This window comes from Cupressus sempervirens, chromosome 3, assembly GCF_028749045.1.
Source record: "Cupressus sempervirens isolate cs-2001-9-10 chromosome 3, ASM2874904v1, whole genome shotgun sequence".
In the NCBI taxonomy this organism is placed as follows: domain Eukaryota; kingdom Viridiplantae; phylum Streptophyta; class Pinopsida; order Cupressales; family Cupressaceae; genus Cupressus; species Cupressus sempervirens.
In genome coordinates, this window is record NC_143120.1 from 528,803,316 (window position 1) to 528,947,494 (window position 144,179).

The following is a 144,179-nucleotide window of genomic DNA, read 5'->3' on the forward strand; positions in this document are numbered from 1 at the left end:
GTCTCTCCCCCTTTTTGACAATAATGCCAAAGATTTATACACAATCTACTTATATAGAGACACCAAAATGTGAGAGAAATTTAGAATGTACCTTAAGAATAAGAGTTAGGGTCTTGTCCTAGCTATCTTACAAAACTTTGCAGGTTTGAAGAGCTACTTGTACTTTTGTAGAGAGCTTGATCATGTGATCTACAGTTGAGAAATTATTGTCATGGATCAATGTTTTGGAATAGGCAATGTGCTTCTCCATTATATCCATGATGGGAAGGATCATGTTCTGAATGTCTATGAGCATAGACCGGATCCTTACTTCCTCTCTCAATAATTCTACCTACATATCTGATAATAATATGATCTTCATTTGATGTGGAGAGCTTGAACTAGGGTCAAGCTACAACTTCTTTGCACCAACCATCAGATCTTCATCAATTTTATCCAATTTGCTCTTTATTTCCTTAGTATACTTGGTAGTATCACATAACTTTTCAAAAAGAGATGTTACATTTGTGTAAGAAGTTTCAAGATTTATCAAAATTGTAGAAAGCTCTACCTGCTAGATAGCTATTTGCTAAGCAATGTGCTCAATAACTTTGTTATCAAACTTCTTTTCTACTTTCTTAATTAACTTATCTTGGCCACTAGAATCTTCATTGAATTTGCTGACTATCTCTTCTAATTGCAAAAAAATGTGTTGAGAAGAATCAACTTCAACACTTATACCATTTATCAAAATATTCTTTGCATTCTCAATAATCCTGAATTCTCTGTCTCTCTCTTCTCTGTGTTTCTTTTCATTTTTAGATTCTTCCACATCTTCTCCTTTTCCTTCGATAATCATAAGAGGGGTGCTTGCTATTTTCAATTTTTCTATCCTCCTATTTCCTTTGTTCACCGCTTGTGGAAGCTTGATCTCAAGTTCAATTCTTGCTTTAGCCTCATCATAGGTTCCAAAGAGAGGTGCCTTTGGATCTATAGGTTCATTTACCAGGGCTTCAATGATTTCCTTCACCTCATCAATGTTAACTTCATATGGAAGAGGTTTTACCCACACAACTCTAGGCCTTACTGCTTAGATGTATAATTTGTCACTATCTACCATAAAGCAAACATTATCCTTATAATCTTCAACTAACTTCTTCGGTATCCTGAATCTGTTATTCATCTTTTCTTTGAAAGTTTCAAAATAATTTTTCATGATACTGTCAAAATTTTCACCCATTTCAGTGATAAACTCATTGATCTAATATAAGACTGGTGTGTCTTTTCTCCATACAACTATGCCTTTAGAAGGGAAAAACTTTTGAACATAGAAGAAAAAACATGTCAACAATGAACCAAATTTGCATGGGTTATTCTTTAATGTTCTAATGCTTTCCATATTTTTGTTCAGCTACTTCAACAACAAATCTGCTAGGTCATATGAAAAATTCTTCTTTATGACCTTATATGCTAAGTCAATTGCTTCACATGACACACTATTGAGTTGACTTGAGCTATAAATCTTATGTGCTGTCAGATGAATGCCAAATTTTAGTTCTATATTAGATACATTGCTAATTTTCATTCCTCTACCATCCCACTTGGCTAGGATTTTCTTTTGCAACTCATCTTGACCTAGGGTTTTAGTGACTTTAGCTTTGGTAAGCATAAGGAGACTAGTAATGCAATGTATCATTTTTTTGGTAATTAAAACTGGTTGCTCTAACCACAATTGACCATTATGAACTCAACTTAGGATATACCTAATCCATTTGATTTGAAAGTTTCAAGGTAGGTGAGTAATATGGATTAAACCTTTCTCTTCCGAATGTTTGTGCTCAAGTTTGAGAATTCCATTCACATAGAGTTCACTTAGGGCATTATCCATTTCAAGGGTTCCTATCTCCTAAATTTCACATTTAAAATGAGTATGAATGTCATTTATGAGAAGTACCTTAAGTGGTATTTGTGACTGAGCTCCATTCAAGTTGAGGGTTTTAACGATTGCTAGCACCGATTTGAAGTCAGGGGCTTTCCATTCAACACCTCGCACCAACATTTTGGATCCTTTCTTCACCTTGTTGTTGCTACTAGATTACATGGTAACTCAGTAAGTTGAGAAAAAACTTCAAATTTTTTTTGCTGTAAATTCTATTCAGGGTCACTGGGATGCTCTGCAAATCACTCTATTCTCAATATACTGAATTCATGATGAGAATGAAGTCAATTTCCTACCTTTTTGATAAAAAATTCCCATTAATGCTCAATACAATAAGAGCCATAATGACATTGTGCGTGATAACCTATCATCCACTATTTGTAAGGATTACTCGGTAAAAAGCTTGTAACTCGACAACCAAACATAACCATGATACTCCTGACTTCACTCAGTAGAGTCCATGACCCAACCTTGCTCAGTAGAGAAATCAATTTGGTGATAACTATTATCGATCTTGTTGATGATTCTTCTATATCTTGAATACCAATATGAATCTTTACTTCCTTTCAATTGGAATAGTTTAAGATGTGACTTTAAAAGCATAGTTCTAGTTCATCCTCAATAACTTAATTGGAAATGGTGGAGTCACCCACTTCTTGAGTGACATGACTATCATTGCTTGAACTAGCTTGCAAGGTAGATTTTGGAATCCATTGCTGTCTCTTTTGCTTCCTGATGTTATCTTATTTTGCTTTCTTTTGATCTTCATCTCTACTTGTATTCATGCAATTCTTAGCTATATGACCAAGTTCAGTACATGTGTAACATCTTATGGTGGTATCATTTCATCTCATGTGATGTCTAACACAATTCATACCAGTGTGTCCATATTCTCCACAGTAATGACATCTACACCAAGTGTTGTAGTCCCAACTGAATATTGCTTTTACAAATTATTCAGCTGGACTAAATAACTTAGATATGCATTCAGATGCCTTGTGACCTTGTTTCTTGCATTTGTGATACTTGCCCTCAAACTTTTGTTTCTCTTTGCATTCATCTGCTTTATGACCATGTTGACTACAATTGTAGCATTTTCCATTGAATTTTGCCTTTCCATTACTCCAACATTTATTTGATGTATGACTTATCTTACCATAGTTGTTACAAGTAGGTCTTTGACTCCTTTGAGCATCTTGTTTTGAGGATTCACCTTCTTCTTTGTATCCAAGTCTTGCCTTACCCTTTTACCTATAAAGATTTTGCTCATTTTGTTGATTCAATTGATTCATGTCTGCTTGGGATTTCATTATTCTTTCATTAAGTTTCTTTTTAGAATTTAGATCAACTTTCATCCTTCCATTAATTTTCCTTTCAAAGTTTAAGTCATTCCTTAACCTTTCATTTTTAGATCTCAAACTCATGATTTCTTCATTTGCATTGGAGAGCTAATTAATAAGATTTTCTTATTGAAGGGATTAATTTTGAATTTCATTATTCCTTACCTCCAAGTCTTCTTTTTCCTTAATTTTCTATTCTAAGATTTCACACAATATTATTGACTAAATTTCTTGTTCTCTTTTCAATTTTCTTACTTCTTTTAGGGAGCCATTCTTTTCTAGGAGTTCTTTGATTGCATCATTTGCTTCATCTAAACTGCTTGAGGGGAGAAAATACTCAATCTTCTTTTCAACATACTTGTGATCATTCATCTAATTTGCAAGTTCCTTCCTTCTTTTTAGAGATTGGGAAAGATGCTCTTTTTCTTTCTTTAGTTGAGGCATGGCCATCTCTAGATCTAACTTTTCATTGTCAATAGCTTTGTCAAGTTAAATATTTCCATTGTCCTTGATCTTTGCTCAAGCTATCAAACTTTATTCTGAGAACCACAAAGCTCTGATACCAATTGTTGGAAATATTCAAGACTAGCTAGGTTACTAAGAGGGGAGGGATGAATCAGTAACCTCAAAACTTTTAACAAATTCAAAACTTAATAGCATAATCCAACTACCATTAATAGATCTAATCTATTTCATGCATGAGAAATTGAAAGCATATAACAAATTGAACACAATATTTGGTGACCCAGAAACCTTCCAAATAGAAAGTAAAATTGGGGTGGGGATGATACCTACAAAACTTCAATACTACTTCATAAAGTTGGCCTATTAAGGCTTACAATAATCACTTCTAATGATCTACCCTATTAGGAGCAATTAGGATTGCTAGGTCCACCTTGTTAGAGGTTTCACAAACATACAATGAAGTATGCACTCAATAAAGAGATTTAAAGAAAAGACTATTAAGTCTACCTTGTTAAAAGATTTGAAATTGATTCACCTATTAGGATGAAACATTAGATCTGATTTACAACTGAATTGTTGATTAAAATCCTTGAAGTACTGATCACTTCTTTGTGATAGATGTAACTTTGCTACTCTTGATATGGCCTTGCAATATACTTTGTTGTGTTGTTGATTCACATTTGCATGTTTTCATTTCATTCACATTATCTCATATCAAAACACTACTCTCTTTGGATACGATACAATACATAACATACATTCTAATCCAATTCACATAATTAAAAGGTCAACCAATATACAAGTTAACACCAATATTACAAAGTCGAGCCAAATGTAGATACTTTGGTTCAAAAAATTGAGTTGGTGAATTTTTGATACATGACATCTACTGTCATTACTCGACATCGTCATGCACTCAAAAAAAGTAGAGGCTTGCTCCATACTAATCACTTCAATGTATTTTTGAACTTGGTATACACTAGGGACTCGGTAGATACAATGTCACTTGATAGAAATTGCATTCTGTGTTTACCACAACTATGCTCGATAGAAACCATTCTTCATTCAACTCGATTAACACTAGCTTCGTTTGACTTAAGCTATTAACTTGGTAGAAACTACAAAGCTTGATGAACATTGAACTACTCGGTCTGAACTGTAGTAATTGGAAAACACTGAACTGCTTGGTAAATATTGAACTGCTTGGTAAATACTAGAGACCGTTCAAAAATCTTGGTAACCATACAGAATCTGAATAAGTGTTGTCACTAATAACTAACTTGACTTAATGTTAACACCCATATCAAGTTTCTTCAAATTAGGAATACCTCTTACTCTTCTATGTTTTCTTATCTTAACCAGATTATCAAAGTTTACATGACATAGTCTTCTGTGTCATAACCAGCTTTCTTCTACTTGATCAATAAAACATGAACATTCACTAAGATCAAGATACAATAGATTACCTTTCGTTTGCTTGCCACATCCAACTAGATTTTTTTTTTCCATCCAGTAGTTTGGCCTGCCCATTCGTGAATTCTACCTTGAATCCAATGTTATTCAACTATGCCACACTTAGTATATTATGCCTTAGTCCTTCAACTCAATAAGCATTGTCACATACAAGTTCTTTAGTCAATGAAATACATCCTTTTCCTTTTATGTTTTAGGGTTCATTGTTTCCAAATCTCACACTACCTCCATTCTAATATTCCATGTGCTCAAATTTTGTTTTTTCTCCAGTCATATGATGTGGAAAACCACTGTCAATAATCCACATGTCATTTTTTCTAACATGAGAGATAAATGCCATCTTATCTCCTTCATCATTAGATTTATCTTTTATAGCAATATATATCATTTCACCTTCACTGTTACCAAGATCTTTAGCTATAAAACAAGATTTCTTACCTTGGTCCTTGAAGTTCTTGGAATCCTTCTTGCCTTTGTGATTATTGATTTTCTTTTCATGTTTGATATCTTTGTTTGGACACCTTGTAGCAATGTGACCAACTTCTTCACAAGAAAAGTAGACTAGAGGAACTTTACCTTTATATTTTCAAGGGTTCCTATCTCCTAAATTTCACATTTAAAATGAGTATGAATGTCATTTATGAGAAGTACCTTAGGTGGTATTTGTGACTGAGCTCCATTCAATTTGAGGGTTTTAACAATTGCTGGCACCGATTTGAAGTCAGGGGCTTTCCATTCAACACCTCGCACCAACATTTTGGATCCTTTCTTCACCTTGTTGTTGCTACTAGATTACATGGTAACTCAGTAAGTTGAGAAAAAACTTCAAATTTTTTTTGTTGTAAATTCTATTCAGGGTCACTGGGATGCTCTGCAAATCACTCTATTCTCAATATACTGAATTCATGATGAGAATGAAGTCAATTTCCTACCTTTTTGATAAAAAATTCCCATTAATGCTCAGTACAATAAGAGCCATAATGACATTGTGCGTGATAACCTATCATCCACTATTTGTAAGGATTACTCAGTAAAAAGCTTGTAACTCGACAACCAAACATAACCATGATACTCCTGACTTCACTTAGTAGAGTCCATGACCCAACCTTGCTCAGTAGAGAAATCAATTTGGTGATAACTATTATCGATCTTGTTGATGATTCTTCTATATCTTGAATACCAATATGAATCTTTACTTCCTTTCAATTGGAATAGTTTAAGATGTGACTTTAAACGCATAGTTCTAGTTCATCCTCAATAACTTAATTGGAAATGGTGGAGTCACCCACTTCTTGAGTGACATGACAATCATTTCTTGAACTAGCTTGCAAGGTAGATTTTGGAATCCATTGCTGTCTCTTTTGCTTCCTGATGTTATCTTATTTTGCTTTCTTTTGATCTTCATCTCTACTTGTATTCATGCAATTCTTAGCTATATGACCAAGTTCAGTACATGTGTAACATCTTATGGTGGTATCCTTTCTTCTCATGTGATGTCTAACACAATTCATACCAGTGTGTCCATATTCTCCACAGTAATGACATCTACACCAAGTGTTGTAGTCCCAACTGAATATTGCTTTTACAAATTATTCAGATGGACTAAATAACTTAGATATGCATTCAGATGCCTTGTGACCTTGTTTCTTGCATTTGTGATACTTGCCCTCAAACTTTTGTTTCTCTTTGCATTCATCTGCTTTATGACCATGTTGACTACAATTGTAGCATTTTCCATTGAATTTTGCCTTTCCATTACTCCAACATTTATTTGATGTATGACTTATCTTACCATAGTTGTTACAAGTAGGTCTTTGACTCCTTTGAGCATCTTGTTTTGAGGATTCACCTTCTTCTTTGTATCCAAGTCTTGCCTTACCCTTTTACCTATAAAGATTTTGCTCATTTTGTTGATTCAATTGATTCATGTCTGCTTGGGATTTCATTATTCTTTCATTAAGTTTCTTTTTAGAATTTAGATCAACTTTCATCCTTCCATTAATTTTCCTTTCAAAGTTTAAGTCATTCCTTAACCTTTCATTTTTAGATCTCAAACTCATGATTTCTTCATTTGCATTGGAGAGCTAATTAATAAGATTTTCTTATTGAAGGGATTAATTTTGAATTTCATTATTCCTTACCTCCAAGTCTTCTTTTTCCTTAATTTTCTATTCTAAGATTTCACACAATATTATTGACTAAATTTCTTGTTCTCTTTTCAATTTTCTTACTTCTTGTAGGGAGCCATTCTTTTCTAGGAGTTCTTTGATTGCATCATTTGCTTCATCTAAACTGCTTGAGGGGAGAAAATACTCAATCTTCTTTTCAACATACTTGTGATCATTCATCTAATTTGCAAGTTCCTTCCTTCTTTTTAGAGATTGGGAAAGATGCTCTTTTTCTTTCTTTAGTTGAGGCATGGCCATCTCTAGATCTAACTTTTCATTGTCAATAGCTTTGTCAAGTTAAATATTTCCATTGTCCTTGATCTTTGCTCAAGCTATCAAACTTTATTCTGAGAACCACAAAGCTCTGATACCAATTGTTGGAAATATTCAAGACTAGCTAGGTTACTAAGAGGGGAGGGATGAATCAGTAACCTCAAAACTTTTAACAAATTCAAAACTTAATAGCATAATCCAACTACCATTAATAGATCTAATCTATTTCATGCATGAGAAATTGAAAGCATATAACAAATTGAACACAATATTTGGTGATCCAGAAACCTTCCAAATAGAAAGTAAAATTGGGGTGGGGATGATACCTACAAAACTTCAATACTACTTCATAAAGTTGGCCTATTAAGGCTTACAATAATCACTTCTAATGATCTACCCTATTAAGAGCAATTAGGATTGCTAGGTCCACCTTGTTAGAGGTTTCACAAACATACAATGAAGTATGCACTCAATAAAGAGATTTAAAGAAAAGACTATTAAGTCTACCTTGTTAAAAGATTTGAAATTGATTCACCTATTAGGATGAAACATTAGATCTGATTTACAACTGAATTGTTGATTAAAATCCTTGAAGTACTGATCACCTCTTTGTGATAGATGTAACTTTGCTACTCTTGATATGGCCTTGCAATATACTTTGTTGTGTTGTTGATTCACATTTGCATGTTTTCATTTCATTCACATTATCTCATATCAAAACACTACTCTCTTTGGATACGATACAATACATAACATACATTCCATTCCAATTCACATAATTACAAGGTCAACCAATATACAAGTTAACACCAATATTACAAAGTCGAGCCAAATGTAGATACTTTGGTTCAAAAAATTGAGTTGGTGAATTTTTGATACATGACATCTACTGTCATTACTCGACATCGTCATGCACTCAGAAAAAGTAGAGGCTTGCTCCATACTAATCACTTCAATGAAGTTTTGAACTTGGTATACACTAGGGACTCGGTAGATACAATGTCACTTGATAGAAATTGCATTCCGTGTTTACCACAACTATGCTCGATAGAAACCATTCTTCATTCAACTCGATTAACACTAGCTTCGTTTGACTTAAGCTATTAACTTGGTAGAAACTACAAAGCTTGATGAACATTGAACTACTCGGTCTGAACTGTAGTAATTGGAAAACACTGAACTGCTTGGTAAATATTGAACTGCGTGGTAAACACTAGAGACCGTTCAAAAATCTTGGTAACCATACAGAATCTGAATAAGTGTTGTCACTAATAACTAACTTGACTTAATGTTAACACCCATATCAAGTTTCTTCAAATTAGGAATACCTCTTACTCTTCTATGTTTTCTTATCTTAACCAGATTATCAAAGTTTACATGACATAGTCTTTTGTGTCATAACCAGCTTTCTTCTACTTGATCAATAAAACATGAACATTCACTAAGATCAAGATACAATAGATTACCTTTCGTTTGCTTGCCACATCCAACCAGATTTTTTTTTTCCATCCAGTAGTTTGGCCTGCCCATTCATGAATTCTACCTTGAATCCAATGTTATTCAACTATGCCACACTTAGTAGATTATGCCTTAGTCCTTCAACTCAATAAGCATTGTCACATACAAGTTCTTTAGTCAATGAAATACATCCTTTTTCTTTTATGTTTTAGGGTTCATTGTTTCCAAATCTCACACTACCTCCATTCTAATATTCCATGTGCTCAAATTTTGTTTTTTCTCCAGTCATATGATGTGGAAAACCACTGTCAATAATCCACATGTCATTTTTTCTAACATGAGAGATAAATGCCATCTTATCTCCTTCATCATTAGATTTATCTTTTATAGCAATATATATCATTTCACCTTCACTGTTACCAAGATCTTTAGCTATAAAACAAGATTTCTTACCTTGGTCCTTGAAGTTCTTGGAATCCTTCTTGCCTTTGTGATTATTGATTTTCTTTTCATGTTTGATTTCTTTGTTTGGACACCTTGTAGCAATGTGACCAACTTCTTCACAAGAAAAGTAGACTAGAGGAACTTTACCTTTATATTTTCCTCTACCTTTGGAATACTTTCTTGCAAGTAGGGCTTTAACAACTTCAAGATCACTGTCTGAACTTTCTTCTATCACTTCTTCTTCACTTCCTATTTGATTGGACTTTGATTTCTTAGCCTTTTTTTTGAGTGAGAGTTTAGCTTTAAAAGAAGACTCAATAAGCTTTGAACTAGGAACATAGCTATCAAAGTTATCTAACTCAAAAGCTGTCAATCCTCCAACTAGAGTATCCAAGATATTTTATTATTTAGATCACATCTCATCTCTTGAATAGTAGATACTCTAATTGCATAAATGGGAAGAAGAGTTCTAAGTACCTTGCTTACAAATATTTTCTCTTCATTGTCTCCTCCTAATGCTTTGATTGCACTTACACTTGCTTTGATTCTTTCCACATATTTTGCAATATTCCTCATCTTGTCTCATTTTCATCTAATCAAAATGACCTCTAAGACTTTCAACCTTAGCTCTTCTTACATTGTCATCTCCTCCATATATTTTGATCCACATCTCATGAGCTATTTTTCATTCTTTAATTTCGTCAAATTTGACATAACTAAGAGTAGATGCAATATCAATCATCATGATTTTATGATTCTTCTTTTCAATAATATCTTGAACTGATAATGTTCTAGTGGGAGTCTCGTATTCAGTATGAAGATATTTGCACCCTGAATCACTGATAGTAGCCAAATATAACCTCATAAGTCTTTACCATGGTACAAAATTATCTTTATTTAGCTTGAGAATCTCTCTTCTGTAAGACATCATGATCTTTAGCTTAGATCCTTGAAACCTTCTCTACAAGCACCAAAAGCTCTGATACCAATTATTGGAAATATAAGAGGAGTAATTGAGATGGGAGGAGTGAATCAATTACTACTAAAATAAATCCCAAATCCATTAGATGTTAGTACAGAATAAAGTTTGAAAACTGAAAATTGTTGATGCTTGGTAAACATACATAAAATATTGTAACTTGGTAAGTGTTAACTATGCAAATCTTTAAATGTTATCTATGATTACCCTTACTTTGACTTAGTTTCAAACACATAAAAGAAAATAGCATGAACACATTTGACACCAAGATTTAACATGGAAACCCAATTTGGGAAAATCACCAATTGCAACTAGTTACTATTTTCACTCTTCTGAAGTGAGCCCTATTAGGAGCTAACATTGTTAAAGGTTACAAAACACACTATTAGGTGTAACCCTATTAAAGGATTTAATCACCCTATTAGGAGTGACCTTGTTAGAGGTCTTAAGATAATTCAACAGAACTACCACCTTGTTAGAGGGTTTACAAATAGTTGTTAAGCCAACTCTGTTAAGAGATTTAGATCATTGCTACAATGGTTAGAGAGTAACAATGAGATCACCTAATTTGAATACAACTAATTTGTTGATTATAGATATTTGTTTTGGCTTGTAATTGATCCTTCCCAATTGAATATAACTTTTCTACTCCATAAGGAATTTTGTTTATCCTTCAAATTCACTTCCTCTTCATCATTAAATCTTCAATACATTCATAACACCTTCACACTCTTCTTGAATCCACAAGTTGACCTCATCCTTATATCTTTCATATTGTCAAGTCAACTCATATACAACTTAGAATAACTAATATTCATCATCATAGCCAGGTAGAACCAATGGATAAATCAATTAAGCTTAATATGCAAAAATTAGAAAATCTTTTATTAGCTGATCCAGCTCGGTAGGTACTAACTCAGAAGTGATTTTTTATGTTAATCAACAGAAGCTTGATTAACACTGCAAACTTGCAAAGATCCTTTGGCAACCAAGTGAGCTTGGTTAACACTGGTTCCATCCAAATTTTCTTCATTACCTAAGTGAACTTGGTTAACACTCATCTTCTTCAGACTTTCCTTCGATGCCCAAGTAAACTCAATAGACACTACTTTTTGAACTAGGCAAACATAGGAACACTAGGTAGACACAAAAAATTGTCTTCACTGCCTAAGTGAGCTTGGCATACACTAAATGATAATGATATGAAATTTGTGTAACATCAAAGAAAATATACAATTAATCAATTATATCCAACACTAGGTGCTTTCTGTAGACCATATAATACTTTCTTCAATCTGCTCACCATGTCCTTTTCCTCTATCAAAGGAAATCCTTTAGGCTACTCAATGTAGACTTATTCTTCAAGTTCTCCATTTAGAAATGCTGACTTTATATCCATCTAATACACTTTAAACTTGTTGCTTGTTGCATAAGCCAAGAACATTCTTACTGCTTTCATTCTAGCAATAGGGGCAAATGTCTCTTCATAATCTATACCTTTTTACTGCGACTAACCTTTGCATACCAATATTGATTTATTCCTCACAACTTCACCTTATTCATTCATCTTACTTCTTAATACCCAATTAATTCCTATAAAAATCTTGTCTTTAGACGTAGGAACTAATTCCCATGTCTCATTCTTCACAATTTGATATAGTTCTTCTTTCATTACTTGAATCCAATGATCATCCTTAAATGCCTCATTTGTATTCTTAGGTTTGACTTGAGAAATCAAACATAATTCCTCATGTACTTAGTTTCTTGTCATCGCTCCTTTGTCTTTACTTCCAATAATCTAATTAGTAGGGCTATTCTTTTCCAAATTATTTTTCACTATAGGAATTGCTATTTGAACTCTGACTTCTCTTGGTTCAAATCTTTATTCTTCACTTTGTTTGAAATATCATACTGCAAGACATTGTTAGTCTCAAAGAAAGCTTCAATATTCTATTTGATAGGTTTAAGATTATATTCTTCTTCATTAGAAATATAATCCAACATTCTCTCTTTAACTCCAAACTTTTCTTCCACTTTCATATTCTAAGACTCAACAATTGTCTTAGTTCTATGATTAAAACATATATATAAGCTTTTATTTTCAATGAATAACTAAGGCACATACCTTCATTACTTCTTGCATCAAACATACCAATATCATCATCTCTTTTTATGTAACACTTACTTCAAAAGATTTTGAAATACTTTATTGATGGTGCATGTCTAAACCATAATTCATAAGGAGTCTTGTTTGTACCTTTTCTAATCCATACCCTATTCAGTGTATAATTTTGTATTGATTTCTTTCCTCCAAAATATCTAGGATACATCATTCTCAAACATCATTTCTCTTGTTACTTTAGTTATAGACCCGTTCCTTGTTTCTACAATTCTATTTTTCCTAGGAGTCATGGGTGTTGATAGTTGTCTTTTAATGCCATTTTATTAACAAAAGATATTAAACTCTCTAGAAGTAAACTCTCCACCTCTATTTGATCTTAAAATTTTTATTACACCAGATTCATTCTTAACTGTATTCTTGAAGAACTTGAACTTTTCAAATGCCTCTAAAATTTCTTTAAGAAACACTACCCACAGGTTTCATTTCATGGATCCATGGCTTACCCAAAAAAAGATAATAAGAAACTGGGATGTATAATACTTAAAAGAACACATCTTTCTCCACATGACCCACACAGATGGGAAGTACAATTAGACCCTTGGAGGACCATTCAACATCATCATATACTTTGATGGTTATCTTTCATCTAGGATTGATTACAAATTTGGATATTTCCAATTGCTGAATTACACTAAAGAAAATAATATTTAACCCAACACCAATATCTATCAATACTCTTCATAATTGAGTGTGGTAAATTTGAACTTTGACTTGGAGAGAAAGGTTGTTGGGGTGACTTAAGGCTTTGTCATCCTCTATTGGAAATATAAGAGGATTAACTAAGAGGGGAGCATTGAATCAATTACCACAAAAATAAATCCCAGATCCCTTAGATGTCAGTACAAAATAACCTCTAAAAAATAAACTTGGTTGATGCTCAACAAACATACAGAAAATGCTATAACTCAGTAAACATTGAAAATTCTTAGCAAATACTTAATATGAAAATATGAAAATATTATCTATGGTTACTATTATATTAGATTAAGTGCAAACATATAAGAGAAATAACATGCACACATTTGACACCAAGATTTAATGTGGAAACCCAATTTGGAAAAAGTCACCAATTATAACTAGTTATTGATTTTCACTCTTCTAAAGTGAGCCTTGTTAGGAACCAACCCTGTTAAAGGTTAAAAAATACATTGTTAGGTGTGACCCTATTAGATGATTTAATCACCCTATTAGGAGTGTTATTATTAGAGGTCTTTGGACAATTCAATAGAAATTCCACCTTGTTAGCGGATTTACAGATAGCTATTAAGCCAACTCTATTAAGAGATTTAGATCACTACTACAATGGTTAGAGAGTAATAATTAGATGACCTAATTTGGATGCAACTAAATTGTTGATTATAGATCTCAATTCTAGCTTGTATACTTGATCATTCTTGATCAAATGTGTCTTTTCAGCTTCACAAGGATATTCTACTTATCTTTCTAATTTACTTCCTCTTAGCATCATCAAGTATTCAATTATCTTCCATGCATTCACACACTTTTTACTTCTTAACCTAAACTTATATTTATATCTTTCATTTTGTCAAGTTAGCTAGAATATAAATTAGAATATTTAATATTCATCTCCTCAGTTAGCTAGAGCCAATAGATATGTAAGAATCTGCCTTAGGGCATAATTTACCCAAGACCAAGGAAATCAAAACACAAGCACAAATTAGACCAAAGTATGATCAAAATAACTATATAGTATTCAATACAATGTACAAGTACACTAGGAGTGCCTAAATATAAAGGCCTCTGAGATGCATCTAGAATGCCTCAAAATCGGCATCATGATTAGTCATACAACAAGGTACATGTTCAATAGATATGTGTTATCCTCCATTAAGCACATAAGTAAGTGCAATGATGAGAGGATAAGCCTGCAATGGTGTGACATGCTAATCAGTGTTGTAGACAACATGTGCTAAATTAGTAGTGCAAATAACTATGTTGTCTACATGACAATTTAGTGAATGATGCACACTCCTATGTTGTAGACACCATGTGCATAATTAGAGTTGTGTACTTCTGTATTGTTATCATGACAACTCAAGAAGGTGCACAAACTCCTAAGTGTCTCATAAAAAGAAATAATAAAATAATGCACTAACCTAAGTACACTTAAGTAAAGTGTAAATAGTAAATACCTATTTACACCAACACCCCCCCTTAAGTGCGACTTAGGGGAATGCAATTAAGCTCACTAATGCATAATGGGTCCTAGCTATGAGTCCATGTTAGGTACCCATGTAAAAAAGCAATGCTATAGAATGATGCAATGCAATCTCTCATAAAGTGGAGAAAGAGGGAAAACCTCATGTAAAAAAACCTCCTCCAAAAAGAGTGATGAGAACAATAAAGAAGATGAGAGAGAAGAAGACCTTAGATGAGTTAAAAATCCCTTCCAAAAGAAAGAGAAGAGAGAAGTCAAGGGAATCCTCTTTTTGCAACATCCCGCACCCCCAGGAGATCTTGCAAATGAGTATACTTGACCTTGATGAAGGGTTTGGTGAAGATATTAGCTTCCTACTCTACTGTAGGATAGTATTGTAATGCAATGATTTGCTCATGTATAAGCTGTCTGATATAGTACATATGAACCTCGATGTGCTTTGTCTGTTGATGCTTAACTAGATGCTTAAAGATTTCAATGGCACTCTGATTGTCACAATGAATAACTATAGGCTTAGGTAGATCAAATCCAAAATCCTCTAGGATATGGTTTAACCAAAGAGCCTATATAGCTGCATTGATAGCTAGTTGATACTTAGCCTTTGTGGAAGAAAAAGCAACATTGTTTTGCTTCTTACTTTGCCAAAAAATAGGGCCAGAACCAAGGTGAAATATATACTAAAGTAGACTTCCAAGGATCTAAGTCTCCTAAATAGTATGAATTTGTGTATCCAATCAGCTAAAGTCTTGTACCTACTGCATAATGTATCCCATGTGTATGTGTACCCTCGATGTAGTGCAAAATGTGCTTGGCAGCCTTCTAATGAAGCTAATGAGGTTCTTGCATAAAGCGTGAAACCATGCCAACTATAAAAGAAATATTAGGGCATATATGTGTCAAGTAGATAAGGCTCCCAACTAACTATCTATATAATGTAGCATCAAAAAGTAGAGTTGTGCACTTAGCCTTTAGCTTGACACCTGATAGGAAGAAGGTAGGAGTAGGCTTGCAGTCACTCATGTGAAACTAAGAAAGCAAGTCAAGAGCATACTTGGGTTGTGAAAGTGTCATCCCTGCTGAAGACTATGTGATCTCAATGCTAAGGAAGTAATGTAGCAAACCCAAGTCTATCATGGAAAATCTGTTCTATAGAGAGGTCTTGACACTAGCTATGATGGATGAAGTACTCCCTGTAATGATCAAGTCATCTACATAAAGCACTAATATCAATTGAGAGTCATCTTTCTAAAGAATGTAGACATTCAAATCAAAGTGACATCTAGTGAAACCTACTAAGAGGAGGAAGGAATCCATTTTGGCATACCAAGCTTGAGCAGCCTACTTAAGACCATAAATAGACTTCTTCAATCTGCAAACCATAGTAGAATCCTGTACGAACCCCTTTGGCTGCTCCATATAAATTTTCTCATAAAGATCACCATTCAAAAAAGTGCTCTTAACATCCATCTAGTGAACAACCCAACCTTGAGCTGCTATAATTGCTACTGTCAGGCGAATGGAGTTCATCTTGGCAACCGGTGCAAAAGTCTCTATATAGTCAATACCTGGAACTTGTGAGAAACCTTTGGCAACTAGTCTAGCCTTATGTTTATCTACACTTCCATTTGCTACAAATTTAGTTCGATAAATCCACTTACATCTAACTACTTTTCTTCCATTATGAAGGGGAACTAAGTCCCATGTGTTATTTTTTATCAAAGAATTATATTCTTCCTCCATAGCCTTATCCCATTCTGGAATCCCAGATGCTTCCTTAAAATACTGTGGATCTGAAGCAATGGCAATGTATGCATGTGGAAATGACTTGTGCTGTGACCTAGTCCTCTGAGTGTCTGAAGGATTTCCCACCAATGAACCTTATGCATCAAGGATTTTCTATGCCCATTGAGGTTTAGTGGAAGAAGAAGGAGGAATGTCCTCAACTATTTGTTGACCCTATGAAGGTGGTGTCCTATGAGTCAAAGTTGGAGGAATCTCATCTTCTGAGTCACTGTCATCACTGTGATCACTATCCATAAAGGAGGAAGAAGGAAGAGTTAAAGAAGCCAAGCTTGGACATGTTTCTTCAAAGTGAACACTCCTCTCATAAAATATTTCATGAGTCTATGGATCCATTAGTTTGTATGCCTTGAGATGATCAAGTTATCCAAAAAATATGCATGGTTTTCTTTGTGGTTCTAATGCCTTTTGCTTTTGTGGAGGTATCCTTGCCCATGCTGGACAACCAAAAACTTTGAAGTGCTCGACACTTGGGTTTTCTTCCACACCAAGCCTCAAAAGGTGTTATTCCATCTAAGGCCTTATGTAGACTTCTGTTTTGGATGTAGTTGGCATAGCATATGGCTTCAACCCAAAAAACTTGATTTAGAGACTCGTATTGAAGCATGCAAGTAGTCATTTCCTTAAGGGTTCTATTTTTTATTTCAGCTACACCATTTTGTTGTGGCATATATGCAATTGAATGTTGAAGATCTATACCCTCATGTGTGCAAAAGTCTATAAGCTTAGAGTTGACATATTCTCTTCCATTATCTGTCTTTAGGATCTTGATGACTTTTCCTAATTTTTTCTCAACTTGAGCTTTGAATGTGATCAAGTTGTCAAAGACTTCACTCTTATGAGTTAGGAAAAAGACCCAAGTGTACCTTAAAAAGTTATCAATAAATGTAAGAACATAGTGGGCCTTACCAAAGGATGGTACTAGAAATGGGCCAACTACATCACTATGAATCAATTCTAGAACAATAGTTGCCTTCCAAGACTTCCCCTTGTCATATTTCTCTTTGGGATGCTTACCTGCTTCACAAATGGGACATGCACCCTCTAAAAACTTGACTTGAGTAGACCAATGACCATTTCCTTGATGCTGAGTTGCTAAAGGTAGTGATAATTAAGGTGTCCAAATCTCTCGTGTCATAATTTACTTTGTGTGTTTGAATGAGTCAACAAGGCAAGAGAAGTGGACTTAGGCTCATGATTTTTCTTTCCAACCACCACCATTGAATCATCTTTGAGATTTTTCACCACTATTGTGTTGGGGAGGAACTATACTTTGTTGCCACATCCATAGTGAGTGATTTGATAGATGGAGAGAAGGTTGGTGCTAAGGTTAGGAACATGTAGTACATTCTTGACGACATCATTTTCCAACTCAACATTTTCTTTACCTTCTACTTCAAGTTGAGTATCATTACCCACATAGATGTAAGGTACATTAGATGGTTTTAAGGAGGAAAATTTCTCCCTTGAAGCATCCATATGATGTGTTGCTCTTGAATCAAGAACCCATTCCTCCACATTGTTTGTACTTGCAACTAAAGCTTGTCCCTTGCCCTTTGAAGTGGATGAAGAACCCTTGTCCTTATATGCATTTGGTACATCAATTTTTTGTTTCCTCATAATCTTGGCCAATTCATCAATCTGTTTATCCTTTCACTCATGTTCATCATGACCATTCCTCTTACTATAGGAGCAAGTTTTCTTGTCCTTTTTGTTGGAATTGTTCCCCTTTTGATTATTTTTGGAAGAATATTTTCTTTGTTGTGAAGAAGAATGTTGAGTGGAAGAAGATTGACTTGTGGACGATTGTTGTTTTGAGGAGGACTGTTGTGTGTCATCTTGTGGCTTAGCCTTCCATTGCTTCTGCTTCTTGTTTGAGTTTTTACCACTTGAATTACCTTCATTTGCTACCAAGGCTTCAGTTTTGGAAGACTTGAGAATTCCCATACCCACTAGATTATCATGTTCTAAGATCAAAATTTCTAAGAATTTCTTGAATGAAGGCTTAACATAGGCACTACCCATTGTTAATTTGTGTGTATTTAAGCTAGAAACAAAGGAGCATATTCAGGTGGAAGATGAGTCATGATGTGTTTGATCATCTTTCCATCCTTGATGGGTTCACCACAATCTTTAAGCTGTGTCCTATACATTTCTACTTAGGTAAGATAGTCCTTGATGGTGTCAAAATTGCTAGGATCCAACTTGAATAGTTTATCCTCTATGGTGTAAGCCATGTCTTCATCTACTGTCCTATACAAAGCTTCAAGTTTAGCCCAAATCTCTATTAGATTTGTAAGCTTCCTAATGTGAAATTTGACAGGATCAAAGATTTTTTTCAACAAGGTGCCTAAGGCCATCTCTTGTTTGGATTTCCAGTCTTCTTTCCAAGCTTCATTAGCATGAATAGGAGGTTTCTTTGCTACACCAGTGACATAATGCAATAAACCTTTTTCTACCAATGACTCTTTAATGTTTTCTTTCCAAGTAGCATAATTATGTGGAGTTAATTTTGAAAAAGAACCCATAATGCAAGAACACAAGATCAAGGAGACATAGTACATAGTACACAGCCCCCCTTTTCACTTAATCAAAAAATCCCGCCCCCCCCCCCCCAAAAAAAAAAAATGATTTTGGCACTTTATATATAGTGCATTTACAATGGGCCACTTGCCAAAATGGACAAAGTGGACTTTCTGATTTTGCTAACTACAACCTTTAGATAGAGTACAAATTTGGAGTATTACAATGTAGCTCAAAATTACATCAATGGTGAAGCAATACAATGCAAAATAGGAGCTATCTCTAAAAGTGATAGTTTTGTCCAAATAAGACTACAATCTGACTACAAATCTAAAAACTAGACAAAAAAAATACACTTTCAAAAAAAATAGAACCTGATTTGGAGTCCGGATGAGCTCGTACGATGCATTTGAAGTTGCAAAAAGTAGGATTAGATAGGTATAGTCACCAAAAAATTCTTATAGTGACAAATTCGTGCACCAAAACTAGAAAATAGTTGTACCACTAAAAAATTTAGGAAATTTTACCCAAAATAAAAAAAACTTGGACTTGTTTGGAGTTCAAATGTCCAAGTTATGGCCTTTCAAAGTTGAGCTCCAAAATCAAAACTACATATGAAGAGGGGTCTGGAGAGGAAAACATGAACTTAAATTTGACCATCAAATTACCATTAAAGCTATTCAAAAATGCCCTGGTATGATAGTTAAATGGCCATCAAATTTAACATAGCATATTGTTCATGTCAGCGTCTATGCTAGGCTCTGCTGACATGTTGATGACATCACCTGTATGGATGCTAATGTCACTGTATGGCCTGTACGGAATGGTATGGAAAAATTTGACATGTTAGGTCTACATGTAGTTCATGATTAGCTAAATTGGTAAGCTGATGTGGCATGTTGTTGTCACTATTTGCACAGTCAATGGCTGACATGTATCTGTGCTACCAGTCACCTCATGTTTTGTGGATGGGCTATATGGGTTACAAGCTAGCACTGACAAAGTAAGGATTTTGAGTTTGAGCTAGTGCTCATTTTGTTTGAATTTTTCATGTGGCTAAGGGTGCAGTGACCACCAAAGGATGAGACTTTTACCGTGAAGTTTTAAAAAAATGGCATTGAATTTAGAAAACATGGTAGGGAACCCTCAAATATTAGTCCCACATTGATTAAATGAGAGGGATTTGCACTGTTTAAAGAATAGAGTCCACAAGTGAAAAATGAATTGGCTGCAGGTAGGTGGAAATAAAGATTGCCATCAGTTAAGGTATTAGTGCCCGTCGGTTATGTATTGAGACTCGTCGGCCGGATTTGATGGCCGAAAATTATAGATGCCTACCTATGAATAAATAAATAATAAACTTACAAAATAAAATAATACCTGCAGAATGCAAAATATTCTGCATTGCATAGGACCAAGGTGTCACTACTTGGTGCTTGGAAATTTTGTTTTTCTCTACCTGGATGCCCAATAATTCAATTTTTTTTGAAATTGCAAGAAAAATGTAGAATTAAACTGATCCAAAATTTAATTTAACAGATTGAAAAAGATCATACCTGGCTTTGCAAATCGGGCCTTTGGGTTTTGATTTTCAAAAAAATTTTGCCTCTCGGTTGACTATGGCAAAAAATAGGTGTATTTATTGTCAATCTTCACCAAATCATCATTTTGGATGCAATGGCAAGGTCTACTTCACCTCTAGACACTCCCAATTGTAGCTAATGCTCTAGATCTAAATTGGGTCCCTTAGAGAGATGAAGCAATGAGGTCTCCAATGGCTATGTGACAAGTATATCCCTCAGCTCTAATACCATGCAAGAATTTACCTTAGGGAAGAATTTACCCAAGACCAAGGAACTCAAAATACAAGCACAAATTAGACCAAAGTATGATTAGAATAACTGTATAGTATTCAATACAATGTACAAGTACATTAGGAGTGCTTGAATATAAAGTCCTTTGAGATGCATCTAGAATGCTTCAGAATTAGCATCATGATTCATCAACAAGGCACATGTCCACCAGATATGGGTTATCCTCTATTAAGCATAGAAGTAAGTGTGATGATGAGAGGATAAGCCTACAATGGTGTGACATGCTAATCAGTGTTGTAGACAACATGTGCTAAATTAGGTGTGCGAATAACTGTGCTATCCACATGACAACTCAGTGAATGATGCAAACTCCTGTGTTGTAGACACCATGTGCATAATTAGAGTTGCGTACTTTTGTGTTGTTAACATGACAACTCAAGAAGGTGCACAAACTCCTAAGCGTCTCATAAAAAGAAATAATAAAATAATGCACTAACCTAAGTAAACTTAAGTAAAGTGTAAATAGTAAATACCTATTTACACCAACAAGATAAATATTAATATGCAAAAACAAGAAAGTCCTTTGTTAGTCGACCCTGCTCAGTAGACACTAACTTATCAACAATTTTCCTATGTTAACCAAGTAAAATTGGTTAACATTGCATATTCACAAAGTTCCTTTGGTAACCGAGTGAACTTGCTTAACACTGCAAATTTACAAAGTTCCTTTGGTAACCGAGTGAGCTCGCTTAACACTAGTTCAAACAAACATTTCCTTCATTAACTAAGTGAGCTTGGTTGACACTCAACTTCTCTTTGATGCCCAAGTGAACTCAGTAGATACTATCTTCTAAACTAGGCAAACTCTGGAATGCTTGGTAGACATAAAAAATTGTCTTCAATGCCTGAGTAAGCTTGACATACATTGACGAGTGATGATATGACATTTTATGTAACATCAAAGACAATACACAATTAATCAATTGTTCCAACAATCTTCCTCTTTGGCATTGATGGAAACACAACATGTTATAATGTAATAAAAATTTTAAAGCAGGAATAAAGTAAGGCATTTTTCTTAGTTTCATTCTAATTCTCATCCATGAGAACTACCTCTATCAGTGTGAATTCTTTCTATCTTCAATTTCTCCCTTTGTTAGAAAACTTTTGTCTACTACAACTTATTTTGATAGAAAACTCCAACTTTGATGTTAAACCAAGTTCATTCTGTCTTTGTACATTTCTTTACAAAATTTATATGAGATATGACATCAAACTTCTTCCTCTTTGACATCTCATGCCAAAGATAGTAATCAGTGAATATCAATGTACCTCAAGTACTAATTCATTTGCAACATGACCTTGTCAATACTACACCAACTAATTGATCTTCAACATGCTTTGGTTGATGCATCACTAAACTTCATTTAGTGAGATTTAGATAGGAGAATGACCCATAGCTTACCTCTTAGATACATAAATTCATCCTTAGGTAATGGCTTGGTGAATATGTCTACAATTTGTTCTTTTATATTTACATATTCCAATCTTATATCTTTATCTTGTACCAATTCTCTTAAGAAATGATATTTTATAGAAATATGTTTTGTTTTGGTATGCATCACTAGATTTTTGATATATTGATTTCATTGGTGTTATCACAGTATATAACTACTTGATCCTTGATCTCTATCTTCATTCCTACCAATAATTGTTTGAACCAAACAATATTAGAACAATTGACTACTGCTGCCATATATTCTATCTCTGCTTTGGACTGAGAGATACAATTTTGTTTGTTGCTTGTCCAAGACACTAGTCTTTTACCAAGAAAGAATGCTCCACCAATAGTGCTTTTTCTATCATCAATACTTCTTGTCCAATCAACATCTATAAATAATTTTAAATCTGAATTGCTCCCTATTTTGTACCATAAACCATACTCTTCAGTACCTTTCAGATATCTCATGATTCTTTTTATTGCCATCATGTGATTTTTTTTGGAATTTTCTAAGAATCTTGCCACCATACTGACTGCTAATGCAATATTAGGCCTTGTATGCATTACATACTACACTTTTATAATTATTGATTTGTATGTGATTTGATCTACCTCTTTTGAATTGTCATTTTTGGAAAGCTTATGTCCATTAGACATAGGGGTTCCAATTGGTCTTGAATCTTCCATTCCAAATTTCTTTAGTATTTCCTTGACATATTTAGATTGAGTAATGTAGATACCATCTTTCTTTTTCTAGATCTGCAATCCAAAAAATAATTTTATCTCTCCAAACATAAATATTTGAAATTATTTACTCATTTTTTTTGAAAATTCCTTACACAAGTCATCATTTCCTATGAATAGATTATCATCAACAAATATTTCTGCCAACACAATGTTTTTAACTGGTCCTTTGATATACAAACTATTGTTATCATTTGTTCTTTGAAAACCAATTTGTACCAAGTAGTTATGGAGTCTTTCATACCAAGCTTTGGGAGCTTTCTTGAGACCATATAATGCCTTGTGTAATTTGCAGACCATGTCTCTTTTGCTAGGATCTGCAAAACCTTCAGGTTGTTCAATGTAGACTTCCTCATTAAGAATTCCATTCAAGTATGCAGATTTTAAATCCATTTGATAAATTTTAAATCCTCTATGAGCTACATAAGCTAGTAAAGTTCTAACACCTTCTAATGTTGCAATAGGAGCAAAAGTTTCACCATAATCAATGCCTTCTTGAGAATAGCCTTTACATACCAACTTTGCTTTGTTTTTGGAAACTTTTCCATCTTCATCTAGCTTATTTTTGAATACCCACTTTGTGCCAATTACATTTTTATCCTTGGCTCTAAGAACAAGAGTTCAGGTCTTATTCTTTTTTATTTGTTCTATTTCTTCTTTCATTGCTTCAATCCAAATTTCATTATCCAAAGCATCTTTAACATTTCTAGGTTCAAATTCAGCAAGTAAACATGTACCTTTCAATTTTTTTCTTGTCATTGTTCCATATGATTTGTCTCCAATGATGTGGTTAGGTGCATGATGCCTTTTGACATATCTTGCTAGCACAAGCTATTTGGATTTGGAGTTTGTTTTACTGATTTCTTCATGAGCTTCATTATTAAGCTCGGGTCCCACTATCTATTACTTGGGTCCATTAGACTTGGTTTTCTCTAGTAATATCTTAGTAGCCTCTGATTGTGAATCGGGTCCTTTAGATTGTGACTTGGGTTGCAATGTTTGCAACTTGCTAGTTGTTGGAGATTTTGGGGACTCAGGAGGTGAAGCCTCCTATCTACTAGATAGATTTGGTAGGGTATCAAGTTCATAGTAAAAAAATCTTCTATAATCCTCAGGCTCCTTTTTGCTTTCTTCTTCACTCTTTTCTACAAACTCATCGATTCTCACATGTGCACTTGCTATGATTTTATGAGTAGACAAATTAAAACATTTGTAATCTTTACTTCTGTAGGAGTATCCTAGGAATATTCCTTTATCACCTTTGATATCAAATTTACCTTTTCTAGATTCTTTCAAGATATAACATTTAATGCCAAATACTTTCAAGTAACTTACATTAGGTTTGTAGCCATAGTTTATAAGGAGTTTGATTTGAGTCTTTCTTCAGTTGTACTATGTTCAAAGTATGTACTGAAGTGCTTATTGCTTCCTTCCAGTATTTGATTGTAAAATTCTTTTCTATCATTAGTGTTCTTGCACAATCCATGATGGATGTATTCCTTCTTTTAGCTATACCATTCTGCTGAGGTGTACCAGAGGCTGATACTTTTCTTTTAATTCCTTTTTCAATACAAAATTCATTGAATTTGGTTGAAATGAATTTAACATTTCAACTTCTTTCCAGATTCTTTTTCTACTCTTACTAGGTACTACTTGGATTTTTGAAAAGCTTCTGATTTTTCTTTTAGATACATTATAGTCATCATTTTAGAATAGTCATCAACAAAAAGAATGAAAAAATTATCTCCACTGTAACTCTCTATTCCAATAGGTCCACATAAATCTATATGCACAAGCTCTAAGACTTCTTGAAAATGATAGTTCTTTCTTTTGAAGCTAGTCTTTCCTATCTTACCAATTTGACACATTTTGTATAGACCCATATTAGGTTTCCCTAAGCCAGGAATACCTCTTATCTATTTTTTCTTATTTTAACTAGATTATTAGTTTTTACATGACATAATCTTTTGTTCCATAATTAGCTTTCTTCTACTTGAGAAATAAAACATGAACTTTTATTGAGATCTAGATAGAATATGTTACTTTTTGTTTGTTTGCCTGATCCAACCAAATTTCCTTTCTCATCCAACAATTTGGCCTTCCCATTCATAAATTTTACCTATGTTGTTTAACTATGCCACACTCAGTAGATTATGCTTTAGTCCTTCAACCCAATAAGCGTTATCACATATAATTTCATTGGTTAATGAGATACATGCTTTTCTTTTTATGCAACAAGGTTCATTGTTTCCAAATCTCATACTACCACCATCATAATATTCTTTGTGCTCAAAGTTTGTTTTGTCTCTAGTTATATGATGTGAAAAACCATGTCAGTAATCCATGTTTCATTTTTACTAACATGAGAGATAAGTGCCATCTTATCTCCTTTATCATCAGATTCATCTTTTACAACAATATATACCATTTCATCCTTACTATTATTAGATTCTTTAGCCATAAGACAAGATTTCTTACCTTTGTCCTTATATTCCTTGTAGTTTTTGAATTCCTTCTTTCCTTTGTACTTATTTTTTTTCTTTTCATCCTTATTTTCTCTATTTGGACATCTTGTACCAATGTGACCAATTTCTTCACAAGAAAAGCAGATTAGAAGAATCTTACCTTTGTACTTTCCTTTGCCTTTGGAATATTTTTTTATAAATAGGGCTTGAACAACTTCAAGATCACTACCTAAATTTTTTATTCTTCTTCTTCACTTCCTAATTGATTTGCCTTTGATTTCTTACCTATTTTCTTGAGTGAGGGTTTGGCTTCAAATATAGACTCAATACCTTTGGAACTAGGAACATAGTTATCATGGTTGTCCAACTCAAAAGCTATCAATCTTCCAACTAGAGCATCCAAAGTTATATTGTTATTTGGATCACAACTCATCTCTTGAATAGCATACACTCTAATTGCATAGATAAGAACAAGGGTTCTAAGTACCTTTCTCACAACTATTTTGTCCTTAATATCTCCTCTAGATGCTTTGATTACACTCTCACTTGCTTTGATTCTTTCCACATATTTTGCAATGTTTTCATCTTCTCTCTTTTTCATCTAATCAAATTTTCCTCTAAGACTTTCTACTTTAGCTCTTCTTACATTATCATCTCCTCCATAGATGTCTTGCAATTTAATCCACATATCTTAAGTTGTAGTATAGTCTTTGACTTCATCAAATTCAACATAATAAAGAGAAGATGCAATGTTAATCATCATGATGTTATGATTTTTCTTTTCAGCAATATCTTCCACTGATAATGTTCCAATAAGAGTCTTGTGTTCATTGTTAAGATACTTACGTCCTGAATCATTGATAGTTGCGAGATGTAACCTCATAAGTCCTTTCCATGCTACAAAATTGTCTTAGTTTTGTATTGCATAAAAATGTAATAACAAAATAAATACTAAGCAACTAATATCTATTCCTACATGATTATGCAAACCTCAAAATATGAAAGATAAAAATGCAAATAAGCATAACATGAAATCAAAATAGCACTATGCAAACCTCACAAATCACCAAGTGGTTGATGATTTCCTTGCTCATGGGACGTGGTTGCTTACAATTCCTGTAGCATAAAAAATGGGGTAAATAGTGCTTGTGAAAATGAGGAGAGGGCTCTCCTTTTATAGGAAACGGATGCAATGGATGGCTAGTATTGAATGCAAGATGAAGGGCTAGGATCTCTTAGGATCGATGAGGTGTCAATGAGGTGGAGGCCAAGTAGTCTCCACATGTATTAGGGTTTTGACCATTCAAAAAGGGCAATATGCTCACACATGTGTGAGAAACTTTTGATGGTGACATGATCAAGAGGTTTGAGAAGCATGGCTTCTCACACGTGTGAGACAACTTGACTCTCATGCAAGAGGACAAGTGTGCAAGAGGTGTCTAATACAACCATATGTCTTATGAAACCATAATATGGAAGACCATGATTCTTGGGGACAATAGGATGCAATGACCATGATAAATGCAAAAAATACTAATGCATACAAGTAACAAGAAATCATGCACGAAAAACCAAAAGCAAACTAACATTTTGCCCCTAGTCAAGCTGAAAACCCATGAATGGATTAAGTGATGATGATTGACTAAGGATGGAAAAGCTAATGATAAGCATAATGCACATCCAAGGATTAGGAAGGATTTATCCCATGATAATGTTCAAATATGGTTAATGGATTTTCAGCTGATTGGGTCAAATTGATGAATTGATTAAGGATTGATGTACAAGATTGCAAGATTAGATTGATTGAATTAGTATTGATTACATAGTGAGATTTTTTTGATTTTTTGAATTTTTGATTTTATGGTAGATATAAGAATGAACAGGGATGAGATTGGAAGAATAGATATTGATAGGATGAAGAATGATGAAAGTAGAATTGATTTGATGTGAAATAATTAGAAGAAGGGAAAATTGATTGAAGTGAGTTGGAAGAATTAGATTGAATGTGATATGAATGAATGCATATAATGGATAGAAATGAATTGAGACCAATGATAAGGGAGACCCAAGGCATGGTACATGGAGGAAAAACAACGTGAGTTGGTGGATGAAAGGAATGGTGAAAGGATATGAGGGGCCAAATGATATGGTTTCAGAAAATGTAGAGCCAAGGACCATGTTTTGAAGGAGTCCAAATGCCCCATACCAAGGATAGGAAAATGGAAGAAAATATGGTGGGAAAAGATGTGTGGAAATGGAAAGATGGAACGAAGGCAAGCATATGGAGGAAAGGAGGCATGTGCTCTACCAAAGCATGTATGAACATTTTGGTATTGTGCCTCTAATAGTGATCACAAGCATGGGTATGAAAGGGGAATGAATAAGGGATATGGGAGGGAGGGTATGGAAAAGGGGTAATGATATGAAGGGTATGGATGAAGTGTGTGATATGAAGGGGATGGGATGGAAGGGATGACCAAGATCAAGGACATATGAAAAAAGGATGGAAGTATGTAGGAGTATGGATGGAAAATGGATGAAATGAACGTGACAAGGAGTATGGAATGCAAGAGATGGATAGTATGTCAAGATCAAAGGTATGGAAGGATTATGGAAGTATGTAGGATAATGGATGGACAAAAAGAAATGGACATGCAAAGTGTATATGGATGGATGCAAGGAAAGTGAAAGTCAAGATCAAAGATGGAAAAGGATAATGAACAGTGGATGGAAGCATGGAAGATATGTAAGGCAATGTGGTATAGATGGAGCTTACCCCAAGTGTAGAGTGCAAGTGGAAGAGGAAAAGTGAATGGATGGATAAGTGGAAGAGGGAGGCAATGGATACATGATAGGAGAATGAAGGGAGGACTCAAGAATCTAGATATGTGGATGGTATCCCTTGATATGTATTTCTCTTTCTTTATTATTTTCAAGAAATTTTTACTATTTTCTCATAGATTTTGATAGGATAGCGAAAAGAAGGATGAGGTGGATTAGGGAATGGAGAATAATGACTTATGAAAGGGTTTGGAGTAACGGGGTGGAGGGTGTGGGAGAAAGACATGGTTGATGGATGCAAGGTTGGAAGACTTGTGGATGGGTGGATGAAGCAAATGGAAAGATCGTCATTGGCACACACCTTGAAGGGTGATGGAAATGAGGAAATTGTGGAGGATATGTGGGGGAAATTGTGGATTTTGGGATTTAGGGACCCAAAATAGATGAAGGAGATGATGGATTTAGGATGGTGGATTTTGGGGCATAAGGACCCAAAATGGATTTAGAAATTGGAAGCTGGGACAATTTATGCATGAGGGAAGCCTTTGGAGTAGCCAAATTGGATGTCATTTGGAATCTTTCTTTGAAATTCATTGCTATAGTAAGTAGCTTTGGTATCCACAAAATTTTTTCTTTTTTGATTTTCAGCCTTTGTGGCCTTTCGATTTTGCTTTGGATCAGATTTTTCTTTTCTTGGACATGTCTTTTAGAGGGGACATGTTGATCCTTTGATTTTTGTGGATTTTTTGCTTTATTTTCTTTTTCTTTAGTATCCAATTTGCTTCCATTGGCCATGGTATGGGTGCATGAAGGTAAATGAGATGGAGAGCATATGGATGGTGAATTTTGGAAGGAAGTCAAGGATGTGTGCCTTTGTTGATCTTGAGTAGAAGCATGAGGGGATGAAGTGGGAAACATGGATATGGCAGATAGATGTATGTAAGGACCCAAAATAGAAGGAAGGGATGAAGGATTTGGTTGTGGAACATAAGGACCTAGAATGGATGGAAGTGAGGAAGGAATGAGAATATGGATATAAGGTCCTAAAATGGATTTGGAAGAGGAATGATGGGAATCTTTAGGTTTGGAAGGAGGAAATTTAGGTTTGGAAGGAGTGGAAGGCATACCAACATCTTGAGATATATTTTCTTCAATGGGATACTTATTAGTTTCAATACAAGATGTGAGTCCAAGTAGATGGGATACATGAATGGATTGGATAGGTGGGATAGGATCATGTGGAGGATTAGGATTGCAAGGGGGATTATGAGGGATAATAGGATTTTGATATGGAGTGGTGTCATGAAAGGCAAATGAAGGGGTGCATTGATCTTGGCTTACAAGAGGATTGTGTAGTGGAACAAGTGGATCATGAGATGGAATAGGATCATGAGATGGAGTGATTTGATCTTGACATGGAGGAATATTAGCGAATGGGGTGGAAGGAACTTTGTCATGAGATGGAGTGGAATTGGTAAGGTGTGCAGTACATGGAATGTCTTAATCTTGATTAGGAAGGGAATCATGAGCTGGACTAGGAAGGATAAATGGATATTGAGGGATAGGGGAACTAGGGGATGGAGAAATGCTCGGATCTAGATGAGAAGATGAATCTATAGTGACATTCTTTGGAGAAGGAACTTTGGGTGATTGGCTCACTTTATCTTGTTCTTTACACTTAGCCAAGAGTGATGTGAAAAACCCCTTACGAGGTGGGGATGATGTTTTTGGAGGATTATGATTGTGAAGGGAATTGCATGGAGGATTGGGGTTGGATTGGACATGAGGAATAGGATCTTCAAAACATGGGGGAAGAGGACACATGGCATGGAAGGTGGCCTCTTGTTGTTGACTTGCTAAGAGACAATTCTTTAGTTGCTCTATTTCCTTGGCAAGGTCATTTGTGTTTGAGGAAGTGTGTGGGCTATGAATAGAAGCGTATGTAGTGTAATGATAATGAGGTAGATTTCCCTTTTCAAAGGTAGAATAATAATGCACATGAGATGGATGAGAGTTGGATATGAAGTTTTGAGGATGTATTTGATATGCAGGTTGAACAGGAGATATAACTCCATATTGTCGGTGAAGATTGTCAACCATTTGATTAAGCAAATTCAGATCCATAGATGTTAGATGAAGAGATGAAAGATTTGAGGATGGATGGAATATGAACTTAGAACTAGGAGAAATTTTGGACTTTGTGTTGATTTGATTTGAATTAGATTTTACTTGATATGATTTGATTTGATGTTGATATGATGAGGGTTTGATTTGATTTGATTTGATTGGATTAGGGTTTGATTTGGTTTGATGAAAATCCCTATGACATTGTGAACAAGTGAATGTGAGATTTGAATTAAAGTCCAATGTTGATGAAAATGCTCCTATGTCCAAAGTAGAATATGTGATGCAATGTTGAATTAGAAGAAGACGTGAATGGATGAAATTAGAAAGATTGATTATGGATGAAGAGGTAAATGGATTGAATTAGGAATTGATTAGAAAGGAATGAATTTGACAAGGGCTTGGATTAGAAGAATGATGATGTGAAGAATTGAATTAGGAATGAATTATGAGATTGGCCAAGGAAATTGGATCCAGATGATGATGAAGCATGACTAGGATGAAGATTATGGATTAGATTGAATGATGAGGAAGAAAAGGAAATGATGTGGATGAATAGAGATGATGAAGACATCAAGGAAATGGTTTGAATGATGAAGACAAGATATATGAGGGTGATAACTTTGATGGAAAGAAGATGTGATGTGGAAAACTTGACTAGGGGAATCTAAACCAAGACTTATTTTTGTTGTTTTTGAAATTATTTGATTTTTTTGGATTTTTGAAGTTTTACAATTTTTTTTGGATTTTTAGGTTTAAGATGCAAAATCAAAAAAGGAAATATGTACAAGGCAAGTGTGTTTCAAACACTCAAGAACATCAAACACATCAACAAACTTATAAAGTTGCAACTAGGATGTACAAGGATCAATTAGAGGATGTCCTCGATATACGCAAGGTACGTGAGGCCCAAATTTGTAGATGAAAGAAAATACTGCCACACAGCTAGGGGGAGATGGTAACCCAAATCTCCTCCTTCACTTCCCAAAGGTATAAAGTTCATTGGGGCTTAGCCAAGACTAAGAGCGACAATATTATTCTTCCAAGAGAGGTGTCTTTCGATTCACCTCCATATATTTATACTCCGTCAGAACACTGGAGTTGAAGTAGTCCCAAGGGGTGATGAAATCCCCAAGTAGGCCTCCTAAAAAAGAAAAAAAAGACCACTTATTTCTTGTGCACCCAAGATCACCCAAAGGCGCGAGGGGAGAGAATACGTAAGTGGCCTCGGGGCTCAAAAGACATGCGTTCTTTCCCAATGAAACTTTAGGTTTTCTAATCTACTTGAAGACACACGTGATTAAAGCATACAATGTTCTTTTCAACTTGAAATCATCATCAACATAAATTAAAGTGTAGGTTCATCAACAAGAAAGTAAATTAAGCGTATGCATAAGCAAATTTGACAAGGAAAGAATCAAATTCCTTTTAGGCATTCAAGATTGAGTGAGTGTTTGTTTTAAGCACCAATTTGAAATGTTTTCTACCTTAAGCATATATGTCCATTCCCTTAAGGCATTCAAGATTGTGCGAGTTCATTTTAAGCACCAATTCTAAATATTTGCTAGCCTAAGCATACATGTCCATTCCCTTAAGACATTCAAGATTGTGTGAGTTCATTTTAAGCACTAATTCTAAATGTTTGCTAGCCTAAGCATTCATGTCCATTCCCTTAAGGCATTCACGATTGAATTTGATTGTTTTAGCCTTAACCATGCATTCAAAGACAAGTATTTAGGCATACAAGTTCATTCCCAAGATAAAATTAAGGCAAAACCTGCAAGCAATATTGTTAGTGAGAAAAATATCCCTATAAACACAAGTTAGGGCAACAAAAATGTAGGAAAAATGTGAAACAACCTTGCAATGAAAAGGTTAGCACAAAGTTTTGTCTTTTACAGGAAAAAAGAAGATATAAATAGCATCAAAATTTTATAAAACTAGTACCATTACGACAGGCTCAAAATTAGCTTTCCGGCGATATTTTGTTTTGCAAAAACGGAGCTCATATGCTCAAGTTATGAGCAAAAGACCAAAGGTTGCTCCTTATGATCTAAAAGGGCATGTAGACTGCTGATGCAATGATCATTTCAACGACCTGAAAGTAAAAATTTGATGGTTAGGGTGCTGTCAAGCAATTTTTAAAATATTTTTTTGACATTTTTGCTATAAAAAAAAAGTCATGAGATCAAAATTTTTGATAACAAAAAAGATAAATGTTATGTTTGTTTGAAAAAAAAGTAAAGTGGGAAAAATAAAAATAAAAATTGTTTTTTTGTGTGTGTTTGTTTTGGCGTTTTGAAAAGGAAAAAGAATATAATTTTATTTTTTATTTTTTTACAAAACAAAGCAATGGGTGGAGGGTTTGCAAGGTGGAGGCGGTGATTTAAGCAGGGTGGTGGTGATGCAGGGTTTGAAGCAGCATGGCCGTAGTGGAAGTGAAGCACTCGGAAGAGGTGGGTTGCAAAGGAAATGGTGATGATGGTAGAGGGGGATTGAACAGGGAGCGGATCGGCTGGGATGTGATGTAGCTGGTGGCACTCGGGCTGCGAGAGACATAGGGATTGAAGCAGCATGGCCAGGAGATTAGTGGATGGAGGAGGCGGTGGAAGTAGTGGTGGAGGTGCCAGGGTTTCGTGGGAGGAGTAGCCATGAAGTTGAGGCATGAGCGGCTTTGAGCAGGGTTTGGGTTTGAAGCAGAGGGATGGCGCAGGGGGTGTGATGGAGATGGAAGGGCTGAGGCTGAGGTGAGAGTTGGGAAGTGTAGGGGTAGAGACACTGAGGAGCAGCCGCAAGAGCCACCGAGAGTTGCAGAGGGTCGCAGTGGGGTCCATGATGGCGTGGGAGGGAGTCATAGGGCACCAGAGGAAGGAAGTGGAAATGCGGCTCATGGCTGAGTGGCGAGCAGACGTTGTGGAGGGGGTTGTGGGAAGGAGAGAGAGGAGGTAGGAGTTCAGGGCAAATGATCACAGAGAAATGGCAGTGGAGGAGGAGATGGTGGGAGCAGCCAGTTGGGGAATTGCAGGGGTGGGGGCAACGTTCACGGGCGCTGCCAGTGGTGATGCCTGTAGCACTAAACTTGCACAAAAATGATTTTAATTAAAAAATAATTTATTTTTTATTTTTTAAATTTTGATTTAAAAAAAAAAAAAATTTAGATTTTAGATTTTAGATTTTTTGTTTTGTTTTTAGATTTTAGATTTAATTTACAATACACAAATGATTAAAAAAAAAAAACTTTAATAAATTTATTCCCCCAACCCACTTTTTTTTTTTGAAACAATTTTTATATATATTTAAAATGTATAGAAGAAGATATAAATGAAACTAAATAAGCACCCCCACCCCACTATTGCATAAAAATTTAATAACAAAATAAATACTAAGCAACTAATATCTATTCCTACATGATTATGCAAACCTCAAAATATGGAAGATAAACATGCAAATAAGCATAACATGAAACCAAAATAGCACTATGCAAACCTTACAAATCACCAAGTGGTTGATGATTTCCTTGCTCATGGGATGTGGTTGCTCACAATTCCTCCAGCATAACAATGGGGTAGATAGTGCTTGTGAAAATGAGGAGAGGGCTCTTCTTTTATATGAAATGGATGCAATGGATGACTAAGATTGAATGCAAGATGAAGGGCTAGGATCTCTCAGGATCAATGAGGTGTCAATGAGGTGCAGGCCAAGTAGACTACACATGGATTAGGGTTTTGACCATTCAAAGGGGCTAAAATTCTCACACATGTGTGAGCAACCTTTGATGGTGACATGATCAAGAGGTGTGAGAAGCATGGCTTCTCACATGTGTGAGACAACTTGACTCTCATGCAAGAGGACAAGTGTGCAAGAGGTGTGAGAAGAATGGCTTCTCACACATGTGTGAGACACCTTGACTCTCATGCAAGAGGACAAGTGTGCAAGAGATATGGAAGACATGAGGGATGAGGAAAGTGTGAACATCCCTCACACATGTGTGAGCACACACTTAGGATTAAAAGGTGATTAGCTAAGTGATTAGGGAAAGAAAGCATGATTAAGGAAGTGGGTAGGTTTAGAAAGGTGGGTTAGGTTGGGCAAGTGAGGTTAGGTGAGGGTTAAAGGTAGGAGCCATGTGCTCAAATAGGATTAAATGTAGCATTTAATTCCAAGTGGGATTAGGCAAAGATTAATTAAGTAAACGAAGTAATTAATTAAAGTGAATGGGTTAGGATTTAAAGAAACCTTATTTTATTTAAATCAAGGAAAGGCTAGGATTTAGATAAACCTTAGTTTATTTAAATCAAGGAAAGGCTAGGATTTAGATAAACCTTAGTTTATTTAAATCAAGGAAAAGTGAACATAATTAAATAAATGTAAATTTATTTAATTAAAAGTAGGAGAATTTAATAAATAATAAATATTTATTTAATTGGTCAGGAAATAGGTTTTGGACAAATTTAGGTGTCTACATGTTTAACTTGGGAATCTCTCTTCTGTAAGACATCTTGATCTTTAGCTCAGGTCATTGAAACCTTCTTTGCAAGCACCAAAAGTTCTGATACCAATTGTTAGAAATATAAAATGAGTAACTAAGAGGGGAGAGGTGAATTAGTTACCACAAAAATAAATTCTAGATCCCTTATATGTTAGTAAAAAATAACCTTTGAAAATTGAATGCTATTGATGCTTGACAAACACAAAAAAAATGTTGTGACTTGGTAAACAATGAAAATGCTCGATAAATACTTAATATGAAAATCTTAAGATATTCTCTATGTTCACTATTATATTAGCTTAAGTGAAAACATATAAGAAAAATAACATGAAAAAATTTGACACCAAGATTTAATGTGGAAACCCAATTTGGAAAAAACCACCAATTGCAACTAGTTACTGATTTTCACTCTTCTAAAGTGAGCCCTACTAGGAGCCAACCCTATTAAAGATTAAAAAACACACTATTAGGTGTAAACCTATTAGAGGATTTAATCACCTTATTAGGAATATCCTTTTTAGAGGTCTTTGGAAAATTCAATAGAAATTCCACCTTGTTAGAGGATTTACAAATAGCTGTTAAGTGAACTTTGTTAAGAGATTTAAATCACTACTACAATGATTACAGAGTAACAATGGGACGACCTAATTTGGATGCAACTAAATTGCTGATTACAGATCTCAATTCTAGCTTGTATACTTGATCCTTCTTGATCAAATATGTCTTTTCATCTTCACAAGGATATTTATGATACAATAGTTTCTAAATTAGATTATGTAAAGATTTTTGCCATCAACATTTTGAATCACACTACATGATCCATCATTAAGATGAGAGAGCAAGAGAGCTAAATCTGCAACTTACATTATTTTACATCTCTTGCTATCTCATCCTGATGATGGATCACATAGTGTGATTTGAAACATTGATGGAAAAAATATTTACACAATCTAATCCAAAAACTAGTGTATCATAACTATTATGGATTGTGAAAATCTGATCGCATTCACAAGGATATTCTGCTTATCCTTTTGATTCACTTCCTGTTAGCATTATTAAGTCTTCAATTATCTTCCATGCATTCACACACTTTATAATTCTCAACTTGACCTTGTATTTATATCTTTTATATTGTCAAGTTAGCTAGAATATAAATTAAAATAATTAATATTCATCTCCTTAGTTAGCTAGAACCAACAAATAAATCTTACTATGCCAAAACAATAAATTTTTTTGTTAGTTGATCCTGCTCGGTAGACACTAACTTAGAAACAATTTTCCTATGCTAACCAAGTGAAGTCAATTAACACTACATATTCAAAAAGTTCCTTTGGTAACCAAGTGAGCTCGGTTAATACTACATATTCGTAGAGTTCCTTTGGTAACTAAGTGAGCTTGGTTAACACTCAACTTTCATAAGCCTTTTCTTTGACACTAAAGTAAACTTGATAGATACTATCTTCTAAACTAGGAAAACTTTGGAATGCTCAATAGACACAGAAAACTATCTTCAATTCTTGAGTAAGCTTGACATACACTGACTGGTGATGATATGACATTTTGTGTAACATCAAAGACGATACACAATTAATCAATTGTTCCAACATCCTCTTCAGAAAATGTAAGATAGTGAGGTGAGGAAATGTGGTTTACCATAGCTTGGAATTTCTTAGCATCAATATGTGTAGGAATATTAGAAGTGTGTAGATATTTCTCTAAGATCTATTTATGCAAAGGAGACAACTCTAGCAACTTGAAAATCTAAATTTTTGCAGGAATCTGTTGCAATTGACCTATAGGGTCATAACTAGATATAGTAGGCAGAGCCACCTATTTGAAAGATGAGGCATGTTTGGGATCATTATCCACTTTAAGAACAACCTTAGATTCTCCCCTAGTGAGAATGTTCAAGGTCCCACTATGAGAAGAGGAGGAATCTGCTACCCTAAAGGACACCCTAGATCTAGTTTCTTTGAAGTTTTGATGAGGGTTGCACATTCTCAAGACCACCTTATGTTTCTCATCATGAGTGTCATTATTGGGTTCCTCATCAAATTTGGAACCCATCATATAGATGATCTTAATAGGTTCCAACATGTTTATTTCCCTTTTCGTTGGCTTTGGATGTCTCTCCTTTTTCATATTTAGGAAATAGTTGTTTGAAATCCTTATGGTTAGAATTTTTAACTAAGCCATCTATGACTACTTTTCCCTCATCAGTGAGATATTGAATGACATCCTTGATCTTCTAGCATTATTATTATTATGACCCTTATTTGTATGGTAATTTCAATATTGGTCATCTCTCCACCAATTAGGTTTGATGGGTCGAGAATTGTTAGGTAGTATGATGAGCTTGTTGGTAGGAAATTTTTCAAGACCACTTCATATGAGTCAACCATGGGTGTGTAAGTGCACCTTGGTCTAGAGAGTCTCTTAGCCTTATCAAAATATTGTGGCTTGGAGGTCTCTTTTTGCTTGGTAGCATATATAGCATCAAATAAGTGAAAGGCTAGTTCCTTAGTCTTAGGAGCATCTACAACTCCATCATTGACTACACACTTGTTTTGGTTCCAAGGCTTGTCCTTATCCTTTTCATTTCCATTTTTATTTAAATCCTAACAATGTCACCCTTTTTGATAGCAACATCTTCAAAGTGATAACACTTTCAACCATGTCGTTGAATGAGGTTAATAGTTTCTTCCTAAGATTATAATATAATTCAAACACAAGGATGTTGATGAAGATTTCAATCTTCTCAATCTTAGGAATTAGTCTAGGATACCTAGAATGTAGTGATCTCCAATGTTGTAGGTATGTAGAAAATAGCTTCCCTTGTTTTTGTTTTATGTTGCATAGATCCAACATGGTAATAGGGTTTTTAATGTTGTATGAATATTGTTGAATGAAGCATTGTGCAAGTTCCTCAAATGTTTTAAGGGGAGGTGACATGGTAATAGGGTGTTTAATGTTGTATGAATATTGTTGAATGAAGCATTGTGCAAGTTCCTCAAATGTTTTAAGGGAAGGTGACAACTTGGTAAACCATTCCATGGCTTGTCCCCTTAAAATTTTAGGAAATAGTCTCATGAGTTATGTGTCCTCATTCATGAAGTCTATTCTAAGAGTGTAGAAGTGTTGTACATGATCATGTGAGTTACCATTTCTATTATATTTGTCATACTTGGGAACCTCTATATCGTGAGAAAATGGAACCATGTAGAGACTCCTATCAAATGGGAGAGCACATATAGTTTCTAAAAAGGATTTTTTAGGTTTCTCTTTTTCCATTTGTAGTTGGGAAAGCTGACTTCATAGCTCTTTCCTTTCTTTTCTTAGGATGTCAGTGATGTAGAGGCTAGGATAGACTAGCTAGTCTTGCCTCTGATCCTCAACTAGAATCTTAGTGTTCTCCTGACACCTATGATGGTCTATAGGATTCCTTATCTACTCATGGATTTTGTGATCTACCTTAACCTTCCCACTAAGTTAAGCTAACTCAACTTCCAACATTACAAGCTTTGATCTCTAGTAACTACCCCTTATATAGGCTCATGAGGGTATTCTAGTCTTCCAACTCCTTCCCAACCTCTAATAGAGGATTTAGTAAGTTCCAAGATGGTTTTGGATCATTTGACATCAATGTATTGGCAAGATTGAGCTTTCACCCGATTGTAAGGTTTCTTCACAAACATGGCTACTAGGAGAGCCCTAATTAGGCCTCCTTCTAGATTTATAGAGCTTTTTCCTCCTTACCTTCAAAGATTCAACACACCTGGTCAAAAGAATATTTTCTACACATGACCCAATCTCAAGGATTTTTGGGGTTTTGGGCCTCCATATGTCCATACAATGCCTATGCCAAAATATGAGGTTTTTAAAGATTTCTTGGTTCCCTTGCTATCCTAGACCTCAACAACACTCCTCCAAATATTTTCAATTCCTCTCCTTCACAAAACTACACTCTTTGACTCCCTTCTTGACTCCCTCATAAGGGAAAGCTATAGAATTCCTTCCTCTACTCTTGAGAGCTATTTTACTCCTAGTTGAGCACTGCCTAGCTCGCCTAGGGCTTTGTCAAACTATTTCTTGCACTAATTTTCAAGAGCCTTGCAAACATAATTTTGTAGAACAGGGTATGTACCTTTAGAATCCAAGGTTCCATGGATTTTCCATGGTGGAAATAAAAGTTACAACCCTTCATCTACATGGCTCACCAAAACTGGTAGAGTGTTGTCTACTTCAAAAAAAAAGAATAATATATGTACAAAACTTGGAAGAACCTAATCTAATGCATACACAAGAAACAAGAATCGATATGAACAATATTATATTCTACAAATCCACTAGTTCTCATTTATTAACTCCAAAACAAAGCAAATAATAGTGACTGTCACTGTATTATTGTGGTTCAATCTGACGTTTCTTTATAGTAGCCATACATTAACATTTCCAACCCGTACATTAGGGGTTTTCAAGTCTAATATAAGATTCTCCTAAAGATTAGAGCCTAGTTAGTGTTAGGAGCCTCCTTGGTAAGGTTTAGGCTTTACAAAAGAAAAGTTGCTGAGCAACTTTTGGAGCAATTTTTCTTGCTCAAAAAACTTTTGCACATCCCATTCCTAAGACCTTTCTAAGGTCTTTTTCATGCTCAAATATTGAAAACAACTCCCCTAACCTCTATGTTAAGACTTATACAACTCAAGAAAATACATGACCACATGAGAATAATTTGTCAAAAACTAAGACCTCTATTTAAGCCTTCACACACAAATGAGTCAAAACTCTTATTGTACTTACAACCTTCACTCAAGAAGTACTTTGCACAAAAAAATTTGAATGGTAGGAGTCCTTAGAAGGGTGCTCTTACACCATACTCCCCCCTAGCACAACTAAGGCACTTTGGGGTCAAGAAGAACCAAATCAATACCAAACTTCTTGAACTATCCTTCCTCATTCTAGGTGGCTTCAGATTTAGGTTGATCCTTCCATTTGATTAGGTGCTCCATGTAAACTTGATGCCTTGTGGTATTCTTCACTCTGGATTCCAGGATCTTCTCTGCTTTGGCTAGCTTCTTCTTGGGCATTTCATTGGTGTCAATGTCTTGTAGCACTTTTAGTGGAACTATACCTTGCAAATTGATATCTCCTTTGAATCTGATCAGGTCTGCAACATTAAACACCATTGAGATGGCTAAGTTTAATGGAAAATCCACTTTGTAGGCATTCTCTCCATATTTGGTTAGAACCTTGCATGGGCCTACTCTCCTCATCTGTAGTTTGGTGGGTATGCCTTGCTGCATCCTAGCTTTGTTAAGGTGGACTATGACCTAGTCCCCAATCTAAAACTGTACTTCTATCCTCTTTTCATCCATTTTAGCCTTGAGTCTTTGAGTAGACTCCATCATGGTTTTCCTCACTTGCTCTTGAACCTCCTTGATAGTTTGAGTGAAATCTTTAGCTTGTCCACTTTTCAACTCCATAGAACCTAAGTCTCTCAACTCACACACTCCTTTGGGTGTCTTCTATATACTATCTCAAAAGGACTTCTTCTTGTGGTCCTATTTACACTGTCATTGTAAACATATTCAGCCTGAGATATAACAAGATCCCAAGTCTATCCACACTCCTTTGTCAAATGCCTTAGCAAGTTGCCAAGAACCCTATTGATGACCTCAGTTTGGCCATGAATTTGAAGATGCATGCTAAACTAAAAGAGAGATTAGTTCCCAAACTTTCCCATAAGGTTTTCCAAAAATGACCCATGAACTTGCTATCTCTATTAGGCACAACACTTAGAGGGAGTCCATGAATCCTAACTATCTCCTTGAAGAAGAGATGTGCTATATAACTTGCATTGTGAGTAGTTTTACATGGAATGAAATGACTCATTTTAGAGAACCTGTCTACTACAACATATATGCTATCCATTCCTAATTTAGTTTTAGGGAGTCCAACCAAAAAGTCCATACTTATGCACTCCCAAGGCCTATTTGGAATCAAAAAAGGTTGATAGAGTCCTACATTGCTTGAACCTCCTTTAGCTCTTTGGTGTATTCCAAATTGCTCAACATATCTCCTCACATTCCTTGCTAGCTTAAGCCAAAAGTAGTGTCTTTTTACTAACTTTAAAGTTTTTTTTATGCCAAAATGTCCACTTAAGCTGTCATTATGCTTCTCTTTAATTAGATTTTCCCTCATGGATCCTCTAGGTACACACAACTGATTACGTTTAAACAACGATCCATTTTGAAGGGTATAATCTACAAACTCACCATGGAAATGGTTCTCAAACTCTAGCCACATCTTTTAGGCTTGTGAGAAGTCTTCATCCTCCTCATATATGTCTTTGAAACCTACTATTCCAATGCTTTGCAGCTGTACTTCTTGGATAGTCAAAAGCTTTCCACTCAAGGCATCTGCTATCTTATTGAGCTATCCCTTCTTGTGCTTGATTATGAAAGTAAAGGATTGGAGATAATCCATCCACTTCAAATTCCTATTACTAAGCTTCTCCTAAGTGTTTATGTAACTTAAAGCCTGATTATCAGTAAAGACAAAAATATTCTATGGGTAGGAGGTAATGCTTCCAATTCTTGAGAGACTATACCAATACATACAACTCCAAGTGATAAGCTGAATACTTCTTCTTTGCCTCATTGAGTTTCTCATTGAAGCATGTCACAAGCCTTCCTTCTTAACTCAATACATCTCCTACTACTACACCACTTGCATCACATTCAATGGTGAACAATTTATCAAAAAGTAGGTAAGAGTAAGATAGGTTTTGTGTCTACCTCTTGTTTCAATGCTTGAAATGCCTTCTCAATTGCCTCAGATCACTTGAACTTGGTTTTCAATCCTCCTTTGATGGTGTCTAGTACTAGTGCACAAATCCCACTAAAGTTCCTCACAAACTTTCTATAAAATTGTGTCAAGCCATGCAAACATCTAGCTTCAGTTCCTGTTTAGGGGAAGGCCAATTCAATATTTTCTCCACCATGCTTGGGTCTATTTTTAGATTACCCTTGGATACTAAAAAGCCCAAATAAACGAACTCTTGCTGCATGAACACACACTTTTCTAGGTTAATAGCTAATTTCTCTTCATGGAGTCTCTTCATGATCAATGTCAAATGCTCCAGATGCTCTGCTTTTGTCTTTCTATAGATGAGTTTATCATTTAGATATACCACTATACATATACCTGTGAAGTCCTTCAAGACCTCATTCATCAATCTCATGAAGGTGCTTAGGGCATTAGCAAGCCCAAATGGCATTACAAGCCATTCCTACAATCCCTCTATGGTTTTAAAAGTAATCTTCCACTCATCAACCTCCTTAATTCTGATTTGGTGATAACCACTCTTTAAATCTAACTTGGTGAAGTACATAGAACCTCCTAAATAATCCATCAAATCTTCTATTCTTGGAATTGAAAACCTATACTTGATAATGATCCTATTAATAGCCCTTGAATCTATACAAAGCCTCCATTTTTGTCCTCTCTTGGATGCCAAGACCACTAGGACAGCACATGGACTAATACTCTTCTTAATAATCCCTTGGTCCAATAATTCTTGCACTTGTCTTGCCACTTCCTAATTCTGATTAGGAGTAAGCTTATAAGCTGCTTTGTTAGGTAGAGATGCACTAGGAACAAATTCAATTTGATGATTTATTGCTCTTCTTGGAGGTAGAGTGGCACGAGTTCCATCACTTACTATATCTCTAAATTCTTCTAACATTTGTTGTAGTTCTAATGGTAGTTCTGCCTACAACTTCTTGTGTTCCTCCTTTGGCTTCACCACGATAGCACATCCTATGGTCTCCTCATCCTACAATGCTTGTAAGAACTCTTTTACTAAGAAACACACTAGGTGTCTTAGAAGTTCCCTCTTCATTCTCTATTAAGGACTAAATTTTGTAAGTCCTCCCATCCTTCTTAAAAGAAATGGAATTCTCCTCTCCATCATAGATCACCTTTCTATCAAATTTCCATGGTCTTCCCAATACAAAATTGCATTCATCCATGGGCAAGATATCACAAAGCACTTTGTCTTTATAGCCCCCAATTGAAAACTCCACCTATGTCTACTCATTAACTAGCACATTTTGCTCTTGATTCAACCAAGTCATCTTGTAGGGGTTTGCATGGGGAACCTTTGTAAGTTTTAGCTTCTTTACTACTTCCTCTACTATGATGTTATCAGTAGACCCTAAGTCCACTATAACCTTGGAAACTTTGCCTTGTATCTTGCACTTGACTCTAAAAAGTGCCCTCCTCTTCTTTGGTTCACCTTGATTAGGCTACCTTATAAGTACCCTCCTGAACATTAGGTTCTCACCCATTTCTGATTCCAACTTGTTGAATTCATTAGTGCATGAGCTGCTACTATCTTCTTGGGTATAGGCTACCCTCTTCTCATTATTTGAGGCTGATGGTTTGTCAGGACACCTATAGGTAGGATGTCCAAGCTGCACACATTCATATCACTTCATGGTGGCAAAGTAGGAGTTGCTTCTTCTTGCCCCTCTTGCTCTATTCCCTTGAGAACCTCTTGCTCTACTAGGAGATGCTCTTGTACTAATTTATGAACTTTGTTCCAAGATTCTACTCTTCCCTTGGCTTCTTGATTCACCACCTTTATTAGAACCTCCTCTTTGACCTCCTCTAGAGTCTCTACCTCTTCCCTTGTTCTTTGAGGTACGATCCTGCTTTCTTTTTCCTTTCTCTTCCACCTTGAAGGCCACTTGATAACACTAATGAAATATTTTAGGAGTGACATGGCTCATGTCTTCTTGAATATATCACTTGAGCCCATTCAAATATCTTGCCAATCTAATGCTTTCATCTTCCACCCCCTTAGACCGTAAGCATAGCTTTTGGAAATCTTCAGTATAAGAGTTCAAATCCATACCTTTTCGCCTCAAATTTTGTCTCCTCCTATGTAGCTTTATTTCATAATCTTTAGGAATGTAGGCTTGTTTAATTTTAGACACCCTTCCTTTCCAAGTGATAATGGGACCTTTTCCTTCTTTTTCCCTCTTTGATTGGACAAACTTCCACTAGGTTAAAGCAGTAATTCTTAACCTTGACTTTGACACTTTGAATTTTTAAGCATCAGAGACACCATCACATTCAAAATGGTTCTCCATTCCTTCAATCCATTTGATGATGAGGTTTGGATCCATCTTTTCAGTGAATAGAGGAATGCCTTCTAGGGCTTTACTATTTATTGCCTTGATTTCCTTCAAGAAATGCTCTTATGGTAAAATAGGGTCTGGTGTTGGAGTTTCTTGTCCTTGACTTTATCAGTTGTGTCTTGGACCTTGCTCAACAATTGTTCAATTTGTGTGAATATTTCTCTCAAAGAATTGATGTCTTTCTCTTGCTCTTCTACTTTTTTTTTCTTGTTCTTCAACCTTCTTGGCCAATTTAGCATTGGTCACCATGATGTTGGAACCACTGGATTCACTAGGTGATAATATTAACCTTGCTTTGCACTAGCTTTCTTCCCACACCTTTGTAGGCTCTAATACCAATCTGATGGGGAGGTTAAGATAGACTAGTTACTCTATGCCTCTGATCCTCAACTAGGATCTTAGTATTCTCTTGACACCTATGCTGGTCTATAGGATTCCTTATCCACTCATGGATCCCCTAACTTTCCATAACCTTCCCACCAAGTTAAGCTAACTCAATTTCCAACATTACAAGCTTTGATCTCTAGTAACCACCCCTTACATAGGCCCATGAGGGTATTCTAGGCTTCCATCTCCTTCCCAACCTATAATAGAGGATTTAGTGAGTTCCAAGATAGTTTTGGATCATTTGACACCTCTTCAATGCATTGGAAATGTTGGCACTCAAAATTGCAGCCCTGATTTTGAGCACTGTTGAGAATTTAAGCCCTATGAAAACTTTTTGATGCCTATGTATCCGACTGCCAGTCTGAAGCCTAAATGGTGTTTAATGTTTCTAACACCCTACTTTTAGCCTATCTATGTGTTCCATGAAGTTAGATCATCATTCCGAGTCATTTGGCGAAGTCTTGCTTTCAGAAATTGTCAATCTTGCATTTTCACCGAAGTGTCAAATAGCGACAGGAGGCTATGTTTTCCAATGAATATCTCGCACCTAGAAATGTTTCATGACTCACCACTTTGGGAGTACCTAGTGTCCATACCTGAGAGCCTATGTTTCAGATTTTGAGTGATTTTGAGTCTGTTTGACTAGGTTCTGAATCCCTCAAAGTTGGTGAGTTAATGTTTTCATGCTTTTGCACTTTGCACCTATTTCTGGGAAGCCCTGTTTGACATGTTATAACTTTTGACCAGTTGACCCGAATGTTGAAATTCCTTTTGCATTGCATTTTAGATGTTACATACCTCCTATGTTTCAATTTTTAAGTCTTGATGAATCTGTTTGATCAGTCTTCAAATGCAATTCCAAACGACATTTGTATCTTTTGCTGGTGTCAGCATTTGCAGATTTGTCAGTACCCCTGTTCGTGATGTCGTATCTCCTAATCCGCGATTGGTTGAGTCAAATGGATTGTACCCCTATATTGTCCTCTGAAAATACTCCAAGTGTGTCAGTTTGTAAGTCATGACGAATCCATTTGCACATTTTTCAGGGTCAATTCCATTCGCAAAGTGTTTTTGTCATTGTTCCCAATCTGCAAAATCCAGGTAGCTTACTTTGAACGCTCGCCATTTGCGCCTTGTTATTTTTCATGAGCCTAAATTGTAGGATCATAATGTCCTCATGACAGAGATTTAACCCCCAGTTTTCATTTCCCCATGTGCTTATTTGCCTAGTTTCCTAGGCCATTTCCAAACGCACTTTCTAGCTTTCTGACATGTTTCTCTACAGGTAATTTTAAGGAGGCAACTTCAGAGGTCGATATCTTTTGACCCTGATGTCATCATGTAACAAGATCTTGCAAGGCTGCTGAACATGTCAGAGAAATGATATATCTAGAGTTTCGGGTCTCTGTCAGATGTTTGAATCAATTTTTAAAGGCAAGCAATAGGCCTCCTGATAGTGATTTCACAGTGATGCAGAAATAATTATAATAAGTTTTTAGCGATGATTCAATCATCAAATTTGATTCTAGTCAGTTTGAGGATGTCAATAAATCACTTTGCTAGATCAGTTGTTCATAAACAAATTTTTTTTTTTAATCGGACCCACTTTGGGGTCTGACTGGTTTCATCAGGCTGATTGAGTTTCTGTGCAAATTGAAGTTTATAAAGGAGTACAATAGGTATGTGGATATGCTTGAGAAGACTTTTATTATTAGAAGATGTAAGCTATGCTCCACTTGAGTGGAGTAATGATCAACACAACAGCAACAATAATGCAAGTTTACATTCTACTCTTGAAGCTGGTGGTAAATCCAATACAATGTCATCTCAAATGACAAAGAGAGTGTATATGGCATCTGAGACTTGTTCACCCAGGCGATCTTCCTCATAGAAAATGATGATGTGAGTGCAGATGAAAAAATCAGAAAGAGATGCTCATACACACAGGTCATTAAAAATCAAATTTGCAGAGGAATGGAGGGTCCCTGGTATGGAGCTAGGTGCTGATGGTAAAAGCTACAGGGTAAAAGGCTTATAAAAAAGGAGGTGGACACCATTAGAAAAGGACCACACCCAGTATCAAAGAAACACCTTGCGCTAAATAAAAGAAACTAACTGCCCAAGGCTCCAAGTTTGTGCAATAATAAGACCAAGACAAAGTCTATGCACTTAGGGAGAATCAACATGATTAAAGAATAGAGCAACAAAGTGCTATCTAGAAACATGAAACTTCATTTGAAAAGTAGAGGACAAATAGAGTGGCAATTAAATAGAGCTTACCCACGCAAGCATAGAAATTGGTAGGATAAGCCGTGGCATGGAGGTTAGAAAGTCACTGTTAAAAGGTAGTTTTAAAAAACAAAGAAAGTTGCAGCAGGAAAGACTTCACAATGCAACTAAAGCCCCACTCACGTTTTTGAAGCCATAACAAGTGGAAAAGATCTTCATGACCAAAAGACATAGAAGTTTCCATTCCAAATGCAACCCACGCCAAGCTAAGCAAGGGAGCCAGTCAATCGCAAGCTTGGAGCAGGATCACGCCATGAGAGCCATTTCAAGCAAACAAGAAACCTGCACTTGAGAGAGGGGTCAACGAGTAATAAAGAAGATCAAACATGCCTTCATAGCAGGCCACGCCTTGAAAATGGATTCCTCACCCATGTATGAGATGGAAATGTTGTTTTGAGAAAACATGAAGGTGAATCCATGCTCAAACCTCGGCGCCCGCATGCTGCCCTGCCGTCCAGTCACTTAACTCGAGCCTGACTGCTGTGTCTGATCATCAGACTACCTACAACTACTTCAAGCAGGTTTCCACCTCTCATGGCATCAGCCTCCCAAACGCTCAAGCCCTCCCTCGCCTCTGCAAGGTCTCCCTCAACGTCGCAGCAGTGCCCAACGTCAACTATGCCAATGTTTACTAAAGTAACTCTATGGAATCCCGCAATATCATCTGGTGGAGAAGGAATATTGTGAAGCTAGTCCAATATCTCTATAGTTAAAAGATTTAGAGGCTACTGGTTAGAAGTTTAAAGCAATAGGCTCACGAGAGAAGAAGACACCAGTTAAAGAGAGATATCGTAGTCAAAGCCACCATGGAGGAAGTTGATGTTTCAATGTGAAATCTTGGTGCAATAACAAACTCAAAGTTTGAGTAGGGGAAGCCATCCCATCTTGAAAGACTCCCATGCATAATGAACATTTTCAAGATTTTTAGTCCCACATATGGGCCACAAAAGGCTTTTATAGTCTATAAATAAGAGAGCACGCAAAGCATAAGGTGTCTTATGAGAAGCGCATTTTAGAAGGAAATGTTGTTTGCACATGGGTCCCAGCCAGTTGCACGATGATGTTCAGTGTGTAGAAAGCAAAATTTTTAACCAAGGTACATGCACGCTAATGTGGCGACAGAAGCACCAGATTGTGCCAAGTGTCATGATCCAAGGGTTAGGCCACACTCGCAAAATGGAGTTGCGCGGAGGTTGAGTAATGTGGGGATGCACCTGGGTGCCACGTGGCACGATAGGTTCCAAGAATGATGATGTGGCGAGAACGAGTAGCTCAAACAGAGGCATAGGATTTTGCCACGTGGCAAGATCCGACGGTTCACGCATCCCTGCAATATGGAGTTGTAGAGATTTAAGTAATGTCAGGAAGCACATTCTCAACACGTGGCACTAGGTCCTTGTGGTGATGAAATGGCAGATGAAGTAGAGGTGGACAAATCAGTGAGTGACATGTGTCACTCAGTCAACAAAGGTTTTGACCCCAAAATTCAAGGGTGCTAAAAAATAAAAGTTTATAAACAAAATGATTTTTAATCATTTTGAATGCATGTCAGGGTTTTTGATTTTCAAAAGGGATTTTATTCTAAAGTTTTAACTTTAGTTAAATTTAAATTTTTTCAACATTTTAAAATCAGAGATGTGTAGACCTTAGTTTCCTAGCCAGAGGACATTTTTTCAAATCGACTTTCTGGGCATTTTCGGGAGGCTAGATATGCACTCCAATATACTGTCACAACCGAGAGAAGACGAAATATCCGATTCTGAAGTCATTTTTTGTACAGGTAGTAGCTGGTTCAAGCTACAAGAGGTTTTCTTTCAGGTACCTAAATTGGAACCGTTTTTAGACCAGGAAGTTCAGTTGTGATTTTTGGCAAGTTAATAGCTTGACTATGTGTAAAAGACAAGGATAATTTGGCTGGGGTCATCTTTGAGTCAGTTAAAGCAAGTTTTATCAGCATTTTGATGCAAATCAGATTTTTAGCAAATAAGGGATTTCATCATTTAGGAGGGGATATTTTGGAAATCAGTTACAAGGCAATGATGAAATCAAATTAGATCAAGATGGAGAAGGAAGGATGAAGTTTTTAGTTGCCAGAAGATTAAATTTCAAGTGGACACTTGTCAAGTAAAGATCAGATCCAGAAATTCTTTCTCTTCTATATCATTCTTTCTTTTTGTCATTTAGGGGGTTCTAGTTTCTGGGAGAAAAAGTTCATTGCTGTGATACCATTAGGGATTCCATTTAGTATTTTGACATGTTTCCATGACTGTGACACCATTTTCTTCAGCATAACTCTCATGTGAACAGCAGTTGTAAAGATAATACAAATAGTTTTGAGATGTTAGGTTGTTTCATGTTTTGATTTCATGCACCTGAATGTATATTTTCAAAGAAAATGAATACATATGAGCAGCATTTCTTTAGTTTCATTCTGGTTCTTGTCTCCCGTCTTAGTAATCTGTACTCTTATGTGGTCCTAGAATGAAGAGCTGAGATCAATTTGCTTCCCCTTAAGGTTGTATGTCTAATATGTTTTGCTGTTGGAACAAAGTGCCAAGTAAATGCTTAATGTGTTTGACAAGGTTACTGATTATGTTGAGAAGGATATTTTGTGAGAATGAGATCTGAATGAACACAAATGTCTGAATCACAAGGTGATTAGATAGATTTGATGTCTAGATATATAGAATATGTCATGATGTCACAGATGTATGTTTTGAATTCATGGATTTGCCCAATGGATCAGGCACTGATCAGTTTTAAGATCACTCGTTATATTGCTACATGTTTGAGGATTTGTTGAAACTCAACATCATTAATCAAATGCTTTTCCCTTTCATGTTGAAGAGCCATAATAGAATGCCCTCACTCAGCTTCTGAGATTCCTAGATCTGCATTTAGCTACTATAGATTGAGGTTATTTCACGAGTTATCAGGAGAAATAAGGGTTTTATCTACTTCATAATAGATCCAGTGTATGCTTTGACAACTGGTACCATATAAAGAATCCGTAGGTCCACCCACCTAGGTTTTGTAGAGCCTGAAGAAGAAGAAGGGTCATGCCTTATAGTTGGCCCTGTGTCTGAAATGATATGTTTAAAATGGGAGTTAGCTGCCCCTAGATATGTCAGGTTCTCATGGGGATAATTGGAAATGGATAACATTTTCAAACACCAACAAAATGGTGACTCTACTGGGGATATAAGATGGCAATCCATTTTGTTGAAAGGACAAGAGTCTTTGGTGTTCATTGAAAATTTCAGTCCTACTCTCAATTGGATTTTGCCCATCCGAGTCACCAACAAAATGGCGACTCTACTGGGGACTGTATTGAATCTATGTGATAGACAAACCTTGAGAATTTAAAAGAAGAGATTCAATACAACAGAAGAAGTGCATAAAAAAGTTGCAGCAGTAGGTTATTTGATGTGTTTTCCAGGTCTCTTACTCAAAATCATGCACCCCAGTTAAGCTTTATTCATGGACAGCAGTATGTTGTGAAACTAGATGAAAATTGTGTTCTATGACTGTCATAGGTCTATCTTCAATCAGTCCAATTTGCAAATACTACTGAGAAAGTTTCAAAGTCAAGAATTCATTTATAAAGTATATTTTCTTTCCAAGATAATAATGATCTACAAAGTATTTCCTACATTGAAGGTCTGGTTCAGATTTGTCAAGTGACTAATTGTGTTTTATTTCTCACAAAGTGTGAGTGGTGACTCTCAAATCTCTATACCAGTTTGTTCCTAGTTGATTTCATTGCAAAATCTTGAAGGACTTTCAGTTGTATGGGCAGATCTAAAGCTTTTGGTAGTTTCTTGAAAAGACGTTTTAAATTCTTGATAAGTTTTTAAGTGCTAATTGCAATCTATTTTTATAAGAAATTGAAATATAAAAAGTGAATCACAATAGTGATTATTTCATTCCTCTTGCAAAGAGGTGGCAACTCTACAAAGTTTGATAAGTGGTGTGAAAGAATTTTAGTCTTGCACCTATGCCAAATCAGCAGATCGAAGTTTAGCATCAGCACTTGAGGTATTTTGGTTTTCATGTTTTCTTTTAATGGAAATCAAATGTTAGAATCAGTGCCTCTATCAAGTGATTTTCAGCACTAGAAGGAAGAGGTAGAAATTTTCTTCTATCATGGAGTTAGATCTCAAATCTGAGATTAGTTTGCCAAATTCTGAGAGTTTAGAAACTGTGAGTAATAACATTGCTATGTTGAATAGACTGGTCTAAAAAAGGATTGTTAGTCTTATAAGAATTAAAGTAGGCAGTACTCAAGGTCTAAGTGTCAAACAATGTTATTTAAGGCTTAAGTTAGTAATCAGTAAGATGCCTTTTCATTGTAGACCTAAGGAATCTTCCCTGCCAAATATTTTCCTTGATGTTCTAGTACCTGATTCAGTCGATTGGCTAGCACCTATAAGGTTACAAATAATTTTGCAAACTGAAAAATTCATTGAGGAGATGGAAAGTGGTGATTATAGATTTCATGTTATGTCTTTTGATGATAATGAGTGTGCTGAAAGTCAGGGTAGTAATGAATACAATGAGTCCGTAAAGCAAGATAATATGTCTTCCGAATGTGAAGAGGTGGATTCAAATGTTACTAAATCAGGTAATAGCGATCAGCATGAAAAAGATGGATATAAAAGAGAAGATAAATTATGTTACAGTACATATGAAGTTGAAGAAAGTTGTAACAACAGTAGATCTAATGATTGCCATGATACGAAAGAATGTTGTAATAATTATGATTTTCCAGATTGTTACACTAATGATCTTCCTGTTGTAAGTTCTTCATGCTGTCCAGATGACAATCACAGCCATGAGAAGATTTGTGAGGCAGTCTTCTTGAGTTCTGATGAAATCTCTGTTTTGTTGGCTCGTGAGTTTGAAAAGCACATAAGTATTTCTAAGGATCTTCATATTTTCTGTCATGATATTTCTTCATTCAGTCAAATCAATTCCCCAAAGTTTGATGTGGAAAAAGAGGTGGAATCTGAACAATCTTTGTTAGACTTTGGAGGTGTATATAACAGAACCTCAAATATTTTTACACATGATGATTTGCTGGATGTAGGGAATGTTAATGAAGGGAAGGTTAAGGCTGTTTTTGATTCTTTTTATGTTGATCTTGCTGAACATTGCTTTGATGTTTCACATGATGAAGTGGAAAACAATGAGTTTTGTCAATCCGATTATAGATTTTCTTCATGTGCTGACAAATCTTGTAAAGATGAGTTCAAGGTGTATTCCGACATTTAGTTTGATGAAGAAAATGATAGTGATCAGCATCGTTTAGATCAACACTTTCAGAATGAATTTTCATGTATGGTAACTAATCAGTTGTTTGAATGTGAAGAGGTTTCAATGAAATATGAATATGATTTAGTGAATGATATGACTGCAAGTAGGCAACAATCAGATTCTAAACACTCTTTGCATTCGAAGACACAAGGTGAGTTGCAAGTTTTTGGTGTTTGCAACTTGATGAATGATGTAGATTATGAAGTTTTTGTGTTTCCGATCAGCATGCATGAATCATCATTGGATTTTGATTCTCAGTTTAGTTTGTGTAGTCATGAGCATGCTAATGCATTTTCTTATAGTGAGCATGAAGATGAAATGGTCTTTGAATTTTATATGTACTATGAGAATGAAGTTGTTTTGTTTTGCCAAGTTATTTGTTTCAGTATGCTGATCTGATTGGTGAAGCAAATGATAATAAGAATTTCAGTTTACCTCAAGAGAATGTAAATGAAAATAAGATTTATGACAGAGGTAAGGAGTTCTAAAATTTTGGTGGCTAGGGGCCATCACTTGTACATAGTAGTGTAGTTTTTCCCTGCTTTCAATAAGCTGTTCGAGAGGAAGTTTTGTTGTTCAGGTGTGCGGTCTACTTCCCCCAGAGACCTGAATCCTTGCCATGACCACAAGGGGCATGCATCCCCAGAAAAAGCCACTATTGGCGCTCAAAATTGCAGCCCTGATTTTGAGCACTGTTGAGAATTTAAGCCCTATGAAAGCTTTTTGATGCCTATGTATCCGACTGCCAGTCTGAAGCCTAAATGGTGTTTAATGTTTCTAACACCCTAATTTTAGCCTATCTATGTGTTCCATGAAGTTAGATCATCATTCTGAGTCATTTGGCGAAGTCTTGCTTTCAAAAATTGTCAATCTTGCATTTTCACCTAAGAGTCAAACAACAACAAGAGGCTGTGTTTGCCAATGAATATCTCGCACTCAAAAAATTTTCATGACTCACCACTTTGGGAGTACCTAGTGTCCATACCTGAGAGCCTATGTTTCAGATTTCGAGTCATTTTGAGTCCGTTTGACTAGGTTCTAAATCCCTCAAAGTTGGCCAGTTACTGTTTTCATGCTTTTGCACTTTGCACCTATTTTTGGGAAGCCTTGTTTGACGTGCTATAACTTTTTACCAGTTGACTTGAATGTTGAAATTCCTTTTGCATTTCATTTTAGATGTCAGATGCCTCCTATGTTTCAATTTTTAAGTCTTGACGAATCCGTTTGATCAGTCTTCAAATGCAATTCCAAACGACATTTGTATCTTTTGCTGGTGTCAACATTTGCAGATTTGTCAGTACCCCTGTTCGTGATGTCGTATCTCCTAATCCGCGATTGGTTGAGTCAAATGGATTGTACCCCTATATTGTCCTCTGAAAATACTCCAAGTGTGTCAGTTTGTAAGTCATGACGAATCCATTTGCACATTTTTCAGGGTCAATTCCATTTGCAAAAAGTGTTTGTCATTGTTCCCAATCTGCAAAATCCAGGTAGCTTACTTTGAACGCTCGCCATTTGTGCCCTGTTATTTTTCATGAGCCCAAATTATAGGATCATAATGTACTCATGATAGAGATTTAATGCCCTAGTTTTCATTTCCCCATGTGCTCATTTGCCTAGTTTCCCAAGCCATTTCCAAACACACTTTCTAGCTTTCTGACATGTTTCTTTGCAGGTAATTTTAAGGAGGCAACTTCAGAGGTCGATATCTTTTGACCCCGATGTCGTCATGCAACGAGATCTTGTAGGCCTGTTGAACATGTCAGAGAAATGATATATCTAGAGTTTTGGGTCTCTGTTAGATGTTTGAATCAATTTTTAAAGGCAAGCAACAGGCCTCCTGACAGTGATTTCACAATGACGCATAAATAATTATAATAAGTTTTTAGCGATGATTCAATCATCAAATTTGATTCCAGTCAGTTTGAGGATGTCAATAAATCACTTTGCCAGATCAATTGTTCGTAAACGAATTTTTTTAATTTTAGTCGGACCCACTTTGGGGTCCGACTGGTTTCATCAGGCTGATTGAGTTTCTGTGCAAATTGAAGTTTATAAAGGAGTACAATAGGTATGTGGATATGCTTGAGAAGATTTTTATTATTAGAAGATGCAAGCTATGCTGCACTTGAGTGGAGTAATGATCAACACAACAACAACAATAATGCAAGTTTACATTCTGCTCTTGAAGCTAGTGGTAAATCCAATACAATGTCATCTCAAATGACAGAGAGAGTGTATATGGCATCTAAGAGTTGTTCAGCTAGGCGATCTTCCTCACAAAAAATGATGATGTGAGTGCAGATGAAAAAATCAGAAAGAGATGCTCATACACATAGGTCATTAAAAATCAAATCCGTAGAGGAATGGAGGGTCCCCGGTATGGAGCTAGGCGCCGATGGTAAAAGCTGCAGGGTAAAAGGCTTATAAAAAAGGAGGTGGACACCATTAGAAAAGGACCACACCCAGTATCAAAGAAGCACCTTGCACTAAATAAAAGAAACTAACTTCCCAAGGCTCCAAGTTTGTGCAATAATAAGACCAAGACAAAGTCTATGCACTCAGGGAGAATCAACATGATTAAAGAATAGAGCCACAAAGTGCTATCTAGAAACATGAAACTTCATTCAAAAAGCAGAGGACAAACAGAGCACCAATTAAATAGAGCTTACCCACACAAGCATAGAAATTGGCAGGATAAGCCGTGGCATGGAGGTTAGAAAGTCACTGTTAAAAGGCAGTTTTTAAAAACAAAGAAAGTTGCGGCAGGAAAGACTTCACAATGCAACTAAAGCCCCACTCACGTTTTTGAAGCCACAGCAAGTGGAAAAGATCTTCACGACCAAAAGACATAGAAGTTGCCATTCCAAATGCAACCCACGCCAAGCTAAGCAAGGGAGCCAGTCAATCACAAGCTTGGAGCAGGATCATGCCATGAGAGCCATTTCAAGCAAACAAGAAACCTGCACTTGAGAGAGGGGTCAACGAGTAATAAAGAAGATCAAACATGCCTTCATAGTAGGCCACGCCTTGAAAATGGATTCCTCACCCACGTATGAGATGGAAATGTTGTTTTGAGAAAACATGAAGGTGAACCCATGCTCAAACCTCGGCGCCTGCATGCTGCCCTGCCGTCCAGTCACTTAACTCCAGCCTAACTGCCCTGTCTTATTGTTAGACTGCCTGTAACTGCTTCAAGAAGGTTGCCACCTCTCATGGCATCAGCCTCCCAAAGGCTCAAGCCCTCCCTCGCCTCTGCAAGGTCTCCCTCAACATCGCAGCGGTGCCCAACATGAACTGTGCCAATGTTTACTAAAGTAACTCTATGGAATCCCGCAATATCATCTGGTGGAGAAGGAATATTGTGAAGCTAGTCCAATATCTCTATAGTTAAAAGCTTTAGAAGCTGCTGGTTAGAAGTTTAAAGCAGTAGGCTCATGCAAGAAGAAGACGCCAGTTAAAGAGAGATATCATAGTCAAAGCCACCATGGAGGAAGTTGATGTTTCAATGTGAAATCTTGGTGCAATAACAAACTCAGAGTTTGAGTAGGGGAAGCCATCCCGTCTTGAAAGACTCCCACGCATAATGAACATTTTCAAGATTTTTAGTTCCACATATGGGCCACGAAATGCTTTTACAGTCTATAAATAAGAGAGCACGCAAAGCATAAGGTGTCTTATGAGAAGTGCCTTTTAGAAGGCAATGCTACTTGCACGTGGGTCCCAGCCAATTGCACGATGATGTTTAGTGTGTAGAAAGAAAAATTTTGAACCAAGGTACATGCACGCTGATGTGGCGATGGAAGCACCAGATTGTGCCAAGTGTCATGATCCAAGGGTTAGCGCACACCCGCAAAATAGAGTTGCACGGAGCTTAAGTAATGCGGGGATGCGCCTGGGTGCCACATGGCACGACGGGTTCCAAGAATGATGACATGGCGAGAACGAGCAGCTCAAAAAGAGGCACAAGATTTTGCCACATCGCGAGATCCAACGATCTGCGCATCCATGCAATATGGAGTTGTAGAGATTTAAGTAATGCGGGGAAGCGCATTCTTGACATGTGGCACTGGGTCCCTGCTGCGATGACATGGCAGATGAAGAAGAGGTGGACAAATCAATGAGTGACACGTGTCACTCGGTCAACAAAGGTTTTGACCCCAAAATTCAAGGGTGCTAAAAAATAAAAGTTTGTAAACAAAATGATTTTTAATCATTTTGAATGCACGTTAGGGTTTTTGATTTTCAAAAGGGATTTTATTCTAAAGTTTTAACTTTAGTTAAATTTAAATTTTTTCAACATTTTAAAATCAGAGATGTGTAGACCTTAGTTTCCTAGCCAGAGGACATTTTTTCAAATTGACTTTTTGGGCATTTTCAAGAGGCTAGATATGCACTCCAATATACTGTCGGAATTGGGAGAAGATGAACTATCCGATTCCTGAGTTAGTTTTTGTACAGGTCGTAGCTAGTTCAAGCTACAAGAGGTTTTCTTTTAGGTACTTGAATAGCAACCGTTTTTAGACCAAGAAGTTCAGTTGTGATTTTTGGCAAGTTAATAGCTTGAATATGCGTAAAAGACAAGGAGAATTCAGTTGGGGGCATCTTTGAGTCAGTTAAAGCAAGTTTTATCAGCATTTTGATGCAAATTAGATTTTTAGCAAATAAGGGATTTCATCATTCAGGAGGGGATATTTTGCAAATCAGTTACAAGGCAATGATGAAATCAAATTAGATCAAGATGGAGAAGGAAGGATGAAGTTTTCAGTTGCTAGAAGGTCAAATTTCAAGTGGACACTTGTCAAGTAAAGATCAGATCCAGAAATTCTTTCTCTTTTATATCATTCTTTCTTTCTGTCATTTAGGGGGTTCCAGTTTCTAGGAAGAAAAAGTTCATTGCTATGATACCATTAGGGATTCCAATTTTTGCACTGTAAGACCATTGGTTCCAGTATTTTGACATGTTTCCATGACTGTGACACCATTTTCTTCAGTAGAACTCTCACGTGAATAGCAGTTGTAAAGATAATATAGATAGTTTCGAGATGTTAGGTTGTTTCATGTTTTGATTTCATGTACCTGAATGTATATTTTCAAAGAAAATGAATACATATGAGTAGCATCTCTTTAGTTTCATTTTGGTTCTCGTCTCCCGTCTCAGTAATCTATAGTCTTATATGGTCCTATAATGAAGAGCTGAGATCAATTTGCTTCCCCTTAAGGTTGTATGTCTGATATATTTTTCTGTTGGAACAATCTGCCAAGTAAATGATTAATGTGTTTGACAAGGTTACTGATTATGTTGAGAAGGATATTTTGTGAGAATGAGATCTGAATGAACACAAATGTCTGAATCACAAGGTGATTAGATAGATCTGATGTCTAGATATATAGAATATGTCCTGATGTCATAGATGTATGTTTTGAATTCATGGATTTTCCCAATGGATCAGGCATTGATCAGTTTTAAGATCACTTGTTATATTGCTGCATGTTTGAGGATTTGTTGAAACTCAACATCATTAATCAAACACTTTTCCCTTTCATGTTGAAGAGCCATAATAGAATGCCCTCACTCAGCTTCTGAGATTCCTAGATTGCATTTAGCTAATGTAGATTGAGGTTATTTCATGAGTTATCAGGAGAAATAAGGGTTTTATCTACTTCATAATAGATCCAGTGTATGCTTTGACAACTGGTACCATATAAAGAATCTGTAGGTCCACCCGCCTAGGTTTTGTAGAGCCTGAAGAAGAAGAAGGGTCATGCCTTATAGTTGGCCCTGTGTCTGAAATGATATGTTTAAAATGGGAGTTAGCTACCCCTAGATATGTTAGGTTCTCATGGGGATAATTGGAAACAGGTAACATTTTCAAACACCAACAAGAAAGATGGGGCTTTCACCCGAGTGTAAAGTTTCTTCACAAATAGGGCTACCAAGAGAGCCCCGATTAGGCCTCCTAGATTTTTAGGAGTTTTTCCTCCTTTCCTTCAAGGATTCAACACACCTAGTCAAATGAAAATTTGCTACACATGATCCAATCTCAAGGATTTTTGGGGTTTTGGGCCTCCATATGTCCATATAATGCCTATGCCAAAATGTGAGGTTTTTAAGGGTTTCTTGGTCCCCTTGCTGTCCTAGACCTCAACAACACTACTCCAAAGCTTTTCAACTCCTCTCCTTTAGAAAACTACACCCTTTGACTCCCTTCTTGACTCCCTCAAAAGGGAAACCTATAGAATTCCTTCCTCTACTCTTAAGAGCTATTATTTGCTGATTGCTCCTAGTCGAGCACGGCCTAACTTATTCCTCATAAGCTTGGTATTTCTCACAAGCTCTCTTACAAGGATGTCTAGTAAGAGTGGAAAATTGTACAAAAGTAAACAAGGGATGACTTCCTCAACCAAATTGGAGTCTAGTCACAACTAACATGTAAGGTGATGCAGAGCAAGCACAAAGGAAGCAAGTATCAACCCAACTCCTATACAACCTCCAAAGTCTTCATAAAGGATTGAAAAAAGGATTTGGTTTACTTTAATTAGTGGATACTCCTCCTAAAAATCTCTAAAATAAATTTCTATACCCACCTTCCACAAGTAAGACACAAAACCAATTGCATCCAACCTAGTGCAAATATGGAAACCTTCCTCAGAATGGGCAAAATGGGGATTTTTCTATTCTTGGCCTTTCTACCATCAAAAAAGGCATGAAACAACTTAGATTCAACATAAACAAGGCAAACCATCCACTGGATGCACTCCCAACAACCCACAACTCAAGATGCTCAATTAGACCTAGTAGCCTATTAGGTCTCCTAAAATAGTTTTCAACCAATAACTTCTAAATTTATCAAAGGACCTATGGAAACAAATGCATATTCAAATACCCTTTTTCAAGTACTATCAAAATAAAAAGTTTCAAAGTCTAACTCCACTCCAGCATCTCTTAATAAGCACCAAGTATGTAGGCCTAATTAGCCACTTTAGGCTTGGTTTTTAAGGTAAATGGTAAAGAATGGGTTCATAAAGTTAGATCTCCACCATTAAGCTATTCTTTAGACTCGAATAAGGGTATCTTGTTCTTATGACAAGTCCTCAAACTCCTTCCTTCTCCCTATCCATTCAAACTTCATTAAAACTAGGTCAAATACATAGAAATATTTGACCTAGGGCTTGCCCTTAAAAATAACTACTACAATCTCCTACTCCAAAGCTTCTGGAATATGATAAAGCACACCCCTAACTTGCTCCATGCCAAAATAGAAAGAATTCCATTGGTGGAGATTCAAGTTAGGGTCATTTTTATGACCAAAACTAGATTTTAAGGGTTTCTCAGGTCAGGAGCCTAAAAAATTAGATATCTTGAACAATATGATTGATGAGAACTTCAAACCAAACCCAAAACCTTGTAAATAAACAATTCCAACTAATCAATGCAAAAAATTCACCCTTCAACCATTAGGTATCGTACGGTATGGAAAAAATCAAGAAAAATGAATTGGAACAACAAGTTTTTATTGATTAAAGAGCAAGATACAACATACTTATTCATTCTACTTCCTCCTTCAAATTTTTAGAGCCTTTATAGGCCGTTTGGAACTATTTAAACCACCTTATGATAGTTCTAGCCATTGGGAGTTGTTATTTGAAAAAATTGTCAACAAAATTGCAAAAGTTGCTAAGCAACTTTTTGCAATTTTCACAATTTTTTCTCTAGGACAACATTTTCTTGTAAAATGGATTCTAGAAACTCCTATAGATTCTTCTAATGCTCTAAAAACCTAGACTATCCTAGAAAACATGAAATTAAGCAAAATCCACTTCATTGGACCAATTGATGCCTAGGCTTATAATTGCATCATGGGGTCTTGTGTCCATTACAAAAGTGGATGGTCTTAGGGGGATCATTTGATCTATCTCTAGACCTTATTACATCAAGAAAGAAAACCATTTGATTAGGTGCTCTACACCATTCTCCCCTACATAAAAGAAACTCTAGCCTCTAGAGTATTAAAAAGTGAAGGATCAATGCCATGGGCCTTAAGAGCCTTTTTAGTCATCCAAGTTGCATCTGATACTATTTGCCCCTTCCATTGTACTAGATACTCATAATATGTCTTCCTCCTTGTTTTCTTACTGATCCTCTTATCCAAAATAGTTTCCAGCACTAGTTTGGGCATAGGTGGGATGGCCTTCTTTAACTCCTCCTTGAATTCTTCAACTATACTTGCATCCACATTAGTTGAAAAAGTACCTTTGAAAGCATACAAGTTAGAAACATTAAAAATATGAGATACGTTAGTATTAGGGGGAAAATAAATTTGATAAACATTGTTGCCACACTTCTTGACTATCTTAAATGGGCCAATCTTTTTCATTTGTAGTTTTGTATGCATCTTCTTTGGAAGCCTTGCCTTATTAAGATGAACCATTACCATGTCCCCCACTTTGAACTGAAGTTCTTTCCTCCTTTTATCTACTTGCTACTTGTACTTAATGGAAGTATCTTGTAATCTATCCTGCACCTGCTGATGGACCTCTTTCATGACCTTTGCAAAATCTTCAACTTGTGCACTCCTCTTCTCCATCTCTTTAACATCTCTAAGTTCCAATGTACCCCTAAGGTGAGTGCCATAAACATCTTGGAAAGGAGTTAGACTAGTACTTCTATTGATGGAATCATTAAAGGAAAACTTTGCCTAGGGTAAAACACAATCGCATGAGACTCCATGTTGCTTGGAAAGGCACCTCAACATGTTTCCTAAGGACTTATTGATTGCCTCAATCTATCCATCAGATTGAGGATGATAGGAAAACGAAAAACACAAATTGGTTCCTAACTTTCTCCACAAGGTTCTCCAAAAATGCCCCAAAAACTTTGCATCCCTATCAGATATTATGGATAAGGATAAACCATAAATTCTAACAACCTCTTTGAAGAACAAACCTGCTATATGGGAGGCATCATGAGTAGTCTTGAAAGGTATGAAATGAGCCATTTTGGAAAACCTATACACAACTACAAAAATGCTATCATAACTTGATTTAGTCCTTGGAAGTCCAACACCAAAATCCATACTCACTTAATCCCAAGGCTTGTGAGGTATTTTAAGTGGTGTATAGAGTCCTGCATTTGATGTGCCTCCCTTTTCTTGTTGACAAATCATACATTCTTCAAAAAATCTCCTAACATTAGTCTACATTTTTGGACAAAAATAAAATCTCCTAACCTGCTCTAGAGTTTTTTCAACCCTAAAATGCCCTGCTAAACTGCCACAATGTTTTTCCTTTATAATATTCTCCCTAATAGATCCCTTGGGAACACAAAGTTGACCCCCTTTGAACAAAAGTCCATCTTGCAGAATGTACTCACTAAACTCAGTATGATACCTCTCTCCCATGGATTTGTAGACTTGGTATGCCTCCTTGAAATCCTCATCTTGCTCATACATGTCCTTCATTGCATGGATGCCCATGCTCTCCAACTGAACTTCTTGAATGGTCAAATTTCTCCTGCTAAGTGCATCAGCAACCTTGTTAGTTTCTCCTTTTTATATTTAATGGTGAAGGTGTAGGTTTGTAAAAATTCTATCCATTTCATATGCCTATGGTTTAACTTTTCTTGCCTATTCAAGAAGCTTAAGGCATGATTATTAGTATACACAACAAATTCTTTAGGCAATAAGGAATGCCTCCATTTTCTAAGGGACTGCACCATAGCATAAAGTTCAAGATCATATGTTGAATATTTTTTCTTTGCCTCATTAAGATTTTAACTAAAAAAGTCCACAGGCCTACCTTCCTAGCTTAGGGCACCTCCAATTGCCTTGTTTCTAGCATCACACTCTACTATAAACAACTTGTAAAAGTCAGGGAGTACCGAAATAGGTTGGTCTGCAATCTTCCTTTTCAAGCATTGAAATGAATCATTAGCCTCCTTGGTCCAAGAAAACACACATTTCATTCTTTTATGGTATTTATCATAGGAGCACACACACCACTAAAATTCCTAATAAATTTTCTATAAAAACTGCACATACCATAAAAACTCTTTACCTCTAATGGAGTGGTGGGTGGTGGCTAGTTAAGGATGGCTTCAACCTTGGAAGGATCCATTTTTATCTCTCAACCTGATATCACAAACCCTAAGAAGATCAAGTCTATTTGCAAAAATGAACATTTCTCCAAGTTTATCATTAGTTTCTCTTCATGAAGCCTATTTAAAGGCAAATCTAAGTGCCTTAAATGTTCATCCCTGTCCTTGCTGAATATTAAGATATCATCTAAGTACACAACAAAAAATTTGTTCAAGAAAGGCTTTAGGACTTCATTCATTAGTCTCATAAAGGTGCTAGGTGCATTAGACAAGCCAAAAGACATCACAAGCCACTCATATAGGCCTTCTAAGCTCTTAAATGCTATTTTCCACTCATCTCCACCTTTGATCCTAATTTTATGATATCCAATCTTGAGATCCACCTTTGAATAAATTCTTGCCTTCCCCAAACAATCCAAGAGGTCTTCTATCCTTGGCATAGGAAACCTATATCTAATGGTTATCCTATTGATTTCTCTAGAATCCATACACAATCTCTAAGTACCATCCTTTTTAGGGGCTAGGACTATAGGGACTACACATGGGCTAATACTTTTCCTAATGAACCCCTTAGCCAACAACTCTTTAATTTTTTTTGCTATTTATTCATTCTGCTTAGGGCTCATCTTGTATGCTGCTTTTTTTTGACGTGTAGCCCCTGGGATGAAGTCTATGAAATGAATAATGTCTCTCTCAGGTGGCAATGTCTCTGGTTGGCTACCTGCAACTATCCCTCTATACTTTTCCAACAAGTCTCTTATGTCCTTGGGTCCAACATTGATAATCTTGGGTGGGTCTTGTGACTGCTTGATGGGATGTTTTTGAGGTCTAACTACTAATGCATAACAAGGTGTGTCCTTCTCCTTAGTGATTCTCATAAAAAAAAATTCACCTACCAACATCTCCCCATTTGTAGTAGGATTCCCATCGTCTAGCAAGGTGGAATAGTGTATTCAACTCCATCCTTGGCTATAGTATAGATATTTGTCTTGCCATCATGTTTGGCACACACATTATATTTCCATGGCCTCCCAAGAAGAAAATGACATGCATCCATCTTTGCCACATCACACAAAACTCTATCATTGTATTCCCCTAGCTTGAACTCCACCCACACTTGCTCATTTATGAGTGTTTGTTTGTTTTTTGTTAACCATGACACCTTATAGGGGTAAGGGTGAGATCTTGTGTTCAATTTCAACTTATCTACCATCTCCTTAGAGGAAAAATTATCAAAGGAACCAGAATCCACTATAGACCTGCAGACCTTGTTATTAACTTTGCACAAAGTTTTAGACAATGAATTTCTTTGAGGTAGTTCTGCAGTTGTAGGGGCTCTTATCATTGTTCTTTGAGTCATTAAGGATTGACCATGCTCTAGAAGTTCAGATCTAGAAGTGGTAGATGGGTAAGAGGTAACACTCTGATTGTCCTCCTCTTGCATCAATTGAATTCTCCTATCCCCTTGCTTGTTCTTTTCAGGGCACCTAAAGGACTAATGTCCTGCTTGGTTACAAGTAAAGCACTTACCAGTGAACACATTGGGTCCTCTTCAACTAGACCTTCCTCTACCATTAGATCTTCTGCCCCTAAATGTTCCTCTATTTGTAGACTCACCTTCACCATTTGAACCACTAGATTCCTCCCGACTTTTGTTAAAGGATCCCCTTCCATGGAACCTACCTCTACCCCTATTTCTTGTGTCCCCTTTTCTTTTATGTTTTTCCTCAATTTTCAAATCCATATTAAAACACTAATGTACTGAACCAAGAGTAATCAATGTCAATTCATCTTGAATGTTATATTTTAAACCATTTATATACCTTGCAAGTCTTTTCTTTTCAGTCTCATACACCTTTGCTCTAAGGGTCAAATTATGGAATTCTTGTGTGTAGGTGCTGACATTCAAGTCCCTTTGCTTGAGATTTTGCAACCTTTTGTGTACCAACACCTCATAATCTTCAAGTATGAACTACTTTCTAATTGCTGCCTTCATTTTCTTCCAAGTGGCAATTTTCTCCTTATTCTCATCCAACCTTTCACTTTGCAAAAAATTCCACCAACGCAAGGCAAGGCCATTGAGTTTGGCCTTGGAAATCCTAACCTTCTAATTTTTAGGGGTCTTGTCAATTTCAAAATGATTATCTAAAGTCTCTATCCAATCCATACATTCATTAGGGTCCAACTTACCATGAAAAGTGGGCAAATCCCCTTCTCCCTTCTTTCCAACCCTCTCTAATGCTGCAAAGAAGGGTCTTTGATCTCTAGGAATGTTCTCTTGTTCTTCATTCCCTTCTATCTCCTTAGGTTCTAATTCTTCATCACTCCCTTTCCTCATTTTGTTCTTGAGTCTCTCCAACTCCCTCTTTATAGTCCTATTTTCTTCTTAGACTACTCTACTTTTTGCCATCTGCTCCTTGACTAGCTTGGCTAGATCCACATTGGTGATCCTCAAGGGGATATCCCTTTCAGGTTCTTCTCCTCCATCAAACATGGTGTCACAACAAGATCAAAGTGGCTCTGATACCACTTGATGTAGAGCAAGCACACATGAAGCAAGTATCAACCCAACTCCTATACAACCTCCAAAGTCTTCACAAAGGATTTGGTTTACTTTCCTTAGTCTATACTCCTCCTAAAAACTTTGAAATAGGTTTCTACACCCACCTTCCACAAGTAAGACTCAAAATCAATTACATCCAACCTAGTGCAAATATGGAAACCTTCCTCAAAATGGGCAAAAGGGGGATTTTACTGTTCTTGGCCTTTCTACCATCAACAAAGGCATGAAACAACTTAGAATCAACATAAACAAGGCAAACCATCCACTAGATGCACTCCCAACAACCCACAACTCAAGATGCTCAATCAGACCTAGTAGCCTATTAGGTCTCCTAAAAATGTTTTCAACCAATTACTTCTAAACTTATCAAAGGACTTAGGGAACCAAATGCATATTCAAATACCCTTTTTAAATTACTAGCAAACTCCAAAGTTTCAAAATCTAACTCCACTCTAGCATGTCTTAACTAGCACCAAGTACACAGGCCTAATTAGCCACTTTAGGCTTGGTTTTCAAGGTAAATGGTAAAGAATGGGTTCATGAAGTCGGATCTCCACCACTAGGCTGTTCTTTAGAGTCAAATACAGGTACCTTGTGCTTATGCCAAGTCCTCAAATGTTAGAATTTCTTTACAATAACTAAGAAGGGGGGGGGGGGGAGGGGCGGGGGGGGGGGTTGAATCAGTTATTCAAGGTCCAAATGTCCTATTCAAACTTTTCACTAAGTATAGTGCAATCATTCAACCATTCATCCATCCAAGCTTTAGCTTATCTAATTAGCAAGTTACTATAAATCAACATGCAAGTATAACACACAAGAAATCAACACATGACACTGTGATTTACATTGAAACCCAATTTGGTAAAAACAACCAGTAACATGCTACTCAATTTTCACCCTTCTGAAGTGATGCCCTGTGAAAGGCCTGCCCTATAAAAGGCTTACAACACACTATTAAATGTGACCTTGTTAGAGGATTTAACCACCTTGTTAGAAGTGGACCTGGTTAGAGGACTTTAGAATATTCACTTGGAATGCCACACTATTAAAGGATTTACAAATGGCTGTTAGGCCAACCTAAGTCCATAGGATTTTCAGATCTAATAGAATTGCTAAAGAGTATTAAAAAATCTTGACCTGACTACAACATACAACTTATCTTGTAGATCTCATATCACTTCTCAGCTCATACCCTTTCAAGCTTTGTCTCCTTGAGTCTCCATACTCAATGTACCAATGAAATCATCTTTTCATGACCACTCATAGAAGCAGAGACTCTATGCTCTTCCTTCTCCTAGATGTCTCCTTCTTGACACTCTTTCAACCACTTCACATATTTGGCACTTTAGCAACAATAGTATTAGTAGCTCTCTACTTCTTGGTTTATGACTTCTTAAATAGAAGTCTTGGAGTTCTTTTTCTTGCTCAATTCTTCCATTTTTAATTTCAATTCACATGGATTAGGTAGGATTCATTGTATCTAACCTATATTCTATTTTCTCTAGAAACTTCTTGAATAATCCTTTAGAATTCATCCAAAAATGGCTTACATAAGATTCTGTGCCAACAACTCATCATCCTTATCTTCCAACTCATTCACAAAATTCAATGCAACCACTATGTCAGCTTAGATTTTGTGTATCTTTATCATTTGAAATAATGCAGCAACTTGGCACTATTGAAATATTGGCACTCCACACATACTGTGTTACTCGACATCAACTATGTTTTTCTTGATGCTCGGCACTTGAAGATGACTCATCACCAACTAATTTTTTTTGATGCTTGGCACCTGATCTTTACTCAACACTTGAAGATCACTCAGAACACACTATAAATGTCTATTACTTGGCTTCTACTAAGAATTTTCTCCTCTTCAAATAACTTGCTCAACACCGACTAATTATCTTAGTTAAAGCTTTGCAGTCAACCTTGTTACAACTTCTTCTTTCAATGTTTCTAAGTGTGACGAACCTCTGTATCTTTGAGTATGTCATCAATACATTACTTAACCATTGTCTTAACTAATCTTTTCACTTCATTACAACATCATAACTCAACCTTTCCTTTAAGTGCTCTTGTTACATCTTGTTGATCAAATCCTCTTCATTAATCAACTAAGTGATAGTGCTTGGATTTTATAAGAAAATATCATCCTTACAAATAGCAGGTTTGAAATCAATAGAAAAAAAATGATTGAAAATATTCTTTTACAACAATCTCCCTCTTTGATCTTCAACAATAATGAGCTTTTCAATCAGATTTCCAACAATCTCCCTCTTTGGCATTGATGGAAAACTAAATTGATCAACCATCAAACTAAACTATTCCACCAAAAGCTTACTAGGTAGAATAGTAAGTCAAATTCCAAAAAGTAAATTGTGACATCACATATCCTACTACTATTCTAATTGTTTCATTTAACTTCTCCCTCTTTGCTGTTGTATCCCTTATCTTTATCTTTCTCCCTTTGTAGTATTTATCTTCTGTTGTTCTGATCAACCTCTAAAATCTCCCTCTATTTTTGAACCTTTATCTTAACAGTTGTTGATTAGTTGTTCACTTCTCCCTCTTTAACAACAATGCCAAAGACATATTAGCATCTTAATATGCAAATGTAGCTCTTATAGGTTCATTTAATATCTCCCTCTGTCACCTAGCTTGTGATTGATTTGAAGTTTCAGCACTTCTACTACTTTAGGTATGGATCCCAAAGTAAACATCCTCTACATCAATGTGTAAAATCTTCAACATTCTACTTATTTGATATAGGGCATTCTTGCTTTTTGGTTCTAGTAGCCTTAGCTAGGGGTATCACCCCTAACTTACCTCTAAGATACTCAAAAGCATCTTTAGGTGGTGCTTTTGTGAAGATACCAGTAATCTATTCCTTTGAGCTAACATATTCCATCTCCACTTGTTTGTCTTCCGCTAGCTCTCTTACATAGTGATACTTGATTGCAATATGCTTAGTTTTAGCATGCATTACTAGGTTCTTTGATATATTGATAGCACTTGTATTATCACAATAAAGTGTCACAGACTCAATTACTACTTCCTTCATACCTTGCAGCAAATGTTTGATCCACACAATATTGGTGCATTTTATAGCAGTTGCCACATATTCAGCTTCAGTAGTAGACTGTGAGGTGTAGCTTTGCTTTTTGCTTGTCCATGTAATCAACCTCTTTCCTAAGAAAAATGCTCCTCCGCTGGTGCTTTTTCTATCATCAATGTTACCTCCCCAATCTACATCAATGTAAGATTTTAGTTCAAACTTCTCATTCCTCTTGTAGTATAGACCAAAGTCATTAGTTCCTTTCAGGCATCTCAATATTCTATTCACTGCCATTAAGTGATTTTCTCTTGGATTGGTAGAAAATCTTGTCACTATTCCAACAACTAATGCAATGTTTGGTCTACTATGTACAACATATTGCAACTTTCCAATCATTTATCTATACATTGTTTGATTTACTTCAGTAGATTCATCATTCTTGGATAGTTTATGACCTGTTGCCATTGGTGTGTTAACTGGTTTTGAGTCTTCTAGCCCAAATTTTTTTAGTACTTCCTTGATGTATTTGGATTGAGTCACAAATATGCATTGCTTCAACTAATGTACTTGTAATCTAACAAAGAATTTGATTTCTCCAAACATTGACATCTCAAATTCATACTTCATTTGATCAGAAAAATATTTGCATAAAACATCTTTTCCTACAAATATTATGTCATCAACAAAGATTTATGATATCAAAATGTCTTTACCTTCCTCAGCTTTGATGTACAAGTTGTTGTTGTCATTTTTTCTTTCAAATCCTATCTTTACAAGATATTTGTGCAACCTTTCATACCATGCTCTAGGTGCTTGCTTTATTCCATAAAGTGCTTTATGTAGCTTGTAGACCATGTCCTTGTTCTTCTCATCAACAAATCCCTCTAGATGTTCTATGTAGACTTCCTCTTCTAGTATACCATTTAGAAAAGAAGACTTCATGTCCATCTGGTAGACTTTGAAACCTTTATATGCAACATATGTAAGTAATTTTCTTACTCCTTCCATTCTTGCAACAGGGGAAAACATCTCTCCATAATCCAGTCCTTCTTCTTGTGCATAGCCTTTGCAAACTAATCTGGCTTTATTTCTTGTTATTTCACCATTCTTGTCAAGTTTGTTTCTAAACACCCACTTGATACCAATCACATTCTTATCAGCTAGTTTGGGAACTAGAGACCAAGTTTTGTTCTTCTCAATCTAATCTATCTCTTCTTTCATGGCCTTATACCAGTCATCATATTGTAGTGCATCTTTGACTATTTTGGGTTCAACCTTGCTCAGTAGACATGATTCATTCCTTAGTCTATTCCTTTTCATTGGTCTAGCATCTTTATCACCAATGATTTGATATGCAGGGTGATGTCTTCTTACATACTTGGCTAATCTGGGTTCATTCCTTCTTTCCATATTTGATCCTTCAGCTTCAAAGTCATTTTGTTCTTCTTCATTTGGTATTTCACCATTTCTTTCTTGCATACTATTTTCAGAATCACTATGTGCATTTTTTACATTCTACAACTTGGCTTCTAAATGTAACTCAACATTCACTGGTTGAGACTCGCCAAATACTGAAGTTTGTTGCTGATTCCCAACTTGATTTGTGACATTGTCTTCAACTATCATTCCTTCATATAAGTATACAAAGGATCTATAATGCTCTATTTGCTTTGACTCATCAACCTGAACTTCTGCATGCTCATCAACATCTACATTTGCACTCTCCACAACTTTGTTAGTGTTAGTATTCAAACACTTATACGCCTTACTTCTGGTGGAGTATCCAAGAAATATACCTTCATCACTTTTTGCATCAAACTTGCCATTTCTAGTGTCTTTTAGAATGAGAATTTACAACCAAACACTTTGAAATGTTTAACATTAGGTGAATGACCATACCACAATTCAAAGGGTATTGCATTTGTACATTTCTTGACTTGAACTCTATTTATTGTGTAGATTGTAGTACTTACAACTTCTCTCCAATATTTTAGTGCAACATTTTTCTCCATCATCAAGGTTCTAGCATAGTCAATCATTGACCTATTTCTTCTTTTAGCAATACCATTCTATGATGGAGTTCTTGGTGCTGATGTTTTCCTTTTGATACTGTTGTGATTGAAAAATGTTTCAAACTCTCTTAATGTGAACTCGTCTCCTCTATCTAACCTTAGGCATTTCAGGTCCTTTCTTATTTCCTTCTCAAGTCTAGCCAAATACCACTTGAACATTTAGAATGCATTAGATTTTTGCTTCAAAAACATAGTAGTCATCATCCTAGAATAATCATCTATAAATAGCATTATGTATCTATCTCCTAGGTAGCTTTTCACTTCTATTGGGCCACATAAGTTTGCATGAAATAACTCTAGTACTTCTTTGGAAGTGCATGTTTTGCTTTTGAAACTAGACTTAGTCATTTTCCCTAGTTGACATTGTTTACACATTGTGTTTTCAGGTTTCTTCAACTTGGGCAATCCTCTGACTTTCTTTTTCTTGCTGATACTAATCAAATTATCAAAGTTAACATGACATAGCCTTTTATGCCATAACCACACATCATCAAGTCTAACAACAAGACATGTTGCTTCTTCTATATCTAGGTAAAATAGATTACACCAAGTTTGTTCACCTTTTCCTATTAGATTTCCATCAGTGTGATAAATCTTGGCAGTTTTGTTTCAAAATTCAACTTTGCAACCTACATTGCCTAATTGTGATACACTCAACAAGTTGTAGTTCAATCCTTCAACATAGTATGCATTATCACATGAAATTTTCTCTATAATTTTGATAAAATCTTTTCCTTTGATTTGACATGGAGCATCATTACCAAATCTAACACTATTTTCATCATATTGAGTAAAGGTAACGAACTTACTTTTATCTCCTATCATGTGATGTGAGCATCCACTATCTATGATCCACTTGTCATTCTTATTCACATAGGTAACTAATGTTGTTGCTTCATCTTCATCTTTGTCTAATTCATCCTTCATGGCTACATAGACTACTTCATCATCATTTTCATCAGAGTCTTCTTCAACAATGTAGCATCTCTAGTCTTTCTCCTTGTAATCTTTGTTGTCATCTTCTCTTTTGTTCCTGAACTTATTTCCTTCTTTATAGATTTTCTTCTGTGTACATCTTGTAGCTATATCACCTAATTCATTGCAATTGAAACATATGATAGGGAGCTTACCTTTGAATTTTCCTTTACCTCTATGGAATCTCCTAGCCAGTAGTGCTTCTAACTATTCTGCATCTTCCTTATATGTGCTACTATCACTGGATGCATGTTTTCCTTTTCTTCTTCTCTTGCTTGATGTGTCCTCCTTAGTATCTTTTATTGTCATCTTGGATTTGAAAGTAGATTCAAGGTTCTTAGGTCTATAGTTTTCAAAATTGGATAGCTCAAATGTAGTAAGTCTTTAACCTATTCCTTCAAAGGTTAGTGTGTTCTCTTGTCCACACCTCAACTCTTGGATGGCTGAAACTCTTATAGCATAGATAGGGAGTAGAGTTCTTAAGTATTTGCTAATGGATGTTTCTTCTTCCAGTTGTCCACCTAGACTTCTTATTGCACTCACCACTTCTTTTATTCTTGCAGCATACTGAGCAACATTTTCACCTTCCTCCATCTTCATGTCATCAAACTTTCCTCTTAGGCTTTTTCTCTTTGCTCTTTGGACATTCTGATCACCTCCATAGACATCTGATAAGGTTTTCCTCATTTTGAATGTAGTGTTATAGTCTTTTATGTCATCATATTCAACATAGCTAAGTGTAGATGCAATTTCCAACATTGCTTGGTTATGCTCCTTTTCGTTTAAGTCATCTGTAGTTAGGGGTCATGCTAGAGTTACATGCTTTGTTCCAATTGAGGTTTGTGCATAGTCACCTATTGATCCAAGGTGCAATTTCATCAAACTCTGCCATGCAGCAAAGTTGTCTTTGTTGAGTTTGGGAACTTCTCTCTTGGACATCTTGATCTTTTTGCTTCTAGTACCTTGAAAGTAAATCAGCAGATGGCTCTAATACCAATTGTTAGAATTCCTTTGGAATAACTGAAAATCAATTATTCAAGGTCCAAATGTCCTATTCAAACTTTTCACTAAGTATAGTGAAATCATTCAACCATTCATCCATCCAAGCTTTAACTTATCTAATCAACAAGTTACAATAAATCAACATGCAAGTATAACACACAATAAATCAACACATAAAATAGTGATTTATGTGGAAACCCAATTTGGGAAAAACCACCAGTAACATGCTACTCAATTTTCACCCTTCTAAAATGATACCCTATGAAAGGCCTGCCTTGTTAAAGGCTTACAAAACATTGTTAAATGTGACCTTGTTAGAGGATTTAACCACCCTATTAAAAGTGGGCCTAGTTAGAGGACTTTAGAACATTCACTTGGAATGCCACCCTATTAAAGGATTTACAAATGGATGTTAGGCCAACCTAAGTCCATAGGATTTTTAGATCTAAAACAATTACTAGAGAGTATTAGAAAATATTGACCTGACTACAACATACAACTTATCTTTCAGATCTCAGATCACTCCTCAGCTCATACCCTTGCCTGACCTTCAATCTCTGCAACTCTTAACAACTTGCCTTCCCTTTCAAGATTTGTCTCCTTGAGTCTCCATACTCAATGTACCAGTGAAATCATCTCTTCATGACCACTCATAGAAGTAGAGCCTCTATGCTCTTTCTTCTCCTAGATGTCTCCTTCTTGACACCCTTTCAACCACTTCACAGATTTGGCACTTCAGCAACAATAGTATCAGTAGCTCTCTACTTCTTGGTTTATGACTTCTTAAATAGAAGTCTTGGAATTCCTTTTCTTGCTTGATTCTTCCATTTTCAATTTCAATTCGCATGGATTAGGTAGGATTCATTATATCTAACCCATATTCTATTTTCTCTAGAAACTTCTTGAATAATCCTTTAGAATTTGCCCAAAAATAGTTTACATAAGATTATGTGTGAACAATTCATCATCCTTATCTTCCAACTCATTCACAAAATTCAATGCAACCACTATATTGGCTTAGATTTGGCGAATCTTCATCATTTAAAATATTACAGTACCTCGCCACTATTGAAATACTGGTGCTTGGCACATACTGTGTTACTCAGCATCAACTATGTATTTCTTGATTCTTGGCACTTGAAGATCACTTGGCACCAACTAAAAATTTTCTGATACTGGGCACCTGATCTTTACTTGGCACTTGAAGATCACTCAACACACACTAGAAATGTCTATTACTTGACTTCTACTAATAATTTTCTTGGCTTCAACTAACTTTCTTGACACCTATTGATGATCTTAGTTAAAGCTTTATAGTCAACCTTGTTACAACTTCTTCCAATGTTTCTAAGTGTGACCATCCTCTGTATCTTTGAGTATGTCATCAATATATTACTTAACCATTGTCTTAACTAATCCTTTCACTTCATTACAACATCATAACTCAACCTTTCCTTTAGGTTCTCTTGTTACATCTTGTTGATCAAATCCTCTTCATCAATCAACTAAGTGATAGTGCTTGGATCTTGTAATCAAATATCATCCCTACAAATAGCAGGTTTGACATCAATGAAAAAACAATGATTGAAAACACTCTTTTACAACAATCTCCCTCTTTTATCTTCAACAAGAATGAGCTTTTCAATCAAATTTCCAACACTCAAACTCCTTCCTTCTCCCTATCCATTCAAACTTCATTAAAACTAGGTCAAATACATAGAAATATTTGACCTAGGGCTTGCTCTTAAAAATCACTACTGCAAACTCCTACTCCAAATCTTCTAGTATATGATAAAGCACACCCCTAACTTGCTCCATGCCAAAATGGAAAGAATTACACCAGTGGAGATTCAAGTTAGGGTCATTTTTATGACCAAACCCTAATTTTAAGGGTTTCTTAGGCCAACAACCTAAAAAATTAGATATCTTGAACAATATGATTGATGATAACTTCAAACCAAACCCAAAAACTTGTAAATAAACAATTCCAACTAATTAGTGCAAAAAATTCTCCCTTCAACTATCAAGTACCATACTGTACGATTTTTTATAGGAAAAATGCACTGGAACAACAAGTTTTTATTTATTAAAGAGCAAGATACACTGTACTTATTCATTCTACTTCCTCCTTTAAATTTTCAAATCCTTTATAGGCCATTTGGAACTGTTTAAACCACCTGATGATAGTTCTAGCCATTGGGAGTTGTTATTTGAAAAAGTTGTCAACAAAATTGCAAAAGTTGCTAAGCAACTTCTTGTAATTTTAGCAATTTTTGCTCTAAGACAACATTTTCTTGCAAAATGGATTCTATGAACTCCTATAGATTCTTCTAATGCTCTAAACACCTAAACTAGCCTAGAAAACATGAAATTAACCAAAATCTACTTCATTGGACCAATTGATGCCCAAACTTATAATTGCACCATGGGGTCGTGTGTCCATTACAAAAGTGGATGGTCTTAGGGGGATCATTTGATCTATCGCTAGACCTTATTACATCAAGAAATAAAACCATTTGATTAGGTGCTCTGCACCATAAGGGTAAGCCTTTATTGTAGCGAGACAACATAAACTTTTTTGGGATTAAAATTCGTATAGCTAAAATGACCACTTGTCAAAAGATAGAGTAGAGTGAATAACTTGTCAAAAATACTCAAGAATTTAACACACAAGTGATTACAACCAAAATTTGAGCAAGAAGCTCGATAGCAAATAGCCAAGAGAATGAGGTACTTGAGTTTTTGACAAGTGAGCAATAGAGACATTAAGTTTTTATCCAAGAGACTAAACTCATCTTTTTAGTCCAAGGCAATACTAGACATGAAGATTTTAGATTAGATCATGGTAAGATTAGTTAAAAATGCCTCTAATTAAGCTAAAACAAAATCTAGACTCAAATATGCAAACAATAGAAATAAGTTGATCAAGTGATAAAAGATCAACAAAATTTATCATGCAATAGTTTGTATAGTACAAAGGAAATACCTTCTAGATAGATGATACTTCCTATCATGTCATACGATATAGTATAGCATAGTAAGGCAATACAATTTTTTAAGTGGTGTGATACTTTAGACAAATTAGAAGTATCGCATGATATTTCTCTAAACTAACATGTGATAAAACTCCAATAAGCTCTATAACATGTGACTCAATTACTAAAATATTTATGTTTTGATTCAAAATTTCAAGTATTTTTAGGCCAAAATGCAGTTATAATAGAGGAAATTTTTTAATTTGGAACAATAGATACAAAGTTTTGAAAAAAATTGGGGATATAAGCACATTTCTTCAAATAGTTGAACAAGGGACAAACCAACCTTGTCAACACAAGCACTTGTGATATCTTAAAAATTAAAACCCTATGAACACTAACATCATGTCTATGCTCAAAATGTTTCCACGGGTCCATCACATTCAAAAACACACTAAGTAGAACTACCTAGAGGTTACAACTCATTACTCAACAACTTGGCCCATGCCTAATGCCCCCTCACCTCAGACAAAGTAGTTTCTCACAATAGATGCTAGCTTTGTCATGGAGGTGGCATTACAAAAACCAAAGGGACACAAATGGTGGGCGTAAAAATCTTAGGGTGATCCAAGTAGTCCACTAGGATTGATCCTTGCACCAAGATGTTGAGTAGATAATAAGGTTGGCTTCTAATCCTAAGGTGTTTAGAAAGGCTCATGTTTGCAACACCCCTCATACACTTGATAACATGACACCTTGTCAGAGACAAGTAATGAACCTCACGGCCATAAGAGTACCTTAAGCTTTCCTACTTAGTTCTTTCTTCATGGTCACAATCCCACAAGTACTTCAACTAAATAAGAACAAGTGTTACACCCCCAAGGCTTTGGCCTTTGTCAAGGGGTTTATGATTATAATGGATTAGGTTAGGTAGGTTGTGCTTGTTCACACTTTGGATTGTTCCTATTGGTATCTTTTTACCAATAGTAGACCCTCTAAATGAGATATCTCACTTGGAGATAGAGAAAATGGATCCAAACCAAAGAGGTTAATATTTTTGATTCACCCAAAAGGTGAAGAGAATACTCTCCTATTCTTGGTGCTTCCCACAAACATGCCAAGAAGATTAATTAAGACCACTAAAAAGTAGAATATATCACTCACTTTTGAGACTCAATGAAGGGTCAAGATTTTTGATTCATGTCAAGGGTGAAGAGTATGCTCTCCTACCAAAAAAGAGACCTACACACAAGTTTTATGTGCCTAGGAAAGAGAATAACTAGTATATGCCACACATAGAAATGAAACAAACATCAAGTACACTTGGTTTATTTCTCATTTTTTTGGGCAGCCTTGCAAAAATACTAGTATCCCCTTTTAGAAAATAGTCTTTGACATGCATTCTTTTAATGAGAAACTTTGCAAGAAATTTAAGAAATACTATTAAAAAAAAAGAGTTAGTACATCAAAAAGGGGTTAGCCAAATGTAATAAACCTACACAAGCCCATTGGTTAGTGTAATCACCCAAAATTGGCCCCGCAAAATCAAATTGCTAAATTCATCAATTCTTATGATTAAATCAAGAAAAAATGAACAATCACTGAATCAAATTCTAGCTCATACTCATTAATCTCTCATTTCACCTAGGATGGCTATACATTTCAATTTATTTAAATGTTAGACATTCTAACTTAACTCAAATTTGAACCCCTTTGAGAAAAATACATGAATATCCATTAATTCAATATCTCTTTTGATACTATGATTAATTATTAATTAATTAATTGTATTTTTTCATATTCTTCTACTTATTTAATTAATTTTACTTAATTTAATAAGTTCACTTCCCTAATGTATTGTGAATTTAATTCAAATACTCCCCTCTAATGTGTTAAATTCATTTAATGCATAGTGATATCATATATTCCCTTTTAAATAAATTCAATTTATTTAAATCCTCCACATGCTTAAGTTTCTTAAACCTAATTAAGATTAATATAAATTAATCTTAATCCTAACCTATTCTCTACCAAATTTAATAAATGATTTTTTGAAATCATTTATTCCTCCTTTATCCACATAGTCCTTAAATGAATTTTTAGTTCATTTATCTCTTACATGTCTCCACTTGAATAAATTTTTAAATGTTTTATTTATGAAGTTTATGACATTATTCCTCCACTACGACATGTCTCCCACTCACCTCATTCTTTATTCCTCCACTATGACATGTCTTACATTCTCCTCATTTCTTTATTCCTCTACTATGACATGTGTTCCACTCTCCCCATTTCTTTATTCCTCCACTATGACATGTCTTCCACTCTCCTCCACTATGAATTGTCTCTTCCATTAGAATATGATCCAATTATTCTAGATTCATCTCAACCCTTGATTGGAATATTCTTGTCTTTTGATCTCTACTGTCCATTTTTCTTTAAAAGATAGAGAGCTTTCCCCCTCAAAAGAGCCACCATTTTTTGAATATTGTTATGTTGTAGGTTTTCTAACAAGTTTCTTTGGAGCTTTGAGGATAAATTCTATTTTCTTGTCTTCAGTCTCTCATTCCATCACATTTAGCTTAAGATTATATGGCATGTTAGCATAGTTGCATGATAGCTTAATTTCCTTTACTATAATCTAGCTCACATAGAATAATAGTTGGATTGTAATACTGTCATCATTTTTTAGAATAGCTAAAATTTGCATTCTCATACTAGCTTAGTCTTCATATTTGTATTGCATCTTTGAGGGATTCACTATAGACACTTGCATTCTTGCTCTTGTCTCAAAGAACCTCCCGTTGCATGGTTTACTAGCAAGAAGTGTATTTCTAAGGCTTGCCTAAGAGCCTTCATACTTGAAACATACTTTCTTGCACTCTGTGGATAGGGAGCTCTAAGCTGGCATCCAAGCATTCCAAACTCATGGAATCATTTGGATAGAAGGATTTAGAATGTGATAGCTTTTTAGTGTACATTTTTGGTGCCATGCGACAACCCACCTTTACTTGCTAGTTTTGGACATTTTTTGATCTAAGCCCCTTGTACAGATTTGTTTGGAGATGATAAACCCTAGATCTTAAAGATTTGATCATATATCCCAAACGGCTTGGTGTTTTGGTCTGAATTTTGTTTTGTGGGTTGGTGATACATTAAAGAAGCTTCAATCCAATTTTCAAACTTTTTCTAATATATTTTTCATTTTATATTTTTTTTCTTGATTTTTCATGAAAAATCATTGTAAGGAGCAAATTAGTGAATGTTTTGGAAAAGTTTACATTTTTGGAAATTTATCTAAATTCTAAATAGAGTTGGTTCTTTGTGTTTTGATTTTGGAGATCATATTAGGGCTCAATAATTTGATTTGCAAAAACTGGCCAGTTTTGAGAAAATGACACCCTAGGGCACAAATGAAAAGATATTTTCAAAATTATGACATTTTTGGAAAGCTCTTTGATTTTTGATATGGTTCACTTTTCTACATTTAGGGTTTTAGATTTCAATTCATATCATATAGCTCCAATCTTGATGGCTAGGTCAAAAATCAATTTAAAAAAGGGCATTTAATGAATAGCGTTCATTTAATTTTTACAATGGATCAATGCATGAGGTGAGCTTTCATTTGGGTTATTTGCTAATTATTATCACTCTTAAAAATTAAGTTTTAGATCTAATGCTAGTTTTGCATAAGTTGGATATATATTGCATATCTTGTGTTCACTTGTTTTGCTTGTTGCTTTGTTTGTTGAGAGCAAGCATTCAAGCATAAACGAAAGGTACAACAGAGAAAAGACACATTGAAAGGATTGCCAAGTATTTTGTTGGATCTCTATAATAGTTGGGTTTGGAAGTAAATGAACATCTCATGTGTTTAGCTTGAGTGCTCTTACATGCTTTCATAGATTCACACTTCATTTGGTGCTCTAAAATTGGATCTAGATTTGCTTTCATGCATCTGTGTTTCACATAGTAATTAGGCCCTATGAACACTATTTGGGAGATCTTGAGAGACTGAGCTTCATTCACTTGTTTTACATGTGAATCTCCTCTTGATGATGGATCCCCTTGTAGGTAGGGAATGATATTTGTTATTATTTCACTATTCCACTTGGATTTGTCCTCAACATCCATTAGTACTTTCTCTTTTGAGATTGGTGGTTTTTGTTGTTGGATTTTCCAAAAATTTGGTGAGGTGAGTTCAAATTAGCATGTCAAAGAATCTTGTTTGCTATGTTTGGGTAAGGTGAAGAGGCTAGAGGAGTATGCTCTGTCCCCTTTTGGGCACATCAAAAACTTGGAACCCTTGAATCCAAACAAAGTCCCCATGTGGTACAAATTTGTGAGTCTTCCTTGATTAGAGAGGGTTAAACCATAGTGAACATTCCCTTTATTGGATCAACCACATGGACGGAACCTCAAGTGGTAATAACCATTTTTGATGTGGTAGTAGCAATCGCTATATAAATGTCCTTGTGGGGAAAATCCTCACGAGTGTAGTCTTTTGTTAGGCTGTCAGATCTCCTTAATATTTTTGATTGATTAAATTTTCAAAATATGTCAAAACTCTAGTGCACCAAGATTAGGTTTGACCCACTCTAGATTGCAAAATCTACAGAGTTGAACATTATTAAGAACCATAGTGCTGCAAAATTTTGTTTTCTAGGACTATGTGCGTGATTGGAAAACATTTTGAACATACACATGATGATAGTTCTAGGACTTTCTTTTAAGTACTCCCATATGCTTTTATCATGCAAGGTTTCTTTGTCCCTTGATTTTTTGAAGACTACTCCATGTATCACTATCTTGCTTGGAAAGAAATTGCTTTTGAACATCAAACTTGCAATGCTATCAACTATTGTCAAACTTTATCAACCAAGTCAAAGCATCAAGTCTTAACATTTTTCTTATGTTTCTTACTAAGGGGAGTCTCAACATTTGATTTTTCTTTTCTATGTCTCTAGTGCTTCAACATGCTTAAAGTGGCTCTTTCGTCTTAGTGCTCTTGGTATTTCTATATTCATGGTCTATGTCCACTTGCTGGTTATCCTTTTGCTAAAATGGTTACCTTGATTTCTTGACTACACTCTTATGTTGGGAAAGTTGTTCACTTGTCACCCCGCTTGCTCTATCTACTTGGCTATTTGGCTTCTTACCTAGATCTTGACTTGAGTCACTAGTGTTGTAAGTTTCTTGGACACTTTCTTGACAAGTCACTTTACACTATCTTTACTATTTTGGTAAGTGAACACTCTACCTCTCTAGTTTGGACGTCAAGTTATCTTGTGTCACCTTCTTAGCTTCCTCTAGTCTCCTTCATGCTTTGTTATCTATCTACCACTATGGCATTGAAACCTTGTGGTGCCAAACCTCAACCAAAGCTAGATGATCATGATATCCTCCATGCTACTAAAGAGTTTCAAGATCTATACACCCACTACAAATAATTAAAAGAGACAAATGATCTTTCTTACCTTCATTTCTCTAAGCATATGATAGAAATGAAGTCTAAACTTGAGAAAATATTGGAGGAGAATATCTAATTCTTAAATGAATCTCCCTTAAGGCCTTTACATACACATGGGTCATCTTTTTCAAGGTCTACATATTCTACTCCAAGACATCAAATGTCTTCATCTTCTAGATCTAAACACCTCCTTAGAGATAAAGAAAGTGATACCTCCTTTGAGCCTATTCCAAGCTATCACGATGAACCCATCTTTGACCAAGAGAATGATGAAGACATGGATGTATATCATTCACTTGAGAAAAAACAAAAGGACTCTAGACATACTTTTGATAGAAATTTTTCTCCCTTGGAAAATTCTTGTGATGACACTTTGCAAACACTTCTTAGCACCAAGCTCATCACATTACCTAAGTCTGGTTCATATGTAAACCCATTCTTGGATATCTATTGTGCTTATCATCGACATAATGAGAATAGTACTTTAGATTGCATTGAGCTGAAACATAAAATCCAAGATCTTATTGATAATGGGATTATTGATACCTCTAATGACTCATGTGATGGGGATACTTTTCTTGAGAAAAATCATATTAATGAACCTATGTCTAGTGATGGTTTCCTTGATACCTCCACTTCTTCCAACACTCATGCACCTCCCAATACTACAAATCTTTTCAACATGCCTCTATCAAATAAAGAGCCTAATGCTTTTCATGTACACTATGCCTATCCTCAAGGGCTACCTCTAAAAAAAGCTCAAGCAAACCTTCGCTTGGCTGCAAACCTTTTCCATGCTACTAAGCCAAAAGATCCAAGCACTACTCCATTCACTCTTCATTCTCCCTTGTCCTTAGAAGTGGCTCCATATCAAGAGGAATCTCAAAAAGAAAAAGCTACAAATTTCAAGAAAGATCAATATCAAGCACCCTTTCATGTCTTCCAAGATTTTTCCCCTCCATATCCTATATCTTATCCACCTCCTAAGTATGATTAAGATACCACTTCCACTATCTTTCTTGAGCTTACTGAAAATTATGAGAAAATTTCTCTCCCTATGCTATCCAAAGCTACTTGTCAAGATCACAACATCCCCTCATGTTCCACTTCTCAAAATCCACTTCAAACATATGCTCTAGCCTTAAATGCTCCTACTAAAGATGTTTCTCCTATCAAACATACTTGTAAGTCTATTGATGGCTTTGACCATGTCGCTCACTCTAAAGATGTTGACATCACTTTCCACTATCCATTTGCATATCCAAAGTCTATCCTTGTTCCTTATCCATCAAAGCTAAAGCCTTCAAACCTTCCATATATATTGAGCCCTTATGTTCCTTCATCTCCTACATTTCCCACTCCTAGCTCTCCCATCATACCTCAAGATCAACAAAGACACTCATACTTGATGATTTTCCACCCATCTATCCATCTAAACTAGTCATATCAGCCTTATTCATCCACAAATCCCAAGTCTTTTGGAAGCAAGAATAAACATAAGAATCTATTGAAAAATGAAGATCACTATGTCCCATCTAAACAACATGTGAATGCTAAGAAGGAAAATGCGTAAAAGAGACCACAAGGGTCCACTATTAAGAGAGATAAATCAAAGAAAATATGGGTTCCTAAACCCATCATTGAAGAGATGCACTCTCAAGCATCCAAAGAAAAAGAAAAATCTAAAGCTATATGGATTCCCAAGTCTCTTTTGAAAGACTTGAATATTCAAAATACTTCAAAATTGACATTCAAGCTTCCAAAGGCTTCCACTCCATTTTCTTTTAAACATCTTCCTCAAAAGCTTCCAAAGGCTTCCATTCCATCTTCTTCTCAAATTCTCCTGTTACCTCATACATCTAAACCTAGAGCTATTTCATCCATAATTTCTCCATCGTTCCAACACCCTTCAAGGTGTGTGTTAATGTTGATCTTGTCCAATATTTCAGCTACCCTCATGAAATCCTCTAAATATTAAACTTATTTTCTATACATGAACTCTTATCCTCCATATACTCTTCCTACTATCATCTCCCTTCCATCACCCTATCAACATCTTTGAGCATATTTATCTATGGTCTTAGCTTATCATGACTTATCCTTCCTATAAGAGCATTATCTAATTGAAAAAAAAAACCTTGACCTATTTCTAAAAATTCCAAAAGAAAAAAAAAATGAACAAAAAATAAAATGAAAATGTCCTTGGTGAGAACCACTTTTTGTGGCACCTTGGTAGCAAAAGTAAAAAAGAAATAAATTCATCCTATGGTGAAAACTACTTCTTGTGGTACCTTGGATAAGTACCATGATGAAAACCTAACAAATAGACATCATGCGTAATTCTTCCATAATCCATCCATTCCCTCTTCATTCTTTGATCTTGACATTGTTGAGCTATCCAAGTGCATTGGCTATCTTATCTATCACTCACCCTATATTGCTCATTCACTCATATCCTTCATATCTAGTATTATTCCTATTGCTATCTTATCGCTATCCTATCCACTTGAATCCTTGATCTTGATCACTACACTCTCTTGGCATGTTCACTCTTTGTACTGCTTGCTTTCATGACATCTTGTCATTATTATCTTGATATTGGCTTCTATGCCTCTACACTATCTTGCTCATCAACTTATGCTCATGCTATCTCTTGCTCCTTGCTTCCATTGCTTATCCAAAATATGCTTCATATGGCCATCTTTACCTAGCTTGGGTTCTCTTGAGGAGTCAATCCTTGAGGATAACTTTCACTAACTTCATATTCCTTACCTCTCCATCTTTTCTTATCCATAATATCCTACACCTTGCTAGAAATCAGGAAAATTTGATGTGATATTGCTTGAGAGCTGATAATATTAAGTCATTAAAAAAATCCCCCAAAAGGAAATCATATATGATGCTAAAAAAAATCCAAAAAATCATCTATGATCCTAAAAAATGTCTTGGAAAAATGATCATCTTAGTTTAAACCTACCAATAGGCACTTTAATGTATTACCAAAAAAAATCAAAAAATCAAAAATACAAAAAAATTGAAAAAAATCCTAAAAATATCTACCAAGTGGTGAAAACCCAGAAACATGCACTACTTGAGACCCTTGCACCTATGTCTATCATTCTCAATCACCTATTTCACTATACATTTCCTAGCTTGGGATTGTTTCTTGTCCTTGTCTCAAAGGCACTGCTACTTAGCCTATTTAAAGGTTTCCTTGTGCATTAGGGTTTCTTTGGAAATTCACAAAACAATGTTTCTCAATGCTATCCCCACCCTTAACATCAAGTGTTTCTCAACACTTTTCAGATAGTTTACCTAAAATCTAGGGTGCTATGATATTTCTCACTACCAAAATCAAGCATTGAAGAAATGGTCGAGTGACTCACACACACACACACACACACACACACACACACACACACACACACACACACGCACACACACACACACACACACACACACACACACACACACACACACACACTTAAATGACTGAGCTATGCTTATTTTTATCTACTTTGTGTGCTTTCTAGGATGATGTCTTTGCTATATGTTCCCTCCCTAATAGTCTTTCGAGGATGTCATGGACTAGAAGACTGGGGACATGGGGCATGTTTTCTTGATTTCTGCTTGTGGGTATACTTTATTTGTCTATAGTGTTTAAAGCATTCATGCTAGTCCTATTTGACACTTTGAATTATAAACATATCATCCTTGGCTGTTTTTGAAAGATCACACTCAGGGGCTATCTTGGCACTTATGCCTCGATACAGGTATAGTCTTGCTATATTAAACTTAGGGAATCCAACTGCATAGTCATCTTGACCTATTTGTATTTGATGCATAGGTTAGATTCCCACATTTCTATCTGACATAAATCATATTCATATCCTTATAGTTATACTAGTGATGATTGTATGATTACATGATGTCCCTAATAAATGCTCAATGATGAAAATAGAGTCTAAAAACATTATGAGTTCTTTTCTAGTAAACCATGTGCATTATAGGGTTCATTTTAGGCTTGCATATGAGAAAGATCCCTCTCTTAATCATCTCAACTAGGTTCGTATGAAATCATTGGTGAGGTCCCAAATTAATATTCTCAAAATACTTCAAACTCATATTTTCAACACATCATATGCCATACAACAAATGTTTCAAGAACAAAACAAACTGTCATTTTTATTTCTTTAATAAATGAGCATTTCTTACAAACCATCTAAATGACAACATAAGAACATCTATTTCCAAAATTCTACAAAATGAAGAAACCACAATCATGGATGCTCATTGAGCTCCTCCTTATGGAGGTTGGATGTTTGGATTTCCTGCTGGGGGCACACCTATTTGTGTAGTTCTAGATGATGAAGCTCCTAGTATCAGTCTTACACCTTCCCAGATTGTATCCATATGGATCAGGATATGCCCACATCTCAACAGAGTATTCATCTATGCCATAAAATTCCTATCTAAGAAGGATATCCCTCTCCTATTCTCTAGGGGGACTGCTTGATGATACAATCCCATGTAATATGTTGCCTCTCATGCAAGCTTGTCTGACTGCTCTTAGACTTCATTCATATCTAACTATAGTCTCACTACCCTAGGTAGCATTATTTCCTGCTAAGTAATGTCCCACTTTGCCTTATAGGTGTTTGTCATCATTTTTCTAGGACTCCCTCTCATGCTTCACCTCATGCATTTGATTCATGAAGTGCATAATCCTTGCATTTGCAGCATTCAGTTGATCTTGTGACTGATATTCTATGGCATTCATATTTTCCATCGTTTCTCTGAAAGCTTCCATCCACACTCACAACAAGACTAGTTCAATTTGGATTTTCTCCACTAATGCTCATTCTACAGCTAGTGATGCCTCCATGGTCTTTGCTCACACTCGCTTTGCTAAAAGTATTGCTTCTAAATGCTTGGCCTCCTCATGCACCCCATCTTCTCAAACTCTCTCAATCAAACCTTGAAAGAATTTAACATCTTTCACTACATTATTGGCCCACTTCATTTCTTCCATCAATGCTTTCTTTATCTCTGCTTCCATCACCATGACTACATCATGAACTGGTTGCCAAACAACACTAGGTTGCACTTCTTTAAATGGATGAAATGAAGACTTGACAACACCACTTGTGTTCTCCAGAGGTATGTTGATCATACCTCCTAGGATGCTTTTTCCCTACCTCCATAGTGATGCAACTGGCTTTATCACCGGTCCTTGCTACACATCTTGGGAAGGCTCCTCTATCGACATTTTCTCCTCTTCTTGGCTATTTGTGAATCTAATATGCACATTGTAGTCTCACTAAGTCTTTCCATGCTTGGTGATCTTATTTCCTTTGCTATTTTCTCCTAATTTGTGAGCTTTGTTGCATTCTCCGCTAACAATTAGAGCAAGGTAGGGTCCTTTGTGTTGTCCTCCATTGGACCCTAGACTGGTAGTTCCACTTGACTAGCTCTAGCCACTTGTAGATTAAACCTATGAACACTTCAATGAGAAGATGCTCCTCTTCATTTTGATCACCTGCACTTTTCTCTTCTCTATCTCCTTCGCCACATTCCATCTGCCAAGCGATTACTTTCCTTATCTATCCATCCTCCCTTTTTAGTGTCTACCATCTCTGGTTCTTGTTGTGTTTTATCTTGAGCATTGGCCATGACTATAACAATTTACTTCCCTAATGTATTTTGAATTTAATTCAAATACTCCCCTTTAATGTGTTAAATTCATTTAATGCATAATGACATCATATATTCCCTTTTAAATAAATTCAATTTATTTAAATCCTCCAAATTCTTAAGTTTCCTAAACCTAATTAAGATTAATCTAAATTAATCTTAATCCTAAACTATCCTCCACCAAATTTAATAAATGATTTCTTAAAATCATTTATTCCTCCTTTATCCGCATATCCCTTAAATGAATTTTTAATTTATTTATCCCTTACATGTCCCCACTTGAATAAATTCTTAAATATTTTATTTATGACATTTATGACATTATTTCTCCACTATGACATGTCTCCCACTCACCTCATTCTTTATTCCTCCACTATGACATGTCTTACACTCTCCTCATTTCTTTATTCCTCCACTGTGGCATGTCCCTCATTACCCTCATTTCTTTATTCCTCCACTATGGCATGTCTTCCACTCTCCTCATTTCTTTATTCCTCTACTATGACATGTCTTCAACTCTCCTCATTTCTTTATTCCTCCACTATGACACGTCATCCACTCTCCTCCACTATGAATTATCTCTTCCATTAGAATATGATCCACTTATTCTAGATTCATCTCAACCCTTGATTGGGATATTCTTGTCTTTTGATATTTACCGTCCATTTTTTTAAAAAGGGAGAGAGCTTTCCCCCTCAAAGGATCCACTATTTTTTGAATAATTTATGTTGCAAGTTTTCTAATAGATTTCTTTGGAGCTTTGAGGAGAACTTCTATTTTCTTTTCTTCATTCTCTCATTCCATCACATTTAGGTTAAGATTATATGGCATGTTAGCATAGTCGCATGATAGCTGTACACTCAAATTGTGTCACACTCTAAACCATTCTATCCAAACGATTCCATGAGTTCGAAATGCTTGGATGTTGGCTTAGAGTTCCCTATCCATGAAGTGCAAGAGAGTATATTTCAAGAATAAGAAGGCTCTCAGATGAGCTTTAGAGATACTCTTCTTGCTAGTAAAGCATGCAATGGGAGGTTCCAAAGACAAGATGCAAGAATGCAAATGTCTCAAGGAGTTCCTCAAGGATGCAATGTAAATAAAGATTAAGCTAGAATGAGATGTAAAGTGCAGCTATGCTAAAACATGTATGAGAGTGTTACAATCCAACTATTATACTATATGATTTAAGCTACATGTAAAAATGAAAACTAAGCTAAGCTAGAATGCTATGGATGAGAGAATGTAGACAAGAAAGAGAAGTTCTCCACAAAGCTCCAAAGAAACCTGTTAGAAAAACTGTAGCATAACAACATTCAAATGAGGGTGGATCCTTTGAGGGGGAAAGCTCTCTCCCTTTTAAAGTCATATGGATGGTAGAGATCAAGATGAAGATGGTGGATGATCAATGGTGGAATTTGAAAAGAGGAGTGATCCATGTGCACACACAAGTCAACCAATAGAATATAAGTTGACTTGTCATATAAGACAAAAGTCTCACAAGCTTTTTCTTTTAATTGTAAAATAGAAAAAGGACTTTATGTGTGCACTTTAAGTGGGTTAGAAGAATGGGGTCTTTTATTTAATTAAAAGGGGAAATGTTCTTTTAATCAAATAATGAACTTAGGATGGCATGGTCAAACTATAGGTTATAATCAAATAAATTGATTATTAGCAATTTGGTTTAGGTAAATGATTAAATTAAATTAGCCAAAATGCTGAGAAGGGGGCTAACAGTCTAGATGACCATTTTTAGGTGATTACATTTGCCCCTCTTTGACTAATGTGTGATCAATGTGGGAACACATTATGTCAAAGAAAATAGAAAGCCAAGTAGGCAGTGATAGATATAGATAACTGATTTTGAAGAACAAAATGTAGAAAAAGATAGCAAGTCCCAAATGTATAGCCTGATAGTGGTAGTATTGAACACTAGCAAAAGATGATGTCAAAATTCAAGAAGAATGCTAACACTTAGCAAAGTAGATAGATCGAGAACAAGTGAGAAGATCAATCAAATGCTCCTAAGAAATAGATAGTTGTAGCAATCCGTGATAGAGTATTTCTGCCCCCTTGGGATCAAAATTGAAATGAGGTAAGGGGATGCAAAAATTGGCTAGACATGAGAAAATTAGAATATAGCAATGTCCAAGATGACAGATAGATGATTAGAATCCAAGAATGACTATAAAAAAAAATGATAAAATGCCCCAGTTTGACTAGAGTTGACCTTGAAGGATATAGCATAAAAATTAGGTTGAAACGAGTAGAAAGTTGATTTTAGACATGAAACAGTGAATTAAAGTAGATGTGAAGTATGGAAATGATGAAGACATGAAGAAATGAAGATGCCCTAGTGATGATTCAGAGATTAGACCTCAAAAGGTCAGCTAACTGCTCAGAAGAAAGTAGAATTTTAAAAGACAATTTTGACCATCAAGATGAACTTGAATTTGGATTTCGATCTCGAAAATGAATCTAGGACGTTGAAATTATTTAAGAGGTCAAAAATTTATATAATGTGATGATAAGATAGAAAAGAGATGAAGTGAAAGATTAAGAAGGTGAAAAGACATGAACAAGAAGAAAGTAAAGAAATATATGAAAGGAATTAGCTGATATGTCCACAAAAAGATGAAGAGAGAGCTCTCCCCATATGCAAGAATGCAAGACTAAGCTAGAAAATGAACCTAAAATGCAAGCTAATATGCAAAGTGGTTTACCAACAAGAAGTGCATAACATTTAGACTCTTAATTTCATCATTGAGTATTTATTAGGGACATCATGAGATCATACAACCATCACTAGTATAATTATGAGGATATGAATATGATCGATATCAGATAGGTATGTGGAAATCCAATCTAAGCATCAGAGACATGTAAGTCAAGATAACTACATGATTAGATTCCCTAAGTTTAATTTAGCAAGATTACACCTGTATCAAGGCATAAGCGCTAGGATAAACCCCAAGTGCGATCTTGCAAAATAGTCAAGGATGATACATTTATAAGTCAAAGTGTTGAATAGGACAAGCATGAATGCTTACAACACTATAGACAAACAAAGTATAGCCACAAGCAGAAATCAAGAAAACATGCCCCATGCCCCCAGTCTTCTAGTCAATGACATCCTTCAAAGACTATTAGGGATGGAACATATAGTAAATAAATCATCATAGACAGCACACAAAGTAGATAAAGATCAGCATAGCTTAGTTGTTTAAGTGTTAAAGTGTGTGTGTAAGTCACTTGGCCATTTCTTCAAGACTTGATTTTGATAGTGAGAAATATTGCGACATTGGAGACCATAGGTAAACTATCTGGAAAATGTTGAAAAACACTTGATGTCAAGGTGGGGGAAGTGTTGAGAAACACTATTTTGTGAGTTGTCAAAGAAACCCTAATGCACAAGAATATCTCAATAGGCTAAGTAACTATGCCCCCGAGAAAAAAGACAAGAAACAATTCCAAGCTAGGAAATGTGTAGCGAAGTGGATGATTGAGATTGATAGACATAGGTGCGAGGGTTTCAAGTAGCACCTATTTCTAGGTTTTCACCACTTGACAGATTTTTTCAGAATTTTTTTCAATTTTTTTGTATTTTTGTATTTTTGATTTTTTTGGTGATACATCAAAGTGCCTATTGCTAGGTTTTCACTAAGAAGATTTTTTTTAAGGACATTTTCTCATTTTTAGGATTTTTCCAGCATCATATATGATTTTTTGGATTTTTTAGAATAATTTAGAGACCACTAGTTCTCAAGCAAGATCACATCATTTTCTCCCAATCTCTAGCAAGGTATAGGACATGATGGAGAAACAAGCCGATAGATAAGCAAAGATGCATAAGAAAGGAATGTGAAGCAAGTGAAAATGATCCTCAAGGACTGACTCCTCAAGAGTACCCAAGCTAGGGAAAGAGGTGGAATAGTCATATGAAGCATGTTTTGGATAAGCAATGGAAGTAATGAGAAAGATAGCATGTAGAATAAGCAGTGAAGCCAACAAGTGAGATAGCATGAAGCATGTAGTCCAAAAGAGTAGACATGTCAAGAGATCTAAGAACCATTTTTATTTATCGTGATCAAGACCAAGAGGTCAACTAGATAGTATAGCAATGGGATAGAGCAATAATAATAAAGCTCAAGATAGAGGCTATGATTGAATGGGAGAGCACAATAGAAACTCTCATGGATAAGATAGCCAATATGCAAAGATAGCTCAACATTGTCAAGATCAAAGAGAGAAGAGGGGATAGATGGATATTGGAAGAATTACACATGATGCCTGTTTGCTAGGTTTTCATCATGGAACTTATCCAAGGTACCACAAGATGTAGTTTTCACCATAGGACGCATTTATTTCTCTTTACTTTTGCTACCAAGGTGCCACAAGAAGTAGTTTTCACCAAGGCACATTTTCATTTTTATTTTTATTTGCTTTTTTTATTTTTTTGAATTTTTAGAAAGAGCTCAAGCTTTTTGAATTTAGATAGTGCTCCTATAGGAAAGATAAGCCATGATAAGCCAAGACCATAGAAAGGTATGCTCAAAGATTTTGATAGGGTGATGAAAGGGAAATGGTAGTAGGAAGAATATATGGAGGATAAGAGTTCATCTATAGAAAGGAGGTGTAAGCTTTAGAGGATTTCATGTGGGTAGCTAAAATATTGGACAAGATCAACATTGACACACACCTTGAAGGGTATTGGAACAATGGAGGAATCATGGATGAAATAGCTTGAGATTTAGATGTATGAGGTGGTAGAAAAGATTTGGAAAAAAGTGGAGTGGAAGGCTTTGGAATATTTTAAGGAAGATTTTTGGAAGAAGATGGAATAGAAGCCTTTGGAAGCTTGAATGTCAACTTTGAAGTATTTTCAATATTCAAGTCTTCTAAAAGAGACTTGGAAATCCATATAGCTTTAGATTTTCCTTTGGATACTTCAAAACACATTTCTTCAATAATGGGTTTAGGAACCCATATTTTCTTTGATTTAGCTTTTTTAATACTGGACCTTTGCAATCTCTTTTGTGCATTCTCCTTCTTAGCATTCACATATCGATTAGATGGGACATAGTGATCTTCATTTTTCAATGGATTCTTATGTTTATTCTCACTTCCAAAGGACTTGGGATTTTTGGATGAATAAGGATGATATGACTGGTTTAGATGTATAGATGGGTGAAAAGTCATCAAGGATGAGTGTCTTTGTTGATCTTGAGGTATGATGGGAGAGCTAGAAGTGGAAAGTGTAGGAGATGAAGGAACGTAAGGCCCCAATATGGATGGAAGGTTTGAAGGATTTAGCTATATTAGATGAGGACCAAGGATAGAATTAGGATATGCAAATGGATAGTGAGAAGGGATATCAACATCTTTAGAGTGAGCAACATGGTAAAAGCCATCAATAGACTCATGAGTAGCTTTGATAGGAACAACATTATTAATAGAAGCACTTGAAGCTTGAGCACAATTTTGAAGTGGATAAGACATAGGATATGGAGGAGTGACATTTTGAAGGAGATGAAAGGGTGCTTGATCTTGATCTTTCTTAACATTTATAGATTTTTCATTTTGAGAGCCCTCTTGACATAGAGCCACTTCTAAGGACAAGGGAGAATGAAGAGTGAATGGAGTAGTGCTTGGATTAGGCATAGTAGTGCATGAAGGTTGAGGATGTTTAGGATTAGTAGCATGGAAAAGGTTTGCAGCCAAGTGAAGGTTAGCTTGAGTTTCTTTTAGAGGTAGCCCTTGAGGATACACATAGTCTATGTGGAAAGCATTAGGTTCTTTATTTGATGGAGGCATGTTGGAAAGATTTGAAGTATTGGGAGATGCATGAGTTTTGGAAGAAGTGGAAGATGTAATAGAGATGCTACTAGACATAGGTTCATTAATGTAATCTTGCTCATGAAAAGTATCCTCATCACATGAATCATTAGAGGTATCAATAATTCCATTATCAATAAGATCTTGGATTTTATGTTTTAGCTCAATTCAATCTGAAGTAGCATGGTCATTAGATCGATGATAGGCACAATAGGTATCCAAGAATGGATTTCCATAGGAGCTAGACTTAGGCAACATGATGAGCTTGGTGCCAAGAAGTGTTCTCAAAATGTCATCATAAGAATTCCCCAAGGGAGTAAAATTTCTCTCAAAAGTATGTCTAGAGTCCTTTGGTTATTTCTCAAGTGAATAGAATGCATTCATGTCTTCATCATTATCTTTTGTCAAAGATAGGTCCATCATGAAATTTTGGCATAGGCTCAAAGAAGGTATCACTTTCTTGTTCTCTAAAGAGGTCTTTAGATCTAGAAGATGAAGACATTTGATGTCTTGAAGTAGAGCATGTAGACCTAGAAGAGGAGGATGACCTCAAAGAAGGTGACTCACATGCATAACAATGTAATCTTCTCCTCCAACCTTTTCTCAAGTTTAGACTTCATTTCCATCATGTGCTTAGAGAGATGAAGGTAAGAAAGAACATTTGTCTCTTCTAGTTCTTTGTATTGTGCATATAGATCTTGAAAATCTTTAGTGACATGGAGGATATCATGATCATCTAGACTTGGTTGAAGTTTGGTAGCACAAGGTTTAGATCTCATAGTTTAAGATGCAAAGCCAAGCATAAAAGAGCCTAAAAGATAACTTGATGTTGAAACTATAGGAGGTAGAGTGTTTACTTTCCAAGATAGTAGAGAGAGATTAAAGTGACTTGTCAAACAATATGTCCAAGAAACTTACGACATGAACGACTCAAGTCAATAGCTAGGCAAGATGCCCAAATAGCCAAATAGATAGATCAAGCAAGGTGACAAGTAAACAACTCTCCAACCCATGAGTGTAGTCAAGAAATCAAGGCAACCATTTCAGTAAAAAGATAACTAGCAAGTGGACATAGACCATGAAGATAAAAAGACCAAGAGCACCAAGACCAAAGAGTCACTTTAAGCATGTTAAAGAGCTAGAGACATAGAAAATAAAAATCAAATGACGAGACTCCCCTTAGCAAGCAACACAAGAAAATGTTTGCATTTGATATTTTGACTTGGTTGACAAAGTTTGACAATAGTTGATAGCATAGCAAGTTTGATGTTCTTAAAAGAAAGCCGTATAACTATCATCATGTGTATGTTCTAAAGATTTCCACAGGTCTAGCACATTCGAGAACACATCAAGCAATATCTATCTAAAGGACATGGTTCATTACTCAACAACTTGGCTTACGCTTGATGCTCCTTTGCCTCACACCAAGTGGTTGCCCACAAGAGATATTGACTTTGTCATGGAAATGCCATAAGCATAACCAAGGGAACACATATGGTGAGTGTAAATCTTGGGGTGATCTGGGTAGTCCACTAGGATCAATCCTTGCACCAAGAAGTTGAGCGGCTAAAAAAGGTAGTTACTAACTTAGGGTGTTTAGATAGGGCTTCCATTCATAGTGTTCCTCTTGCTCCCAATTATGGGACACCTCACCTTGCAATGAGTAACCGATCTCACGACCACAAGAGTACCTTAAGCATTCTTGCCTAGTGATCTCCCTATGGTCGAAATCTCATAAGTGATCACACTAGGCGAAGACAAACACTATGTCTACCAAGGTTTTGTGTCCTTTATAGCCTTGAGTTTATAATGGGTTGGAAGAGCTGGGTAATCTACTTGTCCCCACTTGGGTCGTTCCTCTTAGGTTGTCTGAGAGCAGGCCCTCTAAAGGATTCTAACTACACAAAGAGTGGATCAACTTTCAGAATTCAAGATTTTTGATTCACCACAAGGGTGAAGAGCATACTCTCCTATTCCAATCATTTTCTCCCAAACATGCCAAAAAGATTCAGTTGCCTCTTACTAAATCAAATGGTAAGTCAAGATTTCTGATTCACCACAAGGGTGAAGAGCATACTCTCCTATCACCAAAAGATCCCAGTTGTAAGTTTTAATGTGCCCAAAAATAAACAAATATTATAGGCCACACATGTGAAAGTAAAAAAAAAGCAAAACTACATTTTTATGCATTGGGCAGCCCTGCAAACAATCGTTAGTAGCCCTTGTGCATTTGAAGCTTTGACATGCGTTCTTTTTATGCAATGTTTCAATTTTTTCCACAAGGATGGCAACCTGCAATCACAACTTGTTAGCACCACAAGTTAGTGTGAAATAATTATAAAAACTAAAATAAAAAGTGGTTAGTTGCCTCAAATATCCAAGTTATCTTCCAATCAAGTGTATACAAAGAAAGGGCAAACTAATCACAAATGCTCTCATTTTTACTCTTTGCTTTTGATCTAGTAAAAAAGATTATAATTTTTTTGCTATTATTTCAGATCCAAAAAAAAAAATGAAAAGAAGATACCACTACTAAAAATCAAAGAGCTTTCCAAAAATGCAAGAAATTCAAAAAAATCTCTTCATTTGCTCCCTAGAGACTGATTTTGTCAAAACATGCCAAATTTATCAAATTGAGTTTTTGATCCCTAATACAACCTCAAAAGTCAAAACATAAAGAGAGTACCCCTGTTAGAATTCAAAAATATTTTTGAAAATGTAAGTTTTTCTGAAAAATGCATTGATTTGTGATTAGAAATGGCTTTTTATGAAAAAAAAAAGAAAAAATCATAACTCCCACAAATCACGTCAAAATGCTCTAAAAATTGGACTGAGACATTTTGAACACATACCCAACCTACAAAAAAATTTCAGAACCAAACTCCAAGCGCTTTAAAAGATATGATCAAATCTTTAAACCAACTAGATTTTTGGCCTTCAAACCAATCTACTTATGGGTTGGCCTTAAAACCCAAGTGATAATTCTACAAAAGCACTTGATTAGATCCAATATGCTGCTGTAAAAAAATAGAAATGAAAAATAAAAGAAAATGAAGCTAGAAACTTGATTCAAGCCCCACGGTGGGTGCCAAAAATGTACACTCAAATTGTGTCACACTCTAAACCATTCTATCCAAATGATTCCATGAGTTCGGAATGCTTGGATTCCATCTTAGAGCTCCCTATCCACAGAGTGCAAGAGAGTATATTTCAAGAATAAGAAGGCTCTCAGATGAGCTTTAGAGATACTCTTCTTGCTAGTAAACCATGCAATGGGAGGTTCCAAAGACAAGATGCAAGAATGCAAATGTCTCAAGGAGTTCATCAAGGATGCAATGCGAATAAAGATTAAGCTAGAATGAGATGTAAAGTGCAACTATGCTAAAACATGTAAGAGATTGTTACAATCCAACTATTAGACTATAGGATTTAAGCTACATGTAAAAATGAAAACTAAGCTAAGCTAGAATGCCATGGATGAGAGAATGTAGACAAGAAAGAGAAGTTCTCCACAAAGCTCCAAAGAAACCTATTAGAAAAAATGTAGCATAAAAACATTCAAATGAGGGTGGATCCTTTGAGGGGGGAAGCTCTCTCCCTTTTAAAGTTGTACGAATGGTAGAGATCAAGATGAAGATGGTGGATGATCAATGGTGAAATTTGAAAAGAGGAGTGATCCATGTGTACACACAAGTCAACCAATAGAATATAAGTTGACTTGTCATATAAGACAAAAGTCTCACAAGCCTTTTCTTTTAATTGTAAAATAGAAAAAGGACTTTATGTGTGCACTTTAAGTGGGTTAGAAGAATGGGGTCTTTTATTTAATTAAAAGGAGACATGTTCTTTTAATCAAATAATGAACTTAGGATGGCATGGTCAAACTATAGGTTATAATCAAATAAATTGATTATTAGCAATTTGGTCTAGGTAAATGATTAAATTAAATTAGCCAAAATGCTGAGAAGGGGGCTAATAGTCTAGATGACCATTTTTAGGTGATTACAATAGCTTAGTTTCCTTCACTATAATCTAGGTCACATAGCATAATAGTTGGATTGTAATACTCTCATCATTGTTTAGAATAGCCATACTTTGCATTCTCATACTAGGTTAGTCTTCATATTTGCATTGCACCTTTGAGGGATTCATTGTAGACACTTGCATTCTTGCTCTTGTCTCAAAGAACCTTCCATTGCATGGTTTACTAGTGAGAAGCATATCTCTAAGGCTTGGTTGAGAGCATTCATACTTGAAACATACCTTTTTGTACTCCATGGATAGGGAGCTCTAAGCTAGCATCCAAGCATTCCAAACTCATGGAATCATTTGGATAGAAGGGTTTAGAGTGTGACACCTTTTGAGTGTATAGTTAGATAGTAAATAACTAGAAAATCTGAAAATTAGACACTTCAAGAATTCAAAATGTCATTACAAAACTGAAACAACTATCTATTTTAAACTATACAATATTTTCTTCTACAAAAATGTCATATGCCACTTCCTAGTATAGCCAAGTGATAGAATCTACCTATCCAAAACTTTGTGTCAAATAGTGTGATGTTCCTCACAATAGCTAGACAACAAAATTTAAATGTTCATGCAATACTTTTAACTAGTAAAGTATTGTACACTAGTTGTAGGAAATGTTGTACAATACTAAAAAATTATCGTACGATATTTTGTCTACAAAAATAAATAAAACATGGAACAACAAGAAAAAAATGTAGAAAAGATGGAAAAACTAGTCCATTTTTCCCTATGATGGGTGCCAAAAATGTACAAATAGAAATTTGCACTTGTCTAAATCCTTCTATTCGAGGTATCTCCTGGATTGAGAGCCTCAAATGTTGATCTAGAGCTCCCTATTCATGGAGTAAAAAGGAATGCAAATATCAATGAAATGACTCTTATATGAGCATAAAAATACAACCCATAGCAAGAACACCATGAAACAGGAGATTCCAAGATAAGAGAAAGGATGCTAGTGTCCAAGAACTTGTTACAAGCTAGGTTTTTTGTTGCACCAAAAGATCAACCTATCAATTCTTCATACATTCACTAGACTTATAGAACACATGAAGCTGTTAAGCCACGTCATGAATCATGAAGGGGAACATTGGTAGATAGTCCTACAATCCCTCCCTCAATGTTACCCAAGGAGATTTGAACTTGTGATCAAAATCTGATACCGCTTTTTACAAGATAGGGTTTTTATTGCACCAAACAATCAACTTGTCAATGCTTGAGACAACCCCTAGACTTATAGAATATAGGAGGCAATTAAGCCATGTTATGAATCCTAAAGAGGAATGTTGGTGATTAGTCCAATAGAACTACCATGAGATGCTATGAAAAAATATAGCTAAGTTATATGATATGAAATAAATGCATCTAACTAGCAATATGTGAGTGTTACTACTTGGTAAAATGATTGAAATGGAAACTAAGGTTTGTGCATATGGATTGTATATCCAACATAGCATATAAGACTATCCATTAGATCCATTTACTTAATCAACTAGGGATGTAAACTTGAAATTATTTCTGCAAAGTATATACTTTAAACCTTTTTAACTATAATTTTCTTTCCTATGGAATTAAGAACAAGAACACTTAATCTATATGCAAATATAAGAAACCCTTAGCTAAATGATAGAAATGGAATAAAAATAGGAGTCTACACTGTCATCCTTTATTGTAGGAACAACTATTGGTTCTATTACCAATGGTTGTAGGAACAACATAGATATTATTTAATTCTATCACAAAAGAAACTAATTCTACCAACGGGGTTCACTCATCAAGTGGCCCCCCCTGGATAAGTGAACAACTACAATTAAACTTAAAATATCGAAACACAATAGTAACAACTTGTATTGATATCAACTCATAGAATAGTCCAAACTAGAAATGATAATCTTTATCTAGAAGAAAATTATGTAATTGCAATTACAAACTCCGCTGAACTATCTTCAAGGTCTTATTCAAAAACTTACTTAAAGAAAATACAAAAACTAACTTCCTAAGATCTAGTTTCAACAATGAGAACTTAGCAATGCAATGAGTTATTATATTATCATACACATCTCAATAGAATGAGTCTTAAACACATGACATAATGGCTTTTAGATTCACGCAACAATTGGAAGTTAGGTTGACCCAATCTTCAACAACTCATAAATATTAGGTAACCACACAACTATACTATTAATTCCTTCATATTCACTCCTTCCTTTGACTTATTTCTCCAATAGATAGTATACATGCAATAATTCACAACACAAGTTTACTCCATTAATTCATGATAGAAATTTAATATGTATATCAATCTTTAAACACAATGCATAATTGCAAAAACCTGCCCATTAAAAGTAAGAAATGAAAAAGGTATGCACATCTATAAATCATACATATATAATCCCATTCTTCTAGACAAGTTCTAACCATAGCAATATATTCAAGAAATCATATAGTGTCATAAAACTTATAGAAAACCAAGACAATTATAGATTTATACAAAACATTATAGTAAAAGTATTTCAACTTAAACATGAAATATCTCATAAAAACCATAAAAAACCCATAGACTTGTGCCATTCCTTTAGCCCATCATTCCTCTCAACTTAGAAGTTGGCTGGTCCTCTAGACAAAATGTAATTCATGACCCTGGGCTTTAGCCTAGAATTTTCTACAATACTAGATCTAGTTCCTTCATTCTGCCAACTCTAGTCCCTTAGAATCTTTAAGCTTTTCCCAAGCTTGTACCTCAACAACCATGTGTGTATTGACATCCTCATTAATTCCTAACAATGGATGCATTAATAGAGGAGACTAAAACCTAAGTGGAATCCAAAAACTACTTCTAGTCTATCCCAACATAACATACCATGATGCACACTTGCTTTCCATAACACAATTCTAGGGAGAGTGTGTCTCCTTAACTTGCAAGTCATGGGGAAGTCTTATTCATCTTTGAATGATTTATCTTTTTGATTCTTGTAATACATTGGCTTGCATTTCATTGAATTCAGAATAAGCATATGCCCTTAAAGGTTTTATGTGTTTCTCACCTTTCTCAGAATTTGCAACTTTCAAATAGTCATAATAATACATCTGTGGATCCTTTACTTTAGGCCTTAAGTGTTAGAGTAGTAAGATTTTTTTTATTAATTAAATCATATTCATTTAATTATTAAGTCACTTATTATCTCTAATTTACTTAAACTAAACTTTAGGCATATAATAATTAATTATTATCACACAACCTACATTAGACTTTTTTGAGATTTTGATCTCCTTTATAAGAATGATCTCTCTTTGTAATTATAAATTAATTCACTTTTGATTATAGCAATTTCTCTTTTTTCTCATCAAGAATGTCTCATTTGTAGATATGGGAATTCTAGCCTCCATATATTTTTCTTCTCTCTTTCTATGATAGGTATTTGAATGTAGGTGATTCTTGGGAGCTATAGGGTTGATCTTTCATCAACTTCAACATGGTATCAGAGCTTTAGATATTTATTCCATTGTTTTGTTAATAAGATGTTTGGCTTGGCTTTCAGATATGTATTTTTTTCAAAGGGTTTCATTTTTTAAAGGATTTTTGTATTGAATCTAGGGGGCCACTGATTCTTGATGCACTTTGAGCCCAAAGGGACATCATAATTGAGTGCAGAGTGCCCAAAGACCCCTATTTTCACATGGACACAATTGGCATTCGAGGCTAAAAATATTGCTGCCAGATTAGGCACATTTCTCCAAGCAATAATTTTTTGATTTTTGGGCATGCAAATTGAGATTTTTTAGCTTAAAAATTGATATTTTTTGCATGTAAATTGAGATTTTTTCACGAAAATTAGGATTTTCAGTACACAAATCAAGATTTTTAGAATGCATCCCGAGATTTTTTGGGTGTGAAAATCAAGATTTTGTACGTAAATTGAGGCAATTTGGTACAATAATAAAAATATTTTTGCATGAATCTTGAGGTAATTTTTGGTACTATGGGCATGCTTCCTAGTGTATTCTAGTATAGATCCCAAGGTAGCAGTTTTTTTGCTTTTCCAAAGATTTTTTGACCTACCTATGGTTTTTTGCTATAAATTGCTCATTCAGACTCTATTTTTTGCAAAAAATTTTTTGCTGAAAAGCTAGTTCCAAGCCCATTGTGATGGTGTAAATTATTAGGATTTTTTATTCTATTTGGTTGCCGACTTATGTAGTCAAAGTCAAAGGTTATATTTTGCACTTTGGGAGACATTTTTTGAGACATTCTATTTTCTAGATTTTGCTCCATGCACATCCCATTTAGTTTTTTGCTTTTTTGCATTCTAGTGGATATCTTGGTTATTTCATGTTTGAATATTGGTTTTTTTTTTATAGATGATTTTTCATGGGTTGTACTATCTCTTGTATTAGCCTTATGTCTCTTTTTGATCTTTGTTGACATCTTTTTTTAGTATTTTTTCAAATACACTGAGATAAAGTGCCACTCTATTGCATTTTGGGACCGTGCACATCTTTGTGTTTTGTTGTACTTTCACTACATTATAAAGTGCCTTGGGGGGTTTCATGTTGGCCATATTCTCCATCTTCCTTTTTCAAATGAGTGTTCTTTCCATGATATTAGCCTCATTATGTGTCTATGACAGGCGCCATTATAGGTGTTTGTACTTCTTTTACACTCTTCATGTTCCCAATTCTTCTTTTTGTAGGAGATATTGCATCAAGTTTCAGTGTTTATCTCTTAGCTCTCAACATTATAGGGGGGTTATGTTGGTTCTATTGCTTTCTTGGTTTGATGGAGTGAGCTATGTATTTAGTATTTGATCCTATGTACTAGGTGATTGTAGTGGCTGGATACCTATGCATTTTGGTGAGATGGATCATTTACCATATAGACATTTTTTCATTCTTATTTTTGGAGGCCATTAAGGTACCTTTCATCTTTAATTGATCAGTTCTTCAGACTTAGTCTTCTCTACTTGGTCATACTCTATACAGTGGAGGTTCCTCAGATCAATAATTTGGTAGTGTTTGCAACTTCATGCTTCAGTGGTGTTCTCCACGATCATCCTTTTGTTCCTATCTTTTGGAACATTCTTTCCATCTCTTTTTGGAGTAGGATTTTTCCCATGTGTTTTTATCTATTTCTACTCTTCATAGAGATTTGGTTGTGCTTGGGTACCTCATCATGGCTTGTTGCCAGGACCCAAATTTACTTCTAATAGCAGTTTATAGGTTTTTAGCTACTCCCTAAGCTTATCTTAAGGGGGAGCCAGTGTTAGAGTAATAAGAAATTTTCTTATTAATTAAATCATATTGATTTAATTATCAAGTCACTTATTATCTCTAGTTTACTTAAGCTAAACTTTAGGCCTATAATAATTAATTCTTTTATTAATTATTATCATGCAACCTAGGTTAGACCTTTTTAGGGTTTTGATCTCCTTTATAAGATGATCTCTCTTTGTTTTTATAGATTAATTCTCTTTTGATTATAGAAATTTCTCTTTTTGCTCATCAAGAATGTCTCATATGTGGATCTGGGTATTCCAACCTCTATAAATTTTTCTTCTCTCTTTTTGTGGTAGGTGTTTGCATGTAGGTGATTCTTGGGAGTTGTGGGGTTAATCTTTCATCAACTTCAACATTAAGTACAGTAGTTCTGATTCTTCTACTTCTCTATATAGTTTAGCCTAATTTTCTCTTCTAATTTTATTCTAAATCTAAGACATAAATGATCTTAATTGGATATCCCCTACATACATCAAATTATTCGATTCCCTATCATTAGGAGCATCTAAATTATGCATATATAGTTCACACATCAAATTCTTAATGACTACAAGAAATTTCCGGAAGGCATGATAAAATCATGAGGAGTGTGGAGAGAAGAATTAAGACCTTGCACAATCTAAGTCATTTGATAGTTCAACATTTGCTTCCTTAGGAATAGAGTGTAGACTCTAGTAGGTGGTCTGCATTAGAGAAGTTTAGGAATCAAATTAGTCAATTGAGTGACTTTTTCCTCTAAAATCACAATCTTTTCTTTCTGATCCAATAATTATCTTTTTTGATTATTAATAACTCACTGCATCCCCTTCTTTGCCTCTAACCACATAACTTTTTCTATTAAAAGTGTTGATACAAACTCATTATTGCTGCTAATGATGTAGAGAGGTTAGGTGGGAGCATAAAACCTTTATCGTTAACATCAACCCACTCAGAATCATTATTACCATTATTTCCTTCAACATGATTTTTAGCAATAGATTTTCCCTTCCATACCGCAATGCTTGTATCAAGGTTTTCAGAAGGGAGTTATTACAAAGAAGAGCCTTCTTCCATTTGTTTTGGAGCCTAAACTAAAGTTTCTAATCCTTCACTAGCAATTTCCTTAAGAAATTTCTCAACAATATTTATATTGACTGTACGAAAAAATTCATCTACAACTTGAGGATCATTAACTATAGGTGTTAGATACAATTGTTCAAATTGTGTGTTGTCTTTGATGTCACACAAATGTCATATTAGTTATCAGATAGTGTCTATTGATCTCAAAAGGTTAGCAAGGCAAAGAATAGTGTCTACTGAGCTCAGAAGGTCAGCAAGACAAAGAACAGTGTCTACCGAGTTCAGAAGGTTAGCAAGGCAAAGAACAGTGTCTATTGAGCTCAAAAGGTCAGCCAAGAAAAGATACAGTTCTTACCAAGTTCACTTGGTAATCAAAGATAATATGGAAGAAGCAGTTCTTACCGAGGTCACTCGGTCATCAAAGAAAAATTGGAAGATACAATTCCTACCGAGCATTCAAGGTAATCAAAGAAATTTAAGATATTGTAATGTTAATCGAGTCAAGAAGGTTAACTCTAGAAATTCCTGGAAGTAGTATTTATTGAGCAGGGTCGGCTAGTAAAGGATGTTTATTTGTTTAAGAATAATATCTGTAGCCGACTGATGAATAGTTTATTGGTAAATGTAACATGTAAATGAGCTGACTTAACCATCTGAATGGTATAAGTAAGAGGTCAAGTTGTAAATTCTAAGAGAAAGAGAAGATAGTGTGAAATTAATGAGATATGGGGACTAATTATTGTGGAAGTGAATTTGAAGGATGATTAGAGATCATTAAGTAGCAGCAGAGCCATATTTGATCAAGGAGAATCTAATGATGCTGAATAGAGACCTGTAGCCATCAAATTTAGTTGTATCTTATTCAGGTCAATTCATTGTTTCTTTCTAACCATTGTAGCAGTGATTTCAAATCTCTTAATAGAGTTGGTTTAACAACCATTTTGTAAATCCTCTAACAAGGTGACAGTTCAGTTGAATTGTCCTAAAGACCTCTAGCAAGGTCACTCCTAACAGGGTGATTAAATCCTCTAACAAGGTCACACCTAACAGTGTGTATTGTAACCTTTAACAAAGTTGGCTCCTAATAGGTCTCACTTCAGAAGAGTGAAAAATTGGTGACTAGTTACTTGGTGGTTTTTCCCATATTGAGTTTCCACGTTGAATTTGGTATCTCTTGTGTTCATTTATTTAGCCTTTGCATGCATATTAATAACTATGAAAGCTAATCTATCGAGTTACAGTATTCCTATATTGTTTATCAAGTTTTAGTAGTAAGTAAGCATTATAGACATCTAAGGGATTTGAGAATTGATTTTTGGAATAACTAATTCAACCCCCCCCCTCAGTTACTCCATCTATAATTCCAACAATTGGTATCAAAGCTCTTGGTGCTTGCAAGAAAAGATTTCAAGGATCTAAGCCAAAGGTCAGGATGTCTTATAAGAGGGAAATTTCAAGACTTAATAGGGACAACTTCTCAGCATGGCAAGGGTTGATGAGACTTCATCTCACTTCTATTGGAGATACATGACTAAAATACCTTGATAAAAAATATGTAGAACCAGCTGGTACACTATCTGTCAATGGTAGGACTGAAAAGAAGACTTACAACAACATGATGATAGATATAGCATCTGCTCTAAGTTATGAAGAATTTGATGAAATCAAAGATTGCAAAACTGCCTTTGAAATGTGGAAAAAGTTGAAAGAAATCTATGGAGGAGATGATAATGTAAGAAGAGCCAAAGCAGAAAGTCTGAGAGGACAATTTGATCAAATGAGGATGAGAGAGGATGAAAACATTGCAAAATATGTTGAAAGAGTCAAAGCATGTGTTAGTGCAATCAAAGCATTTGGAGGAGATATCAAGGAGGAGACAGTTATAAGTAAAGTTCTTAGAACTCTACTTCCCATTTATGCACTCAGAGTTTCTGCAATTCAAGAAAGAAGATGTGAAGCAAATCATAAGATAAATCAAGAAGCCATAGTTGGAAGATTGACTGCATTTGAGCTAGATAACTTTGACAATTATGTGCTAACTGCCAAAAATGTTGAATCAACATTTGAAGCCAAGCTTTCACTCAAAGAAAAAGGGAAAAAGATGAAGGAACCACAATCAAAAGATGATGAAGAATCAGAACAAAGTTTAGATAGTGATCTTGAAGTGGTTGAAGCTCTACTAGCAAGAAAATATTCAAGAGGCAAAGGAAAATACAAAGGTAAAGTTCCCCTAATTTGTTTCTCTTATGAAGAAATTGGACATATTGCTGCTAGGTGCCTAAATAAGCATAACAAAGATGAGAAGAAAGGTTACAAGTACAATGGAAAGAAAGACTTCAAATCATTCAAGGATAAAGGTAAGAAAACATGTTTTATAGCTAAAGATTCTAATGATTCTGATGATGTTACTAAGTTTGAACACTTCAAAGACTATGATGGTGGCAGTGTAAGATTTGGTAACAATGAACCTTGTTGTATAAGAGGAAAAGGAAGAATCTCACTAACCAAGGAACTTGTATGTGATAATGCATACTGGGTAAAAGGACTAAAGCACAATTTGTTGAGTGTGGCACAACTACTCAATAATGGATTCAAAGTAGAATTTATATATGGAAAAGCAAGATTACTGGATGGCAAAGGAAAATTGATTGGATCAGGCACTCAAACAAAAGGTAACTTATTTTATCTTGAACTTGGTGAATGTTCATGTTTTATTGCTCAAATTGAAGAAAGTTGGTTATGGAATAGGAGGTTGTGTCATGTAAACTTTGACAACTTAATAAAGATCAGTAAATTCAGAAAAGTAAGAGGTATTCCTGACATAAAGAAACCTGAGGTTGGTCTATGCAAGAATTGTCAAATTGGTAAAATGGGAAAGACCAGTTTTAAAAGCAAGAACTATCAAACTGAAGAAGTTCTAGAAATTGTGCATACTGGTTTATGTGGACCTATTGGCATTGAAAGTTATACTCGTGAGAAATATTTCATTCTTTATGTTGATGATTATTCAAGAATGATGACTGTCATGTACCTAAGAGAGAAATCAGAGGCATTCAAAAAATTCAAATGGTATTTGGCAAGAGTTGAAAAGGAAACATGCAAAAGACTAAAATGATTAAGGTCTGATAGAGGTGGTGAATTCATTTCACATGAGTTCAACAACTTTTGCATTGAAAGGGGAATCAAAAGACAGGTTTTAGCACTAGGAACTCCTGAAAAAAATGGAATAGTTGAATGAAGGAATAGATCTATAATGGATTGTGCAAGAACTCTAATGATTGAGAAAGACATATCTATCAAATAGTGGAAGGAAGCTATCAGCACTGTAGTTCATACCTTCAACCGAGTACAGCTGAAAAAGGACTCATTCAAGACACCCTATGAATTATGATATGGCTACAAAACCAATGTAAGTTATCTAAAAGTATTTGGAAGCAAATGTTACATTTTGAAAGAATCTAGAAAAGGTAAATTTGATGTAAAGGGTGATGAAGGAATATTTTTGAGATACTCTTGCAAAAGTAAAGCATATAGATGTTCGAATCTATCTACTCACAAAGTCATAGAAAGTACACATGTGAAAGTTGATGAGTTTGCAAAAAAATTTGAAGAAGAAAGCAAAACGGTAGCTGAAGACTATAGGAGATTTGTTTACATTGAACCAAATACAATACCAAGTATACCTATTAATTAGGAATCCTCAACTCCAGAGTCTTCATTAACCAAGTCACAAGAAGTTCAAACTGAGTCAGCATCTACCGAGCTATAAGAACTCGAGTTGCAAACAAAAGTTATCGAGTTAGCATCTACTGAGCTCGAGCAACCTGAATCAGAACCAAAAGTTGAGATACAGAAGGATAACAATGCAAGTCATTCAAAAGGTAAGGAGCCTGTGTTAGCCAAATATGTCAAAAAGCATCATACACTAGATCATATCATTGGAGATAAATCAAAAGGAACAATGACAAGAAGTAAGTTGAAAGACACTTGTTTACTTGCTAATTTTGAACCTAGAAATGTCAAAAATGCATGAGACAATGAAAGTTGGATTGAGGCTATGAATGAAGAAATAGAATAGATAGAGAAAAAAAAGACATGGACTCTTGTACCAAGACCCAAAGACAAAAATGTGATTGGAACAAAGTGGGTATTTAGAAATAAACTAAATGAAGATGGTAAGGTACCAAAGAACAAAGCTAGACTAGTATGCAAAGGATACTCTCAAGAAGAAGGTGTAGACTATGAAGAAACTTTTGCTCATGTTGCAAGATTGGAAGGTGTCAGAACCTTACTTGCATATGTTGCATTCAAAGGATACAAAGTTTATCAGATGGATGTCAAGTCAACGTTTCTCAATGGCATATTGGATGAAGAGGTTTACATTGAACAGCCTGAAGGTTTTGTTGATCCAGACAAGAAGGACATGTAGTGTGATCCGAAACGTTGATGAAATAAACAAACACAATCTAATCCAGAAAACTCAGTACTTAAGAAGGACATGGTTTGCAAATTGCATAAAATATTATATGATTTGAAACAAGCCCCTAGAGCATGTTATGAAAGATTGTATAACTATCTTATTTTGATTGGTTTTCAAAAAACTAATGACAACAGTAGTTTGTACATAAAAGAAGGACTAGATAATAAGATTGTTTTGGCAGAAATATTTGTAGATGATACTTTGTTCACAGGAAATGATGATCTTTGCAAAGAATTTTCAGAACAAATGAACAAGGAATTTGAAATGTCAATGTTTGGTGAAATCAATTTTTTTTTTAGTTTTCAAATTCAACAAAATAAGAATGACATCTACATTACTCAATCTAAATACATCAAGGAGATACTAAAAAAGTTTGGTATGAAAGATTGCAAACCAGTTGGGACTCCTATGTGTACTAGATTAAAACTAACCAAGGATGATGAATCAAAGGAAGTGGATGAAACATTTTATAGATCTATGATTGGAAAATTGCAATATGTAGTGCACACAAGAGTAGACATTGTTCTTGTAGTAGGGATTGTAGCAAGATTCTCAGCAAAACCAAAATAAAATCACATGATGGCAATCAAAAGGATCATGAGATACTTAAAAGGAACTGAAGAATATGGATTATGGTATAAACTTGGAGGAAAATTGGATTTAAAAGTGTTCACTGATGCAAATTGGGTAGGAAATATTGATGACAGAAAGAGCACAAGTGGAGGAGCTTTCTTTCTTGGAAAAAGGTTAGTTTCTTGGACAAGCAAAAATCAGAATTGTACATCTCAATCCACAACAGAAGCTGAATATGTTGCAACAACAATAAATTGTTCAAACATTGTGTGGTTTAAACAATTATTGGAAGGTATGAAGCAAGAAATCAAAGAACCAGTTGTTATGTTTTGTGATAACACAAGTGCAATTAACATCTCCAAAAATCTAGTGATGCATTCAAAAACCAAGCACATCGCCATAAAGTATCACTTTGTTAGAGATTGGTGCAAGAAAAGGAAATAAGATTAGAATATGTGCATACAAAGGAACAAATTACTGACATATTCACAAAGCCTTTACCTAAGGATGCATTCTTGTATCTAAGAGGAAAGTTAGGGGTCATTCCCCTATCTGAAGCTCACTAAAATATAGTTTAGTGATGCATCAACAGGAATAGAATTGAAGATCTATCAGTTGATGTAGCAAATCAATGAAGACATTGTATATGAATCAATACATTAGGTACAATTCTATTCAATTTTTTTGAGTTATCTTTGGCATGTTGTTAGATTGTGGTGACTGATCAGGAAAGTACTGTACATACTTCATAAATAGTACTGTACATGGTAGCCGACATGGTAGCTGACATATTATGGCCGACATATGGCCGACATGTTATAACCCTAAAGCGGTTTAATACTTGTATAAAAAGGGCTTAGGGTTGGGTATTTTTTATATGTGGTGATACGAACTTGGTTCTTGCGGCGGTATTGAGCTGTAAGGGATTACAGATTGTAATCAGGTTGTAATCAATGGATTGTAATAAGATTGGACTTGCTGTTTGGTGGACGTAGCCCAGGGATTGGGTGAACCACATTAAATCTTGGTGCCTTTTGTTCATTTCTGTGTGTTCTATTATTTTTTTTTTATTGGTTATATTTGCATGTAGTTTTTATTTCTGTCCGTGGTTTATCCTAACAAGTGGTATCAGAGCCTAGTTGTTTCTCAGTTATCCTCTGCAGGAAAGTCTCACGGTTAAGTGGGAGTCTCACAGTTGAGTGGGAGCAATGGTAGATGATGGTAAGCTGAGGGTTGATAGATTTAATGGGCAGAACTTCCAGTTATGGAAGATGCAAATGGAAGACTATTTATATCAGAAGGATTTATGGAAGCCATTGGAAGGAAAAGCCAAGAATCAGGGAACTATGTCAGAGGTTGAATGGGATCTTTTGGACAGAAAGGCACTCGGAAGCATTTGGTTATGCTTGGCACCATCGGTGGCATTTAATATTACAAAAGCAAAGATGACAAAAGATTTGATGCAAACCCTAGCAACACTGTATGAAAAGCCCTCCGCTTCAAATAAGGTATTTCTCATGAAGCGTTTATTTAATATGAAAATGGCAGAAGGTGGATCTATTGCAGATCATTTAAATGAGTTTAATACTATTACTAGTCAATTATCTTCTGCGGGTATCAATTTTGATGAATAAATTAGGGCTCTCTTGATTTTGTGTTCTTTGCCTGAAAGTTGGAATGGCTTGGTAATGGCGGTGAGTAATTCTGTTCCTGGATCAAGTACCCTAAAATATGATGATGTGATTGGTGTTATTTTAAGTGAGGAAACTCGTAGAAAATCCTCAAGTGGATCTATATCAGGAAGTGCTTTAAATGCACAAAGCAGGGGCAGAACGACTGAAAGAGGAAGTAACTTTGGAAATCGTGGGAAATCAAGAGGAAAGTCAAAGGGGAGGAGGTCTCAATCGAGAGGACCAAATGATTGCTGGTACTGTGGGAAACCAGGGCACAAAAAGAAAGATTGTTGGACTCGAAAGAAAAATGAAGGAGATAAATTAGATGGAGACAAAGAGGCAAATGTGGTAAGTAATAAATCTGAAGAGGATGCTTTGCTTCTGTCTTTAGAGAGTGTTGATGATTCATGGGTTTTAGATTCTGGTGCTTCTTTTCATGCTACACCTCATAGAGGTTATTTCATTGATTATGTCCAAGGGGATTTTGGGCTTGTTTATTTGGGGGATAATGAACCCTGTCAGATTGTTGGAAAGGGAAAAATTAAGATTAAGTTGCAGAATGGGAATCATTGGCTACTACATGAGGTAAGACATGTTCCAAAGTTGAGTAGGAATTTAATTTCAGCAGGGCAACTTGGTGATGAGGGTTGTGTAATTACTTTTAATGATAAAAATTGGAAGGTTTCAAAAGGTTCCCTTGTAGTAGCAAAAGGTGTGAAAGTAGGCACCTTATATCTTTGTACAGGTCATATTGTTCCTTCTACTTTGATTGTTTCAGAGAAAAATGAATATTCAGGAACAATTACTGCAGTTGAGCAGGGAGAACAAATAGTTGCTGTAGATTCTGATACAGCGCTGTGGCACAATAGACTTGGGCACATGAGTGAGAAAGGTATGAAAGTACTTCATTCAAGGAAAGTTTTACCAGATCTAAAATGTGTGAATATGGATTTCTGTGAAAGTTGTGTGTATGGAAAACAAAAGAGAGTGAGTTTTGTAAAGATAGGGAATGAAAACAAAAAGGAGAAATTAGAGCTTGTGCATACAGATGTATGGGGACCGGCTCAGGTATCTTCCCTTGGTGGCTCTCATTATTATGTTACATTTATTGATGACGCAACTAGAAAAGTATGGGTTTATTTCCTTAGACAGAAATTTGATGTATTTCAAACTTTTAAGAAATGGAAATGCTTGGTTGAAAATGAGACTGGTAAGAAATTAAAATGTCTCAGATCTGATAATGGTGGTGAGTATTGCAGTCATGAATTTGAAGATTATTGCTCCACTAATGGTATTCGTAGACAAAAAACTGTTCCAAGGACTCCACAGGAAAATGGAGTGGCTGAACGCATGAACAGGACTATAATGGAGCGCGCAAGGAGCATGAGGTTGCATGCTGGGTTGCCCTTACACATGTGGGCGGAGGCTGTCAATACTACAGTATATTTGATTAATAGAGGTCCCTCTACTCCTTTGGGCTGTGGTATTCCAGAGGAAGCATGGATTGGTAAGAAGGTGAGTTATTCTTTTCTCAAGACCTTCGGTTGTGAAGCTTTTTCTCATATAGACTCTGAAAATAGAACCAAGCTAGAAGCGAAATCAAAGAAATGTGTCTTTGTTGGATATGGCATTAATGAATTTGGCTATAGGCTTTGGGATTTTGAAAATCATAAAATTATAAGAAGCCGGGATGTCATATTCAATGAAAAAGTGTTGTACAAAGATCTGTTGCAGCAACATGAGAAGAAAGAAGATGATTATGTAGTGCTGGATGATACTCCAAAAGCTAATGTTCCAGCCATTCCTCATGATGTGCAACAACTGCAACAACAAATACCACACACACCAGTGAATGTTAGACGGTCAACAAGGCCAATTAGACCTCCACAAAGGTTTTCTCCCTCTTTGTATTCTATTTTACTTACTGATGCTGGTGAACCTGAAAGTTATGATGAAGTTGTGCAGGTGGATACTAAGATTCAGTGGGAGTCTGCAATGAAAGATGAAATGGACTCTTTGCTGAAAAATAAGACATGGGATTTGTGCTAGTTGCCTGCAGGTAAAAAGGCTTTACAGAATAAATGGGTTTATAGGTTGAAAGAAGAGGAAGGAGGTAAGAAAAGATTTAAGGCCAAGTTAGTTGTAAAAGGATTTGCACAGAAAAAAGGAATTGATTTTGATGAGATATTTTCTCCTGTTGTTAAAATGACTTCTATTCGTACTGTTTTAAGTCTTGTGGCTACTGAAAATTTGCATTTAGAGCAGATGGATGTTAAAACAACCTTTCTTCATGGTGATTTGGATGAAGAAATATATATGGCTCAGCCACAGGGTTTTGAGGTCAAAGGTAAGGAGAACTTAGTGTGCAAATTGAAGAAAAGTTTATATGGCTTGAAGCAAGCACCTCGGCAATGGTATCTGAAATTTGACAGTTTTATGCATGAGCATGGATATAATAGGTGTCATTCAGATTACTGTGTTTATTTTAAGAGGTTGGATGATGATAGCTACATTATTTTATGTCTATATGTTGATGATATGCTTATAGCTAGGTCTAACATGCATCATATTAAGGGGCTAAAATGCCAGTTAGCACATGCATTTGCTATGAAGGATTTGGGGGCAGCAAAACAAATCCTTGGTATGAAGATTTGCAGAGGTAGGAAGAACAGAACATTGATGCTATCTCAAGCTGATTATGTTGAGAAGGTGTTGCAACGTTTCTCTATGGAGAATGCTAAAGCTGTCCGCACACCTTTACCTGGTCATTTGAAATTGACTAAGGAGATGTATCGCAAGACACAGGAAGAGGAGGATAAGATGTCCAAGGTACCCTATGCTTCAGCTGTAGGAAGTTTGATGTATGCTATGGTATACACTAGGCCAGATATTGCACATGCAGTGGGAGTCGTTAGCAGGTATATGAGTCATCCAGGTTTTGAGCATTGGAATGCTGTCAAGTGGATTCTCAGATATTTGAGAGGAACATCCAATAAGTGTTTACACTTTGGGGGCTCTACTACTGATTTACAGGGCTATGTTGACTCATATTTGGCTGGGGATATTGATACCAGGCAGAGTACTACAGGTTATGTCTTTACTGTTGGTGGGGCAGCCGTGAGCTGGGTTTCTAGGCTACAGAAGATTAATGCTCTCTCCACTACAGAGGCAGAGTATGTTGCTGCTACAGAGGTAGCCAAAGAGATGATATGGCTTCAGTTCTTCTTGGAAGAATTGGGACATCCTCAGAAGGATAATTATTTGTTCACAGATAGTCAGAGTGCCATTCATCTTGCTAAAAATTCAGCTCTGCATTCTAAGACCAAACACATACAGTTGCAGTACCATTTCATTCGGTCAGTTTTGGAGGATGGACAGTTAAAGCTGGAGAAGATACATACCAATGAAAATCCAGCAGATATGTTGACAAAGGTTGTCACAAGGGAGAAGCTGAACTCCTCTTCAGCTTCAGTTGGTCTTTTAGAATAAATGTGAATAAAAGAATAGCAGAGTCCAGGGTGGTTTGATCCAGTGGGAGCCCCATGCGGTAGTTGTATTGCTACAGGATCAGTCTCCAAGTGGGAGATTGTTGTTTAGTGTGGAGCCTGATCAGTCCCCAAGTGGGAGATTGTTAGATTGTGGTGACTGATCAGGAAAGTACTGTACATACTTCATAAATAGTACTGTACATGGTAGCCGACATATTATGGCTGACATATGGCCGACATGTTATAACCCTAAAGCGGTTTAATACTTGTATAAAAAGGGCTTAGGGTTGGGTATTTTTTATATGTGGTGATACGAAATTGGTTCTTGCGGCGGTATTGAGCTATAAGGGATTACGGATTATAATCAGGTTGTAATCATTGGATTGTAATAAGATCGAACTTGCTGTTTGGTGGACGTAGCCCAGGGATTGGGTGAACCACGTTAAATCTTGGTGCCTTGTGTTCATTTCTGTGTGTTCTATTTTTTTTTTGTTATTGGTTATATTTGCATGTAGTTTTTATTTCTGTCCGTGGTTTATCCTAACACATGTGTTGTCAAAGAGGGAGAATATATATTGTCATATCTTTCTAAAATTTGCAAATAATAAAAGTTTGTGTAAGAGAGAGAGAGATATTATATGAAAGTATTATGTGATTTAAAAAGATTTGTTTTCAATATTTATCCTGTTATGACATATTGTGTTGTCATCAATGCCAAAGAGGGAGATTCTTGGATACAATTGTTCAAATCGTGCATTGTCTTTGATGTCAGACAAATGTCATATCAATTATCAGATAGTGTCTACTGAGCTTAGAAGGTCAACAAGGCAAATAATAGTGTCTACTGTAGATGCTCAAAAATGGTTCGCATCTACAAATTCATCACTTCTTCATACTAATTTGTCCCATTTTCTCATTCTACTAAGTTTGATCTTTTGGCTAGATTGATCATATTTTGTCATTTGTATCCCCTTTCACATCAATTTCATATCAACTCGAAATCATATCAAATCAACTGGAAATCACCTCAAATCAACTCGAAATCACCCCAAATCAACTGAAAATCACTCAAAATTGGTCCTAATCAACCCAAAACATATCAGACATCTCAAATCAATCATCATTTATCTGCTCCTAGGCATTGTTGTGGCTTTCAGTGCCTTGGAAACCTATCAACTTATCAATCTTATCAATTTGACATTAGTACTATCATGGCTCTTAGTGCTAGGTCAAAATATCATTCATGTCATTAAATATTTGACATTGTTGAGGCTTTCAATGTCAAATCATGGCATCATCAACCATTTTAATAATATTGACAATGTCCATCAGTGTTATTATGATCGAACCTTATCAATCAATTTCAATCTTGTAGCATTTACAATGTCGATTAAATGTTACATATCAACCAATTTATGTCATGTGTCCTTGGCATGTTATCAAGTTCAATCAATCAATCTGATCATGGCTTTGATCTACTAGTCATCATCTTATTCGATCTATATCATCATCACAATTTCATCAAAGGATACTATCGCATTCATTTAATCAATTTGGCCAATCATTTACTAATTTTCTCTATAGGATTAAATAACCCATAATTTAATCCTATTCTTTCTAATTATTCTTCCTAATTATCATCCTCAATTAATTAATTTTATTAATTAATTGGTTTATCATCTGCATACCATGGAAATTCTTAATTTCCTAAGTTCCATTTTCCATTATTAATTCATTTTTCTACTAATTCTTATTTTGTGGAATAAGAAGATTTTTAATTCAAATATTCCATAAAATACTCCATCATCATGACACTTGGATATGACACCTCGTGGATTCTCCTTTGACACTTGGCTGAGATTTGTCATAATCAAATATTATTACCTCTTACGCATGTCCCTATTTGGCTTATTCGTCATAGATTCTTGGCTTTAAGTGGGTTGAGGAAGCTTATGGCGTGTCATAGATTCTCTTCCAAATTTGACTTGCATGTGTCATAAAATCTTACTTTTGGCATATTCTATCATATGCATCATAGGAATCTCTTGCCACATCGCATGTCTATGGGTGACAAATCCAATGCTCTCACCCTACATGAAAATTATAAAATGAACACTCTTTCTCTCATTTTGGGTCCTGGAGTCCTTGAATCCTAAAATGCTTAAGTCTTGAGTCCTTGAATCTTTGAATCTTTGAGTCTTTACTTCTTTACATGTTGCATTCTCTCTCTCACATAAAATAACACTTCAAGTATTCTCATGGCATTATCCACATCATAGGCTTTGGCTTCAACCTTGTGTGCACTATAGGTGAATTAGAGCTATAATCATTTGGAGAAGAAAGAAGAACATGGGAGCTACAAACGAAAAAGGGGGTTTCTATTGCTTTCTTAATTAGTTTGGGTTTCATGGTAGACTAGTGGGTGCTAATGTATGATTATTGAGTTTTGTGATTTTCTAATAGTATGTTTTGCATTTTAACCCATTTTTCTGGTCCTACATTTAGTGAACCTGACGTGAACATGCATATCTAACTTGGGTTTTCTTGTTTGTGCTTGTAGGTGCAAGGAAGGAGCTCACTTGGAAGGGTATAATGACTATCTACTCTTCCATTTCACACATAGATTAATCAAGGGGTCCAGTAAAATGCTTATATGCTATTGTTTCATACATTCTGTTAGCTTTCTGTCCTAGGGCACACTCTGCTCTGTCAGGGTGCACTTGGGACCCTAGGAGCAGTTTTAGGAGCCCATAAGACACCAAAGCCTCTTTTTGCTATTTCCAATTTACCAACTATGCCCATCTAGGCCACAACTATGTCATTGATGCAGTCTGCACTATTTGGGCACACTTGGGAGTGTAGCTCTAAAAATTTTTGATTTTGGGTCTTGACTAGGCACCCATTTCCCCACATCCTGCACCTGACTTCCCAACTGTGCCCTAAAACTACCAACTACACCCAACTGGGCCCCAACTGCATCATTGATGTAGTCTGCACTATCTGGGTGCACTTGGGGATGTACAAAGCCATTTTGGCCTCCTGGGGAGCAATTTGCACTATCGAAACACACCTAGGTTCACAGTAAGCACATGCATCAATCAAAATCCACATTTCAACTTCCTATCACTCTCTAGGACATAGATTAGGTGATTTTGTGTTACTAATGGTCTATTTGCAGCATGTGGCGATTGTTGGATGAAGATATGATCATAACAAACTACTAATGTGTGCTTTGCAGGATGTTGTCGAAGACTTTGTGTGTCTTTCAAAACTATGTGTGTGGATTTCCTAGATTAGATAACATTTTGTTTGGTGCTTAAAAAGAACCTTTTTATTTTATGCCTGGCATTATACAGTGTTAGATCCCTAGGAGTTGCACTGGATGTATCCTCTCCCCTCGCCATTCACGGATCTTGGGTGTAAGAGAAATCCATGTAACTTCTATAGGAGGCCTACCTTGGACCAAGATACTCAATATTGGGTATGCTAGGGGATGACCTCAGAGAAATAACGGGCCAAAGCCAGGTCAACATTCCAGTTGCTATATAAAACTCGATTACAGTGAAAGCTGTGTTGGTGGTATTACTGCGTGATAGCTCTCCTCTAGTACCCTTGTGGTGCATCAAACCCCAGTTCTTGGGGCTGGGAGACCTTCTGCGGAAGTTTATCATTAACTTGCCAAATGGAATGCCCTTACTAAAAACCATGTTTTAGTGGCCAAAATCCTTTCTATCCACTAGCTCAAGGGGTCACCCATGCCCGTGAAGACATCCTACATTCTCGTGGTCCTTAGTAGAGGCAACAGTCCCTTGGGAAGACATGGCCCTTGGGAAGCGGATCTTGGTAGCCCTGAGAAGTGAGTGTGTTGTAAGGGGGAGCCTGTGGTGCCAAGATCCTAGGTTGTCCACTTTGGATAAGCACAGTTGAACTTCAGTTCAAGTAGGAATTCAGTGGATACAATCTTAAAAGCCTAGGTTGTGGTGTGTTTGTTAACTTTTTACAATAGCTATTCTTGTCTTAATGTGTCTTGCGTGTGTGTAAAACATAATCAAGATAAAAGCCAAACTTTTAAATTTACACCTTGGATATCATTTGAACTTGTCAAAACACCATACATTGCCAAAATATTTCAACCTTTATCAAACTTTGCAAATATTGATTCAACACACTTGAACCTTGGAAAACATGGTGACTTGTGCTCCTAAATGTGCTTGGCAAAACATAGATCTCACACTTGCATAGATTTCACTTGCATTCACCCTAGTCTAGGCTTCATTCTTGCATCATATAGACTTCATATTGCACCTTTTAGTTCTCATTTAGTATCTATTACCTTTCTTATTGCATCCATTTAGGTTTAGTTTACTTTCCTTAGTTTTTGCATTCCCATCTCAAAATCAGCACTTTGCATTCACCACCTTGCATCCTTGCATACCTATTCATCATCTTGACCACTTTATCCATCATTTTTAGTGTCCTAATCATCATTTTGAGCATCCAAATTGGCCCCAACACTATCCTCTACCGTTTACCTCTCTGTGACATCAATCCTGAAATCATAGCTCCCAAAATTGCTTCAGTTTCAACCCAGTTTACCAACTGTGCCTAGAAATTACCAACTGCACCTAACTGGGCCCCAACTACTTCATTGACATATTCTACACTATCTAGGTGCACTTGGTGGTCCTGAGATCTAATTTTTGGTTCCAGATAACATTTTGGGGCTTCAACAGTGTCCTTAGGTACCTAGTTAGCTCCCCTTGCACTAGCGTGCCCAGATCTGCATTCTACAGTACCTAATCATCATCACCTTCACTTAAGACATCATTCTATATGTCATAACCTTCATTTTTCATCTCCCAACCCATCCTAACATCAACCCTAGCATCTTAGCTTCTTGACATATCAGTTTGACATCCATACCTCTTAGAATCAGCAAACCTTCATTCTGACTTACCAACTGTGCCTAGAAACTACCAACTACGCCCAAACTAGCCCCAAGTGCATCAATGATGTAGTTGGTACTGTTAGGGTGCACTTGGCACTATTAGGGCACACTTGTTTACTTGAATGACCATTTTGAGCCTCTGAACTGCACTTTAGGACCCCAAAACTGCATTTAGGAGCCTCTAGACCTCTTTGTTCTGCACTTGACCCAAAACTGCATCTTGCACCCAAAATCCCCTTTTGCATCATAGGCTTTGTCCGTATCACATATCCGCTCAGCATCACCATCATTTTGAGTCCTCAAAATGTCATTTTGAACCCCCAAAACCTTTGGATTTAGTCAAAAATCTAGACAAAGTATAAGTCTTAGAGTATCTCCTAGTGTTGACGGATAATGGATCTTGACTAGTCCTTTTATCTTTTCTTATCATTTTATTTGGTCAAAATCTATCTATGTATTGATATATTTGACCTTTTCATCTTTTATCAATTTGGTCTTTTCGTCTTTTATCAGTTTTTAGTCAAGATCCAAAGTCCTTTATCACAAGGTTAAACTCTTAGGCAAAATACTTTCAAAAGGTTTTATCTAAGTTCAAAAATTTCCATATACCCTTGTCATTACATAATCATATCCCTAGCATCCCCAAACATTATTTTTACCTACCCTATTGGTATATCCCCTTCATATTGCATTGATCAAAATCTTTAGCATCATTTTCACTACTAAACCCTATCAAATTGTCCATCAACCAAATTGCCTTCTTGAGCATTTACCCTCATTTTGCATGTCCCAAATGTCATTACGAACCCTAGAACATCATCCTTTGCATGATATACCTTGCATACATCAACCTTTAGCATCCTTAACAAGTCCAAAACATAACCCTAATTGTCATTTTGCATACTTTAGAGTCATTTTCATTCCCTCTAGTCAAACTTCAAAACATCACCTTGTATTTGCATTTGCATAACATCCCTAGGACATTTGCACTTTGCACATCAAAACCATAATTCATCCAGTATTTCCTCACATTGCATAACATTCCTAAACAATTAAAAATCCCAAAAATACTCATATCTTGCATACCCACCACTCTAAAATCACCCAAAACACTCAAAAATTCCATTACATTTGCACTCTTAGGTATCATGCCAACACTTACTAGGAGACAATCAGCTTAGAGACCTGAGGAAATCTATCAACCTTTTTTTTTTTGAGGCACAAGCACAACCAAAACCTCATCCAAGACAAAGAACAAGCAAGAAAATCCAACAAACCTTTGATGAAGACCAAATCGAGGCATCACAACCATTACTAGCAGACCCCTTGAACATATATCTGCAAGATCCTCAAGCTATGGCACAACAAACCTTGAACAATACAACTACCATGAGATTTCCTCCAAACACTTCCTCCACACATGGGATGGTTCAATGGAGTCCTAACTTTGAACCTATATTCGTGCCAATGCCACCAGGAGGAGGAAGTGCACCAACCTCACCTAATGATGAACAATCACATGCATTTGAATTCAGAAAACCTAACACATCAAACATAAAACAAGGTATTGTACACCTAAGTGATGACTCTAATATTTATTATGGTATCGCTGATGAAGAAATGGCTAGGGCATGTCAAGACAAAAGTTTTTGCAAGAACTTCAAATGTTTGGTAGCACAAGAAATTGTCAAATTTAACCCAAACTTGGAAGGTCCTAAGTCCAAAAATCAAATCAACACAACAATTGAAAATATCCAACCCATGATAAATTTGGACATAGACAAGGGAAAACAACCTTTGGAGTTTTCAAACACAATAATGGCACCTATAAGGTCCCATCAAGAACCAACAATTGAAATCCTCCAAAGTACATTTGAACACATCAATGTCAACCCCTTGTTTGATGAAATACCACCAATCCCTAAACACCCCAAAAGGACATTAAGACTTGATTTTAGTCACATGATGCAACAACAAGATGCACCTAAAGGGACCTGTGCTCTAGGGATGCTAGACATACCTTCTTTGAAGGAAAATCAACAAAGTACACCTTTGCTCCTAACTTTACCCAGTGCTACGACATCAAACACTATAGAACCTCTCATAAGTACAACATGTGAAACATAATTCACAACCATCCCTATGGACACACAAAGGAAAAGTCTTATTGACATTACACACATTCCCAATAGAAATTTATCTCATAGTCAAGTCAATATGATTTCACAAGCAGGAACATCTAAAACACAAAGGTACCAAAACCACAATACAAACATGACGTTCAATTCTCAAGGACTTAGTCAACCCCCCAACAACAACAACCTACAATGGTACAAGGACTCAACACTTCCAAGGCACAACCAAGTCTACGTCTTCTTGACACACATCCCACATATCAACAACAACATCAAACACAACAACAACAACCACAAGTGGGGCAAACATCCAACATTCCTAACATGCAATCCTATGTGGACCCACTTGACTTACACACAATTTATCAACAACAATTTCAGCAGCAATTCCAACAACAACAAGCAATGTTTGCTAAACAACAAGAGCAACTCAAGCAACAATTAGAATAGCAAAGATGCCTTGAGCAAAAAATCACATACCAGCAACATTTGTTACAACAACAACATGTGCCACAACAACCTCAACAAATACCTCTACAACAAGAAGTACGTACATGGTCTCACATACAACCAATAGAGGTATCCCAACAACAACCACAACACATGGTACAACAATCACAGTCAATCCCACAACAAGTGCCACATCAAATACCACAACAAGTACCCCAACAAAAAGGACCTTTCTATCTTCGAGGTGCCAAAATACCTCCACCACCTAGTGACACTTCATCAGATTCATCAAACACAAAAATGTCAGAGTCAAGTAGACATAGTTCTCACCACAGCAAATGGTCTACTCACAGACACAAAAGACTTGAAGGAAAGATCATCATGCAAAACCCCAATAAAGAATTATTACAAAAATTAAAACAACTTTCCAAACAAGTCGAGGCATTGGGAGTCCAAAAGAAATAGGCTCTATATACAGAAAGGGACCTACGTCCTAACCCATTCGATAAAAGTTTGTATATGCCTCCATTCCCAAGACACTTTGAGGCTCCAAGGTTTGAAAAATATCGAGGAAAAGGAAACCTTGTTGATCACATCTGAGAATTTTGTGCTTCATGTACCAAACTTAGTGATGAGCCCACTTATCTTATGAGATTGTTCCCTCGTTCTCTAATTGGGCCTGCACTTGAATGGTACTCCAAACTTCTTGGTAATATCAAATCTTGGTCAGAGCTAGCAGATAAGTTTATCTCCCACTTTTCATTTAACATTACAAATGAGGTAACACTTTCTGATTTGTGCTCAACTAAAGAGAAGATAGGAGAATCATTCATCACATTCTTACTGCATTGGAGAAGCTTAGTTAGTCAATGCTCACTAGACATTCCTGAAGAACAACAAATAAACCTGTGCATTAAAAACTTAGTCCCAGACTTAATGTATGAACTCAAAATCAAGAGTCCAAGTACCATTTCTAAACTAATGAAAAAAGGGGCTAGTATTGAAGATGCTCTTATCCGTAAGGGGGTCCTCAAGATAAACAAAGAAAACACAAACACCAACTTGTCTAATGACAAGGCAAAATTTTCTCCAAAAACAAAAATGTGACTAATGAGGGCATTGTAGATGCCTGGACGATTAGCATAGCACAACCTCAACTAACTTTGAAAGGTGTAAACCCTACAAATTCACAAACTCCTAATCAAACAACACCTCAACAATAGAAAACTGAGACTTCCACACAAGACAAAAGACATCCTAGAACCAAGGATAGAAAATTCATACCATTGGGAATACCACTTGAGACTGCATTACAATAGTTACTGAGTAATAACTTCCTGCAGCTACCCCCAATCAAAGATGAACCATTAACTAAAGCAGATTGGTGGGATGACAAAAAGTATTGTGATTACCATCGCACCAAAGGACACAAGACTTCATCATGCTTCCAATTGAAACATGCAATACAAGACCTTATTGATGATGGTGGCATCACAGTTGATCCATCACTATTAGTATCCAACTCTGATCACACTATTTTCAAAGATCCTTTGGGTAATAATGACAAAGAGAAACCCTCAAGTTCAAACTCAAACTCACAAGGTAATGTGAATTACACATGTACCAGCTATGACTACACCATCAATTGCTTTAATGAGTCTGACTTTCACATATCCACATTCATATTGAAGGCTGAAGACCCTCATTGTGTTGTCACTACACGCTGTAGCAAGATCACCCTACCTGGAGCCCCATCTAGACCTACTACTCCTACTTCATTTGATTATAGCCTTGTTGAACAACTCGGCAAAACCCGTGCACAAATATCCATTTTGGACCTACTGCATGCATCTCCCCAACATCAGAAGATCTTGGATCAAGCCCTTAAAGAGTCAGTTATCCTAGATAACATTGATGTTGCCCAGTTCAAAGTCATGGTTGGGAACCTATCTGCATCACAACATATCACTTTTTCACCCCGAGATATTCCTAAGGACAAACCTAACCATAATGATCACCTTTATCTTGAAGTCTTCATCCATAATGCCAAAGTTACACGTGTCTTAAGAGATGGAGGAGTAGGACTGAACATTTGTACTCTTAAGGTTGTCAACAATTTGGGTTATTCTGAAGATGATGTAGATCCCTCTCGAAGAATCACAATAAAAGCTTATGATGATGGTGAACGCTTCTCTAAGGGCATCATCACATTACCTGTCAGAGTTGGTCCAAATATTGAAGATACATTGTTCCACATCCTAGATATTGAAATAAATTGCAACATGATACTAGGATGCCCTTGGCTTCATGCTATGAAAGCAATCCCTTCTACATATCATCAATGTTTGAAGTTCTCCCATCACAACGTAGAGGTTACCATCTCTGGTGATCCAGATCCTTTTCAATTTTGTGCTAATCTAAGAGATGCTACTGCATTCCAAATCCCAAAAAACAATGAAGCACAACCCACAAATTCCTCTAATTATGTGGATGCTGATATATTGCTCAGTAAAGCCAAGGAAAAGATGAAGATTGAAGACAATGGGTGTGGAGAATACTTTATGTCTCAAGTCTCTCACATTAGGGAGTCACTAGTTTCTCCCCAATCTCATGGTAAATCACAACCACTTCAAGCACAACATTCAGAGATTAGTACAAGGAATGATACTTCTATCATTGAGAATACATCCATATGTATTGAGAAAGAAAAAGCAAAATGAGAACCCACTTTGATATCTCCTAACAAGTATGGACTTGGGTTTACTATCATGCAAAAACAAGGCTATGATGGCTATAGTGGTCTTGGATCTCAGAAACAAGGAATCATTGAACCTATCACTATAGAAGGACAACCTCCTAGTTTGGGGCTTGGATTTAAACCATTACGAATAGGTCCTCCTAGTACTATGGTACGTACATGTAATACTATGGATTTTTGAACGATGAAAAGGAATCTAAGGATATCCCACCTAAAACCAACAATCCTCTAGCTTCTGAGCATAACCCCAATGACCCAGTTGAATCAATTAGCCATATATCTACCTTCAACCAAAGCCCATTCAACACTAATGATGACATCTCTTCAAGTTATCCTGAACCTTTTGATTGGGACCAATGTGGACCACCAATTTTTGATCGATTCGACAATGATGACACTCTTATAATAGAATTTGAAGGCATCATGACTAAAGATTATAAAGAAGCAGTTTCTTCTAAAGAGAACACATTGGCATACTTTGGGGAGCCAATTCCACTTTCTAGCTACAAAGAAAAAAGAGAAAAAGATAGCAAGCATAGGTCTCTTGGTGAAAATCAAAAGGCACCATTAGACTATAAAAAATCAAAAGCTAAGAAGCTCCCAAGGATACAAAATGAAAAATATGATGCCATGAATATCAGTGTTCAACATGCCACAAAGTCTTTTGGAGCTTTCTCAATCAGCATTCATGTGAAAGGTCATTGGTCTCAACCCTCCCTTATATCCCTTTGTTTATCCCCCAATCCAGCTACCTAATTTGTCTTATAACCAAAATCAATCCTTTATCCAACAAGCCTTTGCATATGTCATCATTAGTGACATCCCACATGACATTTCTATTGACCCAATTATCCTTAGATGCCTTGATTCATGAGAGACAAACATTTTCTTACATACGGTACATGATGGTATCTCTCGAGGCCTTTCCAATGGTTTGATTTTAGCTACAAACTTGGAACGAATCTTGCGTAATTATGGTCAATCATGGATTGAAATCTCATCAGTTAGCGGCACAACAACAGATATCTTCCTAGCATTTGTTAGTGACATTCTTCATTCCATCTATAAGTCTTGAAAAAATATCAAAAAATAGGAAAAAGTCCTAAAAAAAATTTAAAAATAGCAAAAAGTCCTGAAAAAATATCAAAAAAAAGAAGTAAAAAGTCATGAAAAAAGCAAAGAAAAAAAAGTGAAAAAGTCATGAAAAAATGGATGCCTTGATGAAAACCTGGTAAATAGGCATCTTGGCATGAAAAGTTGAGTCAAGAGAAAAATTCTGTCCAAAAGTGAAAACCTAGCAAACAGGCGCTTTGGGCAAGTACTATGGTGAAAACCTGGCAAACAGGTGCCACGTGTAATCAGTTATTGCTCCTCCATCTATCAGAATTCCATCTGGTCTTTTCCCCCTCTGTCATTCCTTGATCATATCCTTCATATTGCAAGACATCCTTGGTCCATTATCATGGCTCACAAACTAGTTAATGTCCTTCGTTACCTTACCTAAGCATCACCAGTCTGCACACACAATCTGTCATTGGCCTTTGTACATAATTTGCATCTTGTCTGGGGGCATATTACCTACATGGTGCGTAAGTTTGAATTTGAACTGGAGGCATATCCCTAAGTGCTTTTTATCCATTAGACCTATCGCATAACGAATTGGAGCTAACACTTGTTTATGCTTATACGATCCTAAAAAAATCCCTAAAAATCACATAATGTCCTGAAAAAATCCTAAAAATTCAAATGCGATCCTGAAAAAATCCCTAAAAATCATAAAATGTCCTGATAAAATCACTAAAAATCACATAATGTCCTGAAAAAATCCTAAACATTCACATAATGTCCTAAACATTCAAATACAATCTTGAAAAAATCACTAAAAATCATAAAATGTCCTAAAAAACCCTAAAAATTGTAAAATGACTTGAAGAAATTAGTTACACAAAAAAATCAAATATCCACAAAACCCTAAAAATCACAAAACCCATCAAAAATTTGCAATAAACCTTGTACATACTCACTGTGGATAACCACCTCTTTTGAGTAAACACTTGCACTTTGCAGATTGAAAATCAAAGCACTACACTTCAAGACAATCACACTATCTGACCAACGTGAACCAATAATCAATCCAACCAATCACTATGAACTTATCAACTAAATCCACAACCAGAACTATCACATTATCAACATGTCAATCACTATCTACACACCTAAAACATTAACAAGAACGTAATACTGGACAAGAATAGCTATTGGCTCACGCTGTTTAGTGAGTGATTTATTTTTTCTTTGTTTTTTTTCTTTGATCATGTCCCTATGCTACTCAATGATATAAATTGATCTATGAGAGTGGCCAGGTTGGTTCATGGTCATCTTTTTCTATGTTTGTCTATTACAATGCACCTTTGAGAGTCTGGGGCATATACATATGCCTTAGGAAGGACAAGGTCATTCTCTGTTTGCATCGTGCTTGTTTACGCAAAAGGCTTGCATTTGCGCTATGGCCCTTTATGCCATGATGCGTTGCATTCCATTTGCCATATCAAAATAAGGCTCCATTTGACATATAGTGCACTTTCTAGAAGCAAAATTCTTTCCATCATACTAACATCTCCTCATCTCATCTTTCTTCTTCATCTCATTCTCCATCACCATGATCATGTTTTCTAATTCACTAAATCATCTTCATCTTTCATTCATGCATTCTTGCATCATCCTACATTGTCAATCACCTTTCTATGGCTTTCCACCTAGTTTAACCTCAGTCTAACATTTGTCTCATCATCTTCAACCAAATACGACCATTTTTTATGATTTCCCTCATGTTATGACATCTTTCCATCATTTTGGGCATGCACGCATAGTTTCGGGTCATTCCGTCAGTTGCTATGGTTTTATCTTCTTGTTGTTGATAAATTGACTTATCAAATGCTTATCTTAGTCAATTTCTCAAGGGGGCACCCATATATATCATCCCTACTGGGGCATGTTGTGGCTTTCTCATCAGTTTTTCTTTGATACAATGCTCTAAATCACATTGTATCAAAGAGGGGCAAAATGTAGACACTCAAAAAGGGTTCGCATCTACGAATTCATCACTTCTTCATACTAATTTGTCCCATTTTCTCATTCTACTAACTTTGATCTTTTGGCTAGATTGATCATATTTTGTCATTTGTATCCCCTTTCACATCAATTTCATATCAACTTGAAATCATATCAAATCAACTCAGAATCACCTCAAATCAACTTGAAATCACCCCAAATCAACTCAAAATCACTCAAAATTGATCCTAATCAACCCAAAACATATCAAACATCTCAAATCAATCATCATTTATCTACTCCTAGGAATTGTTATGGCTTTCAGTGCCTTGGAAACCTATCAACTTATCAATCTTATCAATCTGACATTAGTATTGTCATGGCTCTCAGTGCTAGGTCAAAATATCATTCATGTCATTCAATCTTTGACGTTGTTGAGGCTTTCAATGTCAGATCATGACATCATCAACCATTTTAATAATATTGACAATGTCTGTCAGTGTTATTATGATCGAACCTTATCAATCAATTTCAATCCTGTAGCATTTACAATGTTGGTTAAATGTTACATATCAACCAATTCATGTCATGTGTCCTTGGCATGTTATCAAGTTCAATCAATCAATCTGATCATGGCTTTAATCTATTGGTCATCATCTTATTCGATCTATATCATCATCACATTTTCATCAAAGGATACTGTTGCATTCATTTAATCAATTTGGCCAATCATTTACTAATTTTCTCTATAGGATTAAATAACTCATCATTTAATCCTATTCTTTCTAATTATTCTTCCTAATTATCATCCTCAATTAATTAATTGGTTTATCATCTGCAAACCATGGAAATTCTTAATTTCCTAAGTTCCATTTTCCATCATTAATTCCATTTTCTACTAATTCTTATTTTGTGGAATAAGAAGATTTTTAATTCAAATATTCCATAAAATACTCCATCATCATGACACTTGGATATAACACCTCGTGGATTCTCCTTTGACACTTGGCTGAGATTTGTCATAATCAAATATTATTACCTCTTACGCATGTCCCTATTTGGCTTATTCGTCATAGATTCTTGGCTTTAAGTGGGTTGAGTAATCTTATGACGCGTCATAGATTCTCTTCCAAATTTGACTTGCATGTGTCATAGAATCTTACTTTTGGCATATTCTGTCATATGCGTCATAGGAATCTCTTGCCACATCGCATGTCTATGGGTGACAAATCCAATGCTCTCACCCTACATGAAAATTATAAAATGAACACTCTTTCTCTCATTTTGGGTCCTGGAGTCCTTGAATTTTGAAATGCTTAAGTCTTGAGTCCTTGAATCTTTGAATCTTTGAGTCTCTACTTTTTTGCATGTTGCATTCTCTCTCTCACATAAAATCACACTTCAAGTATTCTCATGGAATTATCGACATCATAGGCTTTGGCTTCAACCTTGTGTGCACTATAGGCAAATTGGAGCTACAATCATTTGGAGAAGAAAGAAGAATATGGGAGCTAGAAATGAAAAGGGGGTTTCTATTGCTTTCTTAATTAGTTTGGGTTTCATGGTAGACTAGTGGGTGCTAACGTATGATTATTGAGTTTTGTGATTTTCTCATAGTATGTTATGTATTTTAACCCATTTTTTTGGTCCTACATCTACCAAGCTCAAAAGGTCAGCAAGGTAAAGAATAGTGTCTACTACGCTTAAAAGGTCAGCCAAGCAAAGATGTAGTTCTTACCAAGTTCACTCGATAATCAAAGATAATATGGAAGTAGTAGTTCTTACCGAGTTCACTCGGTCATCAAAGCAAAATTGGAAGATACAATTCCTATCGAGCATTCAAGGTAATCAAAGAAATTTGGTTCTTACCAAGTTCACTCGGTCATGAAAGGTAATCTAGTAAAAGCAGTTGTTACTGAGTAAACTTAGTAGCCAAAGGATTTTAAGATATTGTAATGTTAACCGAGTCAAGAACGTTAATTCTAGAAATTCCTGGAAGCAGTATTTATCGAGCAAGGTCAGCTAGTAAAGGACGTTTATTTGTTTAAGAATAATATCTGTAGCCGACTGATGAATGGTTTATTGGTAAATGCAACATGTAAATGAGCCGACTTAACCATCTGAATGGTATAACTAAGAGGTCAAGTTGTGAATTCTAAGAGAAATAGAAGATAGTGTGAAATTAATGAGATATGAGGACTAATTATTGTGGAAGCAAATTTGAAGGATGATCAGAGATCATTAAGGAGCAGCAGAGCCATATTTGATCAAGGAGGATCTAATGATGTTGAACAGAGACCTGTAGCCAAAAAATTTAGTTGCATCTTATTTGGGTCAATTCATTGTTGCTTTCTAACCATTGTAGCAATGATTTCAAATCTCTTAATAGAGTTGGTTTAACAACCATTTTGTAAATCCTCTAACAAGGTGACAATTCAGTTGAATTGTCCTAAAGACCTCTAGCAAGGCCACTCCTAACAAGGTGATTAAATCCTCTAACAAGGTCACACCTAATAGTGTGTATTGTAACCTTTAATAGGGTTGGCTCCTAACAGGGCTCACTTCAGAACAGTGAAAAATTGGTGACTAGTTACTTGGTGGTTTTTCCCATATTGGGTTTCCACGTTAAATTTGGTGTCTCTTGTGTTCATTTATTTAGCCTTTGCATGCATATTAATAACTATGAAAGCTAATCTATCGAGTTACAATATTCCTACATTGTTTATCGAGTTTCAACAGTAAGTAAGCATTATAGACATCTAACGGTTTTGAGAATTGATTTTTGGAATAACTGATTCACCCCCCTCTCAATTACTCCATCTGTAATTCCAACAATAAGTTCTGTAGGTTCATCTCTAGATATATAAACATCATCAATCTTTGACTCACATAAAACATAAGAGTGCTTCTCTTTCTTTTAGACCACAAAATTACCATGCCTTGAATCACTATCTCTATTGTCATCCCTATGTAAACAACATCCTCTAGGTATTGACTAGGATTCTAAAGTGGACCTCCTGAATCTTTCCTTAACTCCTCTTATTGTTCTTATTCAGGAATTCCTTCATCATTTTTTAGGGGTATTGGTTTGAGAAATCTTATCTACAAGGATATATGTGGGAATAGAGTTCTTATAAATCCTCTCACTCCTACTTGCAAGTGTTTTAATAGGGGTTTTAGACACCTTGTTTCATTTCTTTGAAGATCATCCTTCAACATGAGTTGTAGGAGTCTCCTTCTAAACTCTCTTTTTATCAATAGAAGGTGAGGAGAAATAACATTATCACAATCATTCCCTGACTCTTATGTTTGACCCAAGTTTGGCTCTTCTTATTCTTTGACTGGGTCACATTCAACCCTATGTGCAAAAGATGTAGTTTGCACACTATCCTGGAATTGAGGTGAACAGGGTGTTTCTTGAATATATTTTCCTTTTCCTTTTTCCTTTTTCAAGATGGATGGTGATTTTCTACTGTCTTTTTTTTTGCCTAGCTGAGGGTTCACCAGACACATTATGCTCAACAATTTTTATAGTGTTAGTTTCCATAGAAACCCTTCTTCCTACTCCTAAACCCCTAGGTCCACTAAATGTTAGAAAGAATTCATCCATCAACAAAAAAATTCCCAAGCCAAAGTTGAAATTTTTCTTAACACCCTCTCTATTATCAATTGAATCCAAAAAAGATGGGAAATAGATTTAGGTTTACCGTCCTGCACATATACAACTCATTTCTTCAACAAAATGGTCAAGAAAAGTGGGAGTTTAATAGGTCTATTACCATGCCTTTAGAAACTGAGGAGTTTGAAATGAACACCATCTAACCATTAATACCTTCCATCACACATAATTAATTTCATAATATAGAGGGAACACTGATGATATGGTTCTTTTATAGAAAGCCTTCTTGTCCCTCACTTCCTATCCACTTCCAATTATCTTTCTATGTGCAAGGTGAATTGGGCCCTTTCTGTTCAAGGGTCCACATATTCTTCAAAAATTTCCCCTTCTAATGGCAACCTTGAGACTTCTAAGATTATCTCTTGACTACATTCAACATTAAGCATTTTTACCATAGCCATCCATTACTCAATGAATTCATAAATTGGAAAGCAACTTCATCGTCCCAAGCAGTGAGCTTCTAAAAATACTAGAGCAAACCATGGGCTTCGAATATCTTACAACAAACATTATCTTGGAGAATTATGTCATGGACTATGGGTTCATGCCATATCAAACGACCCCCCTGGTTATACCAATAAAATACCAAAATGAAAACTTCCACATGTTGAAGTTTACAAGTGGAAAGATACACTTTTGAGAGGGGGGGGGGGGGGGGGGGGGGTGGTGAATCAAAAGTGACTAACTTTAACCTTTTCAAATCCTTTTAACTAAAACCATTTGTATGCATCTAATTCATCTAATAAACGTGAAAGTAAAGACATGTATGAAGACAAATAACACAAGATTTGGTAACCTAGAAACCCTCCAAAAATTGAGAAGGTAAAATTGGGGTGGGGATGACACCCACAAAATATAACTACAAAAATATGTAACTTTACAAGGTTACAATGTTTGACCACTTCCAATGGTCTGCCTTGTGAAAGGCCTATCCTATTAAAGGTTTTACACCCTATTAAAAGTGACCTAGTTAAAGGATTTCACTAGCCTGCTAAAAGTTGGCCTGGTTAAAGGACTTCAGTACATTCACTTGGAATGCCACCCTGTTAAAGGATTTACAAATGCCTGCTAGGCCAACCTAAGTCCATAGGATTTCCATTATCTAATACAATTGTTAGAGAGTATTATAAAGTCTTTGACCTGATAACTTGCAATCCTCTATTACTGATTTCAAATCCTTGTTCTACTCTATCTACTCTAATCCTTGCTTGATCTAATATATCACTCTTCTTATAACTTTGATACTCTATTCTAATTAACCGAATGCTACAATGTTGCTCTATTCTTCTAAGTCTTTTCACACTTCCCTTTGAATTTTGCTATAATTCACCCATACACTTCATTCATCCATGCATACAATGGGGTTTTTTCCTCCTTTTAAAGATTTCAAATACTTAGTGTTAGGTATGAATCCATGATCCATATTCATTCTTCATTTCTCATTCAACTCATGCACTTTTCCTATTGGTTGCATGCCTTCTCCATTTTTCTTATTTTCTGCATGCTGATTGCATAGGTAATGCAAAAGATTTGTTCTTATCTTTAAGGTCCTTTGAGATTCATCCTATGTTGGCTCCAAAAATGGTTTACATCTGATTTTTTGAAGGCACAAACTCATATGTTGATTCTGTGTTACTCAGCTCATACTATTTGTTGATGCTCGGTACATATAAGAAAATTGGCTCACTCGGCTCCTATAGCAATTTTTTTCCACTTGGCTTCTATAGTGACTCGACATTTGAACTTCACTCAGCACCTGAAGATTGCTCAGCTCCTAAAGTTCACTTGGCACCTATAGTATTCTGTAGCTTGGCATTCATTGTAGCTTAGATTCAACTGTTTACTTGACATCTATACATATTCTACTCGGCATGTGTTACTAGCTTGGCATGAACTTAGTAAACATCCTAAGTGTGTTGACACAAAATAGCCAAAACTAGTCTTAGATTCAACAATCCTTCCCTTTGACATGAGTGTCAAAAATACATAGCAGTATATCAAAGTCTAATCTCCTTGAGTAAAATATGCATATAGTTTGACATATATACAAAACTTTAAAATTTCTCAAAGTTCTATAAAAACTATATATATATACCTCAAAATCTCTATCACTCCCCCTGAGTTAATTTGGATTTATGCTGATATACTTTGTCTTCAAAAATATTGATACTAATTGGTATTTGCTTATTTATTGTTTGCTACCCATTTTCATATTATCTCCCCCTTTATATTTCTCCCCCTTTTTGACACATATGGAAAAGGGTCCTAAGAGTGAATAGAGTATTTGGCCAAAAATGTTTTATTTACCTCCATAATGATCTTGAGAGAAGCATCCCAATTATCCAAAGCTATCTTTAATGACTTGTGCTAGATTGTTGTCTCTGCTGCAAGATGAACAAGGCCTTCTAAAGTAGAAGATTTGGATCTTTCTTTAGAACATTTTCTGCGTAAGTCTTCTCTTTATGGAGCACTTCCAGATGTGGGGTAATGGAAGATTGAATTTGCATCAGTTTGGCCTTGATATTGGCCTCTTCTGCTGTCAATACAACTAACTCTTTTTGTGTGTGAAGCATTTGGGCAAAATGCTTCTCACTCTAAGCTGGATCTTTAGGTAGTTGTGTGCTGGAAATCTTTAGATTTTTCTCCAAGCTCAATATCCTTTGGCTTGTTTCTTGTGTGAAATATGAGAAATCACACAACTTTTTGTACAATGAGAATACATTCTCAATTGCTTTCTTTTCTTTTTCAATCTTCTTTGCCAATTCAACCTGTGAAAGTGCTATTTCACTTGATATTTTCTCATTTAATTTTCCTTGAAATTTCTTCTCAGACCATTCCATGAGTTTCACATTGATTTCTTGGTCTTCATTAGTCTACTGTTCTACAATATCTATTAGTTGTTCCAATATAGGCTTGGTTTCATCAGGTGTCTACAAGTTGAAGGCATCCAAAAAGATGTCCTTAGTTTCATGTAATGCTTGCCTTTGTTTATACTCCTTCTAGAGTATTTCTTGATTCTTCTTCCTCTCTAATGCCTATTGCATGATGTTTATTTGTTCAAGGCTCATGGTTACATAATCAAATTTGGGTATCTCTATTTCTTCATATAATGTAGAGTCTCCATAGTGAATTACCCTCACAAGCTTGGTAGAGCATGAGCCTGGTGTAGAAATTTGCAATGGCATTGCATTAGTGCTCAATTGCTAAAGAACTTTTGTAGAAGTGCCAGTAGTTGGTACATTTGCTAATGTCTATATGGCAGCCTGCTCCTTCTCCTTTGGAGTGTCCTTATCTAGATCTAATCTCCTTGGATCAATTATAATTATTTGAGGTGTACCTTTTGTTTATACTATAGGAATAGATGTAGCAATCTATCTTATTTGCCTTGTTGATGTGTCTCTATCTTCTTCTGCAATCAACCTCTGCAACATGGTATCAACTATTTTGGATGTGTCAACTTTGGCTAATGGAATTAGTGATGTATACATTATAAGTTGAACACTAGTAGCTATAGAGATGACAAAAGGTGGTTCTTGTGGATTCACCTTATATCTAGATGAGTCAGCTACTGCTTTTTGCAACTCATCCACACTGACCAATATTGGATTAGTACATAACTTTGCTTGTTGAGTGGATTGGTCAAGGATATTTTTGAGATCCTTTGTAGTTAATGGATCTATGTTCTAACAAGATTTGTCAATAAAATCCTTCATAGTTATGGTATCTTTAGGTGTAGAGATGACATGTGGAGGGCTAGGAGGTGACAATTGTGTATCTTGCACACTCTGATTTGTTTGCTGCTCTTTAGTTGTTGTCATTTCATCTTCTTTTCTTGTTTCCTCCTCCACTGTTTTATCTTCCTTCTCTTTCTTACTAGCCTTGGCCTTATTTGCATCTTCATCCTTTTCAGTGTTCTATCCCTCAAAGGGATCTTCTTCTCCATCCTTGATAGTATTCAAGCCATATATCAACTTCCACAATCTTGTTGATTTATTGACAACTTCTTCAATTTTATTCTACAAGATGCTGAAGGCTCTATATTTTGGTATAAACTTTCTCCCATGTTTCTTATTCATCTTAGTTATTTGACATTTAGTCAATTATGGCATTACTTGTGCCAATGTGGATTCTCTTATTTCTTTTTCTATTTTTAAACAATAGAGCCACTTATTTTCAACAATTTCATATAACTCCTTGGGCATTGTATTGTCTAATTCAAGAGGAGTGTTCTTGAATTCTGCCATCATGACATATACTGATTCTTCAACTTTATTCTAATCTTCTCTACTCAATTTATTAAAATCAATATTTTTCAATTAAGAAAAATCTGCATTCTTCATAACATTATCACAAATTTTATCAATATTTGACTTAGAAGCATGGCTTACCACTCTAAATTGGCTGATATCTTTAGATTCTATCCTTTCCTCATCGTCTAACTTTGGTTGTGCAATATATCTTCTCTTTGGTTTCTTTTGCACAGGACTAGTCAGCTCAGTAGCCTTCTTCTTCTCTTCATCTTGCTCCTTAGCCCTTTGAGTTGAGGCTCTTGTCACTGGTATAGTTAGCTTGGCATGGGTTGGCTTTGCAACATTCTTTGCTTTAGGCTAGGTTGTAAGCTATGCTTTGGCTTTTCTCTTCCTGGGCTTAGCTTGAGCTGGTGCTTTCTCAACTTCTTCTTCCTCTACACTTTCTTCCTTTTCTTCATCCTCACCTAAGCCCTATGTCAATGCAAGAGGTTGATGTTCCTCTTCATTATCATTATCATCATCATCTTCCTCTTCCTTGGCATCAACACCTTCACTAAATCTTTTCTTAATTTTTTTTACCAGTTTATCCCTTTTCTTTAATGTGAAGGTAGTCTTCAACTCCATTTCCACTTTGGATTTCACAACATCATATGTTCCAAAAGGTTGGGCACTCTTATCAATTTCTTCTACAAGCAATGTTCTGATTGTTATTGATGCTTCATCAATGTTTAGTTCATATCCTAATTGTCTTAGCCATCTAGCCCTTGGAACTTCTGCTTGGATATAAGTATGATCAATATCAACTAAGAAACAAATATCATTGATGTGATGTTCCACTAGGGAAACTAGTATACTTAGTCTTTGCTTCATGAATTTCTTGAAATCCTCAAAGTAACTAGTCATTAGAGATTCAAAGTTGTCTCCCATTTTCTCAATGTACTCATTGATTTGAGTAATAGCTGACTTATTTGATTTCCAATTTACTTTGCCAAAAGAGGGAAATTCTTCCAGAACATAGAAAAATATACAGATCAGAATTGATCCAAACTTACACTAAGCACCTTTTGATCTTCTTATTTCTCCCAAATTCTCCATGATCTACTATAATAGCAATTTTTCTAGATCATATGTATGATCTTTCTTGACAATTTTGTAGGTCACATCCACAACAATGCATGAAACATTATTCAATCTACTTGATTAGTAGAACTTGTGAGATATAGCTCTTACTACAAAGTCTAGAAGGGGATCTGTGATTGTATCAATAGTCATGCCCCTTTTGTTCCATTTTTTCCTAGTGTTCTTTTCAATAGCTTCCTTAGAATCACTTCATAGGGTCTTGTACCAATCTAGGGTTGGAAAACCTATAACCCTATGCATGATTCTCTTTGTTATCTTGATAGGTCCTCCTAACCATAAATAACCATCATGTATTTTTCTTAGGACAATTCTTATCCATTTGGTTTTGAAAACTATGGGGAAAACTAGGGCATGGGTCAAGCCCTTTCTTTCAACTATTTTAAATTCTTCCTTTAACACTCCATTTTCAAATAGTTTATCATATGCTTGATGGATGTCTATGTCTCCTATTTCTCCTACCTTGAAATTGTAACATTTCCTAACATCTTGCACCGTCACAACTTTGGGCGAAATAATGGATAGTGCACTGAGAGGTTCATTCTTATATGCAACTTCTAGAATCAGCCTAAAATTTGGTTGTTTAACCTCAATGCTAACTAATTGAACCTCGAAACCTTCCTTTTCCTTAGGGTTTTTAGAATTGGAATCCATATTGAAAATCTAGGGTTTCAAAACATATTAAGCTTTATAAATGTACAACTCGACACTTAAGGAATACCTTAGATCAATGAAAATAGTGCTTGATCTTTGTCAAAATTTGTGTAAAAGTTTCAATTGTTGTTCGTCAATCACTTTTGTGCTCTTCTTGTTCTTTCTCTGCATTTGAATGATGAGAAATGATCAAAAAATTGACTTTATACTCTTAAAACCATAGCATTAAATGCTTAGTGCATATACAACTGTACACTTGGCTGCTTAAAGATTTTAACATAACTCAGCTTCCATTGGCTTTCCATCACTCAGCTCCAACTAGATTTCCTCTTCACTCGGCTTCCATTGCCAACTTGGCTGTGACCAATCACTCAACTCCTACTAGTAGCTCAACATATACTGACATTCACTTGACATCTAAGAACAACTCGACAATACTGGTGAAAACTTGAATTTTCAACTTTGCATCTCTAATCATGTTGATCTCTTCTTTTCAGTACTATCTTATTTAGGAACTGATGTATGATAAGGCTTAGTAAATCAGTCTCTCATGCCTTCTATCTACTTAGTTTGATGAAGTGTGATCACTTGACCTGTTAGGTGAAGTGATCCCTTCATTTGATGAGCTACACTCATCTTTCTTCTTCCATGTCTTATTCATTTCTCCTCTGATGTGTTCAACATCTACCTTCTCTTTTCCTTTGTTGACTTCTGACTTGGGTACCTTTGACCTTGTTGGGCAATTCTTGCTGATATGACCAATCTTCAAGAAATTGAAACATGTTGTTTGACTTAACCATCTGTTGTAGTTCCCTCTGAAATGGGCTCTTATGTAATTTTCAAGAACATGTCCATATTCCTGATAGTAATGACAACTATACCTAGTGTTGTAATCCCAATTATAGTGATGTCCATGGTTATTTCCCTTTGAAGGCTAATTAGGTGTCCACATAGGCTTTGATCTACACTCAAAAGCTCTATGTCCATACTTATTGCAATTGTAGAAGTGACCTTCAAATGTTGATGTTCTAATAGTCCTAGTTCTATAGTTATGTGCTTGATGTCCTTTCTTTTTGCACTTATGACAGTGAATCATATTCTTAGGTTTGTCATGCTAATGGGCATTTTTACTCCTGCATAAATTAGAGGTATGTCCCTTTTTACCATAGAAATTACAGGTAGGTTTAGTGTTCTTAACTTTGTTACTCCTTTCTTTTGTAGTCTTGAAGGACTCTCCTTGTTTAGTGTTGGTGTAACCAAGTCCTGAAGTGTCATTGCTTGCCCTGGGTGATTTTAGTAGCTTCTCAAAATACTTGATGGCCTCATTAGGTTTGTTGAAGCTTTCTACAATCTCCTTTTCTCTTTTCAAGTCATTTTTCAATTTTTCATTTTGCATCTTTAGTGTGGAGATCTCAATGTCCTTGGCATTTAATTCATGATGTGCATTCATCATCTGGCTTAGGGTGTCTAGTTGCATGTTAGAAATTCTTTCAAACTCAATTGTCTTTTCCTCTAGTCTATTGGTAAGGTTTCTCTTGTCATCTTCTATCATGGCTTTTTCTACAATGGCTCTTGTCTTCTGTTCAATCACTTCACAAAGCATTATGGCTTGTGATTCGTGTTCAAGCTTGAGTATTCTAATTTCTTATGCTTAAGCTCTATTCTTCTCCATCAGGTCTACTATTGTTGCATCAAACTCTTTGTAATCTCCATTTGAAAATAGATTTGAGGTGTCAATCTCCTTGTATTGTGTGTCATTCTTAGCTATGGCAATCTCTCTTCTTCTCTTTAAGCATTTTCTTAGTTCTTCTCTGGCTTCTTCGAAAGCATGCAAAGAAAGTTGTATGTCAATTTCTTGATTCTCTGTGATCTTCCTAAGTTTTTAGACTTCCATTTCCAAATCTTTTCTCCAAGCTGTAAGGCTCCTTCTTGAGAGAACCTTGCTCTGATACCAATTGTTGCAGTTTACAAGTGGGAAGATAAACTTTTGAGAGGGGGGTGAATAAAAAATGACTAAATTTAACCTTTTTAAATCCTTTTAACGAAAACCATTCACATGCATCTAATTCATCTAATAAACATGAAAGTAAAGACATGCACGAAAATAGATAACACAAGATTTGGTAACCCAAAAACCCTACAAAAATTGAGAAGGTAAAACTGGGGTGGGGATGACACCCATAAAATATCACTACAACAATGTGTATAAGGTTATAGTGTTTGACCACTTCCAATGGTCTGCCTTGTGAAAGGCCTATCCTATTAAAGACTTTACACCCTATTAAAAGTGACCTAGTTAAAGGATTTCACCACCTTGCTAAAAGTAGGCCTAGTTAAAGGACTTCGGTACATTCACTTGGAATGCCACCCTATTAAAGGATTTATAATGGTTGCTAGGCTAACCTAAGTTCATAGGATTTCTATTATCTAATACAATTTCTAGAGAGTATTAGAAAGTCTCTGACCTAATAACTTGCAATCCTCTATTGCTGATTTCTTCTTTGTCTACTCTGATCCTTGCTTGACCTGATATATCATTCTTTTTGTAAATCTGATACTTTGTTTTGCTTAATTGAATGCTGCAATATTGCTCTACTCTTCTAAGCCTTTTCACTCTTCCCTTTACATTTCTCTATGGTTCACCCATACACTTCATTCATCCACACATACAATGGGGTTTTTTCCTCCTTTTAAATATTTTGAAGACTTAGGGTTAGGTATGAATCTATGATCCATATTCATTCTTCATTTCCTACTCAACTCATGCAGTTTTCCTATTGGTTGCATGCCTTCTCCATTTTTCTTATTTTTTGAATGTCGATTGCAAACATAATGCGAAAGATTCATTCTTATCTTTAAGATCCTTTGTGATTCATCCTATGCTGGCTCCAAAAATGGTTTACATCTGATTTTTTGAAAGTACAAACTCATATGTTGATTATCTGTTACTTGGCTCATACTATTTGTTGATGCTTGGCACATATACAAAAACTAGTTCACTCAGCTCCTATAGCAATTATGTTCCACTTTGCTTCTATAGTGACTCGACACCTATACTTACTCAGCACTTGAACTTCACTCGACACTTGTAGATTTCTCGGCTCCTAAAGTTCACTTAGCACCTGTAGTATTCTCTTTCTTGACATTCATTGTAGCTCAACTTCAACTATTTACTTGACATCTATACATATTTTACTCAGCATGTGTTACTAGCTTGGCATGAACTTAGTAAACATCTTAAGTGTGTTGACATAAAATAGTCAAAACTAGTCTTAGATTCTACACCATACACTTTAGAAAACAAATGCAAGATAAAGAGACAATTTCAAGATTTGTAGAGTATATGCATTCAGACTCAGTGAAGAATAAAATGTTGTAAATCTTTTGGAAAAATAACATTTCATATAATAATGTCATGTCATCATTAAACTTTTACCTTTTTTCTCAAACTCCCATAAATGCAATTTATGTATGTACTTTTTAGTAGAAGGAAAGTGTCACATCGACTAATAAATTTGAGGGAATGATATGGAATATCTTCACATAATTTCTCAAAGTATGATATACTTCTTATCGAATAATTATGAGATTCATATGCAAAATAAAAATGTACACACAAAATCTCTCCCAACTTAAAATAAAGCACAAGTCCCACCATGAAATTAGAGAAAAGAATGTAATGACATAGAAATGTAATTTCTTGAATTCAAAGAAATAAATAAGGATGGAAAAATAAAATGCATGGTACAAACCTGTGTGATGTGTTTGAAAAATTGCATTGCTACATACTTTCTTGTAGAAGTACAAAGGTGAGATGGATGGGTGAGAAGGAAAGAAGATGAGATAAAATTATTGTGGAGAAAGTGAACATTTATTATGAACTTTTATTAGAGTCAAAGTAATGAGAAATGATGAGTGGAAGACTTAGGTTCAAGCGTTCCAAGAGAATCTGCAAAGCAAACTATTGTAGGAAGTCCTCTTGAGACTACAACTTATTGTAAATTTTGAGTTGATGACCTTTAACCAGAAACTTGAATCAAACATGATCAATTATAGCCAATTGTACTACTCCATTATCATATATTGCTTCAATTTCATATGGTCCTAACCATTTGGTATTAAATTTTCCCAAATTGTATTGATACCTTGAATCATAGACAAGTTCCTAGTCACCTACACTAAATTGCTTCTCTTTAATAAATTTATCATACAATTTCTTGCATTGTATTTAAATCAATTCTATATTGTACAATGCAAATTTCCAAAATTCATCAAGTCCATTCAGCTACAAGATGTGTTCTCATTGATCATAATGAAGATCTATATTGAGGCTTAAGGCAGTGCAAAGTATTTTGTGTTCAAACTCAATCAACACCATGGCTATTTTACCATAGAATAGTTCAAAAGGAGTAAATCCTATTGTCATCTTCCATGTTTTTCTATATACCCAAAATCCTTCTTGTGTATTTGACCATTTTTTTGTAAAAATGGATTCCAATTCCCTGTTGATTATCTTAGCCTATCTATTAGCTTGTAGATGCTAAGGAGAGGAATTATCATGTCAAATGGTGTATTGAGTCATGAGTGTAGCAATGAGATTGGATGTAAACTGGTCTCCTTGATCAATCACCAATTCTCTAGGGACTCCAAATATTGTAAAGATGACTTCATATAAGAATTCTATTACATTACTATCCTTTGCATGTTTCATAGGTTTTGCTTTTGCCCATTTGGTGACATAATAAGTGCAAAGCAAAATATAAGGCTTACCTTTCTATGTAGGATCAATTGGTCAAACAAAATCTATTCCCCATTTGTCAAATGGTGTAACAAATACTTGCAACTATAGGAGAATTTCATTTGATTTGTTTAGTCATCCCATACATTTGCATATTTCATAGGTTTTGGTTCTGCCCATTTGGTGACATAATAAGTGGAAACCAAAATATAAGACTTACCTTTTTATGTAGGATCAATTGGTCAAACAAAATCTATTCCCCATTTGTCAAATGGTGTAAAAAATAATTGTAACTATAGGAGAATTTCATTTGATTTTTTTAGTCATCCCATACATTGGCATCTATTACAATTCTTTGTTTCTTTTTTTGCAACCTTGTGTAGAGTTAGCCAGTAGTTACCAGTTGTCAGAATCTTGAATGTTGTTCTTTTAACTACAAAATGTCCTCCACATGGTTCACCATGGAAGGCTCATAGGATATCATAAGCTTCATATTTCCTAAGGAATCTACACATAACCTGATTAGGTCTAGTGTAAAACATACAAGCAACTACCCAAGAAAAATTGAAACCTTTTTCAGCTTGGAGTCATTTATATTTAGGAGAGAAATGAGTTGGAGTTCTTCCTATAGTAAGATAATTGGAAATGTCAGCATACCATAGATTATGTGCTATTAGAAAGAACAAGTGTTCATCTAGAAAATTGTCATCAACAATCGTAGGATCATTAGGGACCTACAACCTTGAAAGGAAATCTGCCACAACATTAGCTTTTCCTAGTTTGTCTATGACTTTGATATCAAATTCCCACATAAGCAATAACTAGTGTGCTAGTCTTCCCAAAATAGTTAGCTTATTGATGAGATACTTGATTGCAACATGGTAAGTGTGCACAAAGATTTCATATCCAATGATATAATGCCTGAACTTGTTGAGAGCATAAATCGTAGCTAACAATTCCTTTTTTGTGATTGTGTAGTTGAGTTTTGCTGCTTGTAGGTTTTTATTTATGTAATAAATAACATGTTCAAAAATCCCTTCTTTTTGGCCTAAGAAAACTCCTATAGCATAATCTGAAGCATCGGTATGAATATGAAAAAAAATGTTCCAATTAGGACCTCTGAGTACATCTGCTTTAGTCAATACATCTTTAAGGTGTTGGAGGGATTTGCCACATTTTGAATTCCAAAAGAATTCAGAATCTTTCTTTAAAAAATATTATGGTAGATTTTTTATTTGACTAAATTCTTTGATGAATTTCCTATAGTAACCAACAGGACCTAGGAAGCTTCTAAGATCCTTTTTCTTTTCTAGTGTTGGAAACATGCTAATTACTTCTATCTTTTGGAGATCAACTTGAATGCAATTTGAAGAAATACAATGACCTAATACAATGCCTTCCTCCATCATCACATAACACTTTTCACTGTTTAATGAAAGGTTGTGTTCTTGACATCTTTTCAACAAACTATCTAAACTGGATTTAGCTTCATCAAATATAGAGCCATAAACAATGAAATCATCCATATAGATTTTCATATAGTCGATAGACATATCAGAGAAAATGCTTATTACTACTCATTCAAATGTAGGAGGAGCATTACACAATCCAAAATGTGATATTGAATAAGAAAATGTTCCCTATGGATAGGTGAAAGTTGTCTTGTCCTAATCTTTTGGTGCTATTTGTATCTAGTTATACCCACTAAATCCATCCATGAAAAAAAAAAACCTCTTCCTAGCCAAGTTGTCAAGAACTTGATCAATGAAAGGCAATGGAAAATGATCCTCTTTAGTTGTTATATTAAGTTCTCTATAATCCACACATACTCGCCATTTGCTCCCCTTCTTAGGTACTATTACCAAAGGTGAGACCACTGACTATTAGAAATATGATAGATGAATCCAACATTTAGAAGTTTTTGCAATTCAGTTTTTAAAATTTTACGTAATGCAAGATTCACTCTTCATTGAGTCTGTCTAATAGGCTTACATTCTAGTGCAATCTAAATTATGAATGTAGAGTTTGGGTCTAACCATTTCATGTCTATGTAATCCTGTGAAATTTTTTTTTGATTTTCCTGTACTATCTCAACTATAATTTTCAAATTGTTAGGACTAAGATTCTTATTGATATTGAGTTCCTTTCCTAGAATAACTTCAACTCTAGTGACTTTATCAACCATATCTAGCTCATTGAAGTTAGAAGACTTGATTTCATGAGGTAACAAGCTATGAAGCTAATTAGTAGCTATAGGAAAGTTGGGCATGTCCTTAGGAGGAAGAGTTATTCGCAATGAATAGTTTTGATGAATATACAAAGTGGTGTCTTCACCATATTCATCAAATAGGATGGTTGTGAGGATATCATCATCATTCTAAGGAATCATAAAGTGGTTTCTTTCAATAATCATGAGCCAAATTAATGAGTTTACCTTTGGTTCATCATATCCTAAATTAGGCTAGACAACTTGATCATCTTTCAAGAGTGGTTTAGCAAGAGAGTACAAATTCAATTTCTTAATAGTGGATCAATTAGATATGGTCATTTTTCCTGATTAGCAAGCAAAACAAGTATCTGATATAGCTAACCAAGGCCATCCTAGGATAATAGGATAACCTCCTAAAGTTTCTTTAGGTGATAAATGACAAAATCCACCAGATACTCCCAAGAATCCAAAGTAACTATGACATCTTCTATCATACCATCAGGATTAACTATGGAACTATCAGAAAGCTAAAGTATGGTAGGGGTTTCCTAAATACCAATGATATTAAGGTAAAGAATTACCTCCCTAGTCATAACATTTATCTATGCACCTAACTCTATCAGAGCATTCTACACCTATATTCCATTGATATGGACTGTGACAATTGGACTTCTTGGATCAAAATATTTTTGGGCTATTGATTTGTTAAACATAAGGTTAGATAGTTGTCGCATGACATGGATAGTTTGGAGGTCCTTTCAATTTCTACCAAGTTGTTTTGTACAACTTTCTTTAATAGCTTTCGTATATGCTAGGATTTCCTTGAGGGTATCTAGCAATGTTATTTCGACTATCATTTGCTTCAACTGAGTGAGAAATTCTCCTACAACAAGGTTGTCAGGAGGACTTGATGTTTGAGAAAGTCTTTGTGGAAATGGTGGTGACTAGGCTATAGGAGTTTGTGATGAAACATGAAGCGATTCCTCGTTCAAAACTTCCTCAAAAGTAACTATTGAGGTATCATTTTGCATGATTCGTAATGAAATGAATCCTTTCAAATTGCTTTCTTGAAAAGCTAATCTGGGATCAACTCCAAGATTACAAGTGATCTTGTGACCTACTAGAATCTACTTAGTATAAGATAAATGTGAGTTTTCAAAAGGAGGCTTTTGTTGGTTCTTCCTAACCTTATGCTTATTTGTCCTTAGCTTTTCTTTCACTTGGGCCTGAAAGGATTGTTTCTTGGGGATCCATTATAGTCTTTCGTGGGGTAGTCTAGATGATTTTCCATTGTTAATCCTTGATACAAGGAGCATATTTTTTTCTTATTTTTCCTAAATTTCCCTAATTAATTATGTAATTTCATCCACTTTAGGCTTGGGATAAATGACTACTGAAGTCCATCCTTGACCTTTTATATAGCGTCTCCTTCTATGGACTTTGATCATTCCTAGTGGAGGAGAAGACAAACCTCCACCATCTAAAGAGGTATAATTGTATTATGCATTTAGATCTTCAACCTTTTCCATAGATTCA